Below are 113,632 nucleotides of genomic sequence, written 5' to 3' on the forward strand. Positions count from 1 at the left end.
AAAGATTTTATTAAATTCCTAGCTTGTTAATTTAGCATTTGCAAAAGTGATTTAATTTTATGCCTGATTAAGGCGAGACGTTAAATAAGAAATAAAAAAGCTACGCGTATTATCATTTAATTATTCGTAAAAGTAAAGTAAAAGTGAAAGCACAAATAAATATATTTATATTTATATTTATATATCTTTTAACTGATAAATTTCGTTGTACTGCCCAGATAAACCATGAGTTCATTGATTTGCAGCAAATCGAGTGACTAACCCTAAATAACCCCATTATTTCCGTTAACATCTCGCACTGGAGTCCCGAAAAAGCGATGCCACTTCAAAATAATCCCATTTCAGAGGGACCGCCATCGAATTCCGGTCTGTTTGTCCAGTCGAGCGAAAGAAAGGCTGACTTTAAGCAAATTAGCAATTCCACAAAAGTGTCGCCTCGCCCTTAACCCTTGTGTGGCCGTAGCTCTGCTGAGCCTTAACCCCTGACTGGCCTAATCGTGGCACGTGCTTCGACATATTTAATCACAGGGCTGTGTCTCTTCTTATTCGACTAAAAAAAAAGTCGAACAAAACTGGAAAAGGGGCCAAAGTTTTGCAGCACCACACATAAAGATAATCCAATCTTATGCTGCTAATTTTACAGCATCCCGAAAATGAAATAAAATCAAATCTCGTGTGTGGACGAGCGTGTGCAAATGTGGTTATGAGGGTTAGGGGTTGAGGTTTTCCGGGGAGGGGAGAAGGAGAAGGACCAAACCCAGATGAACTCAAAACTGGTAACCGCTGCCAGCTTTGCGAAAAACTTTTGCCCAAAAGAAAACCCTCAGACAAATAAATTCGATTATATTACACTTGGGAAAAACTACTTTTATTACAAAGGTAGAGGGTTAAGATCTTGCAACTAAACAATATTTTTAACATTATTGGAAGAAATTAAACAAAAATGTTAAAAACAAAATGTTTAACTTTTTTCAGTTTTAATGGCACATTTTACATATACTAGTCTTTTTTTCAGTGTTCGCTTCCTTTTTTTATGTGCCTCACTCCCCGCTGAGACGAAGGCGGTTGGCATTCGCAGGGGGCGTGGCATTTGCATTTTTTCAGCTTTATTTTCTGGCCCTTCTGCTGAGTTGTTTGTTTGGCCAAAGTTTCGAGCCAGCGAGATGCCTAATTCGTTTACCAAATCTACTTTACATAGTTGAGCGAGTCGCAGGCACAAAATATGAAAATTCAATGAACTACGCAGGTCCTGAAGGACTCCCGCTGGTCCTGCCACTTGAGGCTTAATTGTGCGTAGCTCCACCTGCCGGCGCAAATGGAAAATGGCACGTGCAACACACGGGAAAAAGCGGAAAAGGGGGCAAAAGACGGTGCCACACGCACGAGCTGCATTCGCAAGTGGGCGTGCATAATTTATGCTAATTCGCATGAGAAGCGCAACCAAAAATAAAAAATAAATAAAAATATTTATGAATAAATAGAGCAGCAGCAGCATAAGCTTTAAGGCTCTGAGTTATGACAAATTGTTTTAATGAGCATTAGCTTTCTAATAATCCAAATTCACAGGGTATTTTTGAATTCCGCTCTAGTGAAAAAAAACAACTGCGTTGAAGCTCATTAAATAAGCTAACTTAAGATTTAGTGGTGCTAAGTTGCTTAAATAATTGCCTAAGCTTGCCTGGGTAATTGCACATTAAATTAATCAATGTCGGTTAAGAAATTCCTTGTGTGGGTTTAAAGAGTTTTACTTAGTTCCCACACTTTATTCTTTTTGATTTTCCTAATAGTAAAAAGGATTATGCGTACCTTTTTGTAGAGTTCATTAAAAATGCACCAAGCTTTGTAGTGAAAGTACTAGTTCCACGATTTCCCAATCAGTCAGTCCTCCATAATGAGGTGTCTTAACCCCTTGATGACCTGACCCCCGGCAAATGACACTATCTAATGACCCAACACACATGGAAAGTCTTTCCGCTTCACGGTCTGTCAATTGACTAGGCGACATAATTATCAGCAGTCCTCGGAAAAATACGGAAAATGCGATTGACGCTAATTTCGGTTAGGTGCTATGGGCCCAATAATTAAAAGATCATTTCTGAGTGCGGGCTGTCGATTCATTGACCTTCATTGACGCCCATAATAACTTCATTAAAAAACGCTCCTTTCTATTTGTTTCATTATATTTTAATTGCAATCAAGTGAAATGTTTGAAATTTGGTAACCAACCCGCATGGCGGAAGCCATCAACTCTTTTTTATTTTTTTTTTTTTACTTTTGGTGACATTTCCCTGAACGAGAATTTCTTGCTACATTTTTTATGAATATTTCCTGACGCAGCTCCTCCTGCTTTTAGTCATTATTCACACTGCAGTGATTCCACAGCAAGATAGACATTTTTCTACAAGCAAAAGGAGCACAAAAAAAAAACCGAGTAAGAATGGAAAATGAAATACCCAAAGGACATTGAAGCTGGGAAAAAAAAAACTTGGCCGCTTTGTAGAAAATTCATAAAACTTCCGCTTGGAAAAACTGAAGAGCTGGGGAGGAGGGATTTCATAGGCCCGGGTCAGCAAACAAGAAAATGGCGCATTTTAAAGTGAACGGCGGAAGCAAAAGGAAATGGCAAGGAAAAGCGAGAAAAACACAGTCCAAGGAAATTTTCCGTGTCAAGAAATTTTCCTTCTACTTGAAGCTGCTTACTTTGCCGCCATTTTCTCTTTCTCGGGGGTTGCGATTTCCCGAGCTTTTCCCTCCCCCATTTTCCTTCTTTTTTTTCGCTCTGCGGGGGTGGTTCGCCGGCGAAAATAAACAAAAATCAAAGTTGCAAATAAGAAGAAACTACAAAGTAAGTTAGCATAAAAAAGTTTAGCGGCGCCTTGTTTTTCGGAAGTTTCAACATCTCCACTGGAGGGTGGGGGTTGTGAGCAGAGGGGTTGGCGTACTTAGCCCACCCCCTCCCCTGCACACAAGCACATGGACGCAGGCAAACTCACTCACACACAGACACAGATACTGGGACAAAAGATTCCGTCGAGCACTTTTCGTGCAACAAAAGCCGGAAACAGCCGGCAAAAAGAAGCTGAGGAAAAACTCAGTCAACATCCTCTCAAGTGCTTCCTTCGCTCCTTCTGCTGCCCGCCACTCGGGAATTTCGGTGCTCCAAGTTTCTGCACTTGGGGAAACTCTTGAGTATTCGAACTGAATTTGGGATGTTGCTATTCAAGCTATGAAGATTTCTTTAAAAGATCTTCCAGCTACAGTTTGGTTTCATAAATGGGAGTCAGAACTGCTTAATAATTACTTAAATTATTTTGTAGATTTATTTATTTATATACGTAGCGTGTGTTTTGCAAAGTGTCCTACTTCTCAGCATGCAGCCAGCGATGTGGCCGCTCAACCAAGCGCAAGGACAGCTCCCGAGAAAAAGGACGAGGACTGGAGGACGAGCCGGAGAAGGACGACAGCGATGCTCCCTCACCTTGCTCATGCTGATCACGTCTATTTATTGTGCACATAATATGGGAGCAGCTCCAAGCCAGCAGCGCCTGCCCCACCTTCCTACCCTGAATTCTGCTGCTCCTTGGACTCGGTTTCTCCTCCTCTTGTGCTCCTCCGGCTACGTGCGACGCATGCATCGCTGGACACGCTTTGGGGTCCTTGGTGGCCACCCCACTCCCCCACTTTGCTCCTTTGGACACTTTTTTCCTTCCTATTCCTATATACTCCGCCGGGGAAAATTCAATTATCGAATGCGAATTTTTCTTCTCGTTTTTATTTCCCTTCGTTTTTTTTTTTGTGTTCTCCTCGTTTCCGCTTCGAATGTTTTTTTGTTTCAGCCGAAAGCATCCCAAGACGAACTTTCAGCGTATCAGCATTTATTTGCTGTTGATTTATGCAGCGAACACCCCATTCCACCCACCACCCCCATATTCTCAGCCCCCCTTGGGCTGCTCGCTCAGTCAAACAATCGACATCGACATCCCCTCCACATCCTCCTCCACATCCACATCCACGTTCAAATTCAGATTCAGATCCAGAGCGCTGTTGAATATTTGCCAAGTATGCTGATTGAATTTTTTCCAGTTGACTAAATGATATCAAGGATATTTGCCAGGCAAGCGCGACTGCCTTTGCTCCTGCCAGCAGGTTGCGCCTGTTAAAGCCTGTGAGTTCAATGATTTCCCCGGCCTACAGGACTCTCGAGTCAGCTGATTACATTTAGCCATTGGGCATTGGATTAAATATTGCTTAATTTAAGGCAAGAGGCTTGACAAATAAAGGGTTACCCCAAGGAAACAAAAAATTTGTTCAATTGTAATAATATACAATGGTCAATGCTAATTAGATTAAGGTTGAAGGACTCCTTGGCCTCCAGATATTCTATACTCCTAGGAATACTATATTAATGATATGAATATGCACCAAGTTTTCGAATCCTTTCCATCCCTATCTAAGTATAACCGCTTTGTGCAACTACCAATTTAATTACAATTGCTGTTAGCCGAGCACCGCCCACATTTGCAACGGAGAAGCTTCCTTCTTCCTTACCAGCAATCCGTGTTTGCCGCTCTGCATCCTTCAGATGAATCCTCGTCCTTGATTACCAGGCTGCACTCACAGCCATAAACCATTTAAGCAGCACTGCCGGCACATTGACAATTTCCAATATTTAGACAGGCAACTACTAATAATCGTGTTTGGCCGGCGTAAAGCGAGCATGCAGTTGGCAAATACCCGATATCCCAGATGAAACTATCCATCCATCCGCCAGATTGGATGGAATGGAATGGATGGATGGCATGGATAATTAACACTGGTGCCAAATCGAGTGGGTTAAACATCGGCGTACTGCGATCTATTTGAAACCCTGTTGCCCTGCAATAATTAATATGCCCAACGTGCAACAGCAGACAAATTGTGGAAAGGGGCGACTTTCAGGGGCTCGAAAAGGGGGCTCACGGATTGCGGAGGGGGTGAAATTGGTGCGAGGTTGGTGGGCCGTAAAAGGCGTTAAATTGACACAATTGAACACACCCTTGAGATTCGAGGGAGTGAGGCTTTTCTCACTCGTTTTGTTTGCGATTGCCGTTGCAGGAAATGATGTTGCTGCGGGGTGTTGCTGCTGCGTACTGCTGCTGCTGTTGGGGGTGCATGGAACAACATCTTCATCATTGCGGCACCGCAAAAATCCGCGAAACAAGTCAGCGATGTGCAAATGTGCCCCAAAACGAAGAGATGACAATACATGGCTGCTTCTAATGGGGGATCGAAGCCCCCAGAAACCCCCTTCCATATTTGGCCTATGCAAATATGCGCGACAATTGATACTTGGCATCGAAATGCGTAATCCAAAACGTGACAGCGATTTAAGAGGATTGTATTCACTGAAATGCTAAGTCAAATTATGAAACTTACAGGAGGAGTGTGAATTCGAAAGCTTCCTATGTACGGAGAAGACAAAAGAAGTATGAGCAGTTCTTAGTTAAATATTTTATGATTTTTTGAATGACTTTACTTTTGTAATTACTTTCAGAGCCCTATAAACTATAATACCCCCACTCCAGCAACCAGCAACTTTCCTAGATCGAAAATGCCTGCAAACACGACTGTCAAAACAGGCAAACAAATTGTGCAAATAAGTCGGGGAAATGTTATTTATGCCCGTAAGATTTTCCCTGATTAAATAACTAAGGCCCGGGCCAGTCGCCTCGCCGCTTGTTTTGCAGAATGACAGCAGTTGCAACTTAGCCGAGCTCCAAATGTGTCAGCATCGGTTGCATATTAATGGCCCGGAGGTGTGCATGCCAATTGTCATGCGCTGAAATGCTTGTTAACAACGTCGATTGCTTTTGGCCAAGTCAGTCGTCTATATATCCCCAGTCGCCGCACCAGCACCAGCCCCACCCCCAGCCAGAAAGCAAATCCAACTCCACATCCACTTCCAAATCCGAGCTAAAGCCAAAGCCGAATCCAACTGAACCTCCTGCTCTCCCACTTTTTCCTCTTTTTAATCAAAAAGAAGTCGATGCTCCTGACTCCAGACTCCTCCCCCGTGGCAATAACGCCACACATTTGTAATGTTGCTTCTGTTTTTGGATGAAAGAGGAGCCCAGGAAGCAGCAGAGACAGTAGAGAAACTGCACCGAATGCTCACACTGAGAAATATAATCTGGCAGTCGAAAAATAAAATTTAAAGTTAATTGAAAGTAGATAAATGGTAGAAATCCAAATTTAATAGCATTGCCTGTTTATGTTTTCAAGGATATGTAACATTATTTATTAACAATTTTGCTAGAATTTTCAGAATTGTATAGATTTATTCCCGGTGCATCTTTTAGATGCATTTTACAAGTTACTTTAAGGCAATCAATTTGTAGTCGAATCGCGTGGATCGCAAACGGGCGGGCGGGTGATGGGTTGGAAAAACCAATCAAAAGAGCGTTGCGAACGCAAATTGAACGGCAAATGGTTGCAAGATGATATTTCAATACACCAGCTTGCCGGGATCACCTGTACACCGGACTTCCAACCCTTTCACTCCCCTTCGGCCATCACTTTTTGGCCATAAATTATGGACGGGCGACGCCTGCGCGTAGTTTTCTTACTTTTTTGCAGTTATGATTATCGCGCCAGGATGGAAGAATGGGGCAGCTAAGGAATACATACGTTCCGTTCCTGTGTGTGCAAACAAATGTAAAAAATTTTTAATTGACTTTTGCAGTTTCGCAGTTGCCGGAGCCACCGCCAGTTGCACTTTTTATGGCCCCTCGCGTGTATGGCAGCTTAAAAGTTAATAAAACACGCCCAATGATAACAAGCCGCCAACAACATACATATATTGCCCCTGAGGTCTTCATCATCGTTTCGTATTTCCCAACATTGTGAGCTGATCCCCAGATCCCAGATCCGCCAGCATCCCAGTCGATCCTCGCCAGGTTACCAGAAGTTTTCGGAGCTTCGAGCTCGTAGAAAAACAATCAATTAGGCCCACAAGTAGCTTCCAACTCCAAGGGAGCGCCATAAGTTTCCGTCTCCCCCCAAGATCACGATGGTGATGATGGGGCCTCGGATGGTTAGGATGGTCCGGATGGCTGGCATGTTGCCCAGTGGCATCGACACGACTTTGATTCTCTTTCCGCGCCGACTGGCAGGAGTTTTATGGCCTGCTTTGGCGAAATTTATGTTACATTTTTATAGTTCCAGTGTAAATTGACTTTTAAAATGCAAAAATTTATCATAGCAACGGGCTGCAGTATGCAGGGGGAAGTCCCGCGCCAACTTTAATTGCCTGCGCACCGCAAGACGGTGGCAACTCTGGCGGAAGCTTCGAAAAGTCAAAAGAAAGCTCTGTGAATGGGACGATAAACATCTGCGCGGTTCCAAGAGGAAAACAACCCCCAAAATTGTTCTCCCAGGCTATATTTATTGGAGAACGTTTAGATACCCTAAATCATAATTAATGATTGTAATATTATATTAAGAAAACGAAATACAAATTTAAAATAGGAAATTCATAAGCTATCTTGGCTATTTTAATCAACGTTTGTTCGAGGTCACCTATTGAAAGTCATTACTGAATATAAAGCTATTAGAATAGGGCCATAAATTAAAAAAAAAATTTGGTTAGGCTAAGATTATTTTGATTTTTAAATTATCCTTATATGTATATCGTATAAGCCAAACATTCTAGATAACCAAAAAACTCAACGGCAGAGTATGAAACAAAACACAGTCGTAAAAGCTTTTCGCCGAGTCAAAACATTTCGCGGACCTTGGCACTCAACGTTGTTTTATCCATATAGTTTTTTTGATTAATTCGCTAGTGCAGTTTACGCCCCAAACCACAGGAAAAAGCTCCGGAAAAGTTTGGGGTGTTCAATTGCATGACGAAACAGCCGCGGAACAGTTGCGTCGCTCCTTGATTAGCTGAATAAGCGGGAAAAATCCATAAATTGATTGAGGAAATCTCGGGAAACTAGAGTGAAATGCTGCTGCCAACGGTCAGCGGCCAATCCGCCGCAGGATGCAAGTGGAGAAACTGCTGTCGCCGCAGCTGGGAAATGCTGATGGCACCCGTGTCGCCCAAGAACCTCAGGACCACGGCGCTCTTGACGAGCATCTATCAGTTGGTAAGTTCAAACATATATAGTAGCGGATTATATAAGATTGGGGAATGGATATCTCAGGCGGGGCGCAGCGCACTGGCACGCAGGGAGATCCGGGAATCCCCGAGCAATCCACAATGTGCAGCCGAGGCCCCAAATACAAAAATTGCGCACTGGATATGCAAAGCCATACCCCACTGGGCGCGCAAGGAGGCGTCGAAGGCGGCAATGGAACGCTCGCCCCCGCCCACCCCCGGTAGTCCAGGGGCGGAGCGAAGGAGACGCTCCTGCGGCGCAATGCGTCCGCACTTCAGTTTCGTGATCGGAAACGTGCCAGGACGAGCACCCTTTTTAAAGCTCTTTCCGAGAAATATAGTGGGAGTTGTTGCGAGAGCTGCTAGAAGCAGTTGGGAATTGTAGAAGCAGCTTTCTGGCTTCGTTCAGTTTGGTGAGAAATAGGGGTGGTAGCTTCAGCAGATCGCTGGGTTGTTCCGGTTTTCGCAAACACTTTTGAAAAGTGAGATCCTAAACAGTCGCTTTATATATTCCCCAGTTAATCTCCCACTGCGCTCTGTTTCTGGTACTCCTGGGACTGGCACATGCCGAACAGATGTGTGAGGTCTTGGAGCTGGACATCCTGGACCAGAAGGACAATGGTTTCTACAACATGTCGCCCTTCCACAACGATCTTCGCCTGCAAACCGCTGCACAATTGGCCGTCGCCACGGAGAATCTTCTCTACGTGATGGCTGGAATCGCGGGTACCTACGCCCTGAGTGCCATATCCCTGTTTTTTGGAGTCTTCAAGAATCGGCCGGGCCTAATCATACCCTGGCTGGTCGTGGAGTTCCTATTAATGATTGGTTTGGGGGCACTGGTCTTCATGCTGAGGGATACGAAAATCGTGCAGTTGCTCGGTGGTCAAGTGCCCTACTGTAAGTTTGGATTTAAGGCTTAAATTGTAAAGTATATGCTAAAAATAAGCTTATATTTCAGTTATCATTTGCTACATCTTGATCTGCATGGATTACTGCAAGTGGTATGTGATGCATAGCTTCTACCAGAGCCTACGAACCATGAATAAGCTTCGGGAGATTGCCACTGTGGCCATACCATGTCCAGCTCCAGGAGCCGTAAGTTGGGATCAATATTTTGAAAACTTTAAAATGAACTTCCTTATACATTAGATACCATATCGTTTCCAACGCGAGCACATGTATTTGGGCAGCAATGGATATAAGCACATTCTAACCGAGTCTCCCGATGGACAGTGTTAAAGATTGATTACTGAAAGATTGGATATTTTTGGAACTTCCCATCAGGTGTCTTGATTGCAATTGCACTACAAATTCTGTATTGCAAAACAGAGTGTGATATGGTTATGGTAGAGATACTATTTTATATGGCCAACGGACATGGATCGGCTTGTTAAAAAGGCAGAATCGGTTCAAAGCGATCGGTGAATACATAAACTATTTTTGTGCTATTTTAGCTCCCAAAGCACCTTAAATGAATTAAAAAAGTAATAATAATATTTGGTCACTAACGCGACTCGAACTCGGAACTTCCAAGCGAAGGTCGCACTCTCTAACCCCTAGGCTAAGGCAGCGAAGCTCTCGCAAAAGCCGAGATCGATAAAACCCCAAAATCTTGAAACGAAAAACTTGTCTTAAATAAATTGGCGTTCATACAAATAGCAACGAAGTTTGAAGCTCAGTTTCTCTGTAGATTTACGACTACTTAACTATAATATGCCTTAAATTCTGTTGACTAGCAATATTTTATGTATTTCTATTTTGTAGCACAGAACGAAATAAGTACGAATATCAAATAAAAGTGCAAAATTGTAACATATCTAATAAACGTGTTTTTTATTAGTTCCACACTTACTAATGTACATGAACATCAAGTTAGAAAAATGTTTGGAATATTGCAGTTTTGGGTGCTTTTATTTATTTATTTTATTATTTTACAGATGCACATTATCAATAATATCTTTCTTTTCTTAGGATTATTTGTTCCACTAGCCTCTTCGTCCCTTTTGCTTCATAATTGGCGCTGGCAAAGTGGTTCCTACAGTGGTGGTACTCGGTGTGCTGGCTCCCATTAGACTCATATCGTTATCCAGGCTGTCCATTACAAAGTCCACCACGGTTATATTGTTAGCGCCTTCAGAGTCCCCCTTATCTGTGGGGATACTGATCTGGAACTGCAGCAAGACCACCAGATAAGTGACCATTGTGGTTAAGAGTCCCTTGAAGAGAGTCCTGTTCACATCAAAGAAGCCACCACAGTTGATGGTCGATGGATTCATTTCGGTGGCTCGCAAAAACATGTTTATCTCCGTCTGGGCATCCGAGTTCATCCAGTTCAGCTCCACCATGAGTAGTTTCTTCTGGAAATTGGTTCGCACATTAACAGAGGCATAATGTGCCTCATCGCAAATATAGAAGAGCAGGCCTATGTTCCACAAAGCCGTGATAGTCAGTCCTATGTCCTTGATGCCAAATCCCTCGGAGAGTTGCGACATTAGTCCATAAATCGAAAGGGTAATGATGAAGAACAGGTAGAGACTCATGAAAACAAAGGTGTAGCACAGGGCATTTCCAGTATCCCGGGTCAACTTGCTCAGTCGCAGCCACAGCACCCGATAGTCCGCCACCATGGCAGCGGGTCCAATGTGTTTCAGTGCCTTCTGGAACCGCTCCGCCAGAAGATGAGCCGTAATGCTCATGGCCTCGCAGATAATGAACCACCAGGCACCCAGCATGGCAGTCAAGTTGTCCAGGATGCAGTAGGGCACCACCTGGTTAATGTTCAGGTCCGACATGGTGATGTGCGTGATGACCACCGATAAGACCGAGAGAATTGGCAGCACGGTGGCTATATACACCGCTTTCTGTCGCAATTTCAGAGGCAAACTGTGCCCGGATATCTGGTAGTACAACACCTCAAAGTCATCCCAATCATTAAAGAGTTTCGCTATCTTCCTGGCCTCGTACCACAATATGGGTATAATCATAATGGGCAGGATGTTGACCAGAAACAGGTAGGCAATCACCGCCTCCTCGAAGGGTCCACTTAAGGATCGCACAATATGGATGCGGTTGTTGGCCACATAGCCTACATAGCACTAAAAAGAGGTTTTGGGTTGCATAATGGTATCCATATTCAATTTTGGAAAATGTTATGCAAACACACTCACCGCCAGGAGCACAAAGAAAACCACCGAGTAAATAAAGGAGGCGGAGTTCATTTCGAACTTGGCACGAGCAGGACCACGTCGCACGATGGGTAATACTCCAATAATCCTCAAGAACCAATTGACGGGAGCTATGTTCCGGTAGAAAACACTCTGAAAGCAGCGAAATCCAGTTTTACAAAGCTTTTTTAGCAGTTTTAGCAGTAGAGGAATCCACAAACCGGAGTAAATTCCGGATTATTAGAGGCCGTGCTGTCCGAGCTCTTTTTCCTATCCAACGGAGGAGCTTCGTAGTCCGCATCCAATCGCTCCGCCAATCCAATGGAGTACTTGCGGACCCCGTACAAGTATGCCTGGGCATTAGCACTGTTCAGCGGTTTTGCATTGAGAAACACCGCGTCACCCTTCTTGCGTCGATAGTAGTTGGCCATTCCGGAGAGACTGTGTCCGGAATTTCCTTGTCCATGGCCTTTTACCACTTTTCCGCCAGACGGTCGCATTAGCCATGCACTTGCACACGCCCATTTATCGACCACGCCCCCTGTTGACTTAGAGCCGGAGTTTTAGTTTCCTGTTGATGTGCGTTGTTTGTCTTTTGAATGAATTAACCTTAGCCCGGTGTCCCAATTTCGAATTTGTGTCAATGGCGCGCAATTGGCGACTTGCAACACTGAAACCGGGCTGGCAGGTTACCGATTTAGTATTTAAATGCTAAGTAATTTTTTGGTCTAGTCCGGTCACACTGGTGGGTGTGGGTGCGAAAGATAAATAAATAAATATTGTTGAAAATGGACAGGGAAAAGTTGATTGTGCCCAATCAAATTGGCTATCTGATACTAAAGGAAGATGGAGCAGTTCTGGAGTCCGGCGGCGATCTGAAGAACGATGAGCGCAGTGCAAATGTGATAATGGGATTGTTGAATCTCACAGAGAGGTGCGTTTTCAAACAAAGGATGAAGGAATTTTGCAATTATTACGCCTTTATTGTAGCATCGACGAGTCCTTCATGCCGTACAGCAGCTGCGAGAGGATCACCATCGACTACGAGCAGCACTACTACAGCATCTGCATGTCCAACCGTCGAATATACATCGTTAAGATCAGCAAATCGCATAACGGAATCACCACAACCACGAGCTCCTCCTCGTCGAACAGCGTGTATAACGATGCCAGCGATTCCGGGGCGGTGCTGGCTTGAAATCCGTCTTCGGATGTCCGGCCCACTTGCAGATTCTGTTGGCAGGCAACCGGGCAAAGACACCACAATTGGCGCACTCCCATTATTTACCTAATCCTCCTGTTTATTTGTCAAAAAATACATCATCTGTGAGCTCTTGCTCGAAAATGCGCCTCGCTTCCTGGGTGACGTCCAGTAAGGTGGCCTTGCTATTGCACAGGATCACATAGTACTGCCTGTAGTTACAGCGCCGCTTGACAATCCAATAGTCATTGGTGGTCTTCACCTGAACTTCCTCGGCAGGAGCACTTTCCATTTCCGCCTTGCCACTGCCATTGGCCAAGTCAGCAATGATACTGAGCACATTGCGGGGCAGCCCTTGGGGCAGGTGCCTCTGAAAGTTCGTGTGGTGCTGGAGGCTCTGTTCGTTAATGAACAAGTACTTGGGCGCCGTTTCGCTGTTCCCGCTGGAGTTGTCCTGGCCTGCCGCACCCACCGCCTCCTTAGTCAACTCGCTGGATATGTCCCGGGCCAACGAAGTCAGTTGGGGAGCCATGTAAGCATGGAGATCGTCGTAGAGATCTTGTTTCGGCGCAGTCTGGTCAGCTGACAGATTTGGAATGTTTTAACTTGATTATGTTGGCTATTTAGTTCTAATCCTTAACATACCATTTAAAAACAGGCACAGAGTTATGTGCAAAGCGCGGTAGATGAGCAGGTAGTAGAGTTTGGCCTCCTTGTCCAGTGTGACATAGACCTTCACGGGATGATCTTCATCACTCACAGCCTCCTGTTCGTCTCCCGCGCCCTTCTGCCGACTTTTTACGAATCCGCCCACCTGACACTCACTTATGCTTCGCTTTAGTGAAGGAGACACTGCAATGGTGGAGCTGCTGGCCTCGACTTTCAGAACGTCTTGCACGACATACGAGTGCACGCAGTGCAGATCCTCCGGGCTGAGTTTTCCGCCGCAAAGGACCTGCTCCTGGTAGAGCATTATGCTCTCCTTGATGTCGGGGAAGGTCTCGCACAGGGTGCCAAAGTTTTGGGCTCTCAAGAAGAGCGATTTATCCAGGGGCAGATACTGAATGGAATGCAGCATATCAATGATATCATATTGCGCGGGATCCCTCAGGTTGGTCAGATGCTGATCATAGAACTGGAGTAGCTTCTGGCAGAGCTGTTCTCTACGCATATCCGGATTAGTTTCCTCACTTCCGCAGGAGGAGAAGCATCCGTTTTGAAAGCGAAACATTTGATAGCATTGTCTTAGTATTGCTCTATAAATCCTGTCGGAGATCTCGGCACCCCGATAATCGGCAACCTCCACGCCCTCCTTTAAGCGCACCTCCTTGGGAACATTCAGGACCAGTACTAACCAATATCCTGGCTCGGGTTGGTAGAAGAGTTGGGTGGTTTTCTGGGTATGCAAGGCCTGACAATCATCTTCGGATGTAAAAGTACTGCAAGTACAGCAAATTCTGTATTATTACCCACTTCTCTCTATGTCAAAAGTTCCATTAATACCCTGTGAACCTTATGATGGCCTCACTTAGTCCCACATCCTTGATTTTCGTATTTAATTCAATGTCATTTGGATGGTAAAACAAAACCTTCTTGTGTTCCTGAAAACATTACTCATTAGGGGCGTTTCCCTTGCCTTAAATTGATTTGCGCACCTCGCCTTCAACTTGGCCAAAGCTCGAGTTGAATATGTAAAAGCTGCGTAACGTAATTTCCACACGTTGCAATAATTTAGCCATATCTTTTTGCACCGAATTAAAAGTATTTATTTTGGCAAAAGGTAAATAATGAAAAGGTACTATCGCGTCCTTCATTGCCAACCAGGGCTGCATTATACCAAAGGTAATGTGCTAGTATATACCAAAACTTTGCACTACCACACTTAAATAGGCGACAAAATAAAAAAAAATACCACACATTGAAATATACAAATTACGAATTTTCATTTATTTTGGAATTTAAATTCAATAAAGAAATTTGGATTTCATCAAATATATATATATCCTGGTATTTACTGGAATTTAGAATTTTTCTGATGCCTTCCCTTTTGACAATGCAGAAAGGGAAGTGGCCATCCATTATTTCCTCATATTTATCTCGAGAGAATTGCGTGCTAAAGTGTGTTTATTTGGAAATGTATTTAGTTTAAGCCTGGATTCCTCCACGGAGACGGAGCACCAAGTGAAGGGTCGACTCCTTCTGGATGTTGTAATCGGAAAGGGTGCGTCCGTCTTCCAGTTGCTTGCCGGCGAAGATGAGACGCTGCTGATCTGGGGGGATTCCCTCCTTATCCTGAATCTTAGCCTTCACATTCTCAATGGTGTCCGATGGCTCAACCTCCAAAGTGATGGTCTTGCCAGTGAGGGTCTTCACGAAGATCTGCATACCACCACGCAGACGGAGAACCAAGTGAAGGGTCGACTCCTTCTGGATGTTGTAATCGGACAGGGTGCGTCCGTCTTCCAGTTGCTTGCCGGCGAAGATGAGACGCTGCTGATCTGGGGGGATTCCCTCCTTATCCTGAATCTTAGCCTTCACATTCTCAATGGTGTCCGATGGCTCAACCTCCAAAGTGATGGTCTTGCCAGTGAGGGTCTTCACGAAGATCTGCATACCACCACGCAGACGGAGAACCAAGTGAAGGGTCGACTCCTTCTGGATGTTGTAATCGGACAGGGTGCGTCCGTCTTCCAGTTGCTTGCCGGCGAAGATCAGACGCTGCTGATCTGGGGGGATTCCCTCCTTATCCTGAATCTTAGCCTTAACATTCTCGATGGTGTCCGACGGTTCTACCTCAAGGGTGATGGTCTTTCCGGTCAAAGTCTTCACGAAGATCTGCATACCACCACGCAGACGGAGAACCAAATGGAGGGTTGACTCCTTCTGGATGTTGTAATCGGACAGGGTGCGTCCGTCTTCCAATTGCTTGCCAGCGAAGATCAGACGCTGCTGATCTGGGGGAATTCCCTCCTTGTCTTGGATTTTAGCCTTCACATTCTCAATGGTGTCCGATGGCTCAACCTCCAAAGTGATGGTCTTGCCAGTGAGGGTCTTCACGAAGATCTGCATACCACCACGCAGACGGAGAACCAAGTGAAGGGTCGACTCCTTCTGGATGTTGTAATCGGACAGGGTGCGTCCGTCTTCCAGTTGCTTGCCGGCGAAGATGAGACGCTGCTGATCTGGGGGGATTCCCTCCTTATCCTGAATCTTAGCCTTCACATTCTCAATGGTGTCCGATGGTTCAACCTCCAAAGTGATGGTCTTGCCAGTGAGGGTCTTCACGAAGATCTGCATACCACCACGCAGACGGAGAACCAAGTGAAGGGTCGACTCCTTCTGGATGTTGTAATCGGACAGGGTGCGTCCATCCTCAAGCTGCTTGCCGGCGAAGATCAGACGCTGCTGATCTGGGGGGATTCCCTCCTTATCCTGAATCTTAGCCTTCACATTCTCAATGGTGTCCGATGGCTCAACCTCCAAAGTGATGGTCTTGCCAGTGAGGGTCTTCACGAAGATCTGCATACCACCACGCAGTCGGAGAACCAAGTGAAGGGTCGACTCCTTCTGGATGTTGTAATCGGAAAGGGTGCGTCCGTCCTCCAGTTGTTTGCCGGCGAAGATGAGACGCTGCTGATCTGGGGGGATTCCCTCCTTATCCTGAATCTTAGCCTTCACATTCTCAATGGTGTCCGATGGCTCAACCTCCAAAGTGATGGTCTTGCCAGTGAGGGTCTTCACGAAGATCTGCATACCACCACGCAGACGGAGAACCAAGTGAAGGGTCGACTCCTTCTGAATGTTGTAATCGGAAAGGGTGCGTCCGTCCTCCAGTTGTTTGCCGGCGAAGATGAGACGCTGCTGATCTGGGGGGATGCCCTCCTTGTCTTGGATCTTAGCCTTCACATTCTCAATGGTGTCCGATGGCTCAACCTCCAAAGTGATGGTCTTGCCAGTGAGGGTCTTCACGAAGATCTGCATACCTCCTCGCAGACGCAGAACCAAGTGAAGGGTCGACTCCTTCTGGATGTTGTAATCCGACAGGGTGCGTCCATCCTCAAGCTGCTTTCCGGCGAAGATCAGACGCTGCTGATCTGGGGGAATTCCCTCCTTATCCTGAATCTTAGCCTTAACATTCTCAATGGTATCAGAAGGCTCTACCTCGAGGGTGATAGTCTTTCCGGTCAAAGTCTTCACGAAGATCTGCATACCTCCACGCAGACGGAGAACCAGGTGAAGGGTCGACTCCTTCTGGATGTTGTAATCGGAAAGGGTGCGTCCGTCCTCCAGTTGTTTGCCGGCGAAGATGAGACGCTGCTGATCTGGGGGGATTCCCTCCTTATCCTGAATCTTAGCCTTCACATTCTCAATGGTGTCCGATGGCTCAACCTCCAAAGTGATGGTCTTGCCAGTGAGGGTCTTCACGAAGATCTGCATACCACCACGCAGACGGAGAACCAAGTGAAGGGTCGACTCCTTCTGAATGTTGTAATCGGAAAGGGTGCGTCCGTCCTCCAGTTGTTTGCCGGCGAAGATGAGACGCTGCTGATCTGGGGGGATGCCCTCCTTGTCTTGGATCTTAGCCTTCACATTCTCAATGGTGTCCGATGGCTCAACCTCCAAAGTGATGGTCTTGCCAGTGAGGGTCTTCACGAAGATCTGCATACCTCCTCGCAGACGCAGAACCAAGTGAAGGGTCGACTCCTTCTGGATGTTGTAATCCGACAGGGTGCGTCCATCCTCAAGCTGCTTTCCGGCGAAGATCAGACGCTGCTGATCTGGGGGAATTCCCTCCTTATCCTGAATCTTAGCCTTAACATTCTCAATGGTGTCAGACGGCTCTACCTCGAGGGTGATGGTCTTTCCGGTCAAGGTCTTCACAAAGATCTGCATTTTGGATTATTCTGCGGGCAGAAAATAGAAAGGTGGAAAATTAGTACGAAATCAGATGAGTTTCGTTGAAATTACAAAACTACTGAAAGTAGCTCCTTGGCTGGGCAATAGAATGGAAAACTTATTTATCGACGCCAACTTTGTTGAGAAACCCCTATTCCCCCCTACCCCTTACGAATATTGGAACAAAGGGAAGCAAAGGAACAGGGAACAAAGGGTAGTTGAGAAACCTTTGTTCCGTTGCTTCGTCACCGTTTTCGTGGTGCGAGTGTGTGCATGTATGTATACGCAGCTGAAATGCATACATATTATTTTGTGTGTATACGCTGACGTCACAATTACATGCAATAGGAAATTTTCAGACGTGGCTTTGTTTAAACAAACGACTCTATTTCAGCTAAAAATAACCGGATTTCGTTGGTTAAATACTTCAATTAACTAAACAAGTAATAAACTGCACACAAATGCGCGAGTGCGTACGTGAATTCTCGAATTTTCAGATGCGTCACTGCGAATTTCACAATTTGCCAATAAATCTTGGCGAAAATCAACACGCAACTTTTATTTTTAGATTTGTTTGCGTTTTGATGCCAATTCGATGGGAAAACAAGATGCGTGGCTGCCAATTTCTTATTTTCTAAATACGCAGAGCGTTGAATAAGAAAAAAAAATGGCCGAACAAAGACCTTGAAATGCATTTTTTTTTTTAAATTAATTGTCTTGTTGCTCTTATAACTAACTTGTAAAACTTACTTAACTTGTAAAAACTTACGTTTCTTGTGAATTTCGAGAATGTTCTTTGAATTATACTTTAATCACCAACAATTAAGTAATAACTTTTCGCTGAACGCGCTTTTCTTTTTGCTTGTACTTGCTGCTGCAAATGTCAAATGATTTTAAATGCGACCGTTGGGGAACGCTGCTTATAAGCCTTCGGTCTCCCTTGAAAAGCACTAAAAAATACCGCAGTGTTCGTAACACTTTAATACAGAGAAAAAAATTGTTCCGAAATGTTTTTGATACGTACGAATACTTTGTATTACAAATTTTAGTTTTTGATGTATCACTTTTTTCGTATTTTCCGTTTTAACTCACCACAGTACAAAACAATAAAATATTTTTAAGACAATTTCAAATTGAAACCTTTCTCGTACTGACTTGACCGGCTGAATGAGGATTTCTACATAAACAACCTACTTCTTACCATGACATTGAATGCATTGCCACCTTTGATCAAAACTTACAAGTCTAAGGCTTGCTAGGATTGGAGTTTTGGAATTTTAGACCCTTGTTAGTTTGCTTTTGAAATAGCACTGTCTTCTCTACCGGCTAGAATTTTGAAACTCGCAGCTTGACTGGAAATTTAAAAAGTAATTCTGTGTATGCAAAGGGTGTTTTATAAGTGTGATGTGTTGAGCGTTGCGGCAACGACTGCTTATGTATATATTTCCAAACTTATTGTTTTTGAAGTTTTTTAAATAGGACTATCTGGCAACGCTGCGCATAATCTTTTACAAGCTTTTCTCCATCCATTTTTAAGTAAAAGTTGTTATGTACTCTTCGGGTAAATAAATGTTCAATCTCTTTAAGTGGGCTTACATTCGGATAAGTAACGAAAACCTGGATAATATATAAGTACATGTAATCCCCTGTGCTTTCACCGTGTGGCCATATACCCACAAACGTTAATTTTTGCAGAGCCCCGCACGGTCACACCACGGATCGGCGATTTTCGATTTTGGACAGTACTGATTGCAAGCGCAGCGAAAGCAAAATGGAGCTGGAGATTTTGAACGCGAAGAACAGCAAGCCGTACGGCAAGGTGAAGGTGCCCTCCGGCGCCACGCCTATCGGCGATCTGCGCGACATAATCCACAAGACCCTGAAGCAGACCCCACACGCGAATCGCCAGTCGCTGCGCCTGGAACTGAAGGGCAAGAGCCTGAAGGATACGGACACAGTGGAATCGCTGTCGCTGCGTTCCGGCGACAAGGTCTATGTGAAGGATCTGGGTCCCCAGATTGGCTGGAAGACCGTTTTCCTGGCCGAGTACGCCGGCCCACTGATCGTATACTTGATTTTCTACTTCCGACCGGAGTTGGTGTACGGCAAAGCTGCCAGTCTGCCGATTTCCCTAACCACCCAGTGAGTTTGTAGAAAGTAGTCTCTGAAGTCTTTCGATTGTCGACCTAATCGACCCCGTCGCTTATGCAAACTAAAACGCAACGGCTCTGCATAATTATCCACGAACTTTGGATGGTGGTTCACCCAGTAACCCGCTTTCTTTTCTCTTTTGCCCCAGCATTGCCGCCGGCTGCTATACGGTCCACTATGTGAAGCGTCTGCTGGAGACCATCTTCGTGCACCGCTTCTCTCACGCCACCATGCCGCTGAGGAATCTCTTCAAGAACTGCACATACTACTGGGGATTCACCGCCTATGTGTCCTACCACGTGAACCATCCGCAGTTCACCTCGCCCTGCATGTGCACCGTGTGGGGAGCTCTAGCGGCATTCGCTGTACGTATTAGGGGCTCTGGATTATGGATCTGGGTTATATGTTTTCGTTTTCGTAATCTACCGGTTTCATTTGCTTTTGTTCGAAACATTTGTTTCTTAATACCAAAGGTGTAGCTTTTTGTTAAAACCCCAATTGGTCAAACAATTTGTAAAAATTTGTGTGCTATATATTTCGGATCCATTAATCATATATACAGACCCCCAAACTAAGCCGCACACTTTTCACTTTCAGCTCTGCGAACTAGGAAACTTTTCGGTGCACATTGCCCTACGCAACCTGCGTCCGCCGGGAACCAAAGTGCGCAAGATTCCGGTGGCCGATAGAAATCCCCTCACCAAGCTGTTCGAGTAAGTGGTCACTAAAAACATCCACAGCTCAAGTTTATTAATTCGCGCTCTTCGAACTACAGCTTGGTTTCTTGTCCCAACTACACGTATGAGATCGGTGCCTGGGTTTCATTCTCTGTGCTGACTTCTTGCCTGGCTGCCTATCTGTTCGCTTTTGCCGGAGCCTTCCAGATGACCGTTTGGGCCTTGGCCAAGCATCGCAACTACAGGAAGGAGTTCAAAGACTACCCTCGCCAGCGCCGCTCCATCTTCCCCTTCGTCCTGTAGGTTGGATGTGGGTGTCCCCATGACGCATTCGCTGTATTACCTATTCCACATTATACATTTACACATTTGGCTAGCGTTTAACAGGGTAGTTGTCTAGTGAACTTTGTGCTTTCGTTGATTTAAAGCAAATACAAATTGGAGAAGCGTACATTTGGCGTGTTTTCGTCGCTTTTTGGACTTTGATCGATCGTATGGGAAGTTCGACGAAGCGCGTGTAATCAGTAATAGTTTATTTGGGCCATTTAAAGGTGTGCCAGGTGCTAAAAATGAGTGGCCACCTTGGTCAGCTGTTAAACTCATTTATTTTTAACACTTTAATTTCAGAATGAAACGAATTTTTTTAAGCTTTAGTAAACAAATAATGCATTTTTATTGAACATACATTTTAAAACAACGCGCCATCTGGGGTTGCCACACTGGTGAACTCCGTACCGTTTGGCATCTCCAGCGAAGCTAAGTTGGCTGCGGCTGATAATTTTGTGTTTACATTTTGCCGGTAAATCGAAAACTGGATTTAGAGGCCCTAAATTAACCATGAATCTGTTCGAGGAGCTGGACACCTTGGACCCCTCCTTCAAACTCGAACCTCCCCGCATCGAGACGCCCACGGCGCACAAGATTACCGTGCTGATACTGCTCAAACAGTATGTGATTGTAGGTGCACCCACTATTTACTCCGTGAAAACCAATTTCTAACATATATCAATTTTTAAAGAACAAAAAAAATTGTTTAGATACTGGTATATCCATGCGCACCCAGCGACGGCGCATGTTCTATATGCTAGTTTTCAAGCTCATCCAGGAGCAGGACAAGAGTTACAATGAGCTACATAGTTTGTTGACCACGGGGAAATACAAACTGGATACACTGATGCTGGAATCCTTCGAAAAAGCCATGTCGGAGTTTTGTGCGGGCAGCATTGAGGCTTTATTTGACTTCTCGGAGATCCAGAACATCGACGAGATCCTAAACGAAAACTATGGCATTAGCCAGTTCAGCATGGTGGGCGTTTATGTGCGCAGAGTGGGCGTGGTGCTGGAGCGCCTCAGTTTCCCTGAGATGATGGATATGTACAAGAACGTGTGCTCCTATTACGAGAGAGGAGTTCGAGCTGCTGCCTCTGGTTCCAGAATGGCCGTAGCCGGAGGTATTCTGCACAGGGAGGAGACTCCTCCTCCGAATCCCATAACAGAAAAGCCTGAGGACCCTAAAACTAAGAAGAAAGTGGAGACCGTAGCTCGTATTGCCAAAGAACGCAATCCCCTGAGCAAATGGGCACCAAAACAGGCAAAGTTTTTCATCAACAAACAGTCGGAACTGCTGGAGAACAACGAACGTATGGCTTTGCCTCCTTTGGAACTCCAGAAGAAGGTGCAGGAGATCATACACGACCTCCCACTAACAACTACACCATATTTCCTGGGCTACATGAATCAGTTGAGAGTTAGGGATTACTACAATGCTCTCTCTGCCCTCCACAGAGCATTGGACAGGAGTCCCGTGCGCCTGATGAGCCAGGAGAAGGGGTACCAGTATTTTTGTGTCAATCTGGCGGTGCTACATGCCACCTTTGGTCATCGGGATGAAGCGCTAGCAGCACTCAGGGAAAGCATTATGCTGGCTCAGGAACACGGCGACAAAAGGAGTCTCAACCTTGCCAACACTTGGTACTGCTTGCTCAGGGATGAGCTTCCCTTGTCCGCTGTTCAAAAGAGCGTTCAGGATGCCAACGAAGTGGATGGCTCTCTGCTGCAGAACTACACCTTAGCCCTACACTTCGCTGTAAAACTAGGAACGGTGGCTGGCTACCAACCACTAAGACTCTTTGATCTCCTGCAGCACAGCGACAATCTCACTAATCGCAACAACTTCGCCGACCACGCATCAGAGGCCCTTGCGTTGAGGAGTGCTGTTTGGTCTGCTTATGGAAGGCATGAGCTAGCTGCTTTGTACTCCCAAGTCCTATTGACAGGCAGAGACAGGTTCGGTAGTGGATCTGCAGGTTTGGGAAGCGCTTTGGCCAGTTTCGCCCTGTGGCTTCAGTTGCAAGGAGAACCACAACTATCCAAAGTACTTCTACATCATGCTAAACAGCGCTTTCCGCGTTTGCCCAGCGCCGAAGGTTGGATGATAAGCCAGTGCCATGTGGTCATTCAGGCGGGAATCTACCAGTGTCGCTGGCACGATGCTCTGAAGGCTTGCGATCAGCTTTATTTGATCGATCCCTCTGACTCCTTATGCCAACGTGCCTCCATATACGTGGCCAAACGCGAGTTTTTCAATGCCAGGCGCCTCCTGGACAAGTTGGCCGTGCAGGATAACGTACCATTCCTCCTTAGGATGAGGGTCCAAGTCCTGCTTGGCTATTGTGGCATGGCGAACGGTCGATTTTCAAGTGAAACTACAATGCTTCTGCTCCGTGTGTCCGAGGAAATGTCCGAGGCCCAGATGGATTACGAGCTGGCCCTGGTGGATCTGCTCCTGGCCCAGCAACTATTGCTACTCGGAATGCCGCAGAAGGCCTATCAGGCAATAAAGCGCTGCATGCACGACATTCACATCAACGGCGGTCTATATGAGCGAGCAAAAACGGATTTCGTGTTCGTTCGCTGCCTGTTGGCCATCAATCAGAATGATGCGGAGAAACGGAAAGCGCAGCTGATTAAATCGCAAGAAATCCTCCAGCGTGCAGCTCAATCATTCAAGAAACTGTCCGCACATGCGAAGGTTTTGGATGTGTACGTGTTCTTGGCACAGCGATTTAACGAATTTGGCGATCGGAATTTAAGGAACAAGTACGCTGGTGAGTTCCGACGCTATTTTACGGATCACCCGATTCCAAGGGAATATCTGGGAAGTCCTTAGTTTCCGTCTGTTGTTAAATTCTAAATAAACTTGTTCTTACAACCTAAGGAATCTCAATTCACAAGCACACAACTGGACTATTTTGACTATTAATAAACGTAGTTTTATTAATTGGTTTAAACCGCAGTGGTTGCTTGTTTATACACTGTACGCCAACTGCAATGCTAACACCTATCTGAAGTTTTGCAACGGCTCGTTTCGATTGATGAGGACGTCCTTGTTTGGGGCCGGATGTTCATAGAGTGTGGATGCGTAAATGCTGCGCTTTGAAGTGGCGTGTGGCATTTAATGGGTGGCTGCTTTATTGGGGGTATCGCTGGACGTCCTGCACCGCTCGATTTCGACTGGGATTGATTGGTATCGACAAACTTAAGCTAACGTGTGGCAATTTGCGGATTTCCTATGCCGGTTATCGTAGAGCTAATATGCGTATGTGGTAGGGGGTCTCTCTTGGTTAACGAATCAACGGTAAGCTGGGCGACGGCCCTCCAGGACCCATCGCGCTGCCGGGTCCGAGAAGCACCTGCTTCTGCTGCGACTTGTGCAGCTCCTCCATCTGGGCGCGCTCCGTCTCGAAGATGACCGGGGCGAACAGGATAACCGCGCTGGTGAAGAATATCCAGCTGGCGTTGCACGAGAACGAGTAGAAGCCCTTGACGCTCTTCACCGTGGCGCTGCTCACGGCACCGACTGCATTCCTCACTGGCTCCGGGAACATCTCGGTCAGGCCCCAGAAGCGCTCGGATGCCGTCTCATCGGGCTCCTGTGTATTGTGAACAGAAATGAGAATTAATAATATTAAAAAGAGGCTTCCAAGCAATTTAATTATACTATCTATTTACGATCGAAGTAACCTTATAGGAAATACTTTTGATGAATCACTATCTTTATCAATTGAACTTCACATTTAAGGTATATGCCTACAAACTACTTTAAATATTAAATCTTATAATGCAATTTGCAAATTAAAACAGTGCATAATTACGTTAAAGTTAGAGGAGAAAAAAGTTTATGATGACAATGACCTTTATCGCATGCACGTTGTGGCTAACAGCTGATTCATTTCTTGGCTAAAAGCCGAAAGCTAAATTTCTAAATAAACTCAAGAAGCTATCTAAGCTGTTCTTAAACTTGAGACCCTAAAGACTAATGCTACATTTGAAAACACCTAGAATGTCCTTAATGTCCGCACTCCCTTCCGAACTTTGAGGTTAGATTGCGTGCTGTGTTTACAAACAGGGTCCACTTACATCATCGTAGTTCTCGCGTTGCGGCTCATTGGAGGTCTGGAAGAAATGGGAGAAGAAAGCTATTATTGAAGGGTATCCAGTGGGTTGGTTTCATGCGCCAGCTGCTCTGATTGACCAACAATTACGTGAGCACGATAAGAAATCGGGCGGATTGGGGGATACTTGGTTTTCAGCGGGGTGGGGGAGCCAACGAGGGGCCACCACGTTTTTTACTTACGGCGGCCACTGCCCGACGCTCCGGCGTCTCGTCCTTGCTGCCGCCTAACGACGACATGCCGCTGTCCTTTTCAATGAACTCGATTTCAGGATCAGAGTCCATCAAATCCTCGATTTTCACTGTTTCGGTATCCACTTTTGCGGCTTTCAATTAACACACACGGTCGGAAATCTCGGGTTTCTGCTCTAAAGCAACCCTTTAAAGGAACGCACAAGTATCTTATCACCGGAATCGCTCACAAAATCCAGTTCGCACTGGCATTTAATTGAGCTTGAGCGGAGGTTTCGTTCGCGTTCGCTTAAAATTTATGTAAAAATTGATTTTATAAAATGCTCCTCGTGAGCTTAGTGGTGACCTCTCAGCGATAGACTCCAATTGGCCATATTAATCGATTTATCGCGGCGCATTCATGAGAAATCTCCTAGCGCGTGTTTCTTGGTAAGTGTAACGCTTTTTCAAATTCTCTTACACACTTAATAATTTACATTTTAAATGTTTATATTCTACTTCTTGCTACTTCTACTGACCCAGAAACACTCACCTTTCCCTCAGCTCCATTGTAGTCACTCATGGTCGTTAGTGAACTGCGTTAATAGTTTAAAAATGAAAATATGTATATACAATATTTTGTGGAGCCTTAAATTTAGAAACGTTGTCAAATCGAACAGCACAAATTTACAAGTACTTTGATTTCTGATTTCTGGATTGGCAACCGAAACCAGAAAGGGAAAAGCCAACTAACTATTAGTAATAAAACATTTGTTGAGCGTTCGTGTACCGTTTTTATTTATTATTCCACATCTCGTTTTCCGACTCGAAATCGCATTTATAAATTATGAAATCTTTAATACCTATTCCAATTATATACCACTTTAAGTACGCATACAGATAATGTCTTAGTTCTTGTGTGTTTTCCAGTATCTATACACATAGAAGATAATATTAAGTATGTAGTTTGACCATTAACATAAACAGTAATCGTGTATATAAGTAGTAATATTGTTGGGTAGGTATATAGTCCTGCATATAGTTGGTAAGCACATTAAGAGGTCATAAAAAACTACTTGCATCGAAGTACATCCATACATAATATATCGGTTATATTCAATGTTTTGGGCTAGAGTTTAATTTGATTCGGTCTTCGATTTTTGATTAGGTTTAAACTTTCTTTGCCTTTGCAGTCCTGTTGTAAATACCATACAAAAGTTGTGGTTTTCGGTTTGCTTTCCTTCTGTTTACCCAATTTTGCTATTTGTACCTTTGACCTGATTATATTTACTCCACGCAACTTTTATCCATATAGTGTTTTAAATGTATGTAAATATATATATATTTTAATTCTCGTTTCACTGATTTTTCAAAAGAGCACTTTTTTATATATATAAATTGTTTAAATTGTATTGTTTGATTTCGTTTTTTAATTTTCTAAATTTGTATCAAAAAAGGGCAATAAACTAATTTAAACTTATTATTTGAAACCACGATACCTCAAATCGATGAGTTGTAATTGTTATAAAAATCATTTTGAATTTTTGCTGAATTATCTATGGGACGGCAATATGCAATGGACTGAATTTGGAAAATCAATCAGAAATGAAATAAACAATAATTCAATTAAAATTATTTGTCTTTAAACTATTAAATCCTAGAGCTCTGAAATGTTCTTTTCTTGTTGTTAGTTAATGTTTAATTATATTTTTATTAACTTTCAATATAGTTGTTGCTGTTCGTATATTTTTATAAGTTCTATTTAATAGAGCTGAAAAAACATCGTGACTATAAATTTGGATTCCGCTTACAAAATATTTCCAGTTATCTAAATAATAATGGTAATTTTAAGTTGTTCATATATTCATTTAAATATCGATGTTTTTTGCAGATCTAGCGAGTAACTTCCCAACTGAAATTAAATGTTTTGGTTTCCTATATAAGTTGTTAACATTTATTTTCTTATTCTAACAAATTTGAAACAATTTTTGTTTGTTTTGGTGTATTTGAAACGCGCATACATCGAAAGCAGTATAACTACAATAAAATACAAATATATGAATCCACCTGACGACCTTCTTCGCATCTGGATATATTTTAATTTTATTTTTATTTGTAATTTCTCCACATGTTGTCTGCTCTTCATTTTCGCAGCACCCTAAACACAATATCACTCACGCGCTCAGACTTATCCGAATATGCATTTTATATGTTAAATGTAAATGTTTGATTTAAATCATTTCCGTCGCAAAACGTCTGCACAAATTAGTCTAAACTTTTCGCTTTCATTTCCATTTTCCACATGAAGATTTCACTTGCATCATACGGAAAATGAATAATTCCACTTTTTACAATCGACAAAACTTTGAAACTAATTTACATATGAATATGTTGTGTGTGTGTGTGATGAAACTAAAACATTATGGGTGTGTATGTGTGTGTGGCCTGCCTTGCACTTTTTTCATACCCTTGTATAAGTTTATTGTTGTATAAAATTTCATACAATTACGCTCTGCACATTTTGTTGCATTATTATTTTCTGCATGTCTGAGTATATTCTTAAAAGCTTAACAATTATGGTGAAGGGGCGCAACTCGGGCTGCATTCCGCTCGAAATTTCCAGGGTTTTGGGGTTGACCATGCCTCCTTGATGGGCGTAAATCTGCTTAGAGCAAAAGTCTCGTGAATTCTGAAATGAAAAATGAGAAAAAGTCAAAAAATTCCATTTAAAATAAATGTTGTTTTAAAGAAAGTGAAGTATTTTATACTAAGCTCAAACTGACTCAAAACATAATTTTAATAGCAAGCAAATTGTTTTTTTTTTTCTATATTTTCTTAAGTAAGCACCCCCCCAATTGGTTGATAAAGCTAAATGAAATAAACCTGACACCCATTTCCCCTGACAGTTGTGTCCACCGAGGCAGAAAGCATTTTGCAGATGAGATATCCAAACTATATAAGCTGTCGCCTCGGGTAATCACGCCTTCGAAGGGCGAAACTAGGTTTTTTTTTTTTTCCAAAGAAGGTTCTCCTGGGGGCGTCGTACGTGTTGCTCCGACCAATCGACCCATTCTCAAGTTTTCCACTCTGGGCCCCACACACTGCGTTCTGCAGTGTCAGCAGAAAGTGGAACGGACAACGTTGCGTATGCCGTATAACGTATAACGTATACGCAATGTTGGCCGTTGTCGATGCCGGTGCAAAGTAAATAGCGTTCGGGCAAAAGCAACAACATCAGCGAAATGAGTAAATAAATTGCAGATGCCAGCAAACAAATGCGGGCTGCGGGCCGGGCCGTTCGAACTTTGCTGAACTGGGTGGCCATAGTGGGTGGTTGGGTGAAAGGTGGCCTGTCAATGCGTTACAAGGTCAAAGTATCAACTAGCGAGGCGATGGCATATGAACCTAATGATACAGTGGATTCTACTGGCCGGGCGCAAAGCACACAAGCACACACACCTTTTGCAGCAAAGAAAAAAAAAAAAGGTGGAAAAAAAAAACAGAAACAAGTACAAAGAGGACACTCGAGTCCAGCATGTCCCCGTATTAGTTTAAGTTTATTAAATCAATTTTATGCCACGCAAGGGAATTCCGTGCTGTTCTTTTTTTCGCTATTAGTGCACAATAATAAGTGGGTGGATCCCTGGGTTGGGTATTCCACTTCATTCCGCTTATTCTGCCTTTTCTAAACTCCTAGATGAACTGGAACTGGCTATATAAATCCTAAAAACTTTAGTCACTAGAAAACAAAATGTACCTTCAACTTTCACCAACTAGATGATTTCTGATAGATTTTAGGAGTTTATACCACTTACTGCGTACACCATAAAATTCTACTCCTTAAGCACTCAATCTATGAAAACCGAATAAAGCCACCAAAGTCGCGAGTAGCCGGTATAAAAAACTTTACGAGTAAACAAACAAATAAACCTTGGGTTGAGGTTAATAAACTTTGTTGTCGCCTTATTTGTCTAGCTGATTTATCGGCGTATGGGCTTTCGGTGCGTTTGGCAAATATTGACATGAGTTTGGCATATTTTATGCCAGCACTTGATTAGGACGCAGACAGGCGCAGATACAGATGCAGAAACAGGAGCAACAGGACTTCAGCAAAAAATATCTTTAAGAATTAGGTAGAATCTAAAAGGATTAACTGATATTTAAATTCAAAGCCCTAATGTGCAGCGCATTTAATTTCGACCGATGCACACATGTCCTTCCATGCGAACGCCTGCGTCAGCAGTGTCCTTTGTCCCTTCTCCCATGTCCTTTGTCTGCGGCTGTGGCTGTGGCTGCTGCTGTTGCTGTTGCTGTTGCTGCACTCACCCTCGTAATTGATGCGCCCGTCCTGGTCCAAGTCCGCGATGACCAGCAGCTGCTCCAGCTGCTGCTCGTTCAAGGGCTCCCCAATCATCTCCATGGCGGTCTGCAGCTCGTCGCGCGTTATGAACCCATTGCCATCCCGATCGAATACTCTGCGAGGTGGAGGGGGAATCGATTAACCAGGGGCACAAAGGGGTTAAGCGATGGGATACGTACCTAAATGCGGCTATCAAGTCCTCGGTGACATCATCGGCCTCGTCCGCCGGCTTGCTGTCCTTGCTGTCCTCATGTGAATGCTGCTCGTCCCGCAGCGCCTGGATCCTGCCCACCCATTGCAGGAACTCGGCCTCGTTGATTAAGCCATTGCCTGTGAATCGAAAGAGAAGAGGATGCGCGGTTGAGAAATCAGTGGGTTGTGTTGCAAGGACAACTCGCGAATATCCCGACGGTAAACAAGTGCAACAGTAGCTCCAGTAATTGAACGCACTGGCAAAAATGAAGCCAGTAAGTAGCAGAATCCCCATCCCCATTTATTTGGTATTTGCCAAGTCTTAAATTCCTCAAATGCTTACAACAGAAGATAAACATTTTCCGTGCAAGCGCTGCTGGAAACCTTTTTCCACAAAACACTTTTCGCAGCTGGAAAAAATGCATTTTCATTGTTGGGAAGTGTTCACACGCCTCAATCCCCTGGCAACGAGGACATCCTTTGTTGGCAGGATATGCTCGGCAGGCTTCCTCCTGCGCCAATCCCAGTGCGCCCAGGTGGTGGCATTGTCAGAGGCATTTCCGGCTGAGATCTCGCCGACCATTAACATTCACAAGAAAAATAACAACAGCAAATGGATAGCAGGAAAACAGGAAAACGAAAAATCAAAACCAAAGCCAAGGGAAAATCCTAAGCCGAATGCTGCAAGTGAGCGCTCGCAGTGGGAACGGCTCAACTTTTTCTGCCGCTGAAACTTTTATAATTAAGCGCAGAAGATACTGCGTCCGGAAAACCCTTTGCGCTCTGCTTTTCGGCCTTGACCTTCACCATGATAATAACAAAAAAAAAAAAAAATAAAAAAATATATATAAGGAGAAAAACAAGTGTGAATGGCAACGAAAGCGAAGTCGAAATCTCTGATAGTCCACGCTCGCATAAATTTGGTGGCAAATGCCAAGGGACATGCAAAAAAAAAATAAGGAGCGGGTGGTATATCATTTGCTTTTTTATCTCTAATTGCAATTTGTTTGGCCAAACCGCAGCCATAATTAGAATTGCTAATTTAAAAAAAAGAAACAAGCTCGTACGATATATATATAATCCTATTAAATCAAATGACACTAAAGAAATCAAGTTTTTATATGTTGCGGGATGGATTCCTTAACTTGAAAACATTTTGTAACTCAAAAGAAGGCCTAATTTGGAAGTGAGTAAAAATGACAGAATTTAGATAGCAAAATTATTTTAAGACTGAAAGGGATTATAGGAGAGGATTATGTGAGGCAATTTAAGTTAAGTAATAGATAAAGATTCCGGCTCAAACTGGCTGAAAATTCATTGCTGGTGATTAGCAAGAGAAACAGTTCGTTGCCAGCCGTTTGCTGGCATCAAAAACGCTTTAAGGGTCAAACAACCGAATCCGCATCAATTAGACAATTGCACCCAACGAGTTCCTTGGCCCGAGGCCAGCTAACAAAACAAAGTTCCACACTGCTTCCAACTCTCTGGCGGAATACAAATATTGCTCCATCGTCAACATATCAACATATCACGATGATTGCTTTGGGTATTTGCTCATATGTTGCCAACCGACGATGGGTCATACATGACCCATTATTGTCATCCACCTCGACCCGCACCGTCTTCCTCTATTTGGCATTTTCCCGCCGCAGTTTTTCCTGCTTTTCCCCGCTTTTCTTGTCGCTCTGACATCTGTGTGACATTTCTCTGTGTGTCGACGCTGCTCGGAAAATGTTTTCATTCGCGCTTAGCGGCTTTCATTCTACTTGGAGTTTTCCTTCTCTTAAACAAGACTTGCCAATTGTTGAGATAGATGATGAGTATGTGGTAATCATACATTAAATTTGCATCATTACATTAAAACTTTTCTCATAAAAGTAAATTGAGATAAATTTTACCAGTTTCATAAGCCAAATCGTAGCATTTTTTTTGAGTTAAATGAACTACCGAAAAAATATTCCTTTCACGTCCCAAAAAGAGGGTATCTAGGATCAAATCTTCATCTTTTACATCTGCAGGTTTTGTAAGATTTTATCTCCTTCTTAAGGGCCAAGCCCCCCATCTTGAGAGGCCTTCCTTTCAGCTGTTTCCTCTCTGTTTTTTTATTTTTTAAATGCGAAAACCAAATGCACATTATCTCTATCTCTGCGTCTATCTGCGCCGATGTCTGTGTCAGGCTGCGAAAAGGACAAGTCCAAGGATAATGAAAATGGCTTGGTTATATGTATGTTGGTGTTGACGTTGCCGCCATTGTCATCGTTTGTCGTCCCTTTTTTCAGTCCTTATTTTTCTGAGCCATAAGGACGAAGGCGAGGGCGTTTCTGGCTGCGACTGCTTGTCGCACATTTCGGTAATGTCCTGCATACAGCGTATCCTGTGCAGGGGCTTCTGCCACATACATATGTCGGTGCTCATCTGGCTCGTTAGGCAGGCAACGAATTTTCAAGCTTGACCTGCAGTTGGGAGCACATCGTGGCATTGATCGATGGCTGGAGAAAGGGGCAAGTTTCCCAATCGGAATGCCCTAAATCATAAGTGCATAGGTTACACAATCAGCGAATATTGTTCTTATTTTACCATATGGTAGATTAACTTGTGCTGCTACCAATCTCTCCTCAACTGTGACCGCGTCCTTTTTGGATGGCTCTATTTCAATCACAGATCCCTTCGGTTTATAGGCCACCCTCGATGACAGACATCCAATGACAACCGGCATAACAAATGGCCACTGCGGTCTGCCAGTGCAGTCCGTTGGTTTGGTCGATGGACGGGGATCCTGCGAAGAATCGCTGAGGTGTGTGGCAACAACTTCATGGCAAAGTGTAATCAATTATTGGCAAATGTTGCTGCCGGTTGTAGGTGGCGTATACTATATATGTATGTATGTGGCAGGTGACCTCATGCCACAAAGAACGGAACGGAAACGGAAGTTCGCCGTGGGGATTCGGACTGTATGTGTGTGGATGGTGCCTTGTTAGATTGTTGCTTTGCACTGAGACGATGTTTGCCCGCATTTGGAGTTGTAAAGCAGACAATAAATGCTGACTAATACACAGGCAGGTAGCCATGAGCGACTGGCTTTGATGGCCAATAAATTACCTTGCAGTTGGGGCCATTAATTAAATCTCTACAAAGAGCCAACGTTGCGTATGTGCAACGTCTGGTGGTAATGGGGAATTTGCATTTTTCGGCCAAGGAATGCAGTTCAAGGCGACGCTTTTAAGGGCCCCAATGAACTTTGAACTTAGTTTCGACCATTTTGGGGGGAATTTATTCCTTGCCAGCCATTTCCATTCCACTTGGTGGGCAATTTTCAAGGAATTTTCGCTGCCGGCATTTTAAGCTGTATTTAATTTGGCTCCTAGCTTTTATTTGGCCCTTGGTTATGTAAATTTCGGCCAGGGGTCTTCACCGAAATTCGATTAGGACCGAAATGCACCAAGGTTATTTCGGCCTCGGTGGGTGGAGTTCTGTCGGTTGGCTGGTTGTGCAATTGCCACGACAGTTGTTGCTAATGCGAAGCCCAGCGGTTGTGGTTTTGGCCACGGCAAACTAATTTCACATGGCAAAGATACACACGTACACACACAGAGAAAGATAGAGCGAGATTCCCCGCGGGCTTGGCTTTGACACTTAACAACTTGGCTAATAGCAAACTAAATGGCTTACAGCTGCCGTTTATGCGGATTTTGCGCCCTCCACCTGCAACCCCAACTCCTGGTGGCAATTAATTTGGCTGCCTAAGTGCGTGCAACAATTTTTAAATCATGTTGTGCCACTAAGCGGCATTTGAGCCCCAATAAATTAGGTGGAAAAATGAAGCCGAGCAGCGAGGAAAAAAACTGTGGCTCGCGTGTCGCAATCAACGAATAAATAAGACCAAGAAAAGCTCCACCAGGTGGTCACTTAGCCGTGTCCGAATGGCTAAATCAGCGTCTTGATACCTCATGTAGCCAGGCCCCTCTCTCTGGCGAGAGTGTCACTGAATCCCCTGGAATGTCAATGAAGCCATCAAGTGCACGCTTTAAGCCACATTCAACTGGCGTGGCCGGGCCCCAATCGAAGTGCTGGCCAAGTGAGTATCAAAAGCCAAAACACAGTCAAGTGTGCCATTGTCTCTCTCCTTTTGTGGCCATTTCTGGGCAAAGCTCCTGCCCTTTTATGGTGATTTGCTTTTGCCTTTAATGGGGTTCAAGGACCTACTCAGTTGTGCACTTTTTGAATCAGAATAGGTTTTTTATGGGCCAGTGCAAGAAATGGTCGCAGAAAAATTCAAAAATAATATAATGCTGCTTACTTATGATTTCATATATTATATACTGATTTCAAACCCCTGCTGCATTATGTTTCATGCGTGGCACAAATGTGCTGAAAAGCTTTGAATTTCAGACCGGATTTGTCTATCGTTTCCATTGAATTTCGGCAGCACCCAGCAGCCTTTTCCTTTGTCTGTCTGGCACATGTCGCTGTCTGTGTTCCGAGTGTGGTTCGCTGTCAACTTACAACTTACAGGTTTCCCAGAGGTCGGCAAACATGTGGCATGGACGGGTGTGTGCAGCACTCGCCTGCTGGTGGCAGGCATCAAAACGGGCCCCTGTGCCCCAGGACCCCTTCGTGGGTCCTGCGTGGAGGAGGGCTGTCAGCAACAGTTGCCTGCTTTTATATGATAAATGTCACTAGCCCGCAAACCAATCCCTGTGAAAAGCCCCTGTCCTTTTCGCCAAAACGTGACCGAGTTTAAATTCACAGCATAACCGGTGCAAACTGCAGACCAGCGATAAGAGCTCCTAATGCAATGGACAAATATTTAAATTACCTGTGAAGCGATTAACCCAAACTCAATTGACAGACTCGAACAAACAAAAGTGACAGCGGCACGCACTATCTTTAATATATGCAAACAATATATATATATTTAGTTAATTGATCAACATTTACTTGTTAAGCGCTCAATGTTAATTTGTATTTAAAATAATAGTCTTTTCAATTATTTGTCTAGATAATACGAATTGACTTTAATTAAAATCGTTTTCCTCGGCACAAACTCGAAATTTATTAAAGTCTATTTAAGGATAAGTGCATTATTGATGTGAGCATATTGCAATCACGACAACAACTGCATTTTAATGGAGGAAATTCAATTTTCTGCCAGGTTGCCCTAATTTAATTTTAATATGCACAACAGGGCGTAACTGATGAATGAAATATAAATAACACAAATTGCATGCATCCTTCGTTGATATCCTTACAAGTTTATCGGACGAGGAAGTTCTTTCACGGCACTCCGTCTTGTCTGGGGAATTTATATAATAAAAAATGCATTTCCTAACGAGTAAATTAAATAAGAAAAACTTCTGCCACGAGAGACAGGAGGAGCTCAAGGCGGATTTCCTAGGGGGCATTAAACTTGTTTAAATGAAATTCCACAGAAATGGGAACGTTATATTTCTATATAACTTAATAAAATTCATAACTATAGCAGGATCATGTCAGTTACGATTACCATTGCTTTTATTATTCCTTGCACTGAAATGCTGGCAACTCCTTGGTTCAAGCGGACCTTTGTTTACCTTTGGGAAATTGAAACGAATAGCCAACTTTTTCAACCCTCATATTTGTTTACAGCGAGGTCTAAACTTGATTAAATGCCAATCGACATCCCTCGGTGGGTTTAATTAACGCTCCCCGATGGCATTTCAAATGTCATCGAGCGTCGTGAATTATTAAAGGGCAGACAAACAAACACTTTCATGGGGACAAACTGTTGCACTTTGCGTCCACAGGTTGTTGGCCAGGCCAACTGGGAGGAGGGTCCTTCGAGTGGCACTCACCTGAGTGGCTCGCCTCACGTATGAGATCGTGTATGAGTTCGTCACTCACGTTTATGCCCAGGTTCTTTAGCATAAACTGCAGCTCGTTGGCGGTGACGCGACCGTCGCGATTTCTGTCTAGTAGATCGAATGCTGTGCGTAGATCTGCAAAAAGAATAGAAGAAACATTATATAACATATTTACACTAATTAATAAAGTAATATGGTTTTAAAGGCGAAGTGCACTGCCAAAACCCTTTAAAGTAACGCAACATTCTACGTTTAATCTTTTGAATATATAAGCATTGATCTTAGCATTTATTTTAGTTTAATTAAAGTGTAATGTGTTATTCGACACTTTCTCGGAAAAAACATTTATTTAATTCATTTTCGTCCATTAAGGGCTTTTCCCAGGCCCAAACCACTTTCGTTTGTCGTTTTGTCGAGAAAATATTACGTATGCGCCGCGTTAGCCACAACAAACTACTCAGGCCACATAAGTATTTACATATCAGCTGGAATAAAATGGCGTCTTAAGTTCTCACGATTCCGAAACGCAAATTTGTCCCAAACAAAATTTGATGGCGAAATTAGGGCAAACCCAAAGTCGTAAAATGAAAAGGCATTTCTGTGGAAATGCGTAATTTGTTTTTTGGTGAAAAACTTGCGTGCTTGTTTTCGTTTGTTACTGCATTTGTAGAAATTATGGAGCGCGCTGGAAAAAAAGCGAGCCATTGAAAAATGTTTATCGTCCGGGGGAATTTTCTTGTTTTCCCACCGAGCAAACAAAAAATAATCGCTGCATGCTTCCAGGCTAAGACGGAAATTACTCGGGCTTAAAGGCTCATTCGGGATTTGCGGCTTGGTGTTGGTATTCTCTTGGCCAGAAGTTTGGGGCTTCTCGAGCTGCGTCCTTCCACAATAATTAAGGCCTTGCGATGGCCTTCTCTGCGGCACGCCAAGAGCCGGCAGCCAAGACCCCAGTCAATGCCTTGGGGCCATCAAATCTGGGGAAAACGTCTGGGCGCCCCAATGCCAAATCGATCAAACTTACAGTTGTCCCGCCAGAAAGCGGCCATAAATAATGCCGCTTGGCAAAAACTTATAATTTTTCCAATCGCGCATAACTTTGCGTGCAATCGGCTATGCAACTTGCTTGCCTAAATGCGGTAATGGAGGAAGGCAGGCAAGTTATGGCGATTCGCATGATACACCAGCTTGGGAAAACATTGATGATGGCTTCCATTTAAGTTTTTAGGCGGAAAAGTTCACAGAACAGGCCAGCGCAGACAGTCTAAACCCTTAAATATTGATTCGCTTACTCTGTAGATACATACTATAAAATATTTTATATATTTAAGTGTAATATTCCGTAGAAATGGACTTTGGTCCACAGATTTTTAGAATATTTTCAAGTTTTTAATAAGAAACCATTTATTGTTGCTAAGTGCAACAAAATGTAGAAAACGAAAGGAGGGCAAAAAGTAATATTATCCTTTAAGGGCAACCTTTCGCTTGTGGCAGGTTTCCGATGTAAAAGGAAAAATATGGAATAGGGAAAGAAGATATGCGAAAATTGCATGTAAATTGCTTTGGGCCAAGCCGCTTTTCTGCCAGACCACGCCCCCTACACGCCCCCTTTTCCATTTTCCCCCGCTTTCCGGCGCTTGTAGAACACTTCCGTTGCCGTAGCTTTTGTTAATACGACCACACACACACACACTTGAGCCGTCTCGTACTTGTATAGTTTCTAATTGCACACGTGTTTATACTTCAAATATTGACACATTGACACCAATATTTCAGCGCACAGTGTCTGCAGCTCGAAGGGATTGGGGAATGGAGGGAATGACAGGTGTCGGGACACTGGAACATATTGAGGTTAACCCATGGATCGGCGCATTTGATTGGCATCTAGTTAAGTTGCTGTCGCCGCTTTCTCGCCAGATACCATATAGATTATACCATATAGATTTCGACGACCAAACGAATTCAAATTGGTCTGTTGCTTGCTTTTGCTTTTGAGCCATTGGCAGCGGATTGATGTCTGCGGCGGTTTAAATTCAAATTTGGCCAAAATGAGATATGGTAATGCACCAATGCTCAAAGCGAAAAGAATGAAAGTTCAGAAAAAATAACAGGACTCTTTAAAGGAGTGAAAGAAAAAATGAAATTCGAAAATAAAGTTAAAATATTCCAAGAGGGCTGTATTGAAAGTATTAAATCAACATTGTTTTCTATCCTATCAGCTAGTCATTAAATTCCTGTGCACCTTATAAAATGCAAAGGACTTTCCCCTTTGGCATTCTGCAAAGATGTAAGCTAAGATAGACGCGCCGAGTTGGTAGTAGCAATTAGCGAAAGTTTTATAATTGCCTTATTAAATCGGGACAAAGACAAACTTGAGGTTCCCTCAGTTCAGCGCAACATTTCCATGACAAAGTCGAAGTGCGATGTGGCAGAAAGTTGGCCATCTATAAGTGTCGCTGTAACTAATTGAGCCGACAGCTTGGGGCTCCCAGTTCCTCGGAATTCGCCATTATTCCTGGCGAGATGGGGGAATTGCCCCCCGCCACCATTTTCCGCTGCACTTGAGCAATTAAAGTTTCTTTCGCAAAGGGAAAGAAATGGGGGTAAAAAACATTTGTTGTTTGCCCTTGTCTGTTTGGGTTTGTCGCTTATTCCAGCCTTGTCATTGAACTTGATAATTGCATTGCATCGCTCCCTCGACAGACCCTTTATATGCCATTGGCTCCTCCTCCCCGGAGCCTCGTTTTCGGGGACCAGTGTAATTGAGTTGCCAACAAAAACTTGACAACACTTTCCGCCCAGAGCGCACAGAGGAACCCCAATAAATTGCACTTGCACACTGTGGCTGCCGTCGTAAATAACGCTTAAAGGCGAAAAGTTTTTTAGCTCCGAAAACTTTAGCCATCCCACACACATTTATTGACGAAGGACTTGCGAAGCGAAATAAAATGCTGAGGAGAAAATTGCTCTATGCATAAGCCACTGAGACCATGAAAAGTGACTGAAAAGAGGAAGTGCTAAATTTGCCATTTCATTTCGGGCTTTGCGGTAAGTAAAGTAAACGCATTTCTTAGATTTACTTAACACTGATTTGAAAATGGCTTTAGAATGTGGTATTCAACTGATTTTTCAAGCTATACCAAATTTTTCGTATCGATTTCATTTTAAGCTTCTTTTTACCTACCGACATGACATGAGAAAATCTTCAAACTAAATGTTTCTAATTTGAATTCCCATGTTTGTCCTTTGTTTTTCGATTTGCCTTGGGTATTTATATCCCCGACGATAAGCAATATTAATCCCCTTTCCTCTGCTCGCTCTGAAATCAAATTATCCAGCACAAAGGACGCGGCTTGAACATTTTACGCGGGCTTTTCAACACTTCAAACGTGTCAAATTGAAGTGGGCGTGGGTGTATTTTGAAGAGCCTCTATTTGTCACCGACATACACGGCGAAACTGTGTGGGACTCTATAGAGTTGAATATAAAGTTGGGAAAAGACAACAGGAATCCCACAATTATTCTGTGGAAAATGGGAAAGGAGAAAAATCAAAGCGGAGTTCTGAAACTGACTTAGATTGGCTTGAATTGATTGTATACATTTATACAAATGTGTGGTAAATTGAATGACACTAATAAGGACCTAATTATTGGAACTATTCCAGGCGCATGGTCACTTTGTTAATTAAGATAAAATAAAATAGGGTTGGTAACACTGCACTGTTAACTTAAGTCAATTGATTGTCATCTGACTCAAGTCCTAAAAGGCAAATCGAAGCGAAATTTAAGGACCGTAACCATAATTATAATGAGAACGTGAAATAATCATGGACTTTGTTGCCGGGTCGCAAGATAAGATACTATGGTATATATGTATGTTATTCACAACAAATGAGCAAAAAAAAAAAGAATAAAAGAACACAACACAACAGAAAGTTATCGTGTTGATTAGATTCGAAATTTCGCTGATTGTGTTTGATTGTGCTTTTGTTTGTATTCCTTTGGTTAGTGGGCGCTTGATTTGTCATGACACACGACTCTGTTTTGTTAAATTTCGCCCGCTCTAATTTATTTATTTTTTTTATAAATATTGTACACATGCATATTGGCTTTCAGCGATAATTGCCCCTATCCACATCATGTGCTCGCTTAGCACTATCATAGGAATGTGTGACCGAACTAATTGCAGTGGTAAAAGCAAAGTAGTCAACAAAAATTTAAATTTATAATGCTCAGCAAGTCCGATTTTGGACTTCCCCCCGCGTGGTGTTAACTCAAATACTTATACTAAGTTTTTCGGATTATCTCAATTTGAGTGTATCATAAAAATGGCAAAATTTAGTGTGCGGAATAATAGAATAAATTATTTTCCATACTTAGCTCACCTCGCACTTGACTTGCGATTTCTTTGTGATCCATTTCAGTTGTTTTCTGTTTTTTTGCTTATATCTATCTATATAGTATTTATAGATTTAGTGTTTTGTGTTATTTTCGACGCTCGTTTGTTTGTTATTAGCTCTATGTTCCTTTTTCTTTTTGCTCTCCGGCAATTATGACTTTTTGCTGATTTGCGGATGTGTGTACTTATTTGTGTCTCTGTTAACGGGGCGTATGAGTAACGCCAGCGAATTGTTTAGTTTTCACTGCTTAAACAATGAATCGGAAAATGGGTTGGGAACAAGTGCTAGATTATTTTTGATCTTGGCCGAGCAGCGCACCAGTACAAACAATTGGGCATTGGTTTGGTTTGATGTTTGAATGGCAATTAATTGCTAAAATCACAAGTGAATAAGGTCAAAGTGGCGATATCCCAGGGTCAGGGTGCATTATATTTTCTATTTCTTTTTGTTCCTTTTTTGCCATTTCCCCACAAAGCGCCGACACTTGTCGGCTTTCCTCAATTTATCGCCCGTCACACGCTGAGTTTTCCCAGACTTGATATTTCAATAATTATGCAGCCTGACAGCCATTTCTCTTAAGGCCAATAAATATATGTCTGGGCTGATGCAAATTGAAAGTTCTATGCCACGAACAAGAGAAATATGATGGCAATTAAGCTAAATAGATTTTTTGGCTTTCTCGGAGGTAGTTTGCAAAGTCTATTTTTATTGTGTGTAACTACTTAGTCGTAGTCTCAACTAAATTATTTTATATTTCTAATTTTCCTACATATTGAGAACCAAAAGTTCTGGGAAACCCCGTTTGTCATATTCAAATATAGGAGTATCGAACCCCCTGAATCATAATTTTTATTATCAGCCGTAACCAATAAATTGACTCATTATTGGTCATTGCAGTATGCAATTCGACAGAAGATAATGCAACGTGTTCGTAGAAATCAGTGACATAACAACTTTCTTTTAGAGGGTACTGGTTGTCCTGATTTAAGTTCCTTGACTTTTAACTTTCAGCTTAAACTTAAGGACTTATAGACAGACACCTCAAGGCCGCAAGTTACGCTTCAATTACGCGCACTGTGTTTAAAATGAATTGGCGGGGTGGTGTCCCATCAGTGGCTAGTAATCAAACCAAAACAAGGGCGATAGCTGATAGCTCGTATTAATTGTAACCTTTCTTGCATAAGAAAGCAGCTGCTCTGGCCAAGTACTTTGAAGAACCGATAGCGAAAAGTTAGTGTTAGTGATTAGAGATAGCGAGATAGCGCGAAAGTTGGTTATATTGTTAGTTAATTTCAATCCGTCGCGACTTTCTGTTCGCGCCGACTTCGAAACTGAAACTGAGCGCTCTAAAACGGAACCCCATGAATGGCAGCCCCGTTGGCAGTAAGTTCGTATGTGCGCCCCCAACCGAAAGAGTCCCGTTAGCCGAAGATGCTTCGGATCCACGAGACTTCGCGATTCTCTGGATTCGTCGAAATTTCATTCATTGCTGGGGCAACCAGCGAATTCTTCTCTGTTTTTGTTGCTGTCTCTGTTTTCATAACGTTCTTCGTCGCGGAGAAAGCGGAAAGGCGAGAGTATGAGAGAATGTGTCGGAATGTTTTTTAGTGTTTTCGCTTTCGTCTCAACATTCACGTGACGGCGTTCGCTTTTCTTTTGAAGGACTTTTCAGACTTTTTGCGCGTGTTTTTCTAATGAAATATGATAGTTTATTCACTCCTATTCTTTGAAATGATTATAAAAGCACTTGTAGTTATAAAACATACAAAATATTTTATAAATACATTATGTCATCATATATAATAAATTAAAACTAGCCCAAATAAATTTCTTGCACTTATGTATGTACGCCACATTCGCAAAAAAATTATTACGCATATGCCCTGTATTTAGGGAATTCCCTCTGAAATGGAATCTTCTAAGAACGTTTCCAGTGGCCTTGCTCCAACTAAAACGACAACAACAACAAAACGCAGCATGCATTTGGAGTGACAACAGAAAAATGCAGATGCGCCTAGTGCATGTGTATTGGTGTGCTTGAAGGGCACTCTCTCTCTCTCTCTCTCTCCATTCTTTGCCTGGAAATCGTGGGAAAGCCGACTGAGTCTCTCTTGGCATGTCATCTCACCCACACTCACGCGAACGAAGCTCAGCGAATATGGCGAACAAAACAAAATGAACGAAAACGGATTGTTGTTGTTATCGCAGGCAACGGCATTTGTGTGAATTTGCCAACGTGCGGAAAAGAGAGAGGTAGACGTCTTATACGTAATGTTTATGCAACGGTATCGCTGCAGTTTTATGTAATCTCAATTAAATCGCATTGTCATCTTACCTAGAGCATGAACCAGATTTATTACGTTTCATGATTAAATTGGCTTACTTAATTTAAAAGCAGTTTAATTTTGGCGTAATGATGGTATTAATTGGATTATAAAGTACACAAAAACAATATAGAATATTTTTGGGATCAAGGTAACTCTTCTACAAACTTATGAAGTACTTTTTTGTTAGATTCACTTTTTTTATTAACGAGCCAAGAAATAAGGGAATTTATCTTGACCTCTTAGCCACAGAAATCTTCCTGTTTAATAAAGACGGGTTGAAGGAACTTGCAAATTAGTTCTGGTATCGGGTTTCCCTTCCGACAAATGAGCTGCAATCCTTTAACAGAGTCCTGTCTACTTTTCAAAATTTCACAACATTTTCGCTTTGGTCTGCCCTCCGAGTTTCCTCTCCATCCCCCAGTTCGTTCAACCCTGTGCAATGCAAACAACTTTTTAATGAAAATTAATTGGGAAAACTTTTGGATGGCCAACCGAGTGAAATGCAAGCCAGGAGCAACGGCAATCAGTAAACTCTGGCTCAGATGAATGGATAGAGCTCACAATATGTGCACTTTTATTACAGGACGATGGCCTCTATAGTAAAGAACGATTCAATATATGAAAAGAAAACTGCGTCGCAAAAAGAGCAACTTTTCCAGAAGGCGTAAATTGTATTAGGCGCGGAGTAACTAACTAGAAGGATCCAAAAACATCACGAACGCCTACGAAAAAAACGTGGGAAGTACGCAAACGAAGTCACGTGCCGACGCCAGAGGGCGCCACCCACGCACAGTGGGTTGAAACCGGCTAAGGACCCTGTTTTCAATGAGTAATTACTTTCAGAAGACAAGGCTGATAAGTTTAAAGCACACAAAGGGACAATTAGGAGGTTTGTTAAAAGGTATAACATTTAATGAAGATTTGCTAAATATGTCACGAATATAATGTGCCTGCAGTTTGTATTTCAATTATTCCTCTTTTTATATAAAAATGCATCATAAATGTGCCTTTTTACGAGGCGATTGGTAATATAGATGCGCCGGCACCCAATGCCTTTTATCTGCGGCCTTCCTTTTTTATGGCCCGTCAGAAAATCGAAGGCCAGTCATCTGTTCTTTATAGACAGCTTCCCCACAGCCAAGTGAAAGCGGATGCATTTGGATCCCGAACTAATGTCCTGCATTAATATGCAAAAATCAATCCGAGGGCCACTGGCATCGTCAAAATCTTTCATACGCAAAACGTGCCCCCGAAAAGAGCTTTAAAATGGGGTTCAATATGGGGTGGTTAAGTGGGTTCCAAAAGGGGTTTCAAAAAGGGGTGGTGGGCGTTTGGGGGTCAAGGACTCCGATACGCACAGCAGCAGCAGACTACGAAAAACACTTTTTCATCTCGTTTTGTTATTGAATCCATTTACGTGACCAAATTAGCGATTTGTATTCAATTCTCGAATTTTTCAGTACATAAATGTGGAAAAATAAAGAGCTTGAGTGCTAAAATGAATACATTTTTGATTTGGCTTAACAAATTATGTTGTTGAATAGGGCAAATATATAACTTGACAAATTTCCGAAAATTAAACGACCTGAATAAATCACAAGAATGTTAAATTGAATTTTTACAGTCAACAAACTCTCGTTTTTCACTTGTGTTTTATTTTTTGGCTAATTGCCTTGCTACCCATAACTCAAGTCGAGTAGCAAGCCGAGAATTTTGCGGACGAAGCCTAAAAAACTGCCAACGTTGCGTAACCATAAATCAAAGTGCAGGCGTGTCGCCGAAAGAAGAAGAAGAAGAATGTACAAATAAATAAAAACTCGCAAAAAAATAATACGCCTGCCTTTGACTGTCAGGTTTCATCAGCGGCAAAGTGGCAACAAATTAACTGCCAACCGCCCACTTACCAAATACACAAGCACACAGTGAGATAATTTTTCCAGGCGATAACAGACAGATATATCAAGGGACGGTACACTGGCAGAAATTGGGTCATTATACCATTTCGGATTTTAAAACACACATATGAAAACATTTGCAACTACATATAATGCTAATTTAAATCGATATATACCAAGATTGCCCTTTCACGATCAATCATTTTTAAAGATTCATTAGTTTCCGATATTTCTCTCAGTGTCTCGCCGCCCTACGTGGCTGCTGACATTCGTTTAATTAGTTTTACGAGTGTGGCGACAAATTGACAGCGCCGTGTTTCTGCGCGAGTTGATTGGTGTTTGCAAATTAGTAATATGGACTTGTCGCGATTACTCGTACTACCACCGATAGCGTTGGCGATTGGCTAAAGTTCGCTTTTGGCCAAGATTGGTCACCACCTGATACTCACACTTATCATCTTTGCTCATATTTCCGAAGCGAAAAGACGCTAATATGCCAGATTTGAAACTGGTTCGGTTTCGCAGGTTTTCGAACAAGTGCAGACTATCGGTCGGCCAATCGATCAGTTTATCAGTCAATCAAGCGAGCGAGCAATCAATCAATCAATCACGGCTACAGAGAGACACTCGACTGGCACTTCCGACCGCTACATAAGCTGGCGATACTCTGCGAGGGCGCGAAAAATAACAATGCTGCAGGAATGCCGCGTTACCGAGCGATTTATCTACGAAAACTCCCAAGATAATGGCCTGAAGTGAAACGAACTAACCCAGAACCCAGCCGACTTTTGCTATATTGTATTATATTTCATTTGGGTGATAGCGCACCCGCCGCTCCCCGCAGATAACCGAGCGCGACTTATCAGCCGGATGGCCCCTATGGGCGATGGGTATATGGGTATCTCTGGGTATCTGTGTATCTGGGATGGGTTGTCTGATTTCATTAAGTGCTAGTCTATATGTCATAATCGTATTTACTCTCACTCGGATTGCTCGCATTATCTTGATTTGAGCTCTCTGATTACCGGACACTCTGAGTGGGGCCTTAGCTCCAAAAGTATCTCGGAATGGGTCATCTTATGGGTTCTAGTAGTACTAGTAGCTCAAAAGGTGTCACTTAGATAGTAGTACAGCTTAAAGTAGTTGCGATGCACCCATAAATACAATGTAAAGCAATATCATAAAATGACTCATGCTCTATATGATTCCCTGCTGCTTTTTCCACTTTAAGGCCAAATATTTGCCGGAGATCAACAGCTGAAGGCAATGTCAAATGAAAGTGCCTGGCGCCGATTTAAATATGACTTGTTTGGCTTGTCAGCCGGGAAAAAATGTGTCACTCGAATGGTGTGGGATCAGCATCTTATCTGATTCGTCTTTCGGTGGTAAACACTTTGGGTCGCAAAAATCGCAGAGCCGAAATTAAATGTCTTATGGCAGGTATTTCGTTGCTGCTCCACTTTTTATATTTTTTCATCGCATTGGAAACTTTATTTTCGCGTTAATTGGACACGTGATGCGCGGGTGTCAGCTATCTGCTGTCCTCTACTGCGATTCCATTTTTTGTGCTATCGGTCGGGGAAAAAAAGAGGCGCGTTAATTAAATTTCAACTCGATTATGGCTATCGTGATTAGATTAAGCCGCATTTCTGTGTGCACAGCAATTCAAGATACAAAAATAGCCCAACTGCGGATCCATCCATCTTGAGGTGCCACAGTGCACCTGTCCCAGGAATATCTAAAATTAGTGGTGCAACAATAAATGGGCTGACATGCAAAAGGCGGTCGGCAATTTTGGCTGGCTAAATTTAAATGAACAGCAGGGGGCAAATAATTTATAGGCCTGGATGTTAGCTTAAAACACTAATCAAAAGTATAATCTGAAATCTGAATTATTAAAGATGCCCAATCATTCTTATTCATTCATATAAAAACATGAATACTTTTCCATGGCCACGAGAAATATTGTTTTACAACCTGATAGTGTGCAAGTTGAGATTGTGTATACGCAGCGTGGGCCGGCCAAGAAATGGCAGAGCTAGCTGTTTATCTTAGCACATAAATTGGCTGTAATTATGAATAATCAGATACTAGATAGCCACGTATATTAACCCATATTTCGTTGAGTTTTTCGCAGAAGAACAGAGGTCACTGTTCGTCTTGTTTGTAAATAAACAATTTGTCTGTTGATTTGTGGTTTGATTTGGTTACTTACCTTTGATTTCCACCTCCGTAAATGGTTTCTTTTTGACAGACTGTGAAATGAAAAGGCAAAAAAGAAAAGAAAAAACGAAACGAAAGTGAAAATCAAATAAATACCGACCAGTCCAAATAAACCGATCGATGCGAAATAATTTCGTGTTTACCTTGGTGGCCCGTTTGCCCAGCAATGCTGTACCCAGCATCTGTAAAACAAAACATAAAGCAAATAAAACATTAAGTGTACTAACTAAAAGTCGATGAGCTAAGGTAAAATATAAGCAGAGGTGTGAACGAAAGTGTAGCATACTCTTCAGCTGCGCGGAAAATCAAAAAGGTATTTGCGGATGGGCTAAATGGTATATTTATACATTTTGCCAAAGGTTTTTTTTATTTCTGACATTTTTGTTTATTACGTTGTTCTTGGTTTTTTTTTAGCACCCACTTGCACTTGTTGTTTTTCAATCTATTTTCACTCGAGAAATTCCGAGCATCTCAAGTAAGCCAAAAAGAAGTGCATATGCATTTAGTTGGCTCTTTAAGCCCAATTCGATGGCATCAACCTCTCATTTAGACCAAATATGAGGAATCTTGGCAGGGGGCTGGCCAGATTGTTCGTGCCTAGCATTTATTTATTTCCCAATTTATTTCTAAATTACGTACTGAATGGCAAGCATTTCAACTATTTTTGATTAATTGCAAAAATGAACCAGCAAATGCGGTGAAAGTGTTTACGCAAATATATCCGAATATTCCAGTATTTCCATTTTCACAAACAATGCTGATTTAAAATTCATTTAAATTGTGTGCAGATGGGCGAAGTTGATTACACTTCAATTAAAGCATGAGCAAATATATAAATATATAAACATTTTGTTAGTTAAGTAAGACAATCTTAAGATTGAATGAATCACGCGTAGTTTTCCTACTGATTAGGCTTTTATTTCATTTTTTAATCCTACTTAAAAATCATAAAAATAGTGTGGCTGTCCCAGGTTAGTTACCTTAGCCAACTGCTGCTTTATTGGCTTAAAGCGAGATAATAAATGCAGAGGTGGCATTGCTCACGTGCCAAGAAGCATACAATGTAAACAAATTAATACATTTTGCGATATAAAGCCCGTTTAATGGCATTTTTCTTTGACACTTGTTCAGGAATTTCCGAAAATTTGTTATGCTCCACAAAGCAGTGCCAACATCATAAATTTGCGGCTTGTTTGTATAAATCTAGATGAAATAAACTTTGTGTCGTCAATTAGTGAATTCGAATAAACAAGTATCAAACCTCGGACCTCAAACAAAGGGGAGCATAGTGGGCTCACATCATATTGAAAATATACAAGTAGGAAAGGTAGGGAAAAAGTTAATAATCGCTAGTGTTTATATTGGCCAAGTAGATACACATACGTCGATAAACAAACGCGTTTTTAATGCCCTCGAAAGCACTGAAGCGCATTTTGTACGCCAAAAATCCAGAATGGGCACATTAAGAAACCATTATGATGCCCCTCCTCGAAAGTCGATTTTCCAAAGATATATACATCTATACCTATATCTATGCGCATATACCTATATGCCTTTTATGGACGCTCGTCTGTACTTTTTAATGATGTGTTTTGGCTACAAAGTTATGGGCTGCGACAGCGACGCATTTTATGACTTAGGAAAAACAGAATGCACTGCTTTGGAGCAACTTTATGTGAGTCCCGACATACGCTTTCAAATTAATTATCGTCTGTTCAGATCTGGATAAAATATAGCCGACGGTTCCACTCGATTTGGGCAAGTTTGTTGAGTTCCCATTAGAAATATACTTTCCGAGAAACACTTTGGGCCAGCACACAGAAATTTAATATTCGACAATTCAAAATAATATTATAAGTATGCATTTTTTCATTCTTAAAATAAAAGGTTTCCAAGAAATCCGCTACCATATAGCTCTTAATTCGTATATCATTTTGTTTAACATTAATTGCTGGCAGACAATAAACCTGTTGCAATATTTATACGCGCTCTGTGTAATGAGTTAATCTAAATATTTGACAACTAACAAATACGATCTGCCAATTTAAATGTACCTCGGCGACCCTGACATGCGAATTGCCGCAATGTAGTACCAATATTGTTATTAAAATTATTTATAGCCGGTAGCCGAGAGAGCGATTTAATATTTGCTCATCATAAACGAAATAAAAACAAATTGTGTATACAACGAAGGCAGCTTTAGTGTCTGCCAGACGGAGAACGAACCATTGAAAAGCGATTAGGTAAATATTTATGCAAATGCAAGCAGGTTTTGGGCCAAAGTCCCAAGATCATCTGGGAATTAGGGCTCAGGAAGATGGGGTTATCCCATCGATAAGAAAATAAGCGCAGTACTCACCTTCAGCTGTTGGCGCAGTCCGCTCATTGGGCTCATTCAAAAACTGATAGCTTTGGTGGAGGAATGAATGCGGTGCCGGTGGCGTATGAGTAATATTTGGTTTCAAATCAACTTTGGCCTAGTTTTCAGCACTTGAATGTGTAATTAAATGTGTTAGCACTCTTGTCACTGGGCACAGTAAAATTATCCAGCAATAAAATGTGTTTATTTTGTATTTTGTTCAACTGCGTATTTATATCTTAACTTTTTAGGGGATTATAATGATGTGTGTTCCTTTTTGTTTGCCTAATAATATATCGCTTTGAATTTATTTTAGTAGCGCGCGCGACTTTTTCGACGATCGTCTCGCCACGGAATCCCAAACAATATTGAGTATTCTACGGCGCTCCAACGATCAAAATGCTGCCAAAAAAAAAGCGAAAGCCAAAAACAAGTTGGCGAGAGAGAAGTTGAGAGCGGTATTCCCGCTCTTGCCAGTTTTTTTCTTTTTTTTTGAACCAAAAATTTTGAAATCTCGCCACGTTCTGGGATTGCCATTTGTTCATCTGCTTTGTTTTTTTCTTTTTTGATTTATTTTCATCAATTTCGATGCTCGTTCGCTCTTTGTCAACGGACGGCATAAAAAGTAGATCTTTTTTCAATAAGTGTATGTGTCTTTCTCAAGAAAGAACTGTGCCATCAGAAGTATGAATAGGAAAAAGCACTTGACCAAACACGTTTTCCCATATCTGTTTATCTGTTTATCAATGCGCCTAATGAGCAGAGCGAAACGATCTCGAAAACAACCAATTCTAGAGTCGATTGGCTTAGATCAACACTTGAATGGCTATTACATAAGCCGGGGCAAACTGCAAGTGTTATATTTAGTCGCGAGTCATTCAACCCGGCTGCACATGAGATGACAAGAAAGAAGTGCCAGTGCGTTCGTGTGCCCACATTGCGTATGAGCTATTTTTACCGATCGACAATCCGCCCCGTTGGCTGCACTCAAAAACGCTGGCAGACGGCTGCGGAATCTTCGATAATTTTAATTAGGCAGCTGTCGTGGATCTCTCAGATTGTTCAGGTGAGGTGTCCAAAAGTGACACATTGCTCATACGCCGTGGGGTCAAAAAAAGCAGAAGCTTAAAGGTTAAAATAACACTCGAATTGAGGAATATATTTGCATACGCTGAGCACAGCTGTTCAAATATTCGTTAATCTTAAAGTTCACTCACAGTGGAAGCTAAATTATAAAGATACATAGTCTCTATATATTTAAATATGTATAATTTTAAGGTACTATAGTTGTTCTTAAAGAAGTTTTACTGAAGCTGACATTTCATTGGTTTTTTTTGTGTATTTAAAAATTGCACAACTGTTACGAAGCTGTTACTGAACTCCTTATCGATCATTGGCATTATCAGTGGTTGAAATTACCCCCAGATGCCAGTGAACTTGCGATGCTGCAAGAGCATCCAGGGATCACCGTTTCCATCAAGATCGATTCAGTTCGGATGGCTTCCAAGCAGAGACAACCGGAATTGGACTGTTTACGAGCTCATTATCAGCTCATAAACATGAAAGCGGCAGCCAGATACAGATATGTTATGCGTTATTTATTTATTGCAAGCATTTATCACTATTTCTCTTGAGGAATGGAATGGAAAAAGGAAAAGGGGTAATAAGCCTTTGGCCAATACCGTGTGAACGGCGAGCAAGAGAATTATGGTGAGAAATCGGCGAGTTGCTCTTTATAGATATCCAATGTAAATATTTACAATGTTTATTTTTAAACCATATATGTACAGATATAATATAGATGTTTGTAGTACATCGCCTATGATCGTGCCAGATAAATATTATGAAACTTTGCTGGGTGCCCAGTGGCGGATCCCGTGATTTGCCCTGGACTTAAACGGGGTGTTAATGACTCTGGGAACGGCATTTAGCAACTTAAGTTAGTTATCGGCGGAAGCCAAAGAGAAATGTCGCACTTAGCCGGGTCTTAATGACCCAGCCGTGATATCATCGATAGACAAACACACGGCTGGCGGCCAAACGAAGCGTGAAAAGTGCCCAAGGTCGTGGGGCAAACGGGAAAGCGGAACTCTAACTGGGCAAAAAGTGAGTGCAGTGTAACGAAAGCCAAACGGTTAGCCAAATCTACGTGCCTACAAATCCTGCGCACTTACGGCGAGCGGATTCTCACTGATATCCTCTGGGTCCGCAATCTTGGCCAACTCGGAACACACACACACTAATGGACACGCGCTGGATTCGAATTCGAGTCCCGAGAGATTGGGACACGCGACCTATGGACTCTTTTTTTAGAACGGATGCTGCTGTGGCCGCCGCGCCGACACTTTTTGTACTGCGTTGTCTGCAGCGATCTGCGCCTCTGATCAGTCACATAAATATGTGTCCACTAACGAGACGCGACCAAGCCCAAAACGATCATCGTTTGCGTACACTGCGAGGAATTTCCAGGTGGAAATGATCTCAATATAGCAATCCAACTTTTTTTAGAGCATTGAAAATTAGAATATATAATGTATACTTCTTGACATTATAATCTTTCAGTGATTCATTATAATATAATCGTGAAATTTATCTAAGTGCATACATATTATAAACAAATTACGATATATTTGGGTATACCATTTAATTAAACTGATCTCATTTCTTTATGAAGAGAGGTAATACAATTCCTATACGCCTTACATCACTATTTCGCAAGAAATTAGCTTTTTATTTCAGTGTATGTCAAACAAATGTTGGGTCGTGGGTGTTGCCAACGGATTCAGCCGCTGTTATTGTTATTGTTGTTCGCGTCGCTGTTAATGGGCATGCGTGGGAAATTCTGGGACCGACAATACCCTAGAATGTTTTCGCTGTCTGATCGCACGTGTAAGTTTAATTACCCAATTATTGACCCGCAAACACAGCGATTTTCCGCCGAAAAGCGTAGGAAAATTTCGAAAAGCCAATGTTTTTTATTGGTTCCTTGCGAACTTTTTCGATCGAAATTGTGATTTATTTATAATGGCGAAAATTTAAAATTAAATTCTTTTAAAAATAGCCCGAACGAATCGGTAAAATAAGCAGAAAAGTCGATTTATGACGGGATTCCTTCGCAGCCATGCCAGCCATTAGGACCAATTTGTAAACGGCAACTAATTTGGCCCACAAATAAACAGCGAATAAAATTTAGGTGGGCCAAGTAAGCCAATGGGATTAATTGTGATTGCAAGGCTGATATTGTAAGGCAATTAGATTGATTTTATTAGTCGATTACCTTAAAATTCGTATGGCCTACAAGTACAAGAGTCAGAGTTGAAGTTGAAAATCGATTAGATATCGTTGTGCGCTATGCTCGTTACTCTAGTTTGTCTAAGGACTACATATCACATATCCGGATATTATCTGTATTCTAGTTAGATGCTAGTAAAAACCTACACGCTACTTAACAAAGAAAAATCAATTGGATGGGAAGCATAGTTCCCTCAAAAAGGTACTTCTAGTAGTAGATCCGTGTAAAATTGTGTCCTGTTGCGAGGAAGTATCTGGGTTTCTAGGCGATCTCTAAATCTCTAATCTTAAAGCGGTTGAAGCTTGAAAAGCAATTTGCATTTACCATTTGATGATGTTTTGCAATATTATCACAAAGTGTTCCTACACATAGCCTAGACCTGCATGTAGCGATAGTTGGCTGTGGAGCCGCTGCGGTATTGGCCCTCGCTTAGCTTGACGTACTGCCCCAGGAAGTTTAGCACGGTGGCGCTGCGACACACGTTGTGCAGGCAGCCCAGCAGATGGGGCGTCAGGATGGTGGTCAATATGTAGGCCAGCTGGGGCATCCTGTCCGTGTGGCCCAGCGGGCACAGCCAGTAGCCCCGTCGCACGGCGTCCCTGGTGTGGTGTGTGATGAAGGCACAGAGTAGGGATCCCAGCATTAGGCTGGTCCGGAAGTAGTTCAAACAGGCGGTGCACATGTAGAACAGCAGCATAACCACTATAATGCTGGAGCAGTGGAGGAAGGGCCTCTTCGACAGATTGGTGGCATCCTGCGTGCGAGTTGTGGGAATTTGGTTAGAGCGTGTTTCGCCTGGTTACTGCAACTCACCTCCAAATACAGGGAACGCGCCTCCACAAAGTGGTCCAAGTCAATGAACGATGACACAACGAAGCAGGTGAAAATCAATATCCAGCCGAACAACTGTGAGGTGCGCTCGTAGAATTGTGTGGCGAACGTGATTCCCGTGAGTGCTCCAATGGCCGCATGGGTGGCATTGTCGGCCAGGGCCTTCAGCAATGGATGCTGGGTCAGCTCCACGAAGTTGTCCCCCAGCAGACACGTAATGGTCACCAAGGTTGTTAGCACAATTCGCATATAGACCATTGTGTGGCAGTGGGGCATCGATTTCTGGGAGAGTCTGCTCTACTTTTCCGGCTGGCTACGCTCTGTTTTCCGGCAATTGGACGGATTTACTTGCTTCCGCTGGGTACACTTACTCCTCCTGCTGCTGCTGCTCCACGTAATGGCCACGTACTGCTGGCATCTTGTTTACCTGCAATTCGTCGTGTTCCCGGCGACTTGCAAGGATTTTTGTTATGGATGTGCGCACATAAAAATATCAAAGAATATTTTGAAGAGTAAATAAATACATATCGATATCTTTCTGCTATCGATATTTCTTACAGCAAGCAAATATACAAAATACCGTTACAAAATACCGCGCGATTGAAATTCAAAATATTCGCTGTAACTTATTTCAATTCATGCTATTTATCATTTCAATATTATTTTAACTGCAGAAAAAAAAAATGGGTTGTAATGATACTTACATTGGTGGATTTTATTTAAAAAACAAACATATCATTTCCTATTTTCACAGTTAGCTGGTATAACAATCTATTTCTTATTTTTTTCTTATCGAGAACTTGACAAACTAGGTGCAACTTGACTTTCATAATGTGATCCGCTACTCTATTTTCTATTATCTGTTCTATTGTGCTTTGAGATAAGGGTACAACTTAGTTTTAAATACAACCAAAATTAAAAGTTTTCAGTTTTGTAGTAAAAGTAGATCAATTTTTCAATTTTCTCATTAAGAAATATATACCTTCTCTAAAAATAAATGAATAACTGGAACAAAAATGTGCCGCGCTTTAAGATTTATGAACCAATCCATGTAAATATCAATGGGAAGTACTTGTGTTGATAAGACTAAAAAAGACATATACAAAACACTTACGAAAAATACTTACCGATTGTAAATGACGTTAGAAATTTTCTTCTTGCTTTTGGGTATTCCCGTACAAGGGTTACTATTTATTTATTAATCATAATAACTTAAATATATTGGTTGTATTAAAAACAAGCACTATACACGTTAAAGGGATAGTATTTGCTCTTGATGGCTTGTCGAGCATGAGCAACACGCTCTCCATTGTGATACGAGTCCAGAATAGCATGATCCTCAGCATCCAGCTTGAAGTCGAAGACATTGAAGTTCTCCTCGATGCGCTTGGGATTGGAGGACTTGGGCAGCGGGATGGTTCCCAGCTCAATCTGGAATAATTAGTCATAATAAGAGATTCGGTTGAACATTACATATGTATAAACTGAAATTCCTACCACATATCGTATCAACACTTGGGCAATGGACTTATTGTACTTGTCTGCGATGGCCTGAACCTTGCCATCGTACATGAAGGTAGGCGTCCTCAACTCGGCATTGTGCCTGCCCAGGGGACTGAAGGCGGTCACCAGGATTCCATTCTTCTTGCACAGGGCAATCAGTTTCTTCTGATCCAACGCGGGATGGACCTCAATCTGCAGGAAGAACAATATGAATTGAGAAACTGAATGGAATTTCGTGTGATTGGGTTACCTGATTGTGGATTGGCTTGATTTTGCAGTTGGCCAACAGGCGCGTCAGCTGCTCCTCGTTGAAATTGGACACTCCGATGCTCTTGGTCAGGCCCAGGTCAACCAACTTCTCCATGGCGCCCCAAGTGTCCAGGTAATCAATGTCCCTGTAGTTTAGAGTAAGTAAACGGCATAGTAAGATTACAGATAACATAAGGCGCATTTCACTTGTAAGTGGCAATCGATTAGAAATATTTCATATACTATTCATTTCACTCACACAAGTTCCACCTCTCCATTGGCATCTTTGGGAATCAGTTCGTTATCACCGCGATATTTATAGGAGAAAGGCCAGTGAATCAGATAGAGGTCAACATAATCCAGGCCAATGTTCTTCAAGGTCTTTCGGCAGGCGTACTCCACTCTTTCCGGTTCATGGAAGTTGCACCAGAGCTGCGGAAATATGTGGCCACTCAGGAATTAGTTTATGATGTGGATACCATAGCCCCGTGCCAACTGACCTTGGTGGTGATGAATATGTCCTCCCGCTTGATGACGCCTTCGTCAATCTTCTTCCGAACTGCCGCACCCACTTCGGCCTCATTTCCGTAGAAGTAGGCGGTGTCTATGTGCCGGTAGCCCACATCAATCGCGTGGAGAACAGCTCGTTCGCAATCGCCTTCCGTCGACTGAAATCACAAGTCATCAATAACGTTAGCGATTCTTCAAATGACGTTAACCCGGCGACTGATAAGCGACATTCCTGATCAGTATCGGATCTGCTATGATCAACCACTCAATGTCATACCGCGAAGGTGCCCAGTCCGATTCCCTGGATAAGGGTTCCGTCGTTGTTCTTGAAGTAGTACTCCACTTTCCCGGTCATCTTCGCGGTTACAAAGTTGAACACTGAATGCCTGGGTTGCTCGTTGCACCTCAGTTATAAGGTTTTCGAATGGGCCCATAGAACCTTCAAAAGACCTTTTGCATTTGCAGATAAAAAACACAGTCAAGCTGGCGGAGAAACTTGGAAATAGTTTGTAGAGAAGCAAGGAGGGCAGATTATACATGTGCTAACTAATACATTAAATTTAATATTTAATGTTTTAATAAGGATAAATCTAACACATTTTTTTTTTTAAATGATCCAAACCAAAACATGTGAAAAATCCCATTTAGAATTATGTGGGAACACTTTTGAAAAGCATTTATCGATAGCTTGATATTGAGTGGCGCGCAAAGCTCATTCGGTTAACTTTATCGCTAGTTTTGTTTATTTACTTATTACATGTGGGCTTGTTTATTTTCTTTTCCCTTTTATAGCTTTTCATTTTTGCAATCTGCCTTGCAGTTGTGAATAATTGAATTCAGACAAGTGTTGGCGAAATTGTATTAGACCAAATGATCTTGATTAAGTGGAATTTTCCATGCCAAGCCTCTTTTAAAAACTAGATGATCGAGCGAAAGCTCTCTCTCAAATCATTAAATGTTCAGCAGGGGTGTCCAAAAAAGGGTATTGTTTTAAAAATATTATGTATAATCACAAAATGTGTTCGTATTATTTTCATAGGTGACTTGATATGTATATTATATTTTATACCCCTTAAAAATATTTGCCACACCCTTGACTGCGAATAGGAAACAATTCAGATGATAAGACTAAAATAGAAGAATTAGGTAAATATATAAGCACTATCAAAATACTTAAAAGTAAAAATAAGGCGATATTATGTAAAAGAAATAAGTGTGCTTGTTATATAAAAATCTCCAAAATAAATATAAATAATTGAACATGTAATAAGATTTCAAAAATAATTATTGATGGTGTATATTTAAAAAAAAACATATATCTACACAAAATATCAGATTTAACAACCACTTTAATTGGTATCAAACATTACTCCTGCTTTCCATCTCAAAACTCGATGTTAAATGGATAGTTCTTGCTCTTGATGGCGTGGGTCATGGGGATCAGACGTTCTCCGGTGTTGTAGGTATCCAGAACGGCATGATCCTCAGCATCGAGCTGGAAGTCGAAGATCTTGAAGTTCTCCTCGATGCGCTTGGGATTGGATGACTTTGGCAATGGGATGGTTCCAATCTCAATCTATTTCGATTAAGATAATGTTAATAAACGATTTTCTTGCTCAAAAAACCTAGATGATAATCCCTACCAGATATCGGAGCACCACTTGGGCGGTGGACTTCTTGTACTTGTCTCCAATGGCCTGAACCTTGGCATCATAGATGTAGTTGGGCGTCTTCTCTGCTGGATTCGGTCTTCCCAGGGGACAGTAGGCGGTCACCACAATGTCATTCTTCTTGCACAGAGCAATCAATTTCTTCTGGTTGAGCGCAGGATGACACTCGATCTGGAAAATGGTCTATTAGGAATATGAAACCCAAGGCGAAACCACAATTGACGCACCTGATTGTGGATTGGCTTGATCTTGCAGTTGGCCAGCAAGCGAGTCAACTGTTCCGAGTTGAAATTGGATACGCCGATGCTCTTGGTCAGGCCCAGTTCCACGAGCTTCTCCATGGCACGCCAGGTGTCTAGGTAATCGATATCGCTGTAATTTGGTCATTTAGAGTCAAGCAAATACAAACGAAACACACCCTGATTAGTAAGTGACTAAATTAAAAACTCACTTGAGTTCCACCTCTCCCTTGGCATCGGTGGGCATCATCTCGTTGTCGCCGCGGTAGACGTAGGAGTAGGGCCAGTGCATCAGATAGAGATCCACATACTGCAGTCCAAAGTTCTGCAGAGTCTTGCGGCAGGCGTACTCCACCCTTTCCGGCTCATGGAAGTGGCACCATAACTGGGATTAGAGAATTCCATTTCAGGATGATGGGCATTTCATAATTGACTAAGCAGAACTCACCTTGGTGGTGATATGGATGTCCTCCCGCTTGATGACGCCCTCGGCAATCTTCCGCTGGACAGCTGCACCCACCTCATTCTCGTTCTCGTAGAAGTAGGCGGTGTCTATGTGCCGGTAGCCCACATCAATCGCATGCAGCGTGGCCCGCTCGCAATCGCCTCCAAGCGACTGAAAGGGCGGATCGTTTTATAATGGGATATGGTATGTTCCCAGCTGATAACCATCGAAGACGTGATCTCCACGGCGTTATCTTACCGTATAGGTGCCCAGTCCGATGGACTGGATTTGGGTGCCGTTGTTGTGCTTCACGTAGGGAATTTTGCTGGACATCTTGACCGTTCCACAGTTGTTCGCTGACTGACCGAACTAAATCCAATCTCTATAGAGCTCTCCCACAAAGTTCTGAAAAAAGCTCTGAGAAGCTCGAAAAGCTGGCCAAAATTGGCGGGAAGATAAGGTCCACCTATGGTATCACTTTTGAAACGGTTTTTCAAATTTGTCAGTACCGAAGATATCTATGTGGTTTATATATATTATATATTTATATGTTTTATCTTATATAAGCTGGTTGATTATCATATAACTTCTCCAAATTATCCTTAAATTCATATTTCATGGAGCATTAAACAAAGCACCGGAATTTCTCTAGTAACTTCCATGACTCCAGGATAAAATGGAACTCCGGCTGAGCACCACACCTTTGAGACCAGCAAAAGCTTTGCCTGGGGTATTCTGTGTGGGGCGCATGGGCGGAGCTGGAGCTTTTTGGGAGGACGGAACACTTTGGAAGCGGCACAACATCTGTTATTCAAAGAGGCACAATGTACCAGACCTTGCCACCGTCGCACAAGTGAAGGAATTTTCAAAGCGCCTGGTGAGTTCCCACCCGAGGAATTTGTGGATGTGCTCTCCAAGCCGAGAAGAAAATCACTCCAGCGAGTGACTGGCTCCTAAAAAGTGCTAAATGGCTGGAAAATTAGATTAAAGTGCATACTGGAAAACCCATAGTTCGTTATAACTCCCAATCCCCTGAAGGATCGAAGTGAAAGTGCGCTGCAATCTATAAATACTCCTTGGGTAGTGACTACACCAAGTCACGACAGAACAACCACTTCCACTTGCTCCTGCGACCAAGTGCGTGTCGTTGCTGGCTCATTGGTTTCGCCTTGGTCTGGTCTAGTTTTTCGGATTGCCATGGAGGTGTAGAAGGTGACTGCCGTCGAGCCTTGGTTAGCTGAAAATTATTGTATTGTAATTTCAGTATACGCAGCACGCCGACCACTGCGCATGCCACAAAACCCGGACCCCAGCTCACATCCCCTGAAATCGGGGCCAGCAGAAGAGGAGGGGCGATAAAAAGTGGGAGGAACAGCAGATGACACCTGCAGCAACACCTGCACAAGGGAATCCAAGGATTACACGAAAACCCAAACGAAATCTAGGAGAATCCAAAGAGTGTAGAACCTAAAGGCCATATCAATAATGGCGGCTGTGGTACATGGATGCAGCAGTCCGCGACAGCGATCCTGCAATGGCAGCAGCTCTCCAGGTGGTCACCACGGGTCCACGCCCTCCTCCGCCTACCCGACCATGCCCAAGTACTCGAGGACCGCCAGTCAGACACTGTATGCCACCAGCCAGCAGATATTCGGCGGTGGAGGCGGAATGGCGAATGCGAGCTACGCGTACGGAATGTCCTCCTCCGGCGGACAGCGACCACTATCCGCTTCCGCGCTGCCGGAAACGGCTGCTGCCAGCCGGAACTATTGGGGTCACCACAACGCCTTCTATCACACGGGCAGCCGGCATTACAGCAAGAGGAAGTCCGCCGTGGAGCTGCTGGCGGAGTCAAAGCCGTTCTACATTAAATCCGAGGCGGTTTTCGAGCGACTGCAGCAGGCGAGCTATCGCAATGGAGGCGGTAACAACGGAGCTAGTGGGAAAAGAGGTCGTCGGCCGGAGGAATCGCATGGTCACCACTATGACCTGGAGGACAGGCGGTACATGAGCCTCAATCTCAGTCGGCAGCAGCAGGTGCAACAGCAGGTGCAGCAGCAGCAACAACAGCAGCAACAACAGCAGCAGCAACAGCAGTACCTGCACAACCACCATCCCCACCCACACCAGCACCTCCCGCACTCCCGCCACGCCCAAGGCCAAGGTCAAGGACGAAACGGAGGCTCTGCCGTGAACAACAACCTCCTGCAGCACAAGCTGCGCATGCTGCTGGGCTCGGAGTCGGCCAAGGAGCGCAACGGCGGCACCTTGAGGCGCCACGAGATGAGCGACGGCAGTGCGGAGCTACTGCCCACGGACTACGGCGAGGAGGAGATGGGCGGTCAGGCGGGCGCCCTGAGGATCCCGCCGCCCCTCTACATGCCTACGTCCCACGGCTTCGGGCGGGATGGCGAGGAACCCCTCGTCCTCACCGAGAACTATCGACCCATTAGCCCGCCCGCCGAATATGCTGCAAAGTCGGGACAGGCTCATAACGATCGATATAGGTAAGGTTATATGATTTAGTTGAAACCAGTCGGTACACGACTTGTAAATCTTTGAAAATTCCATTGACTTATGACTACGAAAGCACATTTTAAACAAATGTATCTGTAGTTGAACTGCATTAATTGTCACCTTTTTTACCATCTAACAGATACAACTACCAGCGTTCGTACTCGCACTCCCATGAGGTTCCCAACACGGGCGAGGATCGCAGTGCGCCCTATCCCTCCGGGGACTTCAACATCAATAGCCACAAGTCGCTGCCGGATCTGCACACCCAGATCAGCCGACACTCGCCGCACAGCGAGATCCTGAGCTGCTGCAGCCGTGGCAATCGATCGATCAAGTCCGCCGGCGAGTCCTCCATAAACCGGGACTCCGGCGGCAGTTCCGGTCACTACACCCATCGCAGCGAGCCCTGCTACAAGCGGGAGCGGCAGCGGGAAGTGGCCGGTAGTGCTGCTCCGGCGAGCGGTACGATCAAGAACTGCTGCACCTTGGTGGCCGCCACTCGCAGGGACAGTGGCTCGTCCACACAGCACAGTGCCAACTCCTACTGTGGCTATGTGACGCCCGCCGGGGACTATTCCGGCATGGGTGGTGGCCGGAATACGGAGTGCTTGGATTGCCGCTGCAAACAGGACACCACAATGGGCTCGGATTATCTGCTGAACTTCACGCCCACTCCGGAGGTTCCAGAAGCCTTTCAGGATGACTACACCCCGACGCCTCCATCGCCCAGGCTCAAGACCCAGACGCCACGATACTCGAGCTCCTCCAGCCAGCAGCTGCACACCAGTTCGCAGGGCTACACGAGCATCAATCACTCGCAGAGCTCGCTGGTCCAGAGCCCCGGATCGGCGCCATCCGTGGACGACATCAGTCCACCGCCCATTCAGTTCAAGAGGCAGCGGTGCATCCGCTTCAAGAACAGGAATCGGCTGCCAGTTCAAGGAGGTAGGAATTGAGATTGAGATCCCATTTGTGTAAATTATCATTTGGTTATAATCTTTCTGTAGAAATGGGAGGACCACCAGGATCAGGAGGTGCTATCGTAGCGCCAGGATCAGGAGGAATGGGAACGGCCAGCGGTGTCCTGGCCGCCTACAAACAGCATAGGGGCAGCGTGGACCACGAGAATGTCTTTTTCCCCAAAGGTTTCTCCTCGGAGGTGTACCACAATAGCTTGGACATGGAAAGGGAGGCTCTGAATGCCAGCATTTCGGAGCTGGAGAAGTTCTTTGATCGCCTGGGACTGAACGACGAGGCCTTCCACGAGATCTACAGCCAACCGAGGAGGCACCACTCGGAGTCGGATGACGCCTCCGATGATTCCAGCACTGTCTTCTTCTCGGATGTGAGCACCGTGGACTCGATGCGATTGCCGGACAGCACGGAAACCCAGCCGCAGGCCACTCAGGCGTATAGACCCTCGGAGCCGCCGTCGATTGTCGAGCGGAATGCCAGGATCATCAAGTGGCTGTGCAACTGCAAGAAGATGCAGTGCACCTGAGAATCGCCGGGGCAGTGCAGCTGCGGATTCGGATTTGGATTCGGACGCTAAGCGCTCCACTGATTTATGGATTCCACACGACCACCCCGTTTAGCACACGACTGCGAATTATGCAAAAAGTAATACAAATCACTGATATGTGGGTGGGTGAATCGGTGGGCCAGCAAGATCGCCATATGGACGAAAAGTAATCTATCGAACATATAGAATATATTTTCATTTGGCTAACAAACTGATTGCATATCTCCCAAAAAGAAAAGCAGGTACATATGCAATTGACTTTTTAAAACTAATAGTCCGATTTTATTTTAACCAATATAACATTTTGTTAATGGCACTTGTTTTCTTTACAATGTTAAGAGCCGCGAGAATCAAAGGATTTAATACAATGTACTCAAAAAAGATTATTATACAAATATTGCCATACTAATAATATATGCAGAAACTATTTCAATTCATTTGTTAAACTTGCAAAAACGAAGCAAAAAGTGTAAACACACTTCAAATAGTAAATGACATAAAAGGGCTATAAATATCACTACAACTTTCCTAACAAATACCCGCAATTGCTGTTACTTTTTAAATTACATATTGAATTCACAAAAAGGAGATTACTTTTGGCCCCTATGCTTTGCTACACCAAAACAATCACCCACCTGTCCACAAGAACACTGCTCAAAAAGTCAAGTTAAGTCAGTTGAATGTTTCGAACATGATTAGCATGGTTAGCCTCACCTACCTGTACAATGGAACTAGGAATTACGAGCAGGAGTCTCGATTTTGGATGTGAGTTTCTCGTCTTTTAAGCTGCGCCCGTTCTCGCGCAGATCAATTACACCATTGATATTTGTATTGCCAACGGTAATGATATTGTCTTACGTATACTAATCAACTAGCAAGCGATCGTTCATATTACTCTTATACACAGCGGTATTATTTGATGAATTATTGTACAATTAGTTCTCGTAACTTATATATACTTACATATTATACGACTAGTTGCCAAACCAGAAACACAGACAGTACACGAAACCAATAAAAACCACAAATTGAAATTGAAATGAACCTACCTATTTATATAATTGTACATGGTTTGCATGGCGAATAAATAAAATATTTATGATTATCAAATTAATTGAAATATATATAGAAAATCAATGGAGAAGTTGTTTTATTATTGTTTTTATAAGGTGGTAACTATGCGTAATTTATGTGATTTTACGCTCGCATTAGTTCACTATGATGCGGGTTTTTGAATTTGGCGGTAAGCGAAACGGGTATTAGAGCTACCAGATCGTGAACAAGCGATGGTGTTGTTAACCGATTCGGCGTTGCCAATCTTTTGAGTAAGAACTGTATAACTTTTTCAAAAACTCTAAATAATTTCATTTTTTATTTTAAACACAAGTTAGATACCATTTATTAATAAAAGTATTTTTATTATATGCTATTATTTATAAGAATAAAAATTAGTAATTTTGGAAATATATATATTGATTGCAATGTATTTTCCGTTTTTCTTTAATTATATCAAGTAGCCGAATCGTATGTTTCTTTTTTAAGAAGTGCACCACAGATTTATTGTTGTAATAAACTGTTACACATCGTAAATGAAAGTGGATTATCCCATTGATACTGTTGCATGACCCACATATAGAAACACCTGTGGGATCTGGAAGTATATATAAAGCGATTTTAGGCAGTAAGTCATTATCAGTGCATGACTTTCAAGTGACTGGAGCTGAGATGAGGAAATTAGTCATATCCCTAGCTGTGCTAGGACTAATATCCCTGGCCTTGGGTCACAATGTAAGCTGGGGCGTTGATATCTAGTTTTGGTGATTCTTTAGATTGGCATCCTTTAGAATCCCTGGGAGCAGCAGCCCACTCCGATCAAGAAGGTGCCAGTGCCTGTTCCGGTGCCGGTTCCTGTGCCAGTTCCTGTTCCTGTTCATCCCAAAGAAGGAGGTGGCGGAGGTGGAGGAGGAGGTGGCAGTGGTGGTGGCGGTGGCGGAGGCAGCGGCAGTGGTGGAGGTGGCGGCGGCGGCGGAGGAAGCGGAAGTGGGGATGGTGGTGGCGGAGCAGTCGGCGGCACTTGCCCGCGTCCTTCTCCCGAAGCTTTACGGGTAAGTGCGGATTAAATAAATCCCTCGGACAGCTTTAAACCGAACTCCCGATCTCTCTGCTCCGCGTTGCAGTGCCTGCGGGAATGGGCCTGTCAGTACGTCATCCGGCTGGATCTGCGGTAAGTGGCAACTTCCGGTTGAGTTCTGCAGGATATTCTCGCTCATATATCTGCTCCTTTTCGTGCAATTGCTTTGACAGCTGCCTGCTCACTTTAAATGGCAACCCATTGCTGGGCAATCTCATTTCCATACCCGGCATCACCGGAGGCGGCAGCAGCAGCGGCGGCGGTGGCATCTTGGGTGGTCTCCTCGGTGGCAAATAGAGGACCCCGCTCGTTGGCGAAAATGTGCTCACATTAAACCCAATAAAGTTGCCCCAGCACTGGCAAAAATAGAATCGAGTTTAATTTAAATTTGAAAATACTTTCCATTTTGCTAATTTTATTGCGTAAGATTCATGTTTCACAAGAAAAAAAATATAACTCAATTAATAGCAACAGGAGCTAAAAAATTCAACGCAGCTTAAATAGGATAAAAGTGTAAGCCGTAGATCCTGCGGACTTCGTGCTGACGAGCTGCCCGCGAGCAGGTGGGGCACCGGGAGCTCTCCCGCAGGACATTGTTGATGCAGTGGCGCCCGAAGAGGTGGCCACAACGCAGGGACACCATGGAATGCCTGCCGTGCGACTCACATTTCAAATCGCAGATGGAGCAGATGTTGATTTTGTACAGGAAGTCCAGTGCCTTGTTGGACGATTTCAACTGGATGTGCATCTGGGCAACGCGCTTCACCACCAGCGTGGAGTACTCATATTTGCCTAGCTCCTCCTCCAAACTCATTAGAATATCCTCGCGCCTTGAATGGCATAGATGCATCCGTGATGTGACCGATTCCAGTTGGACTAGTCGCTGTTCTGGACTGGCGAAGCTCTCCTCGAGAATCATCTCTTGAATTTCCTTCTCCTGCTTTTGCAGCTCAGCCAGCAAGTCGACAATTTTCGGTAGATGTAACATTGTTCTGAATGACCTTTGACATCTAGACTAGAACTAGATTGGATAATGTAATATAGATGCTTACTACGATAATCTGTATATGTTATTCATTAGTTATGTTTACAATTCAAAATCAAACATCGCCCGATGTCCAAGTCTTTCTGGCTGTGTACGAGTGTCATTGGATTGGACGGAATCGAATTGAGAACCGGACTGGAGGGGGACTCGGATTGGAATTGCTGCTCCTGTTAATGGGCAGCCAATAATCCTTAGTATTGGCATCGGTGTAAAAATGGCGATAATCGCCGGCATAACCGTTAACTTGATTATTGTTTAAGTGCCACGCAATTAAGCCGGGCAATTCTCAAATTAGCCCGGATGGTTCGGGCACTGGTGGCTCATTCTCATCTGCCATGTCCTTAGGTCCTGCAATTGAACTCCTGGCCTTTAACTTTAAAGTATTGGCAGTTGGCGAACGGAAGTGCTGAGGAGCAGCTTGCGAGAAGCTTGCGCTCTCGAATAAAGTCGCAAATCATTGAAGCATATGCAATTATTCATTTTGAGGTTGAATGCGCTCGAACGCACACAATGATACAAGAACACGGTCCTGGCAGCCAGCGTGTGTGTGTGTGTGTGCGTTGGTGTATCTGTGTGCGTGTGCAAATACTCGCTTATATGTGTGATTGTACGCAGAGAAATTTAAATTCAGGAGCTGTTTCTTAAACGAGGATGCTCCATAAAATTCGCTTTTACTACGCATAGTTTTCGTCGCTTTTTTGTGGCATTTCTTCTGGTGGTTTTTCCCTTGGCTTTTCCTTTATACAGCCAGTTTTTTTGCTAGCCCTCCTTCTACGAAAAGTATTTTTGCCTTCCTTTTAATGCCCTCTTGATTGCAGCCCGATTTCGTCTGCAGATAAAGCTCCCCCCTCCCGCAAAGCGCCGCGAAGGACACTCCATCTTGGTTAATCCATCACTTGCATCGTACAGCTCAATAGTCTGGGACCTTCCAATTTCCTTTGCCCTTTTATAATTAACTTTATGTGTATGTATTTAGTTTTATTGCTCGTTAGACAGCCGGGCTGTGAGACAATGAAACAACAATTTGTGATCGCCCCCAATCAGGCAGAGCCAGGACGGGCCAAAAAATCCTCCAAGACCCCAACGCCCCCCATTCTCCTCATGCCCCAAACAAAGCCGAACCGCAACGTGTGTAGGCCATTTTGGAGTTTTACTCGGCCCAGCCGTTGCCATTATATTAATTACGAACGTTTGCGCCACACAGCTTCCTGGCCAGGACTGGGTCCTGGTCCTGGTCTTCGGGGTGTCCGGGTGTCCGGGTGTCTGGGTGTCCTTCCTCCCATTCGAGGGGTGCCCGCTACTCCCTAATGGGCACAACAAGTAAATCACACTCAAAGCTCCAAGGCGATTCCAGCGACGAGCTTCGAGGACTTCGAAGCCGAAACAGAAACAGAAACAGAACCCGAAACTGAAACTGAAACCCAAAAGGACCGAATAATTTCCATTGAATGTGTGAAACTTGCACAGCTCTTAACGAGCTCGGGTCCACAGAAATTCAGAAATTCATTTAAGCGCGCCAGACAGGACACACAATTCCTGGGCTGGTTGGTTATGGCGATGATGGTGACGATGGTGCTGCGTCGAATGGGAATGGGATCGTTTAAAGCGACTTAACGTGCCCGGTAATTTTGCAAATTGTACAAATAATTAAGTTGGAAAACACTTTCAAGTTTATTTTAAACAAGGTCAGGACCTTTTTGAACTCGCCAACTCATAACATTGATTTAAAGTAAGAGCTAAGTGGGCTTTCGTTTTGTAAAATATAGAATTTCAAACCCATATTTAACCAATTTAAGGCCAATTTCCCCTTATGAAATATTTTGCACATAATGTATTAAGTTTAAATGTTTGTTTCGTGTTTAAATATACAGCATTTGCCTGCTGATTTGTCACCAGACCTTAGGGGCTTTCGTTTGATGGACTTAACTCGTAGACTAAATAAGTTTAAGCAGCAATTTTTGAATTTATTCAATTCCTTAATCCGCCTTTCCTTTGATGGACTCAAAGCTGGCTATATCCGATACCGTGGAGCTGGACGGAGCGGGAGCATCGGATGTGGTTGGTTGGTTTGTAGTTTCCGCCTGGGGAGATTCGGTGACGAGACTCTGCGGAAAAAGCAGCAAAACTATGGTAAATCCAAGGGGTTTTCATATAAACTAATAAAATATAATAAATAATAAACTGAATAAAATATACTTATATATGACTAGAAACAGCATAGAAATATTTATAAATTTGAAATTAAATAGAAGAGAACATTAGAATGTATCTGATTCGAGCGATCTATTTACATAGTAAAAACTAACTTCTACAAGTTAATATACATCAGTTGTACATAAGGACTTATAATAATCCTGAATTAGCAATAAATGGCCTTTTGACTCACCTGCGATTCGCCCTCCTTGAAGGCCTCGGCCAGTCCTGGATGGATTTCGCTGAGCGGCTCATCGCCATGTCGAATGTAGACGGGCACATGACCTTTGCGGGGCTCCAGCTCCTGGAAGGGGGCCGCTGGTGGGTGGAGGGACGGGGGTTGAGTTTAATTACACGCCATTAAATTATGTTTCGCTTCATTTTTCCATTTGTGTTGCTGTTCGGCTTATCAGCTGGTTAATCTGCGCCGCCTTGGCTATGACATACACCCGGAAGCCTTGAATCACGACAAAGCGTAATTATGACTAACGAGCGGAGAAACAGAGAGCTCTGGGCCCCAAGATCCCCAGTAACTACGCCACTGGCCGGCGGTTCTGGCGCTCGAAAAACCTGTTTTCGTCTCTCATCCCAAAACAATAGCCGCGAATAATATTTCAAGCAGATGTGCCATTAATATTAAGTATTTAGTGCCCGCAAAAGTACATCATATTTCTGGCATGCCACTTACCCTCGGTGAGAAGTGCGAGTACTGCGAGGAACACCAGAGCTCCCAGCAAGATGCTCTTTCCCAGGCTGGCGGATGTCTTGACCATGGCTATATTCTATTGCGAACCTCACGCGATTTGAAGGCGAACTGCGATCGACGCGACTCCAGACTCGAGACTCAGGCTAGATCGGCCAATGGCCAAGCTTAAATCCGACTCGACTCCAGCGAACTTTTGCCGGGCCAATTACTCATGGGTAGCAGCATCCGAACAGAGAGAGAAATTATGCCATCGATTTGCAGGAATTACGGGGAAATGGCTTTATGCATGCACTTTACATACTACTTATTAAATAATTTTAAAGCAAGCTGTTCATTTCAGCTTTAGAAGTTTCGTAAACCATTTTGAAATATCTTGCAAATATGTTGCAGTGTATCTGCTCATTCTACCCTTCCACCTTTTATACCATACCTCTTCAAGCCCCAAAAATGCTCCCCTTTTCTCGCAGTGCACGCGGAATGATGATGGCTCCGATGATGGCTGGTAATGAAGCTGTCGGCGAACTTTTCGAGCTGTGGTGGGGCATAAAAAGCTTGGGGCTCCGCGGCAATTGTCGGAGTTCCATGGGTGTTGAGGGGAGGGGGGGCTTGTTCTTCGGAGGAACAGCATGGTCATGGGTTCTAACCCAGCATTTAGTGGCCTGTGGCGCTCCACTCCTGCGACGCCGCCACACTCTGATTGTGTTCCTCAAATTCAAACGTTATTCTATTTTTTTTTGCCATTTTCCTTATTTTTTTTTCTGTAACTTGTTTCAAATTAATTGGGTCGTTAGAGAAGCCATTTGCGCGGAGAGGTTCGTCTTTTTTTGCGCCCTGCTGCCAGTTATTTTTGCTCCGCCCTCGCCTTTGAATTGTTTGCCCACTTTCGTTTTTGTTGAGCATTCAAATCGAGAAATTGCTGACATCTGTGGATGAAATGCCGCGGGTGGCCGGATGAATGGGTGTCTGTATGGATTGGGTTCGGGCTTGGGTTCGGGCTTGGGTTCGGTTGTACTGCACCGGCGGAAATCGGAATACAAGTACTTGTATCTGCCTGCGATTACGCCATTGAATGCAAGTGGAGGACTCTGCGATCCGGAGGATTGGCAGGAGGCATGTGGAACGAGGCCTTGTGTGTGTTTGCCCGCCTCGATTGTTCCGCGTCCTTGATACAATTCAATTTTGATTTCGGCATTTCAGATCCTGCCCCGCCCATGGCCGCCCAGATTGCGAATCAAATTGTTGGGCAAATATTCAACAGAGTAAATATGTTTATGCCGAATCAAGCAATTTCATTTAAACACACTCCACATGACGAGGCACTTGTACCCCACTTGTGTGTGTGTGTGAGTGTGTGTGTGTGCCCCGCCCCATTCAGATTGCGATATAATGCTCAAGTACTGTGTACTATAGACATATACTATAGAGTATACTATATGATGTGCAGCCATCTGCTGAATGCCGCTTGTTGACTGAGCTCCCCGTGCGGCTCCCACATTTGAATCGAATCGAATCAGCGATGCATAGTTTATTAGTTGCGAAGTAATTTGCCCTTAAAACAATGGCATCTAAACAAATCAGCCCTTTTACTTTCAGTGTACAGCACTTGTACTGGGCTCAAGTGCACTCAAAGTGCGTGTTCTCTGTGGGCCATTGAATTAACTTTCATTGAAGTCCGACGATTTAAAGTGGTTCTATTAATTAAAGTTTCAAAAAGTGAGCAAGAAGCTTAATTGCAATCATAAATATGCAATCGTAGGTGCTTCAAGAATTAATTTAAACAAAGTGCTGTTGAGTTATATTTGATAGCCAATAGCTCCATATTTCTAGGCAACTAATAAAAATAAATTAATAAATTTAAAGAAAATTTAAACCATTTATTTTAAGTTAGATAAATAAGTATCTTTATGGTATAATTATCTACTTACTTCAAACCCACTTCCCATTAATAAAATCCAAAAAACAAGTATTTGGTTTTCTCTGTCGTTTATTTAATATTTTTATGTATTTTATGTATGTTTATTTCCGAGGCTCTAAAAATAGTTACATGGCTGCACTAGTGTGTGTGGGTGTAGCGTTTATAACTATGATTCTAATTTATATTCCATCGACTCATCGTTTTCGGATCTTGTATTGGATGCTTCGTGTTCTTTTGTTTGTTTCTTTGGGGGGAAGTTTAATTCTTTGTTTGTTGTCATTTCCATAACGGATTCTTCTGGTGTGATTCTTCTGCCTTCGTTATGATTCGAATTTCGAATCGAATCGGTTCGCTTTCTCCGCCGGCTACTCGTGTGTATTTTAATTTAAGAATGGATTAGCTTTCTTTTGGGATATAATAGGTTATATGCTCTACATATTTGCCGTAAAATCGCATGGTTATGTCTGTAGATGTCGGCTAGTGTCTAATAGAGTGTATGGGGTTACGGGGTCAAGGGTCAGGGGGTCATACTAGTAGCTGGGTGTTCGTTCATCTAGGTGTGGCTTGTGTTTAAAGTCGATTATTTAACTCCTACGGAAGCTGAAACTAGTTGAACATTCTCTAACTAAAAGTAGAACAAGAACGAATGCTAAGTATCAAAAGGAAATATCTGATCTGTGAAAACTCCGACGGGGCGGCGCCTTAAAATCGCTGCCCGCCAATCGGGAGTGGGCGTGGCATCGTATTGCATTCATACGTATTACTATATATATCTTTAGCTATATATATTCCTGTGCGGCCAGGCGATCGCGCCGGCCGGGTGGTCATTGAGTATATACTTGAATTGATCTTGAGTTACTTGAGGGATTCCTATTCGTCTTGCATTGGAAAAGTTGAGATTCGGTTTATGATGTATATGTTTATGGTTCGCTGTAAGCATTTATATAAATAAGTTAAATATGTTTACTTATATACGTGGTTGCATATATGCCGGTATGTATGTATATATTTTTTAATGAAGTATACAATATATTGCAATTTTAAATGTATATAACTGTTCAAGTCTTTTTGCATCTCTAATATATGAATATATAAATTAATATCTTTACGTTATTCATCGTTCATTTTATAAAATATCTCACCGTTCGATTTCTGCCCATCGGTTTATTGTATAATAATCAAAATGTAATTGGTGTCTTTAATCTTGAAATTATTTCTTCCTATCAAGAGGTTGTGGGCGCCGATCAGCTGAAGTTCCCGACTTCCTTTTTCAACGATTTTATAAATTAATGGATAAATATATTCATGGTACGATTAAATAACACCCTTTTCCAATTGTGTAATATGAACATACCGGTAAATACTGATCCTAAATATTAAATATAAACATGGGATGTGTATTTAACATTAAAATATGTTTACATATTTTTGAAACAAAACAAAATTAAAAAGAGAAATCGGGAGCACAGCTGCACATCTGTTTTGTAAGTGTTTTTGGGGGCTCTAATTAATTTTTGCAGTGTGATCGGGGTATTTCGATTTTGGGACTCAACTTGCCGCGTGTATAAAACAAGGTTGCTGTGTAAAAATATTTGTAGCTTCATATTTTAGCCCCACTTCAATCCATTCGAGTTCTTCTTACTTTTAGCTCTTTGTCATTTTGTTTGTTTCTCGTTTCATTTCACTTTTATTTTTTGTGGTGTATAATGTGTATAAATAAATCTTACTCATAAATAAATCAATTAAACGCTCGCCTCAATATATAATCTATTTATATTCGTAATTATTTCATATATATTTTGAATGTAAAATTGCAAATCACATAATTGTTACCACTACTGTTCAATGGAATTTCTTATATACGTTTTTTTTAGTTTTTCATTGGTTTTCTTTTTCGGTTTTTGTTTGGTTTGCTTATGTGTATATAGGCATTTAATGCTATTTAAAACGCTATCAATAATCATCAATAAAGCCATGCATAAACACGATTTCGAACTATGGCCCTATAAACAATGCACATAGCACTCTCTGGTCTAAATTCTAATTCCGCCCCGATATTCTAGATTCTAGAATTGCTGCTAGAACTGCGACATGCGGCGTTACTTTACGTGGTTATCTACATGGCGCGCACGTATGTAGATACGATGTAATAATCTGTTGTTGCTATAAAATGTGGGCGTATTTGTATGTGTGTGGGGGTGTGGGGGCGGGGTGTTTATAATTAATGGTTTCTTGCTCGTTGTATAATTAAGTTCGAATGGTTTTCAATATTTTGTTGTTACTTTGCATTTACTATTATTAATTTCGATATAAAACTGCCTCTTTTAAATATATTTATTTATTTGTAATATATTTATGTGTATATATATGCTTTAAAAAATAACCTCTATCGCGTCTGCCTCGTTCATCAATTCTTAAATTATGAAATAATCGTAATTGACAATTTAATTAAATTGTTTTCAAGTTTACTCTTTTGGTTTTTCTTTGCCCTCTTTGCTTTTAGGTTTTGGATTAAAAACTACGCGTAAAATAAATACATGTTTGTGTATATATCAATACTTCTCAATTTTTTTTTTTTGTTTTATAGAATTACAAATTTTTGTATGCTTTTTTTGTTTGGTTTGTTAAAAACTATGTCACTTAACTTTGGAATTGCTTTTAGTTATCATTTGTTTTACAAGTGCGTCTTCTACATCTATCATCATCGTTTCATCAACCTTTCTGCTATCTTCTTCATCTTCGATCTCCCAGAACATCGGGTATATTGGGATATATGTACATATATCCTTTTGCCTATGTATGTATTCCTTTTGCGATTGGGGAGGAGGTGTTCCTGTCCATTAGAAACCTTTGGCTGGGCCAAAGCTCGAGGGGTCGCGGGTACGGGGGTAGTTTCTTGTAAAAAATTGTTTTTAAACTTGCATTTCATGTGGAGCTTATGTATGTATGTACACGACGGGAGGGGGGAGGGGGGGGGACCTCTAATGCTAGTAATAAAATAACTATTTCGTAAGTATAAGTACTTTGTTGCATGTGTATGAGAATGTCTTAATTGGGGTCGCGATTCCTTCGCCACTATATACTTTCCATACTTTGAATGTATTTATTTATGTTAAGTATTGTCCTTGTGATATGTTTCTAAATTGTTTTCTCATTAATTTTAATCATTTCTAAGTAATTGAAGTAGTTTTCCGTTTATCGAGTTAGAGCATAATATGGAAGTAATCTCATCTTAAACTTGGTTAGAGTGTAAAGTTGCCGCAGCGGTTAAAATGGTTCGTCTCGTTCGATTCTGATCCTATATATGTATATATATATATCCGATTTCCGATTGCTAACTTGATCATTGAGTACGGTTAAAAGAGTCTAAGAGCAAGAGAGATATAGGGAGTTGCGGTTGCGGGAGTGCTATAAGTTCACTAATTGATTAGTTTGCTAGGACTTGAACTGAGCTCCGATCGAATCCTTCGGTACTCTAAGGACTACATCTAGTGGTGATTGGAGATTAGTGTGTTATCTGGCGAATGGTGTCCGGATTGTGTGTCTGGGTATCCGGGTTTTGTGAGAGGGGGGTGTATATAAACTCTAGAGCCCTAAAACGATGCCTAAAAGTAGATATTTACCAAAAAACATGCAAATTGGTTCTGCTCGCTAGGTATTAATCATTTAGTTCATATGTATACATATAATTTGCCGTTTGCACCGTTTCCGTCTTCCTACCATCCATCTGTATATAATGCTTACTTGATCTGTGTATATATAGAATTTCTACTTATGTTCCATAATATTCGTTGTGTCAGATTTTTACTATAAGTTACGTTTTGGATTTCCTTCTCAAACCTTTTGTTTTTGTTTTGTTTTCTTTGTTCTTGCGCCTCCCAATCTTCGTTCAGTAAAAGTTGCAACTTGGAGAGATTTTGGAATAGTTCAGATTATAAGTGAGTAGATATAAGTGTGTGTATATAACTGCTTGAAGAAGATTCTATTGAGTTGAGATCCATCGTCATCATCGTGATCATCTGCCATTTAAAGAACTACTCCGCTAGTAAGCCGATTTCTAGACTAGATTTTGTTTGTTTATAATTCTCATTTGGTTTTGTTAATTCTTTTTAGTATTAATTTGATAAGGGTGCTCGAGTATTGCTTATAGGGTTCTGGTATAAAGTATCTTAGTTGCGGGCAGGAGAGTTCCCTAGGTCGATTGTCCCTAGGCCACCACAATGTCCTGGCTGTTCTCATCGCTCTCCAGCTCGTCGCCCATCTCCAGTTCGTCCTGCTTGCTGCAGTCGTCGTCGTCCTCCTCGAGACCCTTGCCCTGATCGATGGCCCCGGCATCCCGGAGGCATGCCGATTCCAGGTGCTTGTTGAGGTACGATTTGAGGGCGAAGGTCTTGTTGCAGCGATGGCACTTGAAGTTCTTGTCGCCCGAATGGGTCTGCATGTGGGCCCGCAGATTGGAGCGGTCGGCAAAGGCTTTGCCGCAATGGACACAGGCGTATGGCTTCTCGCCGGTGTGGGACCGAAGGTGTCCCTGGAGCAGCCAGGGTCTGGAGAATAGCTTGCCGCAGATGTCGCAGCTGTGCGAGAGCTTGTGCGTGAGCAAGTGCATCGCCAGGGCGGGCATGGAAACGTAGGCCTTGCCGCAGGTGTTGCACTTCTTGGCCGACTGTGAGTCCAATGAGCGATGGGTCTGCTTGTGGCGCGAGAGGTTGGAGGATGTGGCATACTGTTTGCCACACTCGCAGCACTTGTAGCAGCCCCTCTTCCGCTTGGCGTAGTTCTCCCCGTTGCCGGAGGAACTGTGTCCCAGGCTGGCTGCCGCATTCTCTGGCGGCTCCGATGGCGGCCCACCTCCTGACGAGGCATTGCTCTGGGCACTCTTGGGACGCGGCTGCATTGGCTCCTGCCTGTCCTGCTTGGTCACAGCAGCCGCCTTGCTCGCCTTGGTCCTGCCGTCCAGCATGTTGAGGCACATCTTGAGGGCCGAGGCACGCTGTTGGTTCTGCTGCGGATTGGGCTTGCCCCACTGCTGCAGACCTGATTCGGAGGAGGAAGACATGTCGATATCCACGTCGGAGCTGTGGTCCGAGTTCGGCGGCGTCAGGGGCGAGCAGTTGCTGGCCCCCTCCGAGGCGCCACCCATCAGGTCGTAGGAGCTGCTGCCAATGAACCGGATGGTCGACTGGGGCGATCGGCTGGAAGCGCTGTTCGATATCTCCTGGATTTCCGGGGAGCGCAGTTGCTCCTGCTCCTGCTTCATGATGGTGACCACGCAGGGCGGGATCAGGGGCGGCAGACTCTGTGACAAGGAGAGCAGATCATGGGCCGCTTCCGTTTCCTCCACGCTGCGACCCCGGTAAATCGATGCCGCTGCCGTCGCCACAACCACTTGTTGCTCCCGCATGCGGTCCCGCTCCCGGTCCCTCTCCCTCTCGCGCTCCTTGTCCCGCTCGCGCTCTCTCTTCAAGGTCACCGGCTCCGGCTGACGCGGAGATCCACTGGCGCTGGCGGGCGGGGCATAGAAAATAACCTTGCCATCCTCCGCCGGCGCTCTGCCCACTGGACGGCGCATCGACACTGTTTATGGGTAAATTAATACTTAGTTTTAGTATCCACAAGATACTGGCCAACTCAAGACAACTAACAGTCCATGGGCTGGATAATTTCCTCGTTTTGGGCAAAGAACTCTTTAAGGTTCATTTTCACTAAAAATCCTCCTCTGAACTAGATGGGGTTCCATGATTGTCAAGCATCTTGTTGACCTGGTGCAGGGTTGCCATTTCGACCAGGGCTACCTAATCGATTGTAAGCTTAACGTTTTTCGGAACGGTGGAGTCCGCTTAATCAATATACGATAAGTTCGATAAGTAATGATCGAAGAAAAAACTAACAATGTGCAAGTTGCGTTTAAAGACAGTTTGCAGTACAAGATGCATGACACGATCTTAGTTTCAATTAATTCGTAAAAAAGTACGAAATTTCACCGACTAACGCTTCTTTAAAAGTGATTTACTGTGCAAATCAGAAAACATTCTCAATTTGTATTGACTCGCTTTGCAACACTCTTATTTAACTTCTCTTTCCCAGAGCTGCCACCTGCACCTGCAGACCTCGAAAGGTGCAACCCGAAACTACAAACTCCTTTGAACTGTCTTTATTAAAAGGCAGCATTTTTTCATGCCTTTTTTAACTCCTCCCAACACACATGTGCTTGGGGTGCGTGTGCCAAAAGCAAGAGATATTGTGAAGGGACTACCGAAAGCAAAGGGAACCATTCAGGGCAGCAGTAACCATAAATGCACATTTCGGCATTTTATGGAACTGGAGCTTAAGCTGACGCAGTATATATCCCTTCTCCACTGCGGCTGACCTGTTACGTTCCGAGTTGCTCAATCGATATGACGACCTCTCAAGCCATCAAAGCCACCACCCAGCACCACCCACTGCCAGTGGCAGTCAATGCCGCTTGTTTGCATTTGCTTCTGCTTTGGCTTTTCCCCTACGCTTTTCCCGTGCCTTTTCCTCCATTCAAGAGCAACAAGCAACGACATCGACAAGAAGGCAAGCGCAAACATGGAAAATGCCAACATACGCTAAAAAGATTAGCTAACGGCGACAATGTCAAACACGAGCGCTCACAGTGGAGTGTTCAAAGTGGGGAAAGCAGGGAAAGCAGGGACTGTTTGGGGTCACTAGCAGTCACCATGGGGGGGTCACCCCCGGGCAGAGGCCCAGTCGCCAGCGCCACCAGTTGAAGGACGCTGGCCAAGTGGGTGGCCATAAAATGGTTGGAAGTGCCGCTGGCTCTCGATGATGGAGTGGGGGGGACTCACACTGACTGGCTACTAAAAATAAATACGAGCACACAAATTGTCGCAGCCACCTGTTCACATTGTTGTGACGCAACTTTCAGGGGGGTGCAGCTGGTTGATTCCGGGTGATTTCGGGTGATTCCGGGGGGCATGAGCGACTGGCAGGTCTCACAAATGAAACAATAGCTACCTAGAGAACAAAACCGCTCTTGCAACCCAAGAATGTTCACTTGAACAGGAAGTACAGGAAATGTGGACTAATAATTGAAAAACTCCAAAAATAAGTCATGAAATATGCTAAAAAAAATTACAATGAAGGTCCTAAAATTGGGGGTTTCCTTTTGTTTGGAAATATATTATATTGAAGTAACATGATGGATAAAACTTTAGAAGTGGAACTCACCTGAGGCGGAGACTGGCGCTGCCACAGTTGCAGGGGATCCTGTAGTTCCTGCTCGCCGTTGCTTTTCCTGCTTGGAGGAGTTCATTTGGACCAGAGATTGGGCGGCGGACCATTCCAGATGTTCGCAGAGCTGATCCTCCTGCTCCTCGCCATCCTCGTCGTCCAGATCGATGATCTCCCGCTTAAGAATCGCACGCGAGTTCCTTTTGGCCAGCAATTTGAGAGGTGACTTGCCGCCAGTTCCCAGGCCATTTCCATTGGCATTTCTTAGCACCGAACTGGCAGTCAGCGGGGATTTATCATCGAGCTTCACCTTGCCGGAGGTCCTGGGCTTGGGTCGTCGCCAGCTCTGCAAGTCGGCACCCGATGCCGATACCGATCCGGAGCTCAGAGTGGATCCCGATCCACCGGGCACATACTTCTTGGTGGCACTCGCATAGGCAATCGTTTGGATCTTATTGCGATTGGGCAGTATAAAGTCCACGGACATCTTGCCTGCAAAACGGGTCACCGTATCCGTATCCGTCCGCCTTCCCAGTTTGCCAGCTTGGAGCCTGGGCAATCGAAATTCCGGGGATTGCCCTCCACTTGTTTGCTGCTGCCCTGTTTATTTTGGTCTAGGTTTCTCTGGGGGTTGGGTGTGGTTTTTGGGGTTTTCTTATGCTTAGATTTGTTTTGTATTTACTATGTAGATGTAGCACAACCTTCTTTGTCATCTGCAGTTAAAATGCTTTTGCCTTTATAAGCTATAGCCGTAGCTCTTGACCCGCCCTCGTCCGTTCCTGGCCCTCTTCTACTGCCTCTACTTCTGGTTCAACTTTGACATTGACATGCGTCGCCTTGAGAGTATTGCTGCGGTTGCTCCTTCAGCTTTGATTCCGTGTCCCCGAAGTTGCGGATGTTGCAATATTGCGTCCTTTGGCTGGCATCCTTCTGCCCCCCGCAAGATCCTGCCCACCTGCGATCCTACCACATCCGCCTGGCAGCTTATTTAACTTGTTCCCCCGGCTATCTCCGCAGTTCAAGGTATCTGGCTTTCGTTGTTGCGTTGCTAGTTGCTGCTGGTGGTTGTTGCAATGTTGCAATGTTGCCGCCGTTACCGCTGCTGCTCCTGTTTTCTGCAAGTAATGGAAAGGCGGGTAAATTAAACTGCACTTATTTACCGGCAAGACAGTGCACAAAGACCCTGTCACATTTACATGCAAGTAATAGCTGTATCCTGCTCGAAGGACCAAGACAAAGGTGCGTCTTTGTAATAAGCTTCTTAACATGGGTGTACGTTTGTTGAATACACAGCTTTGTTAAATACACTTTTTACATCGCAGCAGTTAAAAGAAATTATATTATAAATTAGATATATATTATTCCTTAAATTAAGTGTGTTCTAATTAAAATATTTCGAATAACCATTATAAAAACTTATTTATGATGACAGCTAACAATATTTTCCGAAAAATGGATGGCCTCCTTCCTTTATCATACTTTCTATTGACTAGAACTTCGGGGGGTTCTGAACTCATAAAAAGCAAGGACCCGCTGCTAGGACTTCCTAAGCAATTGCTGATAGCCCATAATGCACCCTTTGCCCTAGCATACCCCATAAATCGCAGGTAAATACTCTATGGCAACCATTAACTGCACACTCCGCCACTTTCCAAACACCTTGCACTCGAAAAAAAAGCGAAGAAAAAAGAACGAGCTACGAAATTGCATAATTTAAACGGCGATTAAAGTGCGAAAATTGTAAACAAGTTCCTGCAGTGGTTGCCAGTCATAATATTTACATTATAAATGCAGAAACCGCCGTGCAATCAGCGTCAGACGGGAACAGGACATCCCATCCAGGGGCGGAGTGGGTGGTGGGTGCTTGCTAGATGGGTGGTGGTTGGTTTTCCAGGTGGGTGGGGGAAATTTGCAACACTTGATTACACTTAATTGATAAATTGTTATACTTTTTGCACTAAATTGCACGGTTTATACACGGACAGGCAGTTCATTTTCCGCACTGCGTGGAGCGAAGAGAGCGAGAGCGAGGTAGAGGGAATGAGCGAGAGAGAGTGAGGTGGGGAAATGGGTATTTTTCGGGGGAGGGCTGGCGGAAAAGCTTCCATTGGAAGGTGGCGCACACGCACGCACACCGAAACTATCTATCCCTATCCCACGTTTAAAAATGGCGCATATACTCGCTGCCATTGTTTAGGAAATGCACTGGCCGAGGCTCTACGATTTCGATGGCGATTACCTATGTATTCTCCTGCAATATATACACTTTTTCGTCTAGTTTTATCACATGTTGAATATTTCTTAGGTAATGGTCTGAATGTTTTGCGGTCTGTGGAAAATCCTATAAATTTTCCTCGTTTTCCGTTCGTTGCTTCAGCAACAACAACTTGTTCACTCTGCACTTGTCGAATGTTTTGTGAATTGAAATCGACGGACCAGCTCTCAGAGAGAGAGAGTATTTTTTATACCGAGAAAGAGAAATGGAGAATTATTCGGCGCACTCGTTGAAGCTTGCGAACTAGTAGGTGGAACTGTAAAGCAGCGAGTACATGCAACAAATAGTCAACTGTTGGTTGCCTTAGCCTACCTCACTGTACCACCCCCTTTCTCCAACCCATTTCTCGCCCATTTCGCTCTCTCCCTCTCTCTGTCTCTCTCTCTCTCTGTCTCTCTGAATGTCCTGCTGCACATAAACAATGCGAGATTTTTATTGCATACTTTGCAGCTGCAGCGACTTATACACACACATGCAAGGAACGTACATCCTATATAGCACTTTGTCACATGCAACACCAAATCAAATCATGCATAAATAAGGAACCGAGCTTATAACTATATTTTTGGCAGTTAAACCAATCTAAGGCGGTTATATGATATGATATCGTAGGAAACTTTCGTACTCGCTCTGATTTGTGGCTTGTTTTATCTTCACACACACACAATTTGCTCTTCGATAGTTATAGATTTTCCTCTTTGTTTTTTTCTTTTCTTTCTGCACTTGCTCACGTAATATTTGGGTTTCTGGTTTTGGTCTGGACTTGAGTGTTACTATTTTTATATATTTTACAGTTTATATTATTATTGTGGTGCGGTGTGTGCTGGCTATTAAACTATGGACTTGTTTGGCCTGCCGCTGTGCGTCAGTTTTTGACGTACCACTCCCTTCTACTGTGCGCTTGGCATTCGCAGCTTTTCGCTGGCTCTGCCGCTCACTTGGCTATAGCATATAGCGTATATATATGTGGAGGTTTATATATATGTGTGTGTGTGTGAGATTTACAGCGAGTGTGCGTGATTTCGGGTCAACACCAACGCACACCACTAGGGGGTGGTGGTGTTCTTTGGAAGGCAAGGGGTGGTTCCTGGGGCATTGCTTAAAGGGTTTAGGTACCAAATAACTGCTTAGAATCCCAGCGATAGTGACAGTATCTTAAGATATATTAATCTGATTTATTGGCTAGTTGCAAATTCTTAAGATAACATTCAGACACAACAAGTAGCCAGCAACACCACCCCCTAGCCGCCCAAAAGACACCCAAAAACATGCAACAACCCCAAGAGAGAGTTGCTTCTGATTCTGCGCATATTCTCTTCATGTTTTATGTGATTCTCGCGAAACTCGACCAGCGAGTCACCAATACCACGACAAAGGACATATCCTGGCAGGAACTCGTGCCACACACACTTGTGGATTGCCGAAAATTATGCAACAGCACCGCTTTTGGAATGGTGGAGGGGGTGCGTTTGCTTGCCACGGGGGCCGCAAAACCGGGAAGAAGTATCGCTACCAGTACCTTTCCAAAAAAAAGAAACAGAATCCGAAAAGCCGGGGGTGTGTTTTGATGTCTGCCACTTGGCTGCCAAAAAAACAAAGAAGTAGAGGGAAAAGTTCGAATTTTCAAGGGGTTCCAAAGCTTAGAAATAAATTATGCTCCAGCTGTAAGCGTTTAATTTGGTATTGTTTTCATTCTTCGGTTGGCCCTTCGGTTTCTTTCATTTTGGTTAGCTAGAACAAATATTTAGCATAGTTGACAACTGAAACTTGCTCCTTGCTTTGTCCGTTGTCCTTTTTAACGTTCTGAGGTTTTGGGTTTATTTCGTTACGTTTCGTTTGGTTTGGTTTCATTTGGTTTGTCCTGTTTGCACAGGCCGAGATGCGAGACCGAATCGAAAAGGGGGCCAAAGGACACACAACGGCCGCAAGAACTCCATGGCCCGTGGCCCATTATTGCCCCCCCTGGTCGCAACCAGCAGCCCCCTCTTCTTTCCTCCCCCGAATCCAATAGAGTCCCTTGCGGTTTTTGTATCTTTTTTTGTGGCATTGGTGGTGGTGGTGCTGCTGTTGCTGCTGCTGCGTTGACATCAGCGCTTCCGCTGCGGGCTTCCTTATTATTCCTGTCACTAAGCCGCCCTTTAAATTCGCAATGAATGCCAAACAGCGAAACAGTTAAATGTTTTTTTTTTTTTCGGTTCCCGCTGTTGTTCGAGCCACGGAAGTGCAACACCAACCAGGCCAGCCAGCAGACCAAACCAGAGCAGACCGGAACAGGATGCACTGGGAGAAAAGAGTGACGATTACCCTTTCACTATTTGTACTATGTAAAGGTGTTAAAGATGTATGGCAGTATTTGAGTATAATTATTTACAAGCTTTTTACATGGGCATCTACATAAACACAATGAATAGTTTATAAGAGAAACTTAACCGAGCTTTAATCCCAGTCAGATGAAATAGTTTTTGAACACTTTTCCACAAATAATTCTATTAAATCTTCCACGGCTTATATTATATATAAATTTAGAGCAGTAAGCGACGTAAAAAATTGTTTATAGTGCTTGAATTGGTTTCGCAATTGCGGCTTGGTTTGGGTCCTGCCAGTGCTGCAGGGTAAAGAGTTGGGACTGGGAAATGGGAAAGGAAACAACCGCAAGGTTACCCGGCCAAAGGGGTTGGCTGCGATGTCCTGGCGACGTCCTGGTGTCCTGCAGCGTCGTCGGCTGCCTTCGCGGTTACATTGACCCTTTTTTCCACGGCCGCCTTTTGTTGCCGCTTGATAGGCTTTCTTGCCGTCAACGCTAATGGAGCTTAAAAAGTTGTCAAAGCGGCGCGGGTTTTATATTTTAATTTCAAAGTGCCAAAATAGAAAATGAAATGGAGCAAAAGGATGGCGTAGTCATCAAAAGGGATCTGCAACAAGGCATCAAATCAACTGGATCCTCTGACATCGCAAATCAGACGCGAAGTGGGCAAAAAGCTGGCGGTCTATGCATATACAAATACATACATATATATGTATATATATAGCGCAGACTATAGTCTGGGAGCATTTGTGTGGAGCGATGACGACCAACTCCTGTTGCCCATTTATTGCCATATGCTGACAGTGTTGCTCGCGGGCGGCGATGGGGGCCAATTTGAGCTGTCATAAAAATGTACAACAACCGGCTACAAAGCAAACAATGCGACGAGTGCCAACAGCAACAGCAACACAAACAGCAGCAACATCTACGGCAGCAACAGCAATGGCCGCATTCAGCAATTGTGCAAACAAATTGCTGTTGCACTTTACTTTTATTTTACGAGTGCGAATGCCAGAGCTTACTAGTATTTTTCTACGTTTTTTATTCCACTACCCGTTTTCTGTGCCTCGCTTGACGGACCAAGGGAGTCCAGAAGTCCTGGAGAGCTGGAGAACTGGTGTCCCGGAGTCCTGGAAGTGCTGCTGCCCAGCCACCCCAACCAATTTGCATTTTACTATCGCTGCAGGTTTTTATAGTTGTTGCTTTTGCATTTGCTCTTACTTTTTGATGCCTCATTCGGGCTGGATGGGATCCTTGTTCTGGTCCTGGTTTTATTTGCGGCCCGGCCCGCAATTTCCACTCCTCCCGATCCGCCGGACTTATCCGCCGAGCTCATCCCAGCGCTTTTTGCGGAATGCTCCGGTCATAAAGTTTACTTAACATGCCGCTGACGCTTTAGTATTTTTTGCTCCTGTTAGGATTCGGATTGGACAAGTCAAGCTGGAAAGCTCCTTCTGCCAGATGGACGACAAACACAGACGCAAACAAGGACTCAGACTCGGACTCAGCCACACACAGACAGAGGTTACAGATGTTGAAGGAGCGAAATCTCCAACATTGACCGGCATTTCTAATGTGCCCTGTTATGGCTGGCCATCAATTATATCAATTTCTGGGCGAGAACTTGATGTAAACAAAACCACTTCAATGGCGGCTACTCAACTTGATTAGTTTGATCAAGAGGTAAGCTCACTTTCGGTCAGATTTATTGGCCGAGAACTCTTTGAAATATTTGTGAAATGCATTCATTTCAGCCGCAACTGCACTTTGTAAATGTCTTCGGGGCAACTTCAAATCCATTAAGGATTTATTTGGGCTACACGTTGGTCTTCCGCCACAGAAAATTCTTAAATGTTTAGTTTCGAAAGCTAAAGAGCTGGGCCACGAATAAAAACAAGAACTTAAAATCAGTTAATAATTATTTTAAAATCACTGCCATGCCAATTACTTTACAACTCGATTCATATTCATATATCAAGCTTTTTCCTTTGCTAAATGAATCATGTAATATAATAGCACTTCTCAAATAAACCCAACAATACGACACATCGTAAAACACTCTTGTAAAGTTATTTCGGATATCTCCATCGGAATCTCTATCACTCGTTCACTCGCACAAAATCAAAAAACCCAGTCAAAACGAGCTCACACAACACTCCTAATCCATATTCCATCAAATTCGCTTTTAATACAGCGGACTCGAGTAAAATATAAACAATTTACAGCCACTTGCTGAGGTGAAATTTATTCAGAGTCCCATTCAATCGCGATGCCACTAAGCTCACACGCTGCTTTTCCTTCTCGACAATTTTCCCACCAGGAAACGGCTAGGTGGAATGGGTTTTTCCTCTTTTTCCGAGCGATTTACGAGTCTGGCCTGGGTTCTATGTTATCCCGTCCCGGGGCATCCCCTGCATTTTACAACATTTGTATTTATTTGGCGTCATGAGTTTAAGATGTTGTTGATATATGTTTACCGTTGGGTGACACACACACACACACATAGCAAGTGGCAACTGCTGCAGCTTCACATAAGTAAATTAGGATTTATGCTTTGTTCTATTTGAGCGCTGCAAAGCCATAAACGATTTTTTATGCACAGCCACTTGGTTTTGGCGCGGAATGGTGGTGGTGTTGGTGGAGCAGTTCGCACCTTGCCGAATACGATTTACGACTTTGAGCATGTGAGAACGTAAAATTGTTATAAATTTGCATGTGCAGAATGCGAAAGAAGCCACTGCGTCTTAGCACTCTGAAAAAAAAATGCTCAAAATCGCAGTAAAATTTAGTGATTCGCCATAAAACTAACGTGAATCAAATTCAAAGCCTGCGAGAATCTGACAATATCACAAAACATTTCTGAAGGTGGCACCATAAAACTTTGACTGTCTGCTCGAAACTTGTTTGAAGAAATATGAATGAAATTGTTATTCACTTGAATTTGTTCCACATTTCCTTTTCAAATGAATTTTAAAGCAACTTGATTGGTGTTTGAATTGTTTTCAGTGCACCAATGGAAACAGCTTCTTTGGCGATGAGGAGGCAATAAACCCAACTTACGGCCAAGATCAATCGCAGCGGCTTGAGCCAGTTAATGGCACATGAAACTGAACAACAGAGGCACTCTGCAAATCGCCGGCAAGCAAAAGGAGCAGGACGATGGAGAAAAAGCCTTAGGACGAAGGACGAAGGATATATGTGCCATGTGAGTTGGCAGCACCAAGACCAAGTGAGCGTAATGAATGCGCTCAAATTTATCAAGCTGCATTAGGGCAATGAATGAAACCTGTAACTCATTTTGTCACCGAAAGTAAACAACGTAGTACAATGCGATGTAAACTGTTGCTAAGCCATCGCGTGTGTGCATATGTCTAAAAAAGTTTTCCCCCACTTTCGCCAGGCCGACATTTCCTTATTTTTCGCCCCGTGACCCACATGACTGACACTTCGCGATGACGCAAATCTTAAAGCCGAAAGGCCCAAAAAAAATAAGAACAGAACAGAACTGAACCAAGCCAAACCGAACCGAACAGTAGTAAGATGTTGTCGGCAGATAGTCCCCACTGGATTAATGCTGCCATAATTCCACGGGCGGCCTTAGGCCGTAGAGCTCCTTGCGAAGCTTGTGGAGTGGAGTTCATTTAATATATCCGATAAAAGTATTTGCAATAAATCCTGTAAAAGCTAATGATTAATTGCTCTGTAGCTTTTAACGTCAACGCGCATACTGGAGGCACGGATTGTGTGTCAGACAGCAAAGGCAGCGGCAACAAGAACAACAATGGCAAAGCCAAAGTGGCAGCGACATTGGCCAACGTGGCGTATGAGTAATTCGACTTTGACGCCGCAGCGCCGCGCGTGGTTTTGCCTACAGCCACACACAGACACACACACACTCTTTCCAGGACTCTGTCACACACACACACGCACACCACTGTGGCACATTTGTCTCTGCTGTTAGTGTATGTTTCATGTTTTGCGTTATTGTCGCTTCAAGTAAAAACACAAAAATATTTATTTCAAATGAGTCCTGTGTACAACTGGGGACTGCGGAAACTGGTAAACAGAATGCTTTTCCGGCCCAACCCCAAACGGCCACGCCCCCAAAACGCCCACGGGAGATACCCTGTAGTGGGTGTATGTGTGTATGGTGACTATTGTTAAACTTCAGGTAGGAATACTTTTAGACAGCCAAAAAACTAATCACCACAGCTTATTGACAGTTTACCATAAGGTCAAGAAGTGAGATTCCATTCTATGTAATACCAATCCTTTGTTATTTAGGGTACCTCGAATTCGTAACCTCGATTCAGCAGAATCGCCTTCTTTTTTTTGGGAATTCTTTTTGTTTTTGGTGGGTGGCGAAAGTTACTTTCAGGGGGTAAGTTGGGCTGCTTCTGCCGTTCAGTTGGCGCCTTTCCTGTGGCAAGGGACCGGGTGGAAGACAGCATTTGCAATAAATTGTGAAAGTGTCAACGAAAGGCAAAAATACACACACAGACACACACAGATGCACACGCACGCACGCACTGGGGGAAAAACAATGCTAACGACATACAAACAAACAAATCTATACTCATTTCGGCTACTGTACCTTGGAGTGGGGAAGCAACACGCACGCATATTTATTTTGAACACATCTTTTTTTTGGCCAGCTACAAATGCGTTATATAAATACGCCTCTACAGATACGCAGATGTATATGTGCGTGAGTATAAATGGGTCTATAGATTGCCTTTTACATACTCACGCATATTGTTCTAATCAGTGGCGATGTCCTGGCTCCTTGGAATGTCAATTTTTTGTTGCCTAATTTATTTGGCCAACCCAAACCGAAACCAATCGAAACCACCCTCTGGCAAAAGGGGGAGTTGCTACTACTTTTGACACCACCCGGAGGAAAGCGCTTCAGATGATTATTGTCATGGTCGAAATTCTCGGCATCGGCATAGATTTTTCTCCCCCAAAAACCCAGAGGTTGGAGATCTTTGCATAAGCTCCTGCCGCTGACATCTTATGGAAGATGGATAGTTCTGTGGCGTGGTCAGGTACAATCGATAGCCGGCATATTTATGGTGGCCACGTGACCTTTCGCTGACCGCTGGACGTTTGGCAAGCGGTATGCTGACCCCTTTTTATGGAAAAGCGGGGGAAAAGAGTTTCCTTCTCCTTAAGCCTGACGGATTTAAATCCCTCGAAAACTGCCCGAAATAATTAATCTCCTTAATTGAATACATGCGATTATGAATCAGCAAGGAGGACAAGCACTTACCACAATTACTGCATTAATTTCCGCCACTTGTCGAGTTGCCTTGGGGCTTTTGGTTCGGTTTGGGTTTTCTTTTCGCTTTTCCTTCGCCTTTCCTTTTTCGGGGGTTGTACACTGTGTATATATAGGAATAGGAATAATCATAAGGAGCTCCTGAGCATCTGGCCGGGGGCGTTGGTCCAGTGTTCCACTAAATTGGACACATCTGCACAGTTTTTCCTCACAGTTTGTGCCCCCAAATAAGGAAAATCCCTCCCACTCCGTCTTGGCAGCGTGTCAATCTTGCGAGTCAAATGGCGGCACGCATGGCAAAGTTTTTCCAGCCACAGAGAGAGAGAGAGAGAGGGAACACTGCCTCAAATCCCCGCACGTATCCGCATTTCCACAATTCTACAATTCCGCATTTCCCATTTCCACATTGCCGGGAGTCTGGCGCATTTGCATTTGCCTCCGTACACAATTTGTATGCTTAAGTAAGCCGACTGCGTGCATGTTTCTAATGGGCGGCACAAAAGGTTAGCTTACCTGATGCTGAACACGGTAAAAAACACGCTGGAAAAGCGGCTTTTCCGCCCGCTTTTCACCACCCCTCGCCCCTCCTGCCAACACTCTCCCCAGGCAGCAACTGAAAACTCATTTCGCCTCGGGCGTGACTTTTATAGCACTTTGTTTCCGAGTAGCTGGAGCTATTCAGAAAACCAGAACCCAAACTTGTACCAAAAACTGAAAAAAAAAGAGGAAAACTTTCGATACCAAAAGGTTTGAATACCCTTGTTTAGCCATTGTTGTTATGACAGCTAGAATGTTAGGAAAAACTCAAAATAAACTAGTTTTTCATTGTCTTTTTCCAGTTTTCATAATAGCAATATAGAAGATTGATCAGATCTAGAAATTGCTATGATTAAATTAAATATATTATAGGCATTTAATCGTTGGATAAACTTTTCGCATTTAAGATATAGACATACACATATATAGATAGTCACGAGTTATGTTCTTCCTACACACATTATCATCACAATATCTTAGTACACATGTAAATGACTGTCTTACTACAAATGTAATTATCAAGATTTAATTACGATAAAGTTTATGGACTAAGTAAATTAAGGCAAAAGTTTTATTAAATAGAAACTTCCTATCAGGAACTCCCTGACAACTTTTTGTTCCAATGCCATTTTCAGGATGCCCTTTTTTTAGATCGCAATCGAAAACAAAAGAGTGTGTGACAAATGATGGCTCACAATAAAGCCAGAACTCGCAGCATTCGAAAAAGTTTTCAAAAAAAGAAAAAAAAAGCGTAGACCTTCAAAATGACGAACTCAAGCAATTAACCTCTGTCAGGGTATACAAATGCGAAAAATGGATTTCTGCGAGGGCCACAAAACGATTTCAGAACTTTTGCCTTGGCAATTGCGAAATGCCAAAATGCGAAACACATTTCGGGTTCAAGTTGCTGATGGTGATTGTTGCCGCTGCAAATGCCACCGCTGCTGGTGCTGCTGCTGATGTTTTGGAACTTATCAACACGCCGATCACCTGCGACAGTTTCCGTTTTGCCTCAGATACATGTAGTCACCCATTGAGACAGGACCTAATTGCCCCGCACCCAGTTACACTCACAGCTCGAGTTCCATTCCCACAACCACCAAGCCACCGAACCCTCAACCCAATACAACCCGAACCCAAGCCCCCGCTCAAGGTGAGCGGTGTAAAAACTTCCTGTGCACTCATTTAGTCCTGCTGAGCTGTTGTCCTTTATGTAAGCAGCAGCAACAGCAGCAGCAGCAGCAACACCAACTGCGACAACAGCAGCAGCAACACGAAGCAGCAACACGGAGCAACACGCCCCTTTCACCCGAACAATACAATACACAAAATGAAACGAAAAGGAGCTGAAAAAAAAAAACGGATATAGAAATTCAATACTTTGATTCGTGCCACAAGCAAAACGAAGGAAGTGCAACCATACAAGGTAACCAAATAGCAGGACAACACGTACCACAAGCACTTGTTGGGATGTTCAGCTTACACTGCGAGAATCGCAAATCAGGGGGTAAACTTGGGGATTCAAAAACAATTACCAATATCATGAGGCGGCTAAGCAAAGGATCTATCCATGAATGAGAAGTGAGTGAGGAATATGCAGGATAACTATAGAAAGCCTTTCATCTGCCTTCTAAACAGCTTATATATATTATACCCACTACTTTCACTCTACAAACCTGTTTTTTTTAAATACATTAATTGTTATGAAACTTAAAATTTGTCCCTTCGCTTCCTTTTTCACCGTGCAGGATATAGGGCGGTGGTGCACGCGGTGCTTGCCGGCCAACAAGATTTCCCAACTGCAATGGCAACTTTTGGGCAACATTGCTGCATTATACTTAGTGGTTTCCACTTGATTGATGCCATCTGTTAGCTACCCACCCAAAAAACGCAGAAGTGGCGGGAAAGTTCGCCTCCCAACTAACGATCGACAGAAGTACAAATGTAATTGCCGAGCAAGTTACGTAGGAGGACTACTACTACTACTGCTACTGCTTAATAACAACATCACGCAATGTTCGCCGCGTGGGAAAGTAGTAGTACCGACTTACCGTTGGCTAATTACCGACATATAGATATCCTGCGAGTGTAACTATTAGCAGTCGGCAGGCATTCGCATCCGGTTGTCGAGAGGGGCGGAGGAGGCGGGAAAAAGGACTCTGGGAAAGCTCTCCTCTCCTCTTCTGTACAATCCTTTCCACTCACATGTCTGCCAATTATAAGCAACTAAACCGCAGATAAGAGCGGATGCTGAGGCTGCGACCGAGACCATATATCCCAGACTAACCCCAACACATCCCCATCTCACTAGATCCCATACCCAGGAGCCAAAACCATGCCCATCCTCCCAGGGATGTGCTGTCAAAGCGACGTGACTAAGTGGTGAAAAATGATTTCGTGGCTACGTGTGACTCTCTCGCAGGGAATGAGCGGGCGTTAAGCGTTCACGGCTTCCTCCTGGAGAAGCACAGGTCCTGGAGATATCCTGGGAGAGCTGGAAGGAACTGGGGAACCCGAGTAGCAGCCACAGCCATCGAGAGGGTCACTTGACGAGATACCTCCAGAGGGGTGAAATAATGCCGGGAAATGGTTGGGGGTTTGGGATTGGGCATTGGGTTGAGGTGGGCTATCTTTTGGGATGGGAACTGCGAACTGGGAACTGAATGCATGTGCTGGAAGTGTTGTGCAATCGTCAAAGGATCAACACATACGCTCTGCCTGGCGATGAGGTCGGTTCGTGAGGGAAATTTATCAAGACTTCACGGGCAGAATCCTCTGCAAAGGGAGGGAACTCAAGGAGCAGATGAAGACTTCTCAGAAAAGAAAACCCTATTCGTCTTGGGCAGAAGCTGCTTCCCTGAAGAAATGAAGAAAGATAACCCCGTGAGACAATAGGAAAACCTTTGAATAAAAAAATTCCAATAGATTCGAACCGCATCATTTTACAATTTTTCTGACCCTTAAGCAAATAGTTGATTTATGAGGGTTTGGATAGATAGGATATTAGAATATTAGGAAATAGGAAACATTTTAAGTTCATACCCATGAAGGCCAACTTCAGCAAAGAAAAAGTCAACACTCCTTTTGAGCCTTGTCATTAATATGATCGGATAACTATTTTAGCCAGTTTAGCATACAAACATTTATTCGTAAGTAAATCCACCCAACCATACAAAAGTTCACCTCATGAACGTTCGTTTGATCTGCGGTTCTTATTATTCATTGTTATCGCAACACCTGGTTTCCATCAGTCATCTTTCAGTGGCAGGATTTGGCATTCTTTGCTTTCTATCCAACACGGAAAGATTCCTTAGCGTATCTGTCGCCAATTCAGGGATAGCTTCCTTTATCCTGGCCAGGGAAATACCGCTGTCCTTGGTTCTCCGCCCTCCTGTTGCGTGTCACGCTGTCGTCGCTGGCATCTACATCCAACATCCTGCATCGCCTCCGCCCCCAAGGACCAATCCTAGCATCCTTTTGCACCTCCATCTGCATCAGCATCAGCATCTCCATCGCCTGCGTCGCTCCTCCTCTCGTCCTTCGTCCTTTTCGTGGCAGTCTGGGCGTCGTTGTCTTGCTGCCAAGTAGCACTCAAAGTGAGTTTGCGACGCATTGCCGCATTGTCGCTACTTCATCAGCAGCTACAGCTACATCCACATCCACATCCATTGCTACTGCTACAGCTACAGCTCCAGCTGAAGCTAAAGGCAAAGCCAAAGCTTTATAGCGAAGGCATCAAGTGCAAGTATCCATGTCCTGGCTGCACTTGTGCAGCGTCTTCTTCGTCATCGCCACCTCCTGCGGCTCCCCAACCCACTCTTGCGACACAGAATGTTGCCAGTTGGCAACTGAGCGTCCGCAGGAAATGAATACGTGTTGAATATTTGTCGAGTTGAAGCACAAGGACATGCAGGATAACATAAAGGATGGGGCTGTCGTATCGCCCACTCTCCACCCCCTAAGCACATACATCGCAAACAAGCATCCCAGCACAAATGCGCACAGCCTGGGCAAAAATAATGTCTCCATCTGAGCCAGAATATTTTGGCGAAGCTAGAGGCAAATTTTACCTTGTTTTAAATACTTTAAAATATCTTATAAAATCCTTTCATTTATAGGGTTTTTTTTTTGTGATACTACACTAATTTGATTGACTGATTGTTATTTATCAGTTCTAAAGGTGAGATAGAAATTGAGATAGATTTTAAATGAAGATTTCTATTTGATTGCCCCCCATTGTGTTTGTTTGGCACGGAGTGTATCCATCTACGTGGATGAGCTCCATGTGTCGCTTAGCCTTGCTGGCCGGGCTAATGCGCAAACCAAATATGATATACTATACGGGAATGTATATGCTGCGGATATATGTGCGGCGCAGCATCTGCCACAGATTTGCAAGCGTTTCACAAATAGCAACAACAACAGCAGCAGCAGGGGCAACAACAACATCGGCAGCATCCCATCAGCAACAAGCTGCAAGGACCAAAACGCCAGCTGCTGCAAATGGCACGCATGAAAATGAAAGGCCCATCGAATGGGCGCGTTCATTGAGAATTTATTTCAATAAGAGAAAAGAAGAAAAATGAGGAGGAGAATAAATGGAGGGGGTAGTGTACGAGTATTCCCCGTACAAGGTACGTATCTTGAGGGGCAGCACTAAAGGCCATCGGAAACTATAATCACGTATGTGCATATGTCTCGGGCAACACGAGTCTGCCAGGATATCAGCGCTAAGTGCTCTTGTTGCATGCTGCACAAGTAATTAAGATTAGTACTCAATATGCACACAAACACAGGCGCACTACTACACATGCACTTGTATGTGTTTGTCTGAAGACAGGATTCGTTAGACAAACAACTTAACTTGTTCTATGCCATCCTGTTCGCTTTGTTTTAGCCGCACTCTGCAAAAATTCAGCAGGATGTTCATGACATCCTCTTGGCTTAAAACAACTTAAAGATAGAAATAAGAGAATGGTGAAATTTGCAGGAATTTCTTTGTCAAGAATGTTTAAGAAATGCTTAAAAATATGAAGTAATCATATTTATTAGGCAGCTGCCTTAAAAAGCTGATTTAACTTAACTTTTGATTATTTGGTATCAGAGTTTAAACCGCTCTAGTCAAGCTGAGTGTAGACCACTCTAAGCTTTAATTTCTATCTCTGCCTTCAACTAATGTGCATCCTTCAGTTGGCTTCTCTTGCACTTGGAATTACCAATTTACACAGCACAGATTTGCCAAAAGCAGCTTCCTTTGTGCGAAAGAGTGTTGCCTCGGTAATTCCCACAAATTGAAGAATCAACTCGGTTGCCTGATTGATGCCTAACCCTCCGTAGTTTTGACTTCTCCGGGGTTCTAATTGAATCAACTGCTGCAAAGGGAGAATGCAGCCTCAGCCTCAGATATTCAAAGTATTTCCGAAGCGGCTGCATCCTGAAAGCCATTAGTTTATGGATGGCAAACAAAACAAATGCCAGAGGGCGCTAACCTGAGCTCGATCCCAGTCCCAGTCCCGATCCCAAACCCATTCCCCTTCCCCTTCCCTAAACGAGTTCTTGTCCCAGTCCCGAAATGAAATTCAAGATCTGGGTGCAGCGCCAGAAACCAGAACCTAGAACCTGGAACCTTGGCCATGGATGAACCTCAACCGAAAGCGGGGTCAGGAATCAGGAATCAGCTGCTGTTGCATCCATGCAAAGGAAAATGGAAAATGAAATAATGCCAATGTGGACAGCTGTCGGAAAATTGTTGAAAGGCGAATGAAAAGCAGTCTTCGCTCTGCTCTCCGTATGGGGTTCAGTTTGCCCTTGGGCTGTTTTTTATGCAGGGGTTTTTCGTCCTGGCATCAGCAAATCATCATTATCATGCCAAATGCAGTTTTCAGCACTGAGAAAAAAATCTCTTACAATTAACCCTTTTCCATTGTTATACAATTCGAAAATACCAGAAAATGTGTGTGATTATATTAATATTTTAAACAAACTACTTCATAGAAATGTATAGATAATTCTTGATAATTGTTTTATATATATTTAAGTGCGTCGCTTTTACCATTAATTGATATATCGATTTTGTTCAGTGTGTGTTTATGTAGATCATCGACTGATGCCCCGTCTGCAGATCACTAGACGAGTCCTTGTCCTTTTCATTTCATTCTGCCTGCCTTTCGCTACCTGGACCGCACCTCAACTTTTGGGCCAGGGTTCGTGTCCTTCGTTCCACTGCCACTTCCCCCTCCCTCGATTTCATCGCTCATGAGGAGAGGTCTTTGAACTCTGGGACGCGTCTAACGATTTGTGGGTTTCATTCGCTTTGTTGTCCGACTGCAACAGCTGCCAATTTTAGTGGAAGAAATGGGAGAGAATCCCTATCCCTATAACGATCCCAGTGAGATTTGCCCCTACTACTCGCAATCCCAATCCCTATCCCAACAACCGATTCGTACGAAAGTCCGAAACAAATGTAATTAAAAATACAAAGTTTCGAATTACCGGAATGGTAACTGGATTCTAAAATGAACTGGACACACGCGCGCGTCCAGTTTTGGGGAAGCCCCGCAAGTGTTGTCCATATCCTCCGTATCCTTCATATCCTGTTGCCGGATATGCTAATAAGTTGGCCCATCAAAACTGGGCAAAGTGCAATTTCGGGCGATGACGTAAACTCGCCTTTATTTCACTTCCCCTCGTTGGGATGTTGTTATTGTTCTTTTTTACCTGTTTGCTGTTTCTATGCAGACGGCAAATGCCGAAAATGGGGTGGTGTTTGGGTGGTGCAGGGTGGTGGTGGTAGTGGTGGTGCCGTGTTGCTCTGATGATGATGATGGTGATGACGATGATGTCGATGGGGTGGTGGTTGTTGCACACAGCCATTCAAAAAGGAGTAACAATGAAATTACAGCAGGAACAGGAATAAATAGCATTTGGGAAAAACTCGACAGCGCCGGGACGCAAAAGGATATACATATATATACCGAAAATGCCGAATACCCAGACTCAGAGCAACCAAACCCAAGCCCAAGCATAAACACCCAGACTCCTAGTAACCCGGACACAGACATCGCGAATACAATAAAGATGAAAGAGAAGTCAATTGCGGATCCATCGAAGCGTGAATACTCTTTGTCGGGCCAACTGATTGGTTTATGGTGCCATAAACTACACGAGTCATACGGCGACAAAGGCCACGGAATCCTAATCAAAGGAAGCTTTACAAATTACATGTTGCTCGGCTGGCTCGCCGCTACCCATGCACCTGGATTGTTTCATTTCCTTATCGAATCGGTTATTGGAAATACTTGGGGTTTTATCCGTCGGATTTGCGGAACCTATGTCCGCGGATGAACGGGTTATAAAGGATAAAGGCATTGCAAGGCAGGATAATGGAAAATTTAAGAGTAGTCGATAAAACTTATAGAGTAGCAGTCTTTAATCATGTTCGATGGAGGTCAAGTATGGAAAAATATATATTTATATGAGCTTATAGAATAAACTGGTATCTAAAAAGATCTTAAAGTTAAAACACCATATATAATAAATACAATAAATAATCCCATGCATCATAGGAATCATCCATCATCAATTTCGCTGGGATGATGGAGTGGCATAGTTTGCATACATCTTATTAACATATATATAATTTCAAAATATATACATATCTACTTTGGTACTTAAAAATCATATTATGAAGCTCTTACTAATAACTTTAGATCAACTTTTCTGCAAATTTCCATATCCCCTGCCTATGTAGGGCATGCTCAGTATACAATTCAGAATCAGACCCAGACTGAGTCTGGTACTCTCGTGCTGTTTCCACTTTAATACATCATTGAATGGAAAACGGAATGAGCATGCCAGACACCTGGCTCCCTTGGGCTCTGTACCTTTGTGAATTTTTACCTCCGTACCGCTGCCTCTGGCTTGCTTTTTCCTCTGGCCCTCGGTCTGCTCTGGGTGCCCAGTTGAAATGGTACGGGGGAAGGGGGAGCGAGAGGAAGGAGGAAAGGATCAACAGTTTCTGGTTATAGTTCTACAGCTACAGCTGCCGTCGACGTCACTTCCGTGCCACGCGAGCGTCACACTTCTGGCTAGAGAGAATGAGAGAGAGAGAGACAGAGATATGGCCATATAGGGTTGGCGGGTGTTGGGGGTTATAGCCAAAGTTTCGGGGCAACTCGCTAGGCAACGCCGCCAAATAGCCCTTGGCAAGCTGACAAGCCGAATGGCCAGCGACTACGGCTGCAGCCAGTGGGGTGTGCATTTTAGATTGGGCCAAGAGTCGGGCGTAATCCCCACCCACCGGCGGAAAGCGATTGAAAAGGGGGAAAAGCGCCCAAAACAGCTGGGCCAGCTGCAGCACTTGTAGAGCATTTCCTGCTCCGGCTCCTGCTCCTGCTCCTGGCGACTGGTCCTTGCTACTGCTACTGCTCCTGCTCCTTTTTGCACGCTCGCAAACGCGCTCAACTGAATCCCCGTAACTGGGCTGCGGTGCACCTTTCGTACTCTCGGACACGGACATCCACCCCCCACTCAAAACTAAATAAACTAACAAAATTCAACGAAATTTAAAGGGTTGACCGAGCCAATACTCTTCTAGAACTGTTGATCGAAAAAATACCCAAATCTGTATAGAATATATAATCAATTAAATGATAGATTCAGTGAAAAAGATATATGGAAACCTATTAAAAGTTTAGATAAACATAATAGGTGCTTGAAAACCTGCAATTACAAAATATCATTCAGCCTTGATAACAAACACTTATCGAGATAGTAAGCCAGAAATCCCAAGTACTTGCCCCGTGGACCTTTCATATTTGTCTTTCGAAAATGTGTCAGAGGTAGCACACCCCCGGCAAGCCTGTAAGCCCATTTGAAATACTCCCTCGCAGGGTATGGAACAGGGCATAAACAAAAACTAATAGCTGCAAACTTAGCACACACACCGCACAGCTCGTAAAACACGAAACAGGAAGGCTGTCGCTGCATTAACCATATTGTCCTTGTTCCAGGTGAGCGCGCCCCATTCCGCCCGTCGTCGTCCTCCGCCGGCTGCATAATTTCGGTGGCCGCTTTTCCTCCGCAACTGAATTCTATTCTACATTTTCCTGCCGTGACGCGTGGCCCAAGTTCCGATTCGCTAGCCAAAGCCATATGGCCACGGAGCTCTAGAGCTGTAGAGCTTGAATCGCCTCAGTGCCTCACCATCTGCAGTCTACCTTCCGGATCGGATCGAGGTGGAAATATATTCATGTTCGTGGAGAGGGTGTGGAGTGTGCGCGTGGCCAGCGGCGATCGAGGGATTGAGGTCCTGCCTAGTGGGTCCTTGTGCACACATTCCTCAAGGAGGCGGAGGGCGCGACTAACGAAGCGCAACAATTTCGTCGTGGGTCGCATAAAGCGCATCTTGGCCGGAATCGCCTTCAAGTCTGTTGGCTGGAAAAGCAGATTACCATGCGCTAGGAGCCGTGTGCCAGACGAGTGGTTTCGTCAACACCCTAAGAAAGGATGTGCACTGGGAAAAACAAGCTCTAAGATGCATATTTTAAGATGCTTTTATAGCCATAACTTACAGCTCAAGAAGACGAATATCTAAATATAATAAAACATTTATAGTTATAGTTTATAAAAACCCATAGCCAGGACTCGCAACATTTTCTCTCAGTGCAACCTGGGTGGGGTTGAAAGGGGCATATTTAGGGCTTCTACTTATTTAGGTGCCGGGCGTAGGGCGAGCCCAATTTTTTCTTTATAATTAGTGCAGTCGAATTCCACAGATGGTCTATACGTTACTTTGGCATTAATATTTACATACCGCCGTTCGTATTCGAAGAGGTCCTTACGGCCTGTCAATCCGCGAGATGGATGGACAGCTATTTGGAGCGGTGGGCACTTCTTGGTTTTCCTCAAAAAATTCAAAATAGTTTAAACTGGGAAACCATAGAAAAAAGGTTGCATCTGTTTCGAGTGGGGCACAGGAAGTGGGTTCAACGAGGGAACCGGGGGATACCATAGTAAACCGAATGAAAATTCCAATGAAAAGTATGTATAATTTTTAAGGACTGCAGCCGCTGCAGAAGCGACGCTAAGCTCGTCCGAGGCAGACAAATTGTCTGTTGTCGCTGGCTAATTAAAAGGTTAAGAACTTTGTAATTTAAGTGTCTGATTATGCAAAGCCCGAGCTCCCCGTTCAGCTAACCGAAGCTCCACTTTAATTAATTAGTTTTGTGTGTGTTGCACTGACTGGGAATGCGAACAGATTGTATATGTAAGTAAGTCGCCTCTCAAGATGTTGAAGGGATTTTATGGTGGGTCATCTTGAACGCATTGTTTGAAAGCATTTCAAGGATTCTCTAAGGTTTTTACTTTAATCGCAGTAAGGGTGTTGTAGTACCACTTCAAAGAAGTAAGTTACGAGTTCTCTATACTATATAGATAATATGGTGAACCCTTTCTAATTCAAATAGGTTCAATTAATAGCCAAACAAATGTTTATATTCATTCACTTTTGGAAATCCATCCCAAAATCGTGTTCATTTCATATTGGGAGTGTGGCATATGACACATCCAGCTGTCAATCAAACCCAACTCGGCAGGAGCTGCAATTAATCATCCAACGATTTGAGTTGCCGCACTCATATCCGACCTCTGTGATCTGGAAAGTAAACCACTTATTCATGGCCAGTGGAGAGCCGTCAGTGCAGAGAGACGAGGGCGACAGAAGTTAGTTTGTGCTGTTTATCTTGTACTAACTGAGTTAGGGCCAAGGACCAGCGACTGTTGCATCCCCTCACCCCCTGCCCCACCCTACCTAGTATATATGTTTACGGGGAAGTAGCGTACACCCCCCTTTTGCCATCCCGTCGCTGGCAATTTGTTCAAAATCAGAGCCAGCAACAAATGCAATGCAACAGCAATTAACTCGGCACAACTGCCACATTCTGGGCGCAAAATCCACCCCGTCTATCGTGAATGGGAGCCTCAGGCGGCCAAGAGCCAAGAGGCAAGAGCCGCGAGCCCCGAGCCGAAAAAGTTCCAAAAGGGCCAAAGAGCCATGAGCCAATTCTCAGGTATGGCTGGGGGTCCGGTGCCTCCCCGTCGAAAGAAAGAGACCGAGTGGGAGAAGGTGGGGAAATGGAAAGAGAGAGGCGCAACAATTTTGAAATCGGGAGAAGGCAACAGCGGGGAATGTTTCGGCAATGAAACACTTCCTGATTGTTGCCTTTCCTCTAGGGCGGTTGCACACGATGCGATTTCTTGGAAAATATGTAAGAAATCTCTATTTTTTAAGTGTTTCACTGGTATTTTAGGCATGAAAGCCAGCAATAAGGTCGATTTCACTCTTTTGCCCGCCATTACCTTATGTAATTTCAGTGATTTAGGTTTCTTGAAATATTCCATAGTGTGTAGCAGCCCACAGGACGAGCAACAGCAATAGCAACAGCTATGCGCTTCCTTTCTGGGGGTTGGAACTTAGGGGCTGTGCCGCTCTCGGCGTTCCGCTCTCGGCGTTCCGCTCTCTGGCGCTCTAGTGCTCTCGCTCTTCCCTTCGGTTCGCTTCGGCTGCAAGGCGACGCGCTTCGGCTGGCTGTCGTTATGCTGGGGGTGGACCACCCTTATAAGCGGGCTCTCGGGCCGCAAGACTCTCATAAGCATTCAAGAGTTGCTTACGTTCGGTTCGTTCGCATTTCTTCTCTATCTTATATAATATTATATTTTCTCCTAAATCAATTTTTTCACTACCAACAACAACAACAATAATAACAACTCAACTATTCTCAACTCGCGTCAACCTTAACTTAACTTTCTCAAAAAACAACAAACTACAACTCTACCACTACCAATCTGTCAACTTTCCGTTTTTAAACTGAAACTGCAAAACAAAACATTTATTTTCGTCTCGACGACCATTGACAAAGTTTTGTTTTCCAAAACCCGAGGAGAAAATTGCCAGCCCGCAACGAGTTGAAAGGATACCCCAAAGATTCGTTCAAAAATCGTCCCCCCGTTATGTTTTGAGTTCAATTCCGTGTTGAAAACAAACGTGAACGTAAACGCAAATGTAAATGTAAAAATCGATAAGCCACACGCAGCCAGCCAACTGAACGCGAACGTGTCCGTGTGTGTTTCGTGGAGCGAGGGGATTGAACGGGGGGAACTGACCAAAAATCGGTGGCCCTGGCCAAAAACGCAAAAACTCCGGCCCAAAAAAATACAAGAAAAGCAAAGCAGAGCAGAGCAGAGAGAGCGACTCGAAACTCCAGCCCAAATGACGGATACGGGTCTGACAACGAATCAAGCGCCGAAATGTGTGAAGTGGCTGTGAAACCCGAGGAATCCTAACTAAAAACCAAACCAATTTACAATAAAATGCAAATTACTAAGAATATTTAACCGAAACGCACCAGACCACACCACTCCACACACACACAAACACACGGACACACAAAACACGGCAGAAATGCCAGGCCTGAAATTCAACAAGCTGTACGACTAAAACTTTAAGAGATCTTTCGGCGAGCCAAATCTATATACAATATATATATATATATATGAATATATATATTTTCACATGCGAGATAACAACAGCAACGTTTCCTTTCCGCTTTTGCCACAAATAATACCCCCTGAGACGGTCTTTGCTCGCTCGAAACTCGACACTAGCTTCAGCACTTAGCCCTCTAAGATCTACTAACTGGATCCTGATCAAGCTCCTAGCCAAAACTTCCTACTCCAACTCCAAGACCTCTAATCTACAAAGAAAAAACACAGAAAATGCCGCGCTGCCTGATAGCCAAGAAGTGGAAGGCCTATCCCTGGCTGGATCGGACGGAGGATACTAGCAACCAGCAACAGCAGCAGCAGCAGAGTGCCCCCAACTCGCCTCGCGAACTGGAGGAGCTGCATCTCAAGTCCAGACGCTCCACCCTGGACGACGACGAGGAGATCGATGTGGTGGGCGATAAATTCCTGATCAAGTTGGAGAAGCAACGCACAACAGCAGATGCTGCAGCAGCAGCAGCAGCAGCAACATCATCCGAAGCAGCAACATCGCACAGCAGCAACAGCAACAACAGCAGCAACATGGAGGCATCGGCGACGACGACGACGTCCAAGTGCTGGGGACCCAGTTCACCCACGGCGGGCACCACGGCTCCAAGTCCGCCACCCCATTCGCCGGAGGCGGCGACGCGAGTGGCCGGCAATGTTTACAACGGTAAGTTCGCCCTCGGGAAAGTCGGGAAATCGAAATGGGGGCGGGGGTGGTGGAAATCGAGATGGGGCGCACGTAATCGCTGTCATTGATGTGGCCATTGTGCGATTGCGAAACAATTCCGAATCAATTTAATTGCCTTTGTTGTCACTCAATATTGTTTGCGATTCCGGCCAGCGGGCCACAAAACGCGGAACGCAGACCCTCGCCGACTTCCTACTGCCAACTTCCAGCTCGGTTTCGATTCCCTTTGGCGTGAAAACAATGGCACAGGCCAAAATTAAACCGTTTGCCTTCGTCCTTTTTGTTGAATATGTGCCTGTCTGTCACTGTTTTCCACGTACAATTGCGAAATTAATTATTCAGTGGAAATTATAAGCAAGACGGACCTAAAAACCACTCACAATAGACATCCTTTCTACAGGTTTAGGCTTTAAAAGCTAAAAATAACTAACTACAAAACAGATTTAAAGTAACTGCACTAACCCATTTTTTAGCTGTGAGCTGTTGCACTTTTGTGTACTTTTCTACTTCGCCAAAGTTCTCATTTTTCGGAGGAAATCCTTTGAGCAAACATAATATTTTCCAGCACATACAAAATAGTTATCTTAGCACAACTCCAGGCGTGGTCTTTGATATTTATGTTGACCTTTTGAAGTTTGCCCTTGGTTAAAAGAAATTATACGCACAGGAACCATAAAGTGGAACCATGTGGCAGTCCTTCAGATTTAAATGAAAGCTATTGTTTAAAGTTTGCAAAAGGAAATATCTTAAGAATGGCAGAGGGTAAATGTTTTCGCAGCTTGTAAAGAAAAGGAAACGGAAGAATTATAATTATAAAGAAAATATAAGTGCATGTCTAGAAAGTTTAAGCGAATCATATACTCTACATCCGACTATATTAAGTATATTTTCCGACACAAAAACAACACAAAACAATGACTGGAACTCTTATTTCAAAAGAAAAGTGTAGCATACTTCAGGGAAAATGAAAACTGCTGCTGAGTAAAACTTAACCCATGATTTCCTCTTTTCTGCTTTTTACAGGCTACACCCGCGAACTGTCGCCGCTGCACTACACCGCGTACCTGCCCCGCATGGAGAGCGAGATAACCGTGATCCGTGCCGCGGCCACAGCTCTGGTGGCAGCCAGGACCTCCGGAAACGGAAATGGAGATCAGCACCTGGCCGCCTACCAAACGCCGCCCTCGTCCACAACGTCATCACCCTCTTGTTCGCCCAGCGGCGCCGGCGATCGGTACAGTCCGCTCTCGAGTGGACAGACCTCCAGTGAAAGGAAGTGCTTCAGCAGTACGGGAGCCACACTGTCGCTGCCGCCGAAGAAGAAGGACATCTACAGGCCGTACTCCCTGGACGACAAGCCGGCGCACGGTTATCGAAGAAGGGTACCGGCGGAGGAGGACCTGCATGCGGCACATGCTATCCTGGATCTGAGTGCGAGCACAGCCTTCCACCCGCCAACGCAGCCTCACCAGCTGCAGCAGCAGCAGCAGCAGCAGCAACAGCAGCATCAGCATCACCACTCCCAGCAGCAACACCTTGCCCCGCAGCAACATCACTACTTGCCACTGCAGCAGCAACAGCAGGCACACCACACCCACTTGCCAACTCTCGAGGCGCATGCGCATCTGCGCAGCACGTCATCGATTGCCGAACTGGCTGCAGCGGCCAGTGTGGTAAATGAGCAACGCCCCGCCAGCAATGCCTCGAGTGCCAGCAGCAACCACATGCCCAGCAGTCCCAGCAGCAACTCGAGCAGCAGCAGCAGCCAGGTGCAGAACGAGAACAGCAACACCACCAACACGAACCAGGATGGGGATGGCTGCCTTCAGGATGGGGAGCACGGTGGCGCCTCCGGAGCCTCGGCCAAAACGGTGGCCTACACCTACGAGGCCTTCTTCGTCAGCGATGGCCGCTCGAAGCGCAAACATGTGGCGGATCCCGCAGCTGCCGCCAGCGGAGTTCCCACTCCTGACCAGCAGAAGACCAAGTACACCTGCTCCGAGTGTGGCAAGCAGTATGCCACCTCCTCGAACCTGTCGCGCCACAAGCAAACCCATCGCTCGCTGGACTCGCAGTCCGCCAAGAAGTGCCACACCTGTGGTAAGGCCTACGTTTCCATGCCCGCCCTGGCGATGCACTTGCTCACGCACAAGCTATCCCACAGTTGCGGCGTCTGTGGCAAGCTGTTCTCGAGGCCCTGGCTGCTCCAGGGTCACCTGAGGTCGCACACGGGCGAGAAACCCTATGGATGTGCGCACTGCGGCAAGGCCTTCGCCGATCGTTCCAATCTTCGGGCACACATGCAGACCCATTCGGTGGACAAGAACTTCGAGTGCAAGCGGTGCCACAAGACCTTTGCCCTGAAGTCATACCTCAACAAGCATTTGGAATCGGCCTGCCTGAAGGACGAGGAGGAGCTGATGATGTCCATGTCGCTGTCGATGCACGACAGCAACAGCGAGAGTGGGGCCAGTATGGCCTCGTCGCCGCCACACGAGTTCCTTGAGCGCGTCAAACTCGAGGGCAGTGGAGGAGCCACTTATGCCATGTAAGCATAGAATACATTGGGCGCGCCACAGAAATCTCTAAGGACTCGAAGCCAAGTCGCAATCCGGCTCGGGGGACCAGACTTAGACATCTCTGTGGCACTACCGATAAACAAAAGAGGATGGATGTGCTGTAACTGCATAGCTGTTTAGTTAATTTACCGTTAAAGTTAAAGTTACCGTTACCATTTACAACTAGGTTAACCGATAGCCGTTTTTATAGAAGATACATACATCACAATACGTCCAAGAGCAAAGTGTAGTAGAGTAACACAGAGACTGTAGAAATTCGCATTAGGCAGCCAAGCAACAAAATACTCAATGGGTGTGTTTTCAAAATCTGTTAGTTGGTTTGCGAACTCATTTTTTAAAAGGTGCCTCTAAACGTATGCAAAGGAAACATCCAAATTCATGGCCAGATTTTGGAAACACCCCCATAATAAGCAACTCAAAATGGTTCTTCTTTTAAGCATAAGTGAGTTGAACATTCCTAAAAACCAAAGCATTCCACAAAACAAAAAAAAAGAACACAATACACCCCAACACACACAGAGAGCCTTGTGTATGAGGTGCTACGCCACATGCATTCCGAGAACCTGAAGAAATCTAAGCAATTCTAGCAGCTATCTTATCTATCTAACTACTTACCAAATCGAATACGAATACGAATCGAAAACAAAAACACACACATAAGAGTACTATATTTAAATGCATATATAGAGTGTACTATAACCCGTAGCGAAACCAAACGAACGTTTTAATCTACCCACTCTCTCCAACTAACTCTCGAAGAACACTCCTCTAGCTAACCCTAACTCTTACTCGAACAATATCTCTCTACTCTCTATCTCTATCTCTTTAATCGACAACGTTGACGACGACGACGAAGTGATTAAAATTAATGCAACGAATACAAAAGCAAATGCAATGTTTCTCAAACAACGAATTAGGACTTAAGGGCAGCCTATCTATAAGCAGTAATTACGAGTGCTAGCCACTAAGCAATTTTAAACTAAGTCACACGAAAGCGACATTTAAGCACTCAACAATTTTTAGATTCGATATAATGACAACGATACAAATTAATCAAAAGCAAGCAACAAAAACGAAACGCAAAGCAATATTTAGTCGGGTTTTGCGAACCGGTTCAAGTGGGAGCGGTTCCATAGCGAATGTTAACAAACCGAAAACAACAAGGACCAACTCAAACTCCCGAGAACTGGTTGTGTAAGCCTCATATTAACCCTTGTAGAAAGCATCACGATCACGTTTATATATAGGTCAGTCCCCCCAATAAGTTCACTCCGAAATCATTAAAGGCTAGAAGAGCATTGCAGAAGTCGTAGAGGGCGGTTCGAAACCCCTTTTCTTTCGTTGGGCGCCGTTTAATCCGCAGTCAATTAACACTACTCACCAGTGAAGTAGCCTACCCTTATTTATGTTAGTCCTTAGAAGTGAACATCTAGTCGCTGTTTAACAGCAAAATCACTTATTTCATACCAAAGCTATACCACATACCCAGTTTTTAGAATCAACAAGCATTGCATTCCGTTCGAGGCCCAATTAGGAGTAAAACAAGCGAGTAAGACCAAAGAAATCCGGGGAAACAGCAGTACAGCAGCCCCAGTATTCGATCGCATAGAGAGAACCCCTCAATCGCAGAACAGAACAGAATATATCGAGTGTGATCTAGTCTCAAGCATTTAACAGTACACTTCGTCCATGCGTGAATAATACTTTTGCACTTTTTCGACACTTAATCGACGTAGTACGATATTACTTAGCCCTATATTATGTAACTGTAACTCATATTCTTTTATTCATTCATTCATTGAATCGTTTACGCATTCATCTTACTTCATCTTACTCACACAAGCTCAAAAAAACACTCAATCGCTGCACAGCCTGTATATATTAGGATATAGCATGTACATCATACATCAGCATTGTAATCATCAACTGAAATCAGCTTCAACAACCGATCTCAAAGAGGAAGTGGGGGAAAGAAGTGCAACGAACATTTTGTAGCGCTAGTCGTAGCCAAGTTTAGATGACCCAAACCAAAGTTGTTGGTATTTCTAAGCGGGTATCTGGGAATATATATAGAAGATATATACATCTAGAATACGTATGTAGTTGCGTAATATTTACAAAGCATATATTATACACAGCTAGGGTTAGTCTTCAGACAAGTACTCGTAAGTTAAACTAGTAAGTATAATCACGAAATTATTTTTATACTGTTGTTCGGAGGAGGGAGCGGCGGACGAGAGAGATGGCAACACTTTTAAGGAATAATATTAATCGAATAATCGAGACGAGATCGCAATCGGCATCGACTAAATCGGCTAAAGTACCAAAGCAAATACTCAAAAATAAAAGCAAACATAAGAACCCCTGCAAACCGCAAGACAAATTACAATTATTTCAATTACAACTACAATTAATTATATATAATATATAGCGTTATCTAGCATATAGTCAACTATTATTTACGTATCGTTTATGATTTATCGACGCGAGAAATGTAATGAATATTTATGAAATTTGCATTATAAGAATGTTGAATTGAATTGAATTAAATTGAAGCCCGGCAATAATATTAAATTTTAAAAATTTTGTATAACAATTGTATAGAAGGCAAAGGAAAGTAAAGCAATAACTTAACTAAACTAACGAGTTAATCGATTTATTAGTCTTAAAGAATACTGTAAGGTTGGAACTACTTACAATTATCAATCAAAGCACACTTGTAAAAACCAAAAAAACAAAACGAAAAACGAGAGAAGCAATTATAAAGTTACAAATATACAATACATATTAAATAACCACACATTTTACGAGCGAAACAATGTTTTTTATTTATAAACAAATTCGGACTTTTTATCATTTTAACTGGCTTCTGTGCTGATTAACTTTTGATGAATATGAAACGACGAACCCAAAGCAATTCGAATATTGTGATAGTCCAAAAACACACTAACAATTTTCAGAACTATTCATTAATTTTGCTCAAAGGAAGAGAGCAAACGAGAAATCAAATTGAGCTCCAGGAACTTTTTAATAGAAATAACGTGTATCGAAAAGCAATAAACCGTAGTGGTAAAGATATATGAAGAAAGAGGAGCAAGGATACTATATTAAGGGATGAATACTTGAAAAATTGTAAAACGAAAGTCTCTTGGAATATATAAAACTATTTCCTAATTATAGCCACGGCAATTATATATTTGGAAAGCTTTAGTCCAAAATTAAACAATTTCAGTTGCTCCAATCACGCACATACACAAAACAGAACCCAGATCATCATGATGTATTGTTAAACCCAAGGAAATTGTTAAAGTTGATACATTAGTCGCGTAGGACCCACACACATACACACACTTGCATACACTTATCCTGTACAGACACAGACGCATAAACGGAACCAGCGCAACGCGAAATGCAATTGTTGAATTCAGTATTTGTAGCATTAGGTTCATGATCCATTGTTTCCATTATCTGTTGCTGACACCACCCCCAAACAGAACAACCGTGCAACGGAACCGAACAACTGAACACCCATGGCAACACAATGTTGTCCTGCGCTGCGTTGTGTTATGTTGCGTTGTCCTTTTTGTGTCAATGCAGTTTAACGAGCGCTCGTTAGGCGAACGCCAACAAAGGGAAATGTAATAAAAAAGCAGGCGAATAAAAAAAGGGGGAGGTACTGGCACACCACCATCGCGAAAATTGCAAAACGGGGAAAAACGCGAAAGGCGGTGTCCTTGCACGCATTTAATTCGAGAAAATTTCATTTGCATAGTTTGCATTGAGCGTGATTTATTTATTTACCAAATCAGAATCATAAATGCCCAAACAACACTCACAACTCACCACCCACACACGTGTATAAATAATTGAGCAAAAAATATAAAAGACTTGGCACGTTAACACTAATAATTCAAGAATTGAACATAACTAATAAAGTCATGAGAATTATATATAGCTGACAAAGAATAAGCAAGCGAGAACAAAAAATGAAAGACTTAACACTTTGAATATATATTATAATTATAACGGAGGAAAGCTATACTTATTTACAGCTATTGTATTGTATATGGTATAATCATAGAGAATCGAGGCAAAAGCAATTAACGAAAGCAACAAAAAAGCAAATGGAAAGCAATAGAGCATTAAGGTAATTAAAAAGTATTAAATCGCATGTATCTATGAGTAAATATTTGGAATTCGTTATATTATTGCGATAAGTAAGGCGAAACCCCAAACATTTATGGCACTATACACTATATATATATATAGCAGAATAAAGAATATAAACAATTTAGTTTACACGGAAAAGCAAAAAATGCTAAAAAAGCGAAGAGAACTCTGCAGAGGCGCACACAAAAAAATAAGCAATAACTTATAACTAACGAGCCGTAGGGATTTTTGGATTAGCTGGCAAACGATGAATTGATTAAACGATTATAACGATTATTAGTTATCGATATACAGATATATTAACAGGTAGAGTTGTTTTTTGCATATTGTTATCGCAACTTTTGTGCTGCTTGACGAGACCAATTGATGTACTTTATACAACGAAAAAACCAGAAAACCAAGGAAACTAATGAGAACTCATCTTATGTTTTTGCATAGGTGCATATTGTTGCGATAGATATACAAACCTATTTTGGTCGATTATACATTACACACGCCCCCCACACACGATAGTTGAAAAACGAAAGAAAAACGAAAACAGTTACTGCGTAGAGATTAAAAACGTCATTTTAACTTGTATTTAGAGCACTCACACATACAAACACGACACGAACACACAGACAAAACTGTAGCATTGTAGAAAAGTAGAGTTGCAAAAATATTATTAATGAAGCGAACATAAATTTAAGCTTACGATTAGAGAACAACACAGCACCTTAGTGAGCCAGCAAAAATAAAAGTAAAGAATTCTGTACCTAGAAATACATCTACACACACGACACGTACACACACACACACGCATTAATTATGTATTTAATTGCATCGAGACAAGCTAATCGAAAATATATATACGAAGCGATATATGCAACTATAAATATATACACACACAAGGACAAGAATGCGTTTATTATGCGATATATGCAAAACATTCTATATTATTAATTACGTGCATTATGTATATGACATTCATGTACATAAGTGGCAGCGAAACACACACAAGCAAACATAAAGGTCCTGGCTCATGCTGTCAATCAAGGATAATGGAAGGACGTATGACAGGAATGTCCTGCCAAGCCTGATTGGAGTCATAGATTCCAGGATCCGCCCTCGAAAGTCAATTTAACCAAATGGTCAATTTCAATTATGACTCAAATCGTTTCATGTTTTTCAGTAGTTTTTATGCTAAGTTGTTGAAAATTGTGCAGCCAATAAGGCAGAACCGACAAAATATGAAGAGAAATCGATAAAGAATTTATGAATGTCTTCAGTTTGATTGCGTGGTTTCGACTAGAGTGCATCAATAAATATATAAAACTTATATACGCATTAAACGAGTATACTATATATTTTGTACTTAATTAATTGATTTGTATAATCCAAACCAAGGAAGCACACAGCCACATACACACACACGTACACCACAATGGCTAATCAATGCATAGTTACTAACGGGAAAAAAGGAGCCAAGCATTCTGTAAAACATCTAACATAAACGTACATAAGTATATTATATTTTCATAACACATGACAAATTTATACATGAAAAAGAAAACCGAAATGGAGAAAAACGAGATGGAGAAAAGTGCGACGATGCAAAACAACTTGCGTAGTAAATGAGAAAACAAACATAGTGAATAAAAAAAATAAAAATCTGACAAAAAAAAGCTACAGCCAAACGCGTTTGATTTCAATTTGTGGGAATTTTTTTGTTCAATTTGGGCGAAAATCTCTGGGGATCCTGCGGAGAAAGGACCTCTGTCAGCGGCAGACTCTGGGAATTCAATTCAATGCAGCCTCACTTGTGCGAATCATCGGAACGGAAACTAAGTATTTTCGACGGAAAAGTAATTGCAGTTACACTCTTCTTTTCAGCTGTCATGTTTTCACCGGAAGTGGAATGTTGCAAATTATTGGTCGCTGATTTTGTATTGAGTATTAGACAAAGGTTTCACAAAAGTGGTTTTCAACAGGAGGTGCTAATTTCATTAAAATCTAACGACAATCAATTATGGGGAATGTTCATCGTTCAAGAATTTCCCGAACCACAGGGCGTATGAGTAATTTTCCCAATTATTTGCTTTCATCAATATTCACGTTCTTCTCTGAGCCATCGAATGCATTAAAATGTGTCCCCCTTTAACACTGAGATTTAAGTCACCGTGAAGTGTGCCCTACATCGTTGAAGGACCTCCTCAAATCAAAGTTAAATTCAACTTTAAGTACATGACAGCGATTCCCCAGGGGAAATGTGACACGTTTGGCGTTGGTTACACCCGAGATCCTAAGCCAAAACCCCTTCCGGCTGTATTGCTGTGTTGTCAGCTAAATAAATTCCTGGCCCAACTGTGGCTGCCATAACTGCGCGTAACTGTGAGCCAAAAACAAGAAAGTAAACAATTTTGAAGCATAAACAGCCCCCTGGACCATATAAGCTCCCAATTCTGACCCCCTGCCCCCCCACGAAAATGTTGTTGTTTGTTGCGCATATTTTCACATATCATAAGTTTTTATGCTTATTAAAAGCCAAAAGGAAAAAATTGAGCATAATTTATATGATTTGCCTATGGGGCAATAACAAGGCAAGAGAAAAACTCTGTTTATAGGCCGATCAATGGCTCGAAGGCGAGGCTGATTCTGTTTCTGCACTGGGAGAAATTTTAGCAATTCTAAAAGTAATCCTAGTTCGAAATACGATTTAAAGATCTATTTACTTTTGTTGTCTTTTTAGATGGCCTATCACTTTCTATATAAATAACTAGCTATATATCAACTAGCTATCAATTAATCTTAACCATCAAACTATTTATAAGGTGTTTTGTATCTTTAAGGAATAACCTTATTAAACTAGGGGTTCTTCAGACCAAATAACGCCACTCTGAGCCACTCCAGGCTAATCAAGCCCAATTTAGGTTGTCCAACAAAAAATGCGGCTTGGGAAAGTCAAAGTCAGATAAGTTGGACTCTAATTTAATCATTTTCCATTTTTTTCCTGTGTTCCATTTTGTTTTTGGGCTGGGCCACGCCACGCGAGCCGAGTCGAATCCGATGGTTTTAGTAGATTGTCCTCAGACGATGGCATATTTATACGGCTTAGAGATTGCCCAGTAGCACACATACGCTGTTCGAGGAGAGATAGTTTTCCGGAGGGCTGAGGCTTGCGGGGTGGATGTGATGGTATGGTATGGGATGGGATGGGATGGCATGGGTTCTGCTACTCCGGGGGAAGACAGAGGACAGAGCAGCCCTTCGGGGCGATTCCATCATAGGCGGATGGCGGATAGCGGATGGCGACAACGGAATCAAAATAGCCCCGCAACAGTTCGGTGGACGGAAAAAAAAGGGATGGCACGGGATGGGATGGGAGCGAGGGGTATATGGGCAATGGAATCGTCGTGGCCGTTATCCAGCAAAACAATCAACAGCGCGCTTTTTAAGCCAAGCCAGATATATATTTTCTAATGCTTTTTTTCTGTAACTTTCCGCATTCACCCTTGTTCTTCACGCTTCGAGCGGTTTATGGTCGCTCGTCCTTTCGCCGCCCCCATCCCGAATTTGGGGTCTGGTTCTGGCTTTGGATATTTCCAAACCAGGCTGGATACATGGCTCCGCTCTGCCATTATTTCGGTTTGCGTTTTTGTTTTTGTCGCCGTCATGTGTCGGACCCACGAGATGTATCTGTGTATCCACAAGTGTGCCAGATATTCTCGGCCGTTGTTGCGCGTGAATTGTCGGCTTGTTTACTATGCCCTTCAAATTATGCACTATCTCAATGGCGGCGGGGGAGAGCCTGAAGATTGCATTAAGATAAATTTAACTGAATCAATTTGCTTAATAGCCAATTGAAGAGCGGGACGAAGCAAAAAACAACAGCAACAGAGCTACAGAAACAAGAACTCGGGCTAAATGAGCGGAATGGAGAACAAAAACAAAGTGAGTGTGTCTCCAGTTTTAGTGTCATTTATTTTAACGTTGATTTCTTCCTATCCATTTATTTACATTGCATACTTCCCAGCTCCATTCGGGCTTTTCCCCACCCAATTTTCCCTCTTTTGGTAATGAAACGTCGTCCAGCTGGCTTAATGCGACTTTTCTCACTGGGAATAAGATACAAAACAACAAGCAAACGGGGCAAAAAACCAAAAAAAAAAAAAATAAAAACAAGAACGAAGCGAAATGAAATGAAAAAGAAAAACCAACGAAAATTTATAAATCTCCAAAGTGACGCTGAAATTACATAAGCCGCGCGTTACATAAGCCAAGGCGTGGGCGTTCACTCCGCCAATTCCTTTTTTCACAGCCCTGGTCAATTTCAATTTAGCGCCGAACACTGGACACAATTGCAGGTCTAACCCCATTAGAGAGATATGAGCTTGGCCGAAGTGAGGGGACTACCGGCGGTGTAGAGCCCTGCAAATGCCAGGCATTTAAAAGCGGATGTTCCGATTCGCATTTCGCAACGCAATGATAAACTCAGACGGTTCCGGCCAACCACCTGACCTGGCTCGAATGCAGCACCAAGAGTTGACGCTAATACGTTCAAAGCAAGAGCTACGACTCGGGTAGAATAATGGATAAGTCTCTAACGTGAGTAACTTTTGAGTATTACAGATTACTGGGGCAGTGATTTTAAGTCATGGGAAAAGGCAAGATTTAACTCCACTCTTAAGAGACGCATACTAATGCCCCACGTTGGGCGCCACTTTTAAAGCAAGCTTGCGTTCTGCTAGTCTGGGGCCTAAAAGATTTTAGACTATATCAGAAATAATACTATAAAATCATTTTAAGTTAGATTCCATATTAATCCATGCTCCTTAAACTAAACTTTACTCATCACTATCAGAAATGTTGCTTCGCCAGTCAAAGTTTTTGTAATTCAACGGGCGTTACGCATATGTGAGGGTGTGGATCGAAATGGGGAGGGGCCTCACTTGGAGGCCAACCGCCGCCAACTGATTTGCATGACAGCAAAAGGTGCGTAGGCGTGCACGCTCGGAACTTAACAGAATGGAAATTGTAGAGTGGGAAGTGGAAAGCGGAAAAGCGGTCTTATCGGCCTGCGAATCTATTTGACCTGGTCGGCTCTGACTTCTCCCGCGGTGGTAATTGCTGCGAAGCGCCCATTTTTCGCACGGATCGCTTACGCACATGTCCATAAAAATGGACAGAGATGGAGATAGCACATGGCATCGGCACTCGGAATCGGAATTGGAATTGGAAGTGCTCGCCGCGGGGCAGCTCCACGTATAATGGAGTGGACTGGTAACGCCGCGGTGTGGCATTCACCGTTTAGCGTTCTTCAACCAGTGCAACTAATTATGGGGCGCGTAGCGGATTTTAATTATCGCCCCGTGAGTAGAGGCTCTGCTCAGCTGTTGCCGCTTTCTGGGTAAGGTTCCATCCTGTTCCTGTCCTGTCAGTCAGTTAGTCACTGGGCCCCATCCTGTTCCGATTTAACACTCAGAAAAACATTATCTATTAAATCCCAACCAAATTTGTAAAAAAAAAGTTGATAATGCGGATAGGAATTTGATACATATTTTCATAACATCTTTCTAGCTAAAAATTGACCAAAACATTAAAACCAGTTGCCCGAATATGGAATGTCATATATCATTGAACTCGTATTAAAATTTCCCATCGAATGGCATTTAAGCTTTCAAATGCAAAATTTTGACCATTTTTTGCAAAAATGGATGATGTAACCCCTTACCGAAAATGCAAAAATTGGCAAAAATTTTTTTTTTGGAAATCAGCTGGTAAGTAATAGGGATTGTTAGCTGGGGTAAATTGATGCGCAAAACGGTGAAACTTTGGCTGTGTGACTATTTTTGACCAAACTATGGCACTCAAAGTCACTTTTATGACAGCCTGTTGTTTTTAGTGCGTTTATCTTTAGAAGACATTGCTTTTCGAGTGTAGGCACGCCCTGAGCGACAGTTACAAACAGCCAGGCAGTGATGGGCCAAGTTGATGGGCTATGGCTATATGGCGCTGGAGATGGCGATGGCGGCAATCGATTGATTGTGGCCAAACACGCAGTGCTGGAGTTGGCCAGGATAAATCAAGCCCCTGACATTTTGTTGGCTAGGCTGGCGTGCGTGAGTTTCGTTAATGCACAAACGGAACCCAGAGAGCAGGAACAAAAACCGAGCCAGAAACAGAAACGGAACGGCAGAGAACCAGATACCAGATACCACATACCAAAACCAGAACCCAATCGAATCGGCAACAGGGCCAGCGTTATACTACACTGTATATATATAAAGCCGATATCCAATTCCCGAAACTCGAGCGACGCGTAATGGACTGAAATCCAATACAGAAATATGCATGACACAGCCAAGCACACACTCAATGCCGAAATACCCAATATATATAGAATCGGGATACGGATTGGGGGACAGACACAGACTCCCACACAGATGTCAAGGAAATATGCGCCGTTTAGTCACAACTGTCAGTTTTCAATTGATTTGTCGATACGAAGGGGTGGGCCACCCCTAGGAAGGCCCCATCCCCAATCGCCAATCCCAGTTAGCTTCCATCAAAGCCAACAAAGCAAATGCGAAAACATTAAAGCCATTTTTGGCCTGCAACACAAACACGAAGAGCTATTGACTGTGTTCCTGAATATGCTGAAACAGTCATAAATCTCCGTCAGGGGAGTGAAAACTTTTGGTTTTATATTTAACGATGCTTAGTAAACATCAGCTGCAGTATTTACAGCATAAACCTTGATATTTCAGCTATAAAGCGAAGCAGTTAGAACAAGCGGTTGTTCCATCCAGTTGATAGTTTTCATTAAAACGT

The 113,632-nt window shown here is 43.4% G+C and overlaps 19 protein-coding genes and 1 non-coding gene across 30 annotated transcripts; 8 read left to right on the plus strand and 12 right to left on the minus strand.

The window, feature by feature from the left end:
• Positions 1–7,985: 7,985 nt before the first annotated feature.
• On the plus strand, positions 7,986–9,959 carry LOC6610671. Its single transcript, XM_002035202.2, has 4 exons — positions 7,986–8,129; positions 8,659–9,040; positions 9,102–9,238; positions 9,293–9,959. The coding sequence occupies exons 1-4, from the start codon at positions 7,986–7,988 to the stop codon at positions 9,380–9,382; spliced, it is 753 nt and encodes a 250-aa protein (XP_002035238.1). The 3' UTR covers positions 9,383–9,959.
• Positions 8,188–8,458, minus strand: LOC6610672. Its single transcript, XR_048496.2, has one exon. It is a non-coding gene; the product is annotated as a U11 spliceosomal RNA (small nuclear RNA).
• A 76-nt stretch (positions 9,960–10,035) lies between the features above and the next one.
• On the minus strand, positions 10,036–11,762 carry LOC6610673 (gustatory and odorant receptor 63a). Its single transcript, XM_002035203.2, has 3 exons — positions 11,529–11,762; positions 11,311–11,460; positions 10,036–11,238 (listed from the first exon to the last, which is right to left on the minus strand). The coding sequence occupies exons 1-3, from the start codon at positions 11,736–11,738 to the stop codon at positions 10,129–10,131; spliced, it is 1,470 nt and encodes a 489-aa protein (XP_002035239.1). The 5' UTR covers positions 11,739–11,762; the 3' UTR covers positions 10,036–10,128.
• Positions 11,763–12,034: 272 nt separating this feature from the next.
• On the plus strand, positions 12,035–12,652 carry LOC6610674 (ragulator complex protein LAMTOR4 homolog). Its single transcript, XM_002035204.2, has 2 exons — positions 12,035–12,241; positions 12,298–12,652. Exons 1-2 carry the CDS (start codon positions 12,096–12,098, stop codon positions 12,503–12,505), a joined length of 354 nt encoding a protein of 117 aa, XP_002035240.1. The 5' UTR covers positions 12,035–12,095; the 3' UTR covers positions 12,506–12,652.
• LOC6610675 (vacuolar fusion protein CCZ1 homolog) lies at positions 12,588–14,342 on the minus strand. The gene is made up of 4 exons (XM_002035205.2): positions 14,164–14,342; positions 14,012–14,109; positions 13,154–13,947; positions 12,588–13,090 (listed from the first exon to the last, which is right to left on the minus strand). Exons 1-4 carry the CDS (start codon positions 14,338–14,340, stop codon positions 12,609–12,611), a joined length of 1,551 nt encoding a protein of 516 aa, XP_002035241.2. The 5' UTR covers positions 14,341–14,342; the 3' UTR covers positions 12,588–12,608.
• Positions 14,343–14,614: 272 nt separating this feature from the next.
• Positions 14,615–18,548, minus strand: LOC6610676 (polyubiquitin). Of its 2 annotated transcripts, none has more exons than XM_002035206.2 (3): positions 18,497–18,548; positions 18,174–18,354; positions 14,615–17,412 (listed from the first exon to the last, which is right to left on the minus strand). In XM_002035206.2, the coding sequence occupies exon 3, from the start codon at positions 17,399–17,401 to the stop codon at positions 14,654–14,656; it is 2,748 nt and encodes a 915-aa protein (XP_002035242.2). In that variant the 5' UTR covers positions 17,402–17,412; positions 18,174–18,354; positions 18,497–18,548; the 3' UTR covers positions 14,615–14,653. The 2 variants fall into 2 exon arrangements, with proteins under 2 accessions (XP_002035242.2, XP_032575647.1); XM_032719756.1 differs by lacking the exon at positions 18,497–18,548 and having other exon boundaries at positions 14,615–16,765; positions 16,994–17,412; positions 18,174–18,290.
• Positions 18,549–19,108: 560 nt separating this feature from the next.
• LOC6610677 (very-long-chain enoyl-CoA reductase) lies at positions 19,109–20,683 on the plus strand. The gene is made up of 4 exons (XM_002035207.2): positions 19,109–19,546; positions 19,704–19,920; positions 20,153–20,268; positions 20,331–20,683. The coding sequence occupies exons 1-4, from the start codon at positions 19,176–19,178 to the stop codon at positions 20,533–20,535; spliced, it is 909 nt and encodes a 302-aa protein (XP_002035243.1). The 5' UTR covers positions 19,109–19,175; the 3' UTR covers positions 20,536–20,683.
• A 275-nt stretch (positions 20,684–20,958) lies between these two features.
• Positions 20,959–23,458, plus strand: LOC6610678 (anaphase-promoting complex subunit 5; the record flags this gene model as incomplete). The annotated part of the gene is made up of 2 exons (XM_002035208.2): positions 20,959–21,189; positions 21,251–23,458. Coding segments are annotated over 2 exons (2,382 nt in total), but the record flags the coding sequence as incomplete, so codon positions are not given.
• Positions 23,459–23,481: 23 nt separating this feature from the next.
• Positions 23,482–25,598, minus strand: LOC6610679 (mitochondrial import receptor subunit TOM22 homolog). Of its 2 annotated transcripts, none has more exons than XM_002035209.2 (3): positions 25,410–25,598; positions 24,652–24,687; positions 23,482–24,164 (listed from the first exon to the last, which is right to left on the minus strand). In XM_002035209.2, exons 1-3 carry the CDS (start codon positions 25,437–25,439, stop codon positions 23,856–23,858), a joined length of 375 nt encoding a protein of 124 aa, XP_002035245.1. In that variant the 5' UTR covers positions 25,440–25,598; the 3' UTR covers positions 23,482–23,855. The 2 variants fall into 2 exon arrangements, with proteins under 2 accessions (XP_002035245.1, XP_032576061.1); XM_032720170.1 differs by lacking the exon at positions 25,410–25,598 and adding an exon at positions 24,869–25,225.
• A 1,183-nt stretch (positions 25,599–26,781) lies between these two features.
• Positions 26,782–50,806, minus strand: LOC6610680 (calcium-binding protein E63-1). 6 transcript variants are annotated; one of them, XM_002035210.2, is made up of 8 exons: positions 50,627–50,806; positions 48,453–48,583; positions 46,237–46,275; positions 46,086–46,125; positions 35,240–35,383; positions 29,396–29,546; positions 29,183–29,331; positions 26,782–27,545 (listed from the first exon to the last, which is right to left on the minus strand). In XM_002035210.2, exons 2-8 carry the CDS (start codon positions 48,486–48,488, stop codon positions 27,523–27,525), a joined length of 582 nt encoding a protein of 193 aa, XP_002035246.1. In that variant the 5' UTR covers positions 48,489–48,583; positions 50,627–50,806; the 3' UTR covers positions 26,782–27,522. The 6 variants fall into 6 exon arrangements, with proteins under 6 accessions (XP_002035246.1, XP_032576056.1, XP_032576059.1 ...); XM_032720165.1 differs by lacking the exon at positions 48,453–48,583 and having other exon boundaries at positions 50,627–50,805; XM_032720168.1 differs by lacking the exons at positions 46,086–46,125; positions 46,237–46,275; positions 48,453–48,583; positions 50,627–50,806 and adding exons at positions 39,634–39,891; positions 40,819–40,983.
• Positions 50,807–51,407: 601 nt separating this feature from the next.
• On the minus strand, positions 51,408–53,060 carry LOC6610682 (transmembrane protein 267). The gene is made up of 2 exons (XM_002035212.2): positions 52,558–53,060; positions 51,408–52,498 (listed from the first exon to the last, which is right to left on the minus strand). The coding sequence occupies exons 1-2, from the start codon at positions 52,849–52,851 to the stop codon at positions 52,118–52,120; spliced, it is 675 nt and encodes a 224-aa protein (XP_002035248.2). The 5' UTR covers positions 52,852–53,060; the 3' UTR covers positions 51,408–52,117.
• Positions 53,061–53,736: 676 nt separating this feature from the next.
• On the minus strand, positions 53,737–55,248 carry LOC6610683 (aldo-keto reductase family 1 member B1). Its single transcript, XM_002035213.2, has 6 exons — positions 55,115–55,248; positions 54,828–54,995; positions 54,587–54,759; positions 54,329–54,473; positions 54,073–54,270; positions 53,737–54,006 (listed from the first exon to the last, which is right to left on the minus strand). The coding sequence occupies exons 1-6, from the start codon at positions 55,190–55,192 to the stop codon at positions 53,806–53,808; spliced, it is 963 nt and encodes a 320-aa protein (XP_002035249.1). The 5' UTR covers positions 55,193–55,248; the 3' UTR covers positions 53,737–53,805.
• An 861-nt stretch (positions 55,249–56,109) lies between these two features.
• LOC6610684 (aldo-keto reductase family 1 member B1) lies at positions 56,110–57,559 on the minus strand. Its single transcript, XM_002035214.2, has 6 exons — positions 57,450–57,559; positions 57,195–57,362; positions 56,959–57,131; positions 56,735–56,879; positions 56,481–56,678; positions 56,110–56,413 (listed from the first exon to the last, which is right to left on the minus strand). The coding sequence occupies exons 1-6, from the start codon at positions 57,522–57,524 to the stop codon at positions 56,222–56,224; spliced, it is 951 nt and encodes a 316-aa protein (XP_002035250.1). The 5' UTR covers positions 57,525–57,559; the 3' UTR covers positions 56,110–56,221.
• Positions 57,560–57,990: 431 nt separating this feature from the next.
• On the plus strand, positions 57,991–62,367 carry LOC6610685. 2 transcript variants are annotated; one of them, XM_032719131.1, is made up of 4 exons: positions 57,991–58,403; positions 58,456–59,698; positions 59,848–60,653; positions 60,716–62,367. In XM_032719131.1, the coding sequence occupies exons 2-4, from the start codon at positions 58,677–58,679 to the stop codon at positions 61,207–61,209; spliced, it is 2,322 nt and encodes a 773-aa protein (XP_032575022.1). In that variant the 5' UTR covers positions 57,991–58,403; positions 58,456–58,676; the 3' UTR covers positions 61,210–62,367. The 2 variants fall into 2 exon arrangements, with proteins under 2 accessions (XP_032575022.1, XP_002035251.1); XM_002035215.2 differs by having other exon boundaries at positions 58,465–59,698.
• Positions 62,368–62,955: 588 nt separating this feature from the next.
• Positions 62,956–63,675, plus strand: LOC6610686 (glycine-rich protein 5). The gene is made up of 4 exons (XM_002035216.2): positions 62,956–63,018; positions 63,075–63,335; positions 63,408–63,454; positions 63,535–63,675. Exons 1-4 carry the CDS (start codon positions 62,956–62,958, stop codon positions 63,656–63,658), a joined length of 495 nt encoding a protein of 164 aa, XP_002035252.1. The 3' UTR covers positions 63,659–63,675.
• Positions 63,676–63,756: 81 nt separating this feature from the next.
• LOC6610687 lies at positions 63,757–64,401 on the minus strand. The gene has a single exon (XM_002035217.2). It carries the CDS (start codon positions 64,347–64,349, stop codon positions 63,858–63,860), a length of 492 nt encoding a protein of 163 aa, XP_002035253.1. The 5' UTR covers positions 64,350–64,401; the 3' UTR covers positions 63,757–63,857.
• Positions 64,402–66,173: 1,772 nt separating this feature from the next.
• Positions 66,174–67,448, minus strand: LOC6610688. Its single transcript, XM_002035218.2, has 3 exons — positions 67,288–67,448; positions 66,793–66,917; positions 66,174–66,511 (listed from the first exon to the last, which is right to left on the minus strand). Exons 1-3 carry the CDS (start codon positions 67,370–67,372, stop codon positions 66,383–66,385), a joined length of 339 nt encoding a protein of 112 aa, XP_002035254.1. The 5' UTR covers positions 67,373–67,448; the 3' UTR covers positions 66,174–66,382.
• A 1,823-nt stretch (positions 67,449–69,271) lies between these two features.
• LOC6610689 (zinc finger protein 37) lies at positions 69,272–79,612 on the minus strand. Of its 3 annotated transcripts, none has more exons than XM_002035219.2 (3): positions 79,339–79,612; positions 76,436–77,553; positions 69,272–74,797 (listed from the first exon to the last, which is right to left on the minus strand). In XM_002035219.2, exons 2-3 carry the CDS (start codon positions 76,923–76,925, stop codon positions 73,428–73,430), a joined length of 1,860 nt encoding a protein of 619 aa, XP_002035255.1. In that variant the 5' UTR covers positions 76,926–77,553; positions 79,339–79,612; the 3' UTR covers positions 69,272–73,427. The 3 variants fall into 3 exon arrangements, with proteins under 3 accessions (XP_002035255.1, XP_032574649.1, XP_032574650.1); XM_032718758.1 differs by lacking the exon at positions 79,339–79,612 and adding an exon at positions 78,678–78,852; XM_032718759.1 differs by lacking the exons at positions 76,436–77,553; positions 79,339–79,612 and adding an exon at positions 74,866–74,959.
• Positions 79,613–87,612: 8,000 nt separating this feature from the next.
• Positions 87,613–88,025, plus strand: LOC116801211. Its single transcript, XM_032719367.1, has one exon. It carries the CDS (start codon positions 87,708–87,710, stop codon positions 88,023–88,025), a length of 318 nt encoding a protein of 105 aa, XP_032575258.1. The 5' UTR covers positions 87,613–87,707.
• A 10,477-nt stretch (positions 88,026–98,502) lies between these two features.
• Positions 98,503–108,492, plus strand: LOC6610690 (protein odd-skipped). The gene is made up of 2 exons (XM_002035220.2): positions 98,503–100,052; positions 101,097–108,492. The coding sequence occupies exons 1-2, from the start codon at positions 99,611–99,613 to the stop codon at positions 102,623–102,625; spliced, it is 1,971 nt and encodes a 656-aa protein (XP_002035256.1). The 5' UTR covers positions 98,503–99,610; the 3' UTR covers positions 102,626–108,492.
• The last annotated feature ends 5,140 nt before the right edge of the window (positions 108,493–113,632 follow it).

Source organism: Drosophila sechellia, chromosome 3L (assembly GCF_004382195.2).
Source record: "Drosophila sechellia strain sech25 chromosome 3L, ASM438219v1, whole genome shotgun sequence".
Lineage (NCBI taxonomy): Eukaryota > Metazoa > Arthropoda > Insecta > Diptera > Drosophilidae > Drosophila > Drosophila sechellia.

Excerpts from the sequence above, each read along its gene's own strand:
- LOC6610671 (XM_002035202.2), top strand. The coding sequence starts at position 7,986 with ATGCTGCTGCCAACGGTCAGCGGCCAATCCGCCGCAGGATGCAAGTGG. Across the intron at positions 9,041-9,101 it reads CGGTGGTCAAGTGCCCTACT|TTATCATTTGCTACATCTTG; the intron begins GTAAGTTTGGAT and ends CTTATATTTCAG. Across the intron at positions 9,239-9,292 it reads CATGTCCAGCTCCAGGAGCC|ATACCATATCGTTTCCAACG; the intron begins GTAAGTTGGGAT and ends CTTATACATTAG.
- LOC6610689 (XM_002035219.2), bottom strand. The coding sequence starts at position 76,925 with ATGTCCGTGGACTTTATACTGCCCAATCGCAATAAGATCCAAACGATT. Across the intron at positions 74,798-76,435 it reads AGCGCCAGTCTCCGCCTCAG|TGTCGATGCGCCGTCCAGTG; the intron begins GTGAGTTCCACT and ends ACCCATAAACAG.
- LOC6610682 (XM_002035212.2), bottom strand. The coding sequence starts at position 52,851 with ATGCCCCACTGCCACACAATGGTCTATATGCGAATTGTGCTAACAACC. Across the intron at positions 52,499-52,557 it reads CGCGTTCCCTGTATTTGGAG|GATGCCACCAATCTGTCGAA; the intron begins GTGAGTTGCAGT and ends ACTCGCACGCAG.
- LOC6610675 (XM_002035205.2), bottom strand. The coding sequence starts at position 14,340 with ATGCAGCCCTGGTTGGCAATGAAGGACGCGATAGTACCTTTTCATTAT. Across the intron at positions 14,110-14,163 it reads TTGGCCAAGTTGAAGGCGAG|GAACACAAGAAGGTTTTGTT; the intron begins GTGCGCAAATCA and ends TAATGTTTTCAG. Across the intron at positions 13,948-14,011 it reads GCCATCATAAGGTTCACAGG|TACTTTTACATCCGAAGATG; the intron begins GTATTAATGGAA and ends CTGTACTTGCAG.
- LOC6610688 (XM_002035218.2), bottom strand. The coding sequence starts at position 67,372 with ATGGTCAAGACATCCGCCAGCCTGGGAAAGAGCATCTTGCTGGGAGCT. Across the intron at positions 66,918-67,287 it reads ACTCGCACTTCTCACCGAGG|CGGCCCCCTTCCAGGAGCTG; the intron begins GTAAGTGGCATG and ends TCCACCCACCAG. Across the intron at positions 66,512-66,792 it reads TCAAGGAGGGCGAATCGCAG|AGTCTCGTCACCGAATCTCC; the intron begins GTGAGTCAAAAG and ends CTTTTTCCGCAG.
- LOC6610679 (XM_032720170.1), bottom strand. The coding sequence starts at position 24,970 with ATGGACTCTGATCCTGAAATCGAGTTCATTGAAAAGGACAGCGGCATG. Across the intron at positions 24,688-24,868 it reads AGCGTCGGGCAGTGGCCGCC|ACCTCCAATGAGCCGCAACG; the intron begins GTAAGTAAAAAA and ends CATTTCTTCCAG. Across the intron at positions 24,165-24,651 it reads AACGCGAGAACTACGATGAT|GAGCCCGATGAGACGGCATC; the intron begins GTAAGTGGACCC and ends CACAATACACAG.
- LOC6610676 (XM_002035206.2), bottom strand. The coding sequence starts at position 17,401 with ATGCAGATCTTTGTGAAGACCTTGACCGGAAAGACCATCACCCTCGAG.
- LOC6610684 (XM_002035214.2), bottom strand. The coding sequence starts at position 57,524 with ATGTCCAGCAAAATTCCCTACGTGAAGCACAACAACGGCACCCAAATC. Across the intron at positions 56,679-56,734 it reads TCAAGCCAATCCACAATCAG|ATCGAGTGTCATCCTGCGCT; the intron begins GTGCGTCAATTG and ends ACCATTTTCCAG. Across the intron at positions 56,414-56,480 it reads AAGTGGTGCTCCGATATCTG|ATTGAGATTGGAACCATCCC; the intron begins GTAGGGATTATC and ends TAATCGAAATAG.
- LOC6610674 (XM_002035204.2), top strand. The coding sequence starts at position 12,096 with ATGGACAGGGAAAAGTTGATTGTGCCCAATCAAATTGGCTATCTGATA. Across the intron at positions 12,242-12,297 it reads TTGTTGAATCTCACAGAGAG|CATCGACGAGTCCTTCATGC; the intron begins GTGCGTTTTCAA and ends CCTTTATTGTAG.
- LOC6610687 (XM_002035217.2), bottom strand. The coding sequence starts at position 64,349 with ATGTTACATCTACCGAAAATTGTCGACTTGCTGGCTGAGCTGCAAAAG.
- LOC6610680 (XM_002035210.2), bottom strand. The coding sequence starts at position 48,488 with ATGAGCCCAATGAGCGGACTGCGCCAACAGCTGAAG. Across the intron at positions 29,332-29,395 it reads GACTTGATAGCCGCATTTAG|AGTATTCGATCGGGATGGCA; the intron begins GTACGTATCCCA and ends TCCACCTCGCAG. Across the intron at positions 27,546-29,182 it reads CGGGCGCATCAATTACGAGG|AATTCACGAGACTTTTGCTC; the intron begins GTGAGTGCAGCA and ends TTTTCATTTCAG.
- LOC6610685 (XM_032719131.1), top strand. The coding sequence starts at position 58,677 with ATGGCGGCTGTGGTACATGGATGCAGCAGTCCGCGACAGCGATCCTGC. Across the intron at positions 59,699-59,847 it reads GCTCATAACGATCGATATAG|ATACAACTACCAGCGTTCGT; the intron begins GTAAGGTTATAT and ends ACCATCTAACAG. Across the intron at positions 60,654-60,715 it reads TCGGCTGCCAGTTCAAGGAG|AAATGGGAGGACCACCAGGA; the intron begins GTAGGAATTGAG and ends ATCTTTCTGTAG.
- LOC6610683 (XM_002035213.2), bottom strand. The coding sequence starts at position 55,192 with ATGACCGGGAAAGTGGAGTACTACTTCAAGAACAACGACGGAACCCTT. Across the intron at positions 54,996-55,114 it reads TCGGACTGGGCACCTTCGCG|TCGACGGAAGGCGATTGCGA; the intron begins GTATGACATTGA and ends TTGTGATTTCAG. Across the intron at positions 54,007-54,072 it reads AAGTGTTGATACGATATGTG|ATTGAGCTGGGAACCATCCC; the intron begins GTAGGAATTTCA and ends TAATTATTCCAG.
- LOC6610677 (XM_002035207.2), top strand. The coding sequence starts at position 19,176 with ATGGAGCTGGAGATTTTGAACGCGAAGAACAGCAAGCCGTACGGCAAG. Across the intron at positions 19,547-19,703 it reads CCGATTTCCCTAACCACCCA|CATTGCCGCCGGCTGCTATA; the intron begins GTGAGTTTGTAG and ends CTTTTGCCCCAG. Across the intron at positions 20,269-20,330 it reads CCCCTCACCAAGCTGTTCGA|CTTGGTTTCTTGTCCCAACT; the intron begins GTAAGTGGTCAC and ends TTCGAACTACAG.
- LOC6610686 (XM_002035216.2), top strand. The coding sequence starts at position 62,956 with ATGAGGAAATTAGTCATATCCCTAGCTGTGCTAGGACTAATATCCCTG. Across the intron at positions 63,019-63,074 it reads CCCTGGCCTTGGGTCACAAT|AATCCCTGGGAGCAGCAGCC; the intron begins GTAAGCTGGGGC and ends GGCATCCTTTAG. Across the intron at positions 63,455-63,534 it reads GTCATCCGGCTGGATCTGCG|CTGCCTGCTCACTTTAAATG; the intron begins GTAAGTGGCAAC and ends TTGCTTTGACAG.
- LOC6610690 (XM_002035220.2), top strand. The coding sequence starts at position 99,611 with ATGCCGCGCTGCCTGATAGCCAAGAAGTGGAAGGCCTATCCCTGGCTG. Across the intron at positions 100,053-101,096 it reads GGCCGGCAATGTTTACAACG|GCTACACCCGCGAACTGTCG; the intron begins GTAAGTTCGCCC and ends TGCTTTTTACAG.
- LOC6610673 (XM_002035203.2), bottom strand. The coding sequence starts at position 11,738 with ATGGCCAACTACTATCGACGCAAGAAGGGTGACGCGGTGTTTCTCAAT. Across the intron at positions 11,461-11,528 it reads ATAATCCGGAATTTACTCCG|AGTGTTTTCTACCGGAACAT; the intron begins GTTTGTGGATTC and ends CGCTGCTTTCAG. Across the intron at positions 11,239-11,310 it reads TTTTCTTTGTGCTCCTGGCG|TGCTATGTAGGCTATGTGGC; the intron begins GTGAGTGTGTTT and ends ACCTCTTTTTAG.
- LOC116801211 (XM_032719367.1), top strand. The coding sequence starts at position 87,708 with ATGCCAAAATGCGAAACACATTTCGGGTTCAAGTTGCTGATGGTGATT.